We start from the raw sequence: 144179 nt of genomic DNA on the forward strand, positions 1-144179 counted from the left end.
GTTGCTTCCAATTATACCATTAGACCCTCTGTGTAGTTATTGTTTTTTCTTACATCCTCATCCTTTTTTTATTTCTTTTATCATGTATTTTATTTTTGTTCAATTTACTAAAAATGTTACCATTTGGTATGTTTTTTTATTCATGGTTTTTGTAAGTTCAGCCTGATCATTTCATCGTTATATTTGTAGTACCTTAACCTTTATGTTTGCAGTACCTTTATCCCTCATATGTATTGCTGGTGTATAAGTTCTCTTACATTGAAGCTTTGAATCATGAATTTAATCAATGCCGTATTTATGTCATAGTTTGCGCTTGCGTTAAGTTAAGATCATACAATCAATCTGCAGTGTATGGTGCATTCCTTTATATTACAATGCAATTGGATGATATGAAACATGCTACTTATTAAGTAATTCATTGAACCGAAACAATAAATATGCCGGTACAGACAGTCCCCGGATTACGTATAATATAGGTTCTTGAGGCTTCTTCTTAAGTTGAATTTGTATCTAAGTTGGAACAGGGATATTTTTTATAATTGTAATTCCAGAACAACTTTGTCCCTGTAACAATTAGATTTTCACAACTATGTTCTGTCATGGGAAGAAAGATTATCAATAAAACTTCATTGCAGACACCTTACAGATGATCATTTCATCCTGAGACTGAAGTGACATATCCAGTGGTCACAGTGGGCAGAGAGGTCCGTCTGTATCTAAGGGTCTTCCATAAGTCGGGTTCCTGGGGAACGCCTGTAGTGGGAATTCTCCTCATATTACTGTATGAATATTAAAAAGTTCACATTATAATTTCAAATGAATTGTAATGAAACATAATTTCCAGGAACAATTGTGCATATCAAAGCAGTACATTGTGGACCTCTTAGGACAAACCTATTGAATCTGCTAATTAACCTTTGTAATTCAATCGGGGGAGATGTATCACACATGCTGTTCCCATTGTGCCACATAAATCAAGAAGCTCACGCCCTGCCTGAAGTAGATATGGCACTAGCTATAGCCCCCTTCACCCTCCCTTCACACCCATTTGGCATGGAGGTGGTGTTAAGGGGAAATAATCACAATTCCGGGCCACATGGAATGAGATGTGATTATTTCGAGGTGTACAAGCCTTGATAAGTCTCCCTCAATATGTCTCTATTTAGAAGTTGAGAAATCCTCTGCCGCTCCTCCATAAGGCTACATACTCATAAGAGAAAAAAAAAGCCGATGGAACAGGTCAACTATTTTATGTTAGTTGGGGCCTCATACATTTTTTGCTGGCTGATGATATTGGGGAAGTAAATATCATATTATTCCCAGGTGATGCATACCAGACATTCCCCTTTGGATAATATATAGCTCTTAGGTCCTTTGCATAGGTGTAAGGTGTAGTAGGGAGGATAGCTGTCAATAGCTATTGGAAATCCATTATATAAATCTGTATAGTAAAGATATGTCGAAACTATTCTTAACATGACATGAGTCAGCTGTGCTCCAGCCAATGGTCTTCCTATGTAATAATGGCTATGAGGACAATAATTAAATAGATAATTAAAAATGAATTGAGAAGTATACTTTTAACAAGGCTGTCCTTGGTCAGTACATAAGAACACATATGGGATATAACAGGTTATTACAAGGAGCAATCGTGTGTCACCATAAAAGTCTGTGTTATTAACAGCACCACTCCCCTCGCCAAAGCTTTTTAAAACCTGTAATTTGCCATTAGTCAGGATACATTTTTTTATTGCTTTTTCTCATCATTTTATGCTATTTCGCAACAGATATAAATAGCTATGTCCACATCACTCAAAAATTATAGCTGTCATCAGCTCAGCCTGGATAACATACCAAATCCTTAGCTCCCCCTATCTGTCAGCCATGTTTTTAGACATGCAGCTTTGAGAAATACCTCTGAAAATCCCAAAATACCACTTTTATTGTTTCCTTAACTCTCCATATAATGCTCTCCAAATTCTCAGGATTCACAATATGGAGATTATCTCTCAAAGAAAACCCAAACAAAAAACAAACAAAACAAAACAAAGAAAAATGCAAGACCCTAATAAATGGGGAACCCATTTTGTACTTACCCTGGTACACTTTCTTTGTAGTCCGCGGGAGCTCTGGATCATATGACCCACCAGCAGCAGTACATTATAGAACATTATACAGTACTTACCCTGGGACAGTAGTTTTGGGATGGACTCATCTGTACAAGCAGTCCCCCGAGCCCTAGTTACAAAGAGACCTCTTTGACTACTGTGATTGCGGATAAACTCTTTGGATGCTGGAAATTTACTCAACTTTAGGTGTTTGCAAAGAATTTTTTAGTCAAAAATTTGGCTGGAGTTACATTGTTCCGACTTACATACAAATTCAACTTAAGAACCTATCTTGTATGTCACCCGGGACTGAATGTACATGTAAAGAAAAATAAAATAATGGAATGACTGAGTTTCTTTTTTAAATTTGCTTTATTGGAAAAATCACTAAATATGTGATTGTGTATGGTCAGACATTGTGGTGGAGGCAGTACACACTAGAGCAGTGGTGGCGACTCTATGGCACGGGTGCCCGAGGTGACACTCAGAGCCCTCTCTATGGGCACCTGCACCATCATCCCCAACGCAGAGTTCGCCCGACAGGACTCAAGACCTCTTGCAGCCCAAGACCCTAGAAGCAAACTACAATGATAATCCAAACTTCTACTCCTTCTTTCTACTGTATTAGTGTCCTCAGGTGCCTTTACAATCTAAACACGTGACAAAGCAGAGAGTAATAAGTTACTGATTAAATTTTCGCATCAGCACTTTGCAAAAAATATGTGGGTTTTGGTTGTAGCTTGGGCACTCGGTGTCTAAAAGGTTTTCCATCACTGCACTAGAGCAGTTTGCCTCTTTTTTCCTTAATAAAAGAACATTGAAACTAAAAAAATGAAGTTAATAATGACTTATTTTCAATGTTTTCGCCTCTAGTATAAGAGTTGTTATACGGATCAAATCACACCTTTACATAAATTCTGTAGTAGCTGTCAACCCAGGTATAATTAATGTTTTGCAAAAAAAAAAATTTGGCTTCTTTTGATGAATTTCATTTACATCTCTATTTGATTCTGAAAAAAAAAAAAAGTCTCAAAAGAATGCTGCATGTAACCAAGACAAGTGTGAAAGCCTTCGGGAAAGAAAGAGCCGCCAATGGCAGGAGAATGAGGTTACAAATACTAGAGAGTAGTAGAATGGTAGTGACACACCCATTCCTCACATTGCTGCACGCTACGGGGGCTTTGTACACACAAGTATAGAATCGCAAAACGCTCCAGTAGGCTACACCCTATGAGTAGCTGAATCTTTCAGTAGAAAGAGGATTAGTTTAGCGGAGGGTCGAATATCCAATGACACTTATTTTCTACTAGGAAGGGAATTCACTATTTGATAAAAACTAACTGAAATCCAAAGTTTCTATTCTTTCAGAAAAAAGGTGACCTACATGACGTCCTGCAGAGGTGTCAAGGCCCTGAATCTGGATGCTGTACTATCAAACTACAAACATTCTGGAGTTTGAGGTGGCGTATTCATGATTTTAATCACAAATTCTTGCGCAGAAAACTGGCATAGAAGCAGTGATAAATCTCCCTCACTATATTCATACCTATTAGAATAGTGGCTATAGGGGAAGTGCTGCGCCTAAAGTATGCCTAAGGGAATCAGTTGCAGCATGGACCTTTTTTCCTGATGGCTCTACTACACAAAAAGAGACCAGCTTTATAAATGGTACACAATAGGTGGCGGGTTCTGCATCTTTAAAGGACATCTACCACCAGGATCAAGGATTGTAAACCAAGCACACTGACATACTGGTGTGTGCCCCCTCTGACAGGATCTGCTCTTCTATTAGCTTCTTGTGTCCTGTTTTTTTAAGTCTTTTAAAACTATGCAAATGAGCCGGAGAGGCTCCGGCTCCATACATGTGGATAAAGACTGAAGCCCCTCTGGCTCAAATGCATAATGTTAAATGCCTTTTTTTTAAAGATAAGGGCATAGGAAGCGTAAAGAAGAGTTAATTCTGCAGTATGTCAGTGTACTTGGTTTACAATTCTTGATCCTGGCGGCAGATGTCCTTTAAGCTTTACCTCTGCATGCAACTTTAGTCCTTCACCTTTAAGGTACACCTCTGCATGAAGCTTCAGACCTCCTTTTCAAGATCAGTGGAGGACCGTCCAACAATTTAACATTTGTTAACTATCATGTACTAAGACCTCCTTCAGCCTTCCTTTTTTCCTTTTTTGGGATCGGTTGAGGCCCAAGCAATTAAACATTTTTTAACTCTCATTTACACAGAATAACAATGACTACTGCAAGTTGTGGTGCAGAAAGATAACTAAAAGCTAAAAAAAAGAGATAACTTCTTTGTACAAAATGAGAAATGAGCTAACAACATATACAGTATTAAGCTGTAGAATATAGCAATGCGTTTTCCTATGTAAACAAATGCTAAACCTACAAGTCATTGATTGACTAATCCAGCCTGGCAGCAGTGTAGAAGTGTCCTGCCACTGACCTGTAGGAAGCAGCAGAACTCTCGATTCTTGCCCTGCAGCTCCCCCTCAAGGAAACATTGGACAGAAAACCTTGGTATAGTCACTTGTAGATGTTATCACTTTCCTATTCTGACAGCTGGAATGAAAACACTTTGCAGGGTGAGCGCACCTGGCTAGTAGAAGAATAAGCCCACAACTAGTGCTGCACTTATCGGAATCCGTGCTTTGTAATTATACATCGTAAGGGCTTACACATTACTGTATTTTATTGTTTTTTTGACTCATTACAGATGCACATGACAGTGAAAGTTGGCCATGCACAATACGTTTTTGGAATGGAAGACACGTGTCTGCACTAAATGCAATACTTTTCAATAGATCAGTGATCACTGCTGTTATTTTCAATGGATCATGGGAGCAATCGGTTAAAAAGTAGCGTGTGCATGGATCACTATAGGTTATGTGGATCAGTAAAAAATGGATCCTTGTACGATGCAAATTCGGCACATTTATGTTCAGGTAGCCTTAAAAGTGATTATTTAGTCTTTTTTGTTTTCAAGGTTTTAAACTTAATGGGGTTGGACACTTTACCTCATGTTTTTGTAATGTGAGTGTAGGTGTGGGGGACAGGATCAGGGTTGGCTCCAGGTTTCAGTGGGCCCCTGGGGGACAGAGCCTCAGTGGGCCTCTTTGCAACAAACTAAAGTGGTGGCATTAAAAATTCTGAAACTAAAACAGTCTCCTGTTCCCCTGTTTATCATATCAAACAGCCCCCTCATGGTTATTTTAGATAAGCCCCCCCCCTCATACCCTTTAGATTTATTACATACAGTGCCCCTTCCCCCCATGGATTCCTTATGTACAGTCTCATGTGTGCCCTCCAAGCAGCTCTGGGCCCCAGCACTTGTCCAGGTATGCCCGGCCCTAGTGTCGGCCCTGGGCAGGATATTAGGTACCGTATATACTCGAGTATAAGCCGACCCAAGTATTAGCCGAGACCCCTAATTTTGACACAAAAAAACTGGAAAAACATATTGACTCGAGTATAAGCCGAGGGTGGGAAATGCATTGGTCACAGCCCTCCCAGTATATAGCCTGCCAGCCCCCTGGAGTACATAGCCAGCCCCCTGGAGTATACAGCCAGCCAGCCCCTGTAGTATATAGCCTGCCAGCCCCATCAAGTATATAGCCTGCCAGCCCCCTGGAGTATATAGGCTGCCAGCCCCCTCAAGTATATAGCCTGCCTACCCCCTCGAGTATATAGCCTGCCAGCCCCCTCGAGTATATAGCCTGCCAGCCCCCTCGAGTATATAGCCTGCCAGCCCCCTCGAGTATATAGCCTGCCTGCCCCCTCGAGTATATAGCCTGCCTGCCCCCTCGAGTATATAGCCTGCCTGCCTGCCCCCTCGAGTATATAGCCTGCCTACCCCCTCGAGTATATAGCCTGCCAGCCCCCTCGAGTATATAGCCTGCCAGCCCCCTCGAGTAAATAGCCTGCCTGCCCCCTCGAGTATATAGCCTGCCTGCCCCCTCGAATATATAGCCTGCCTGCCCCCTCGAATATATAGCCTGCCTGCCTCCTCAAGACTGTGATGGGGCAGGACCTGATGTCGGAGCCACTATGGATGCCGGGGAATGGTGAGTTCACTTTTTGTTTTTTTTCCCTTTGACTCGAGTATAAGCCGAATTAGGATTTTCAGCACATTTTTTTGAGCTGAAAAACTAGGCTTATACTCGAGTATATAAGGTAATTTTAGAATATACATCTATGAAAAAATTTCTCTGTTCAACTGATATATGAAGTGAAGCCTCCTGTATATTACCTAATCAGTCAGAGATTCCTGTCCATAAAATGGCCACAGATGCGTTCTCATGTGATCTCTGATACCCTATATGATGGTATTAATGATCAAGGTCCTAGCAGGGTGATTATTCATGGACAGTTAGAGATCACACGACCCTTCATCTGCAGCCATATTATGGACAGGAATGTCTGGCTAATGAGGTAAAAGATTAAAGGCTCCAACCCCTTTAAGATTTCCAAACTTTTTCAGACATGCTCCAGATTCTAAACCTGTGGCATAAATTTTGTTCAGCGACATTGTTTTTGTGCACCTTCCAGCTGGGGTTAAAGAGAAATTCCCTTCAAATTGATACAGATAAGCCAATGGTGATCCCATTCTGCAGGATTTTTTCTATGTGATTCCCTCTTAGTAGATCTGGCAAAATCCAGCTCCAGCTATTGCATACATTATATCGTAAACATGCAAGGCGTGCTGATGGGGTGGTACATTTATGGCATGCATTTTAGGGTTCACACCTAGGCAGGGCATTTAAAAGAAGGTTGAGTCACACCTATGGCTGCAAATAGGCACATACTATACACATAGAAAATATGGCTTACTTTGGAAACAAGAGTAACTTGCAAGTACACTCTATGAGGGTGGTAAAGCCATTGCATATACAAAATTTCTCTTCAATTTTGTACCATGTCTCTGTCTGAAATTGGAGCCACCTAAAGTTATAGTAGGGACTAAAAGGTTCCTGTGTCTGCTGTACTATGGCTTCATAGAGAGCAGTAATTCAGTCCTGTGCAGGGCCAGCGTTAGGGGACAGTAAACTGGGCATTTGACCAGGGCCCCCTGCATATAGACTTTTGTTGGCAGAGGATGTAATGATCCTTTAATATCCCTTGGTAGAATGCTCCGGTGAAGATACTTATCATCTATCTCCTGTCTATATATCTATCATCCATCCGTCTAGTTATCTATCTCCTATAATGATTACTATCCATATATCTGTCTATCTAGCTTTTTATCTATCCATAAATACATATATCTTTTATATACCTATCTATCTATCTATCTTCTATTATCTATCTATCTATCTATCTATTATATCTATCTTTCTTCTATCCATTCAATCCATCTTCTATCTCTCTTCTACTGTATCTATCTATCTATCTATCTATCTCTCATATCTATATATCTTTTATTATCTATCTCTCATATCTATATCTTCTATCATCTATATAGTTATCTATGTAAAATCTACTTTATATTTATTCATCTATAAATCTATCATCTATATCTAAATCTGTTACCTTTTTCTTCTATCACCAATCTCCCTATCATCTATCTCCTATAACATCCTCCTACAGTCCCAAATTGCGTATAGCCTTTCCATACTACTGTGTGTAACTACAATGTGTTATTATTATGTAGGGCTAAAGGAGCCTCTTACTGCATAAAATACGGTAGTTTTATTTTGGGGCCCCACTTTTAGTTTTGCCCAGGGCTCCACTTTGTCTAAAACCGGCCCTGGTCCTGGTCCTGTGTATATATATATATATATATATATATATATATATATATATATATATATGAAAAAAGGAACAGATTGGAACGGCACCGTGCAGAGGTCGGGTGCAGGTCTTCAGAGCGGGTCTTACATGACTCGCTAAATGCAATTGAAAAAGTAGGTTGAAGCAGCACTCCAATATGTAGTGAAGAAGAAAAAAGTTTATTCCACTTTTTTCTTCTTCACTACATATTGGAGTGCTGCTTCAACCTACTTTTTCAATGATATATATATATATATATATATATATATATATATATATATATATATATTGCAGAATAAACCTAGTGGTCATAGCAACATGCAAATGGCCAAAGAGAAGGTTTTACTTTTGTTAATTGTAGTTACTTCTATAAATATAGATATGTGCATAAAATAATGTAAAAAGTAATCCAATAACCCTACATAAGAATGGTAGCACAAAATATATAAAATGCAAAAGGTACTGTAGAAGATCCACCATTAACAAAAAGAAGAAATATGTTAGAGAGCCCCTGAGGGCAGCGCAGCTTTATAACAAGCCTGACATACCACAAGTTTGTGCCCTTTCTCCACTTCAAACTTTCACCTTTCCTCCCTCGTTTTATAAGACCCCATCCTACTGAAAGATGAATCACGCCTTTGGCTTTCTTGCCTGTAGGGACTCGTAGCTGTGTAAAATTACCTGCAGCATTCTGGGGGAAAGAATCCAGTTTTTTTTTCTTTAATTTATTATTACTACCATTAAGAAACAAGCATAAACACATAATGCATTCCAGTGTCAGCTCAAGGGAGGTTCCCTGCTCATTTCAGAAATCCATAGGGCGTTGCCCCGTACAATGACATGTACTGTATGCAGACTATCACTACTGCCGAGCACCCATTCAATCGGGCTTGTCTGCAGAATATTCATTTACAAACCGGACCAAAGAGAAAATGAAATGTTTGATCTGCACTTTGTGATGGTACAATAAGTAAAGCAACCAATCCAAGTCCGAATGTCTCAAAAAAATCTCATGCGACTATTTCAAATGAATGAATTACATGTATATAAGATACTTATCCAGCGAGCTATAATGTGGCACCCAAAGCCTTAAACGGGCCCTGCACTGCATGCTATGAGATTATCCCAGTAATGTGGCATCTTATGGAGGTACTACAGTATTTCATAGCTTCTGAAGTGCCTATCTCACTAGATCCGGGCAAGTGCTGGGGCCCAGAGTTGCTGGGAGGGCCCCACACAAGGCTTTATATAAAATATCCATGAGTGGGATGTTTGGTATTATAATCTATGGAATATTTTAGGGGACTGTTTTAGTTTCTGAATTTTTAATGCTACCACATGAGTTCACTGCAAAGGGGCCCACTGAGGCTCTATCGCCCAAGGGCCTACTGAAACCTGGAGCGTTCCCTGGCTCCATGGTACAAAGCTGCAGATACTCTTTGAAATTTCTGACACTCAAAGGCCCCAATGCTTTCTCAATACTTTCAAAAATATTACATCACATAAATATTACAAACACAATTTTTGGCTCTAAAAAGCTGGTCTATGGAGTTCTATTTCACCTTCATGAATGCAGAGACAATTGTAATCCTTTTCTATCCTGCACGAATTCATTAACCCCTTGCGCCACAATCTAACTTCCCAGTGAAATATTTGGCATGATTTGTGTGCCAAAAACACAGACCCTGCCCACAATTTTTTTTGTGTTTTTTGCAATAGCTGCCCTGGCCCCAGTGATCATTCTAGAATTTCTGTAAACCTCTATTAAGTTAACCTGTTTATAAGATGACCAATTTGCATAAACTAATCTACCATGCACCGCATCTTTAGCAGTATCAACATTTTGACACAGATTTTTCAGAAAAAGATTAGAAATATATTTTTCCTGCATATGTTGTTTGTATTGACTCAGTTTCTTGTATGGTAAGGCTTTGCATAGATCCGTGGAATGAACTAGACGCTGTAGGTCCTTCACAGGAACTCGCAGTGATGAATCAGGGTGTACACCCTATAATTTGTAGCTGCACACCAAACAATTCTATGTGCCTCTTAAATATTTCTAATAAAAAGTCAACTCAACTTCCCTATGATCTCCTGGCTATTGTAGATTTACAATTTTGCCTGTGGCACTGCACAGGATTTTAGCCTTAACAAGCATTTCAAACTTTTTACTATATTCACGCTATACAAGTAGATGACATCCCCTGAGCAATGACACAGGGGCTCCTGGAGAGGTCTTTACTTTCTCTCAACCACATAGTAGTAAAGGAGTTACATTACTCACACTTAGAGGTTTTTGTGGTATTTTTTAATTTGGGTGCAGGATGATACTGGAACCATTCAATATTTTTCAGTGGGATGAAGGTTTGTGGTGCAAGCGATTAATGATTGTCGCATGGACTAAAAGATTTAGAACCCTTTAGACTTGCTTTTAGCTACTCAAATTTTGCACCACAAATTGTGCCACAAAACGAGTCGCAAAAAAAATTGCCTAAAAACTGTTAGATTCACGAGTGGCGCCGCAAATTTGAACCCAAAAAAAGTCAGGAATAACGGAAAACACCAATACTTCAGAAAATAAGTGGCGCAAATATGGAAAAAACCACTGTCAGTTTTCCGCCAGGATTGAAATGCTCCCCATGACCAGTATTTATATAATCAATTTTGGAGAACTGTGGAGAATTGGAATATGGAAACTTATGACATAATAACACTGCACTACAAATCACTGGGTCCCTTTAAAGAGAACGGTTAACTTAAAGGAAATCTACCATCAAAATCCATCTTGATAAACCAAGGACACGTACTAATAGATCCAGGCACTGTGACTGTGGTCATTTTCTTATATTTGTTATCCATGGCCTCCTTCCTTCTAAAATCAACTAATAAAATTGTGCTAATGAGCCAAAAGGGCTCTGGGGGCGTTTCTAGAGCCCCTTCATGATGTAGCTTCACAAACTGTAACACTGTCTCCCCCTCTCCACTGCTTCATCGGCACTTCACCACTCCCTTTATCTACTGAAATCTCAAACAGTGGGAGGAGGGAAGGGCTCCTGCACAGTGTAGCAGCCTGTGAAGTTACAGCAAGTAGAGGTTCTAGTAATATCACCTCAAAGCAGTTCTGACTCATTAGCATAATTTTAAAGTTGATTTTAGAAGGAAGGAGGCCATGGGTAACAAATATAAGTAGATTACTACGGTCAGAATGACTGGATCTATGAGCAATTGCCAGTGTCATTTAAATACATGTAACACAAGCGAATCAGCACTGACAAGTGTCCGGCACAGGATCCTGCAATGTACAGTCTACCAAAATCGCTGCACACACCACCGACCAGCTCACACTTCATTGATTTAAAGAGTTGACACTTATGATCGCAGGTTTTTCTGGTGGGGATTTCGGTCCAGGTTTGGGCTCAGTACCCCAACCCATATACAAACAGATTTATAAAATTTGGGTTCAACCTAACTCGGCCAAATATGAAACTTTAAGGGTCCGCTCATCATTATCCACCACATAAAAGTCAGTAAGGGTTAAAGTGTAGAAAAAGCAAGCCTGTTATATAACATCTCCTTACTAACCTGTTCTGTGGTATTTGACTTCAATGTGCATTCCACGTTACTCTTAAAAACATATCCATTATGCCTAATTCTCATGTCATACTACATACTCAGGCCCTAGGCATAAATAACTCTGTATATCAGTTTCAGAATCAGGTATATGCTCAATACCATTGTGAACACACAACAATGTGTTAATTACCGATGGTCTAGAATTCCTAGTGCCCATAGATGTGGACATGCTGGCTCTAACATGCACAAAACAAAATAAGACCCACAGCTTAAAGGGGTTGTCCACTTTACCTCCTGTGTTTTGTAATGTGTGTGTAAGTGTGAGGGTCAGGATATTAGGTCATTTACCAATATACATCTATTAATAGTTCTGCACCACTTTCTTGATATGTAAAGTGAAGCCTCCTGTCTTTTACCTCATCAGCCAGATATTCCTGTTCATAAAATGGCCGAGATGGCGGGTCATGTGATCTCTGACCACGAGCAATCGCCCTGCCAGAACGTAATGATAGTATTCATGAATATAAGACTTAGAGCCTGGCAGGGTGATTGCTCATTTCATAGATCACATGACCCTCCATCTGCAGCCATTTTATGTACAGGAATCTCTGGCTGATGAGTTAAAAGACAGGAGGCTTCACTTTACATATCAAGTAAGCAGAACTATTATTAGATGTATATTGGTAAATTACATAATATCCTGCCGCCCCCACACTTACACACATTACGAAAACATGTGGTTAAGTGGCCAAGCTCTGTAAATGATACATCTCTAGAAAAATATTTAACAAAATTCAAAACTGGATGTTACCATTTGTATGGGGTGCCCCCACATAGTATGGTCCAATCAGTGCTGATATTACTAGACTGTGAAGAGGCACACCCCCTTGGACAAGGGGATGGAAACACAAGGTAGCCAATACCTTTGTAAACTGATAGGAAGGGAAAAACACAGAGTTATGAGAGAAGACGCCCTAAAATTATTTTAAATATTTCAAACATTTACTAAAAAAGACACGTCTGAGGAGGTGACAGGTCCTCTTCGAAGAACTAAAGTGGAATGTGACAACATTTTTTGAAGTTCACAAATGTTTTTTGTAATTGCATTGAAAGTTCTCACACACAAGTGTATAAGGGACCATGCTAGTCATTCCACAATATGGAGCTGCACATGCTCTGCCGCGTCCATGAGCCACACAGTTTTGTATGGCTAGATTTCTCTGGTAATGGGAGTTAGACAAGGAAAAAGTCGAAATTTGGTGTTGGAGAGTGATGAAATAGATACTACCAATTCCGTTCAGTGTGGCATAAGTTACTTTAAAACTTATTTGACAATATATGTCATATTTGTGTGAAAATGTAGGTTTAATTGTGGAGCTGTCCCTTAAACAGTTACCGAATTTTAACCTAATGATCAAATGTGGGTAACTGGATGAATGTGCAATAGTTTGGGTGTGCTCATATTTACTCCTCTATCAGTTGCATAACATGAAGCTGATGGGCCCCAGTGCAAAGTCTGTGCCAGGCCCCCGACTATAATGTATGGTTTATAGTACTAGTCTTCTCATATGGGAAAGTGAGACCTTATGGGCCCCTAAGCCTCTTGGGCCCGGTTGCGACCGCACCCCCTAAACCCCCTCAAGTTACGCTCCTGTCCTCTATCCTCACATGTATGTGTATGGGGTTGTCAGAAGGAAAGATGGTGTACATGTATCAGTGTGCTTGTGAGGTCAAGTAGTAAATTGTAAACTTTGCCTTTTTACATGTTGCCACGTACATTACAGTAAGGTTACTGGTAATGACAAAGAAAGTATTATATCTTCAAATATCAAAGCCCCATGATTGACTGTCAAACATTTGTAGCTCTGCTGTAATGACTTGATGCCAATCATTGTGAGTTTGCAAACTGGCATATACTGCCATTGAAAAAGCAAAGCCACAAGTTGTACCATGAATAATCTCTCAGAGATCAACCTTCCTGCCAGGGTATACAACCGCTGAATAGCTGTATAAAGTGTGGTCGTGGCTATCCAGCAACTTGGCATCGTGCGAGATGGATAATGTGCACTCATACAAAGCCCCGACACACCCATCCACCGACTGGCATCGACACATGGACAGGCAGGAACATACACACATACAGGTTAGTCAAATAGAGACACGAGAGGCACAAAGAAGTACTGATCTGTGAGGGAGGTGAGGAGTGGCACTTTCATATGCAGAGAAGTGACACAAGGGAGGCTGATACACCCTGACTACTGTTTTTTTTACTAATATTTTTACTTAATTTTTCACTTAATTTTGGTGCTTTACTTTACACTATGGAGACAAATAAGTATAATATGAACTATAGGTATGTCGGAAGTGACAGAGAACATTACTCCCATTCAGGGGGCCAATTAAGACCACCATGGTCCCTGGGCTGTATGAATATTATTGCTCCTATTATTATTATTGTAGGAAGTCTGGAATTTAGTTCCTACATATGGTACTAGAATCAAGCTTCTTGGGGATTGGAGGTTGCTTCCCTTCTGCCAGATTTCAATCTACAGGTTCAGGACCTTCAAAGGTCCCGAAATGGCTCTTGTGTACATGTGTATTTAGAAAAGGAACAGATGAATGAGGATTTCATGTGGGAAGGTCCTTCCTAGTAAAAAAAAATTGGTAGGTTGTTTGGGTGGTCCTCCACTACTGCTCCCATTCACTGTCTACAAGAGTATCAGAGATTGCCCAACACCATGCTCACCAATTACCAAACCTCCCCTACTATTCAAGCATGCATCCGGCGCCGCTCCATCCATTAGTGTTTTCCCCTTTCCTGTCGATAAGAGATAACAATCAAAGTTAGCGAAACCCTGTTAAAGGTGTTATCCGGGTTTAAAAAATTTCTTATGGCCGGGCTGGGGAGGGCTATTTAAACACAATAAACATGTACTTACCTCCTCCGGTGCTGCCGATTACCCGCGCCCCGGCCGCATTACAAGTGCGCACAGAGAGCTTCCGGCCGGCCGAATGCTCCCATGCGATACCATCTCCCAGCGCTTACAACGCTGAGAGATAGGGACGGATGGGAGGAGCCGGCCACATCGCGGACCGGAAGCTCCCTGTGCACGGCTTCCATGCCCCTGTAAACAAACAGGGGCACGGATCGAAGAGACCACGGCGCGGGACAGCAGCAGCGCCGGACAAGGTAAGTACATGTTTATTATGTTTAACTAGGCCTCTCCAGCCCGGCCCTAGGTAATTCTTAAAACCCGGATAACCCCTTTAATGCAGTATAAATGTCAGGTTGTAGGACAGCCTTGGCCTGCAGAAAGTAGGGTCAGTAAGTAATATTTGTCCTTATGGAGAGTTTGTCAATTAAGGCATGTGGAGACTTATAGCCATTGATGCTCCACTAGGAGACTCTAGGAAATATGCAAATATGTTTTGCAAGGTGGCATATAGAAGACATTGGGGCACATTTACTTACCCGATCCCTGCGTAATCCCCGATCCGGACTGTCCAACGAGGATGAACTCATGAAGCAATGCAATTCATGAAGATCAAGAGCCTGATATCCTGCATGTGTCGCTTCCCTGCTCAGGTCCACCAGAGTTCACTTTCTTCTTCCCGGTGTATATAAGTGCTTGCCTTGCGACAAAATTTTTAAGTTAAATCCCACGGTTTGTCCGAACCCATCAGATTGTCCGAAGACCCTGCCCCCGATTTGTGTCGCATGAAAGCCAGCACAATTGCACCAAAATCCGATCGCGTGCGCCAAAGACCCCTTTCAAATCCCTGTCCCAGCAGTGCAAAAAATCGCTGGGATGTCCGATGAAAGTGCGGTCCGTGGAGGCCATTAGTAAATCAGTCCCAATGCCACCTTTTGCTACCTTGAAAAGTAGTCCCCTAAACAGAGAACTCTTACTTCCTGACCCTAGTCAGTAGCCTCTCAGCCAAACAAATGCCCAAACCTTGTCGAAACATTGCTGTCTACAGTTGGGAGTCTGTTACTTCTGGAATAGATATACCGGTTTGGGTTAGTCATGTTATTAGGCTTCTTGTAAGTCATGCTTGGTGTTAAGGGGTTGCTTTTCAAGTTAACAAAAGGCATTGTTTTCCATTTCCCACCTTGGAAAACATATTTGCATATTAGGCTGAAAGTAGACATTTTTACCATGGCCAGAATCGCATATCCTACATATTTTTAGGGATTCCCAGTACAGACATGTATACCTACCATTACTATAATAATGCATGCTGGGATTTGGATGTTAAAAGATGAAATAATATAATTTTTTTCTTTGTGAAGTGAATAAAGCAGGCATCTTCAAGCAAGCTAATGAAGAAGGCCTCGGCCAAACGGAGAATGAGGCGTGTGATGTGATGGTGTGTGAGATGAGATCTCAGCCAAGCTTTGGGTGGATACCGAATGCTATTGAATGAATTTAATTACTAGCAAAAAAAAAAACTACATGCAAGCAAAATCCAGCATTTCACACCGAGCTTTAACCAGCCCAACCCTGCAAGCTGCTCCCCGCCCAGCAAGCTGCTCCACACCCAGGACAGACACGACAGGATTGCTGCTGTCCCAGGTATCCTAGACAGATTACCTGGCCAAACATTGCATGTTCCAAGCTTGTCCTTCATGGAGAGCAATGAGTAAAACCTAGTCTATTCTGTCCACACACTGAGGAACATACCTTCTCCATTAATTAACGCTCAGCCCCATCATTGAGGTGTCAAAAACTTCTGTCACTGAATACAGGTCACATACCAGAGACATAAGGGTCAGGTATTTCTCATCTTACATAACAATTATAACCCAAATATTTTTGCAGCCTATTTACAGTATCGGTGTGGTATGTAGCCTCAGGTTAGTACCACTACTGTCTATGCAACACACAGAGCACACACTAGAGAAGTTCCCTATGTTCCCTATGAATGGCTCATTTTATGCATGCACAGTATGGTCATGTTGGGTATGTATCAGTATATGGCACACATCAACCAGGTGATACAGTCAATATCCAGTATACTGATACTGTTGTGTTGATATTTTACATTATAGGAGGGATGAGGTTGTAGCTAAATCTAAGTTCATAATGAGCGAGATCAGGAATGAGGGATTTAGTTAATTGCCCAACATATGGCTTCAGTTGTGAGGTAAGGGCCGTCCCTGGGATACCTCCAATCTTGACGTGGTTACGTCTGTCTCTGTCTAAGTTTTGCCTGTATGGAAGAGTCCTCAAGAGCATTGTGAGCATCAACTAGCTCATTGTGAGAATCGGCAAAGGACTCTAATTTATCTTCAGTGTGTGACACTCTTTCTCCTAGGTCTGTAATAGAGACCTGCATGGGTTTGATAAGAGCAGACAGGTCATTGTGCAGGGAGGAGCATGGACATGGACATAAGGGTATGTTCAGACACGCTTTATCTGAAGCCCGAAAGTAGCAAAAAAATCAGATGAATGTGAGTGATTAGAGTTCACCTGATGCTGTTGTGCTTGGTTTTGTTTCTTCACCCGCTGCTTAGCTGGGCCGTCAGTAGGTGAGCAAGAGTCCCTTGAAGCTCCCTGCAGGGGAGATGCTGAGGCTAGAGAGTCTTCCTCAGAATGTAGGAGCAGCGGTGGCATGCTGCACTCTTCCTCCGTTAGTGCGGGAGAGGGAGTAGCTGGTGGACGGAGAGAGCCAGAGTCAATACTCCAGCACTCCGGTACCTCAAAGGAGGTTGGTGAGTTGTTGACTGTCGGCAGAGCTGGTCAGGATATGTTGTGGCAGGGCATTCTGCGACGCACTACTGCCATCTGGGGCATGGTGCCATCTCGCTGCCTCCTGGCACTGCATGGCAGTTTTGGGGGAAAGTAGTGCCCGATCTGCATACCTCCTGAGTCTTTCACCCCTTGCTTTCTCCCAGAGGTGGAGGGAAGGGAGCTGGGTAATTTGCTGGGCATTGTGCCCACCGGTCGACTGGTTAGCCACTGTACAGGCGGTAGTGGAGCCAGAGCACTCTCCTTACGTGGCCATCTCAAGCCACGCCCCGCTAAATCTAGACTTTTCATCACACTACAAAAATTGCTGTGAAGTCAATGGGGGAAGATGTATCAGGCACTGTGGCTTTGTTTGTCAGTTCTTGATTTTGGCCATACCCCTCAGCCTGCACTATATTTATCAAGAGGTTCCAGCCCTTTCATATATCTACTGTGACGAAGACACACTTACTAGAAGCATTGTGCACCCAGCATAGTTCTGTCAGGCCTGGTGTAGAACTGCACTATAGCTTGCCTTCTAGCCCCCTACCATGGTCAACCAGTGTAGAGGGTGGAATCAGTGTGAGGGTGTAACTATCTAAACTGCGGGGGTCCTACTGCTGGGATCCCCAACCATCGAGACAGCTGCGGTCCCATTCTCACAAACTGATGGAGAAGCAGGTTGAGCATGTGTCCTGGCATTCCATTGCATAATATTGCAGCATTGAAAATTGCTGAGCAAAATATGTAGATATAGGGTGGGTGCTTTAATTAGCTTTGGCGCTAGGTGCAGTATTTTGGCCCCCAATTTTAGTGGTGTTTTGTACTGTTATATTGTGGTGCAGTTGGTGCACTGTAAGATGAAATAATGAGTGTCAGAAATGACACACCTCAATCATGAAGGAGTTTAGAAGTTAGTAGACTTGCTTGTGGTTGCCCACAAATTGGGCAAATAAAGTGTTGGGAAACTAGAAGTGCAGGAGAAGTGTTGGGATTATTCATCTTTTGAGTGTTGAAAAATGTGAAACCACTCTGTAAATCTGTTGTGTCAAGATTAATATTTATCCACTAACCAGAGGAAAGAGAATAAAAGTATGATGATTGAGGCCCCACAACTAATAATAATATAATAATAATCTTTATTTATATAGCGCCATCAAATCCCGTAGCACATTAACAGATACCTGCTACGATTAGCAGAATGGGGGACTACAAGATCCCCCACCTTATCGGTTGAGATAGGTCTGTATGCTGGTCTAGAACTTCTTGAGATGTCACGGGAGCTCATTTAGTGAACTGTAAGTGGTATTGGCTGTTGGGTACCCCACAATCATACATTATCCTTTATCCAGTGTTTATCTCAATACAACCCCCATGGATTACAAGAACGGGAACCATTGTATCCCTCTCCTACCCAAGGTTAAGAGAGCAGCGGGACGTGCATCGACTGCTGTATTCATCTCTGTGGCTCAGACAGAGATTGCCGAATACACCACCTGTCGTTAAAAGAACTGTTTACACATACCATAGTTGACCAGTTCCTCTGAAATTGGGGGTTCCAGCTATAATACCTCTATTGTATAGAGGTATGGAAAAAACTGCTCACTGGGCTCCAGAAAAAGTGTCTAGATATAGTATCTTGATGACGTACGGTATAATATAATGCTTAGGAATGTACTGGTCTATCTTGTGTAGGCTTATCAGTTATGTCGTACACCTTTATAAAGAAGCCATAGGGCCGGTTATTTTCTAGTATTATTTTCAAGTCATAAAAAATTGCAAATGCATATTATAAATTCATCATGGCATACGTTTTATTGCGTCAGTCTGCAAATGATTAACTCCACGGTGTGTATTTGTCATATAACTGTGGGCTTGACATGACATTTCTATATCTAAGACCTAACACCTATATCTAAAACCTTCAAATATAAATCTATAGAGAATGGAAGCCACAAAAAATTGCATTAAAATTTGCCCAAATGTGAAATTTTTCTGCAGAACTTGCGCACAATAAATAGATAAAACCTGATATATAGGTGCAGGGAACCAATGACTGATATACGGTGATGCAGATTATATATTATATATGCAATGTAGTCATTTCTCATCATGCCCTTAAATCAGCACAATTTTTTTTCGGAATTTGTTCCGACACGTAGGTCTACTTTAGGGGAAATACTTAGGAGATTATATTTGTTTTCAGAGAACTAGAAAGTATAGAAGGTAAATCTACATATGAATCATTGTATTAACTCATAGATGTCTTACATGATAAATGATACCACCGTCTTAGCAGGACTTCATACGTTGCGGTGCGGGGGGGCACTTTGCTAAACAGAAATGTTTCTTTTGTGGGTACAGTGTGTTGGTTATCTTTACGCAGAGTCTGGAGTGGCCGAGCCGGCCTCGGCAGCATTGCCCTGTATGGGTGTGGTGAGGATTCCTCCCTGCTCTAATTCTATCAAGGTTGTTCCCCTGCAGCTCTGGGTGGGGCGGCCGACTCTCCCATCATTTCTCTGCAGATCATAGTGAGAGACGAGCGCATTCTCACCCCACCCAGACGCACCACTTATTTCACGTTGGACGACAGCAGGAGACTTCCCAAAGACAACACTTGTGTCCTATTAAAATACCCCCTAGTGATGGTGGCAGCGTGTAAGCAGACAGTAGTAACTTGACAACACTACCTAATGTCTGCTTACTTACGCAGGCAAATACAATCTATTTTTATCTGTTATCAGCCAGTTCAGGCAGGTAAATGCTGAAATCCAGAGATATCTGCTACAACGAACGCAATCTTATTTAGCTTATGTCTGACGTAGAGTTCTGTGCATCGTAGGCCACGCTCCCATGCTGTGTTTTTAAACAGAAGTCAAACCCGATCACTTATGGGTTAACATTAAAATGCATGCGGTGTTTTATGCAGATCGGATGTGTTTTTTTCAGTTGGCCCCTTTCACACCATGCGTTGCGTCGTGTTTTTTCATGCGTTTTAGATGCATTCCAAAGACTTCAGCCTTGATCACATCCTAAGGGCGCGTTCACATGTTGCGTTTTGGTTGCGTTTCATGCGTTAACATCGCGTTTACAATGCGTTTTGTAAACGGAAACGTTAACAGTGATGTAATTAGGCAAATCACCTCTCCTCAGCTGATGTATATGCGTTTCAAACGCAATGAAAACGCAGGTCAAAACGCAACGTGTGAACGCGCCCTCAGGTTACATTGCATTTCCACTGCATCTGCTAAAACGCAATGTAACCTTAGCATGTGATGGAGCCTGAAGCCTTTGGAATGCGTCTAAAACGCATGAAAAAACGCAACACATCATGTGAAAGCACCCCAACGGAATCAAAGTGCACTGGGGCGGCCCATGGGCGATCGCATATATGTGTGGATGCAAACACATGCGATCGCCAATCGGCAAGACACTGCATGCTGATTGGCGATGAGATGCGTTTGCATACAAACGCATATGCTATCGGTCGGGGCCCGCCCCAGTGCGCTTTGATTCCGTTACAACGCTAACGTGTGGCATCACCCCGGTTTTTGGACCATTTTAAAGCATGCATTTTCAGTTTGTTTGAAAACGCATGCGTTTTAAAATGTTTACCATGTGTTTGGCTGCTTTTAATCTGTTTCACAGCTGCCTACACTTCTAGAAATGAAGATAGGTTCAAAGCAGCCAAAAGCATGGTAAACATTTAAAACGCATGCGTTTTTAAACTGACTGATGATGCATGCTTTAAAACGGTCCAAGAACGCGAGGTGTGGCAACACCCATAGTCTACGTTCACACATGGCGTTGACATTGCGTTTTGAAACAGCTGCAGAGAGGAGATTTGCCTAATTACATTGCTAACATCATCATGTTAAGACTACAAACAAATTGGGGGACATTTACTATGGCGTTTCCGCCAGTTTTGTGGCGCTCTCACCACATGTTCTGCTCTCAGACCTATTTATTAGCTGTCGGGACAGAAAAAATGACTTTTTCCGTCTGCTCCGACTCTTCTCCGAAAGGGGCGTGGCTTTGGCGGAGTGGAAACTCAGACACAATTACTATGTGTCGCAGCCCTTTTTTGGCGGTGTAAACTGACGGAAAGTAGACCAAAAGAAAACTGGTCTAGCAGGGACTGTTGGACACATTTCTGGTGCTCGGACAGATTTTGTCCCAGGGACAGAAAATAGTCTCGGCGCCAGAAATGTCTCTGCACAGCTCTACAATATTAAATGTGTGTCTTCTTACCGAGAGCAGGTCGGTAACAAAGCCAATGCAGACACCGACACTCTAAGTAAATGTCCCCCATTGTGTTACCATTATGTTAACAAGACAAGAATGTGATGTTAACAAATGTTTTTACATTGCATTGAATCTCCTGTCCTTAGATGTTGCATTTTGTTTTAAAATGCAATGTAAAGGCCATGTCTGTTAAACCAGCCATAAACCGCCAAGCTTCCTCCCTGTTGTGTTTGACTTGTGTTTCAAAAGGCAAGTGAAATGCACCTTGTGAACGAGGCCTTGGGCCTCTTCCACACTTGCGTTGCAGATGACGTCAGAGTTTGATCAGGGTGCGATCAGGGTTTGGTCAGTGAAAAACTGACATTTTTCATCAGAGTTCAATCAGCAATCATGCAATTTCAATGCGTTTTTCACGCGCAATGGACTCAGGACTGAGCTCTATCTTTTCTATGGCAATTGATGCATGAAAAACGCATTGCACTTGCAAGTGTCTCAGAGTGCAATGCGTTTTTGATGCATCTCCATAGACTTGTATGGTGCGTTTTTCACACGCGTGACTTGCAAAAGTAGAACATGTCGAGATTTAAACGCGCGTAAAAAAAAAAGAGCGCGTGTGTGCGTGAAAAAAAATGCAAGTCTGAAAAGACCCATTGATTACAATGGGTCAGAGTGCAATGCAAGTTCTGCGTGTCAAAAGCACGCGCAGAAAACGTGCATGAAAACCGCAAGTGTGAAAGGGGCCTTACAGTGCACAGAATAAGAATGTGTTCACTGAAGCCTAAATTAATATTGAAAGGTGCAGCCACAATATACATGGTGGGCCCCAACGGCCCGAGCATTCCTACTTGAACAGTTCCCTGGAAAGGTGGATTGGTCATTGTGGTCCAGTTGAATGGCCACCGAGGTCTCCCGATCTGAGATATGAGATGTGGAGCATCTTAAATAATGGATACTAGAAGCTTGTGCTAGTATTTCTTTTGCGGTGCTGCCATCAGTGTGTCAAGAGTGGGAGAAGAAGGTCGCATTAACAATCCAATTCAATGGGCAGCACGTTGAACACACGTTAAAATGGCCACCATGGTCAACACCCATCCTGAAAAATTTGTCCCTTCCATATACGAATTTGCCACAAACAGGAAGTTGATAAAACCAATCGATTCCCGTTTTATTTCCATATAAATGGCCCACCCTGTTTTTAAGGCTGCCTGCGCATGTACCTGCTTGGTCCATGGAAATGGACTTGTGTGCTGTTCAGATCCCACAGCCCGAGCACAGTGCAGTGGACAGGAGTCCTTGCATCATAGAGAAATATGACGCAAAGAGTCCTTGTCTGCAGGACAAATACTGTGACAGGAGTAAATGGAATCTGTGGCTACCTCTCCATTCATTGGTGATGTAAGATGGTTATTACCTGTACCTTGTTCTCAATAGCAGACTGTCATACTACATTATGCAAGCTGTTTTGCTGATATTGTACAATACTGTTAAAGGTAATATAAGATCACTAATTTTTTTCCAAATTTGTGCACTGGCGTATGATGAAAGCCATTCCGGCACCAGAAAACTGGCATACACGCTCTTATAAATGTCACAAATTCCTACTCCGTGTCCAAACCTATCATGTATCTGCTGTGATTGGCACTCCAGGGCAGGTTTATGAAGACCTCACCCATCCTATGTTATGAAGAGATAAGCTGGTATTAGACAGTGTGAGAATATTGTGTACTGCTATTAAAGACACCTGAAAAATCCATTGAAATAAAGGCTTTTTAATAGAAATAATTTTAGGTACTCAATATTTGGAAACATTCTTATATTTAAGTCTAGGACTACGTGCAATACTCCAGTGCTTGCACTTGACAAGGGGGTGTGACTAAAATGAAAAAGTGACAAAATGATCAAAATTGTAACAAAAATTTGACCTGATTTTGGCACAAATCTAGGCAACCAATTTCTTCAAATCCAGCAGTACTGGCAAAATCGAACAAAGGGTAAGGCTGGATACACCCAACACAGCTCAGCTAAATGCCATACTTTAGAATGGATTAGTGCCTAGGCAGAACCATTTTTCACAGATGACTCAGACCATTGGAATATCAAATGTAAGTCATCTTACAGTTTGGGATTTTCCTGGTGCACGGTATCCATCCCGGGTGAAGGACGGCAGTATTATCAGCGGTGCAAAAATTGATCCCGCACTAGTAACCGTCTCTGTATGTTCCCATAATAATGTTATGGAAGAGAAGTGAGTTTTACAATAATATTCCCTGAGTGCTGAATTAATTTTTGCTTTGCTGATCATAGACTATAGTTTGTGAGGAACCATGAAACTGGTCCGGCAAACTGAAAATCAGCCGTGAGAAACGGTATAATACATTTGGGCAGATGTATTATCGTCTCTGCGTCTAAAAATGCCGGGATCTTTGGGGTTTTTTGGCGCAGAATTGTAGTGGATCATTTATAATGAGTTTGCGCCAGAAAGAACAGATGTTTCTGACTATCCCGACTCCTCCGTCTTTTTTTTGCGCAACTGGCCTAAATTTCCACATTATCCATCACATTTATGTGTATTTTGTTGCCATTTTTAGGCGCAAATTTTGTTGCACGATAGACCAGGAAAAAAATGGTCAGAGAGCAAAATTAAGGCCCAGTCCATGTAAGATTTTGGCGCACATCTGATGTCAGCATTTTTATGGCGCACGACTGATTATTTCCGACTACCCATTAATTACTTACAGCCGTGCACCACTTTAATACATCGGACTTTGCTTTCTGGAGACTGATCTCCGATGTTGACAGTCGTGCTTGCGCCAGAGTTAGTAAATCCCCCCCCCCCCCCTCCATTGTTTTTTTTTTTAGGGTCAAGCATCAGCACATTTGTATGCAGGAAGCCTAAGCCCATCTGTACATGATACATATTATGCATGGTAAATACACAAAATTATACAGTACCAACATTACCACACACTGAGAAAAACAGTGTAAACAGAGCAATTTAATATGGCTTATTGACGCGATTCTGATGTAAACATTTATTATGTTTGGCGCAGGTGGTACTAGGACTGTTCTATATTTTTTTGTGGGAAATGAGTGTGTGGAGCAAGGGATTAATGATTTGGCGCACGGACTGAAAGGTTTAGAACTCCCTAGACCAGGTTTTTGAGAGGCTATCTTTGTGCCACAAAAAGCACAAAAACATGTCGGAAAAATTTAAGTGCCAGAAAACTGGTGGATTCAGTAGCAGTGCCAATATTTTGCACCCAAACATAGAACAAGTCAAGAGTGTCGGAAAACACCAATATTATGGCACCGACACTTCAGAAATTCAGATGCAAGAGGCGCAGAGAGGGAAAAAACACAGCCAGTTTTCCGTATGAAAGGCCATAATAAATGCCCCCTGACAAGCTAGACTTTTTGCGTCATTTAATATCCAACTGCACCAAAAATAATTGTTTTCATTTTTCGGTTCACATATAGTACTGTTTTGCTCCAAATATATTGGGGAGAATTATCACTGCTTCTACGCCAGTAATTATAACAGTGACATGTAGAGGGGCATGGCAGTGGCCGGCACAGGGGGGTTGGAGCGCCTCTTGATGTATCTGGTGAGACACGTGGGGACCTGGCCGCTATCATGTCGATGCACGATAAATCTCCCCCATTCTGGCTATTACGCTATAGAAGATGACAGCTAGTCGGAACCTACGACACAGGTAATAAATCCCCCTCAGTGTCTTTTTCTGGCACAGATTTTGGTGTGGAATTTAACCATTACAATGTATAGGTTGAGCTCCCCACTCCCTGCTGCAGCAAAAACACGGCATAAAAGCGCATCAGAAATCAGTCATTTTGCTTTCCCATGCATGCGGTGTCTTCAGATAGCACACAACACTTTTTATGCATGGATTTTCTGTGTAGAAAATTGGTGGCGTAGTACAGTAGCATTAACATAAATGTGGTTAAGGCTGCGTTCATACTTGACAACTACATTGTGTTGTGAAACGCAATACAACAGCTGAAGAGAGGAATTGCATAATTACACTGCTGTTAACAATTTCTTTCACAAAATGCAGTGTTAATGCAATATGTTAACGGCACATTAACATTTGCATTTACAAATCACAATGTTAACACATGGTGAACACATCATTTAACATTATGTTAACACATTTTGTTAACCTTAATGTTAATGTAATTAGGCAAATCTCCTCAGCTTTACTGCGTTTCAAAATTCAAAGTAAAAGCCACGTTTGATCACAGCCGCAACCAAATCCCAAATTCATACTGCATAAAAAACCTGCAGTATGAACAGATTTTCGGATTTGTGATCGGCAGCATGTCATTTATTTGCTGTGGACTTATTCACTTAGATTTTATAAAAGTCTGCTGCAAAATCACTGCAAAAAGCCACCACAAAAAACTGGTGATTTTGTCTGGTTCCTGTTTCTCGTGCTGTAGAATATGCTGATAAATCAAAAAGCTAAAATAATAAAAAGAATGCTTCTATTTCTTCATAGTAATATTTTCCGCAGCCCTTCCTTTGTAACAAATTAATAGAAGAATTTAGTGAATATATATTCACTGTAGTTCAGGCTGGTGGAACTATGGACCTCATACAGATACTCATTGAGGAGGTACGTGCAAAAACCGTCAGTCAATATTTGGAGCAGGGATGGCCGCAGCCTCGCAGGCTGTTAATTTCGGATCAGAATGACATTTTTGCACACATTTCTGCATGCCTGAACTCTGCGCTGCTCAGCACTGTCGCTGCAAGTCAGCACTCGTAGTAATGAATCGCCTGCAGGCCTCACTCAGATTGTTGAGATTTAAAACTTTCCAACTTGGACCCCTCCCTCCCCTCCAGTGAATGACTCAGATACCTGAGCACCTGGAATCTGCAGAGCTTTGCTTTATTTGTGCACAGTGCCAGAGCCCACACCTTTACTACTCTGCAGAAAATCCCATTTTGTCAAGTTTGCCCCTTTGAGAAAAACCATTTGTCCACTGATTAAGTTCCCATTTCCAAAAAAATGTAAAGGTTTGTGGTTAGCCTGCACAAGACCTGGACAAGGCACCCCCAGAGAGCCGTAGTCATGAGGTAGAATAACAACAAGGTGGGTTCACAGCGGAATACCCTGGAAAAACAAAACAAACATGGTGATTTCTCATTGCATAAGCAGCATCCCCACCAGGACTGACAACATGCGGAGGCAGAAGGAGACTGGAACCCAGAGTGCAGGGGCGTAACTACAGCGGGAGCAGCCATAGCAGATGCTATGGGGCCCGCAGCGTCAGGGGGCCCCGTCATCCGACCTGACACAATACTGAATGGAGTATGTGCACCATTATATCTATATTGTACTGCACATGTCCAGCATAATATGTATATAACATATACTGTGATGTATATATGCAGTATCTGTGATGTGTATATGGTGTCTGTATACACTGTATGTCAGTATGTTGCATATGGCACTGTATGTATGTGTATATGCACATGAGTATATTTATATGTGTGAGTATACTAGTATGTATATTTTTCAAGTGGGAAGGGGGCCCCATGCAGTAGCCTGCTAGGGGGCCCTGTCTCTCCTAGATACACCACTGCCAGAGTGGCCCACTGTCTGGCTGCTGGGTCGCAGGTGTCATGGAAACCTGGGCTCCGGTGAAGGCCTCATTCACAACTGTCTGTGCCAGCAGGTCAGAAGCAAGAAGAGTGGGGTAACGTGTGTCAATGATTGTTACCCCCTGGGCACTCCAAGTGTATGTGACTAGTCCCCAGAAGGTGTTATGATGGAGGCCAGTGGATAACAGAGTAGAGCAGAGATTCTTAAGCAGGGCTGTAGATTTGCTGACTGTGTTGATAGTGAGTGAACGCCATTGGCTTGCAGGAATATCATTGTGGACACGGCTCTGCTGCATCAGAAGCGCTACAACAATCAGTCTGGTAGCAATGCACTAAAAAAAACCCAGAAATCTCAATAGTGAGAAAAACTCCAATCTCAAACGAGAGAGACAGAGCCTATATTTATAGGTTCGCTCTTTCTAGAGACCCTGGGTTGCCAGCCAATCAGAACACCTGCTATACCTCAGGTTGCTGCGCAGAGTTTATTCCACGCCAGGTAGGGCCCGGCATAGAAATAAACGCAGAAGTGAGTGCGCTGACATGGGAACAGTAACGCCCCGTGCCGGCCCACTCCCGGCTGGCAGCGCCTTCTGTTCGGCCGGCCGCGTCTCTACTTTATGAGCCTTCATGCCACACTCGCGTGAAGGTGGTGGATTGGGGCAAATAATTGCAAGTGCTAGCAATAAGCTATTACTGAAGTGGCGCAGAGGTCTTGATAAATATGCCCCGTTGTTTTGTTTTGGGACAATGTCAGAGCCCAAAAGTCTCACAAGTTGAACAAACATCTGGGCTACAAAGTTAATACAGCCACTGCAATAAATCCTTGAGGCAGCTAACCTTGGTACGCTGCTTGATTCTGCAACTAAAAAGTCTCAAACTGTGAACAGCCTCACAAAAAGTTGCACAAAAAAAAGAAAAAGAAAGCAATAGGAGTGATACATGTCCCCCTCTGTGTAATGCTGAAGGGAGCCGCTATGTGAGGTCCTAAGATGCAGGCCTAGAGTGAGCTATCACTGGGATGGGGCTGTCATACCCATCATTGGGTGATGTAATATCAACTCATGTCACCAAACTAGGTAAAACAACTTTTTAATATGCTATCCTGTCCCTACATTGGAGCCTATCAATCACAATAATTAACTCAATTTTGGATGGTTCTCATGAAGTTATTAATATGTAGATAGGTGTGAAGCACAAACTTTATAGTTGACGAATACATTTGAATAATTGCAAAGACAATTATTGCTTTCCTTCAGTCTCTGCCTTACTTTACAGGAGCTGCATGCACAGAATTGCTGTAACTCCGCAGGCATCAGAGAGCAGCCAAAAATGGAAATTCTGCAAGGCAAATTTTTGCATCACACTATGGGGGACACATGGTGCGCCAGCATATGACCTTATAAATGTTGCACGATACATCAGGAGGCCCCAGCCGTGCCTGGCGTAGAAATGCGCTATAGCCTCTAGAAGTTTCTGTTACCAGGCCCCTTCTTGCCCACTTGTCAGGGGGTAATCAGTCTCAATTCCTGACCATTCCTGACCACCTGTAAGCTCTGATAAATCCCTGGCTTATTCCTCTCCACAAGATGCCCCCAGTGTCTCAGATATACTAAGAGGCTTCCTGCCCTCCAACATGCCCAATGTGGCCCAAATATGGCAGATAACCTGGAGAGAACATAATAAATGTTGGCCATGGTCTCTCATTGGTTAACATGTATCAAACCTTTGGCTTGCTGTTTTCTATAATTTTTGAGACTTTTTTGCACCTAAAACTGTCTCCCTTCAAAGTTGAGCATTGTCTAGTTTTCTGCAGGGTTCCCTGAGTTATCGCCTGAATCCATATTTAAAAGTTGAAACCTTTTTAATAAGTCACCAATTTCGGCACAAATCTACGACTGCCCCTGACCGGGTGCAAAATTAGCTTGGACCTGATCGCTACTTTTTGCAACTTTTGTTTAAAAAAGTCTCAAATTCACCAAAGACCAAATGCCATGTATCACTTAGGAAAAACCACTATCTGACCTGTAGAAAAGCCAAGAAAAGTCCCCGAAAAGCCAAGAAAACTTTTTAGGTATGGAACTAAGCATGGAGTCAGTTGTACTTCGTTTTGCACCTAAAAAGTCTCTAATTTGCACCTAAAATGTTGCAAAACAAAGAAAACAGATAAAAAAAAGGTCTTGATTTCCACAAATAATTAATTGTTTTCTGCGTTTCAATATTTTAAGTTGACCAGACACATGAGATAGCTAAGTTCAGCCCATGACTTCTTACCTTGACCTCCACATATATATGCATGCTTAGTGCTCTGAGTAGGCAGAGAGAAATCTAAAATCCAACAATCTCTGCCCCAAACTTTGCCCTCGGGGACAGTTAAGAAGTCTAAATACAAATTGGATGGTCAGTAAGTCCTGCCAAAGACAGAGGGTTCAGAAAATATTTAACTAGTGTGTGAGAGTGGTCTGCATTAGAAGACATTGTTAAGTGTTATAAGGGGGCGTGGCTCTACAGAAAATATCCTGAAAGCCAGAAAATTCAATATTCTGGCGCAGCAAACTTGACCAACTAATAGGAGGTGTAAAGTACTGCACCAGATTAATCATCCAGCATCAGAAAGAGTGGGGGGAATTCATTAAGACTGGCGTTTTGAACACCAGTCTTAAAAATTCACCCTGCTGGTGGTCTGGCACCCATATCTAATAAGAGGCTCCAGGACTTTGCACGTTCTTTCATGTGCAAACTGCTTGCACATGTATTTAAGAAGTGTCTGCGCCCAATGTGTTGCAGCTGCACTGTTCTTCATGCGAAACAAATATGGTAACTGAACAGGGCGTTTCGGGGCTCATTTAACATGCAAAGTCCGACACGCCCTATGGTAAAGGTGAACCAAAAAAAGTGATGAACTCGGTCAGGGCATTACAGGGGGTGCCAAATTCATGAAGAACGGGCACTACAAATCATGAATCTGGTGCCCTCTGCACACTATACAGGCAGTTTGCACATTTTTTTTAATAAATGTGCCCCATTCTGCCTATGTTCTGATTGAAAAATAGAGATGGTTCTGTTACCATCCAGCCCAAAAAACTTGAAGCTGTTACTTAAGAAATATGATTCTACACTTGCTTGCATTTTGCCATAGGGACTTGAGCTTCACAAAGCAGAGAGTATGAAAATGAGGTCAAGTCTACGATGTCCACGTCAGCTCGGCGGTTGACAAGGACATGTCATGTGCTCTTCTTCTCATGTAGTCACTTTTTTAATTTTCTTTTTATCTACAGAAGACAAGCAGTCAAATGTATTCATCAAAAAGATGAAAGAGTAAAGAAGGAATTTGCAGAAGTTGCAGTGAATGTAGGTGATGGGTTTAGGTGAAGTCTCGTGTACTTAAAGTTCTAAGTAAAAAATTGGTGCAAAAATGTATTTAAAAAAAAAAATAATCGGTTTCCACCATACAAAAAAAAAACCTAGGAAGAAAAAAAATGGGAGTATTTTGCTGAACATGATCTACCTGCAGAAGTTTAGCACGGAAGGGGTTAAAATGAGCTTCTGCTGAGCACAAAGGTGGTATCTCTTCAGCGTTCCTGCGCCACACCTTTCCCAAGCCTCTGTGGTTATACAAAACAAGGCAGCTCAGTGTGAGAGGGAGCGCTCTGCCAGTGTCTACACACTGGGTGCTGTCTGGGCTGCTCTCCTCGGGTGGAGTCTATGTGCCTGAGGCTTTACAGCTTGGAACTGTGACAAAATCACGAAGCCATTGTATTTAATACAGGAAACTACAAAGTCGCTTCAGCTTGTTCTTGAATGTTCTGAAGGAATGGGCGTCCACCTTGGTATGACCGCTCCACACTGTCCTCCCATTAAATGTAAATCAGTGGTCATTAAAAAACTTCCAGCAGTTTTAGCAGTTGTCCTAGATCTTGTTGTTACCATTATTATTATTACTTATTATTGCATTGCCTGATCTTCTACAACACTGGTGACAGGCACTGGACACAGGAGTGAAACTTAAGACATAGGAGCTTTATGGGGTCAGCAAAGCTTTTCCTTAAGGGGTCTGTGCTAACCATTTTTGCTTTTGATCTATATATGTTTTATATATAGGTAAAAGTATTTTATGTAATTGATTAAAGAGGTATTCCAACAAATGGTAGATTGGTGGGGGATACAATGACTTAAAGGACATCTTCCACCAGCATGCTTGTACACCAAACACACTGACATACTGGTGTGTGCCCCCTCTGGCAGGATCCACTCTTCTTTAAGCTTCTTATGCCCTTGTTTTTAAGAAAAAAAGGCTTTAGAATAATGCAAATGGGCCCGTGGGGCTCTAGTCTCCATTAACACCTATGGAGCCAGAGCCCCTCGGATTCATTTGCATAATTTTAAAAGCATTTTCTTTTTAAAAAAACAGGGCATAAGCAGATTACAGAAGAGCAGATCCTGCCAGGGGAGGCACACACCAGTATGTCAGTGTGCTTGGTTTACAATCCTTGATCCTGGTGGTAGATGTCCTTTAAGAACCCAGTAACATGTATCAATCATGCTTAATGGTAGATTGTTGGAGGTCCCACCATAACAGATCTATTTAGCCTGTTGCTAGGGTCTTATTAAGGGTGGTGGAGGCCCCTGGGCGCAAAATCTGGTGGGGACTCCCATTGAATGTAGCCCAGTCCGTTCATACACATTACTATAGTGAATTATCATTAATACTCCAAACTTGCTCCTACTTTCATGCTCGCCTAGCTGTTGGCCTGTTGGCAAGTAATCTGTAAGTAAACCTAACACAGATTGGCTAGGACTTGGATGGCAACCAGCTCAGCCAACCAGTTTTAGGTACTAAGGGTAGGGGGCACGCTCTAACTTACAAAGCTAGTGAGTCACTGTTATAGCATGAAGGTAGGGAGGTGGACGCACATGCTGTGAGCTAACTGTCGGACATTGCTGTCGGGGGCCCCACTATCAGTTAAATGGTGGGGGCCCTGGGGCTCAAGCACCGGGAGTCCTCCCCGTAATTTGGACCTGCCTGTAGGTGATAAATATCTTGGGCAATTACTATATATCAGATGCTTATTGGTAGCCAGAAAAACAAATAATTGAACAGCACAACAATCAGAGGAGGCCAGGGTCCCTGATCAGGGACATTGATCCCCCTGCTCGCTGTGCTGTTCTACTATTTGTTTCTTATTGGTATATATAGTTACATAGAACAGCTGACAAGGGGAAATAATGGTGGGACAGGTTAGACATTAACCTTAAGAAATAAGTGACCAAAGAGATATTCAGGGCACACATGTATATCTATGGGGCAGGCTGTGGATATCTGTGAGCAAAATGGTCATATTTCTATGTAGATAGTTAATATCCTGAATATTGTATATAACTGTACACATGTCCCTGTGAATTATTCTCAGCTGATTTCCCTGGTGATATTATAGTGTATCGCCATGATCTAGCTGAGTTGTTCATTTTTTTATTACAAGATTTCACATGCAACTGAATAACGTCTACAGATGGATCTTCTTTATATTAACAATGTTAACATTATTTCTGCAGAGTCAAAAAGACTTTTCTGGAGAGACGCTAAAAGCACAACTTTGAGACATCAGTCTTCCATAATGTCACTGTTATAAGACCTTGCTCATATGTAGCTTCTTGCTGATGGCTCAGGACACCAAGTTTCCTGAAGTCATTAAACCCAACTTCCGTCAAAGCGGGAGAACATGGAGATGACATGGCACATGATATTGGGTTTGTGTTCTGCAGTGATCATTGGGATGATCAGTCACCACATGGAAGAAGACACTCACTTAGATTATGATAATGTTCTGAGATTTCTTATGTAACCATAATCACATATATCTAGTCCAAACTACATAAAATGCTCACTTAAACCCTCCTATTGTGCTGGCATTGTGAAATTCCATAAAGTGACTTGTGAGGCTCTTTATATTATGTTGAGCCAGTCCCTAGCCTTATATCATTACACTTCTCTTTTCATGAGAAAATATCAATACTGAATGTTATCAGTGCTGCCAGATTATGAGCAGTTTGACTATGTACTATTACCTTCTCTGTTGGATCTTCCAGGGAGTTGTCCTTTCTATTACTATTACTGTATGTTTTTTAGCCTCCTTCCATTTTCGACCTTAATAATAAATAATAACTCCTTTATTTATATAGCGCACACAGATTACACTGCGCTGCACAAATCATGTCAAACTGGTCCCTGTCCCCATGGGGCTCACAATCTAAGTATGTTTTTGGAGTGTGGGAGGAAACCGGAGTACCCAGAGGAAACCCACGCAAACACGGAGTGAACATACAAACTCTTTGCAGATGTTGACCTGGGTGGGATTCGAACCCAGGACTCCAGTGCTGCAAGGCAGATGTGCTACTCACTCAGCCACCGTGCCGCCCTTTTTTGCGTTCATGCTTATGGTCAACATTCACTTATTCCCCCTTAGAGATGCAGCCATCTTGAGCTTCAAATATTACACCAGCTTTGTATACATTTTCCTCCTGTAATGAGACATTGGTAATATTGGTAATATTTTTCATATTTTTATTTGGTATAATTTTTTTTTTCAATTTGGTAAAAATTTAATTGAAAAAATGAAGTACAGGCGGTCCCCTACTTAAGAACACTCGACTTACATACGACCCCTAGTTACAAACGGACCTCTGGATATTGGTAATTTATTGTACTTTAGTCCTAGGCTACAATAATCAGCTATAACCGTTATCACAGGTGTCTGTAATAAAGCTTTATTGTTAATCCTGGTTCTCATGACAACCCAACATTTATAAAATCCAATTGTCACAGAGACCAGAAATATTCTGGCTGGGATTACAATGATAAAATATACAGTTCCAACTTACATACAAATTCAACTTAAGAACAAACCTATAGACCCAAACTTGTATGTAACCCGGTGACTGCCTGTATAACAAAAAAAAATCCACTAAATGTTTTTCACATAACGCTGTTACACAGGGTTTGGGAATGGCCTGGATGGATAAGGACAGACAAGGTTAGTGAGCCCTAAGACTAAAATCCATTCCCATGTGTTCCCTGCCTTATTGCCCAGCCTACCCTAAGCTGTTGGTGAAAACTGGTTATGGCTCCCTTCTTGTGCCAAAGGTCAAACATGGAGACAAAGACTGAACAATACAAACAACAAAGAGAAGTGAACAAGGTAAGTGGCAGAACCAAGAGTACAAATGCAGCATAAAATTGGTATGTAAACGGATAGTCAGATAACAGGCAAAAGGTCAAAGGATCCAAGATACAGAAGTCAAGATGAATACCAACTAACTCAAAAAAGCCAATAGCAAGCATTGAGGAAATAGTCCTGGTCCAGAAGATGATTGGATCAGTTCTCTGACATCTAGACTGGGCTGTAAAATTCTGTCCATCACAGCGGATAAGGGCTCATTCACATGGCCGTATGCGGGGACGTACATGCGGCCGCAAATTTGTACGTACCCATAGACGGCAATAGCTGCTCGGCGGGGGATACAGTGCCACAAATGTGTGGCACCGATCCGGGCCGCACACTGCAAAAAGATAGAGCATGCTCTATCTATCGGCGTGTGTGCGGCCGTGAGCCGCTATTCTCTATGGAAGTTTAGAGGGGTCACCTCCTCCTCCTCTCCAGCACATCGCTTAGTGCCCGCACGGCGCGCATACCGTGTGTGAATGTACCCTAAGACAAAGGTAACACAAGAGGGTTTTTTCTGGAGAAGAAGAGGAGGGAGGAGCCTCTCTGGTATAATCTACATAAAATATACCCATGGAACATGGCAAGCATGACTTACAGACTTCTTACATCTTCCGCAGAATGGAATTGTTTATCCATCAATGATTAAACTCATGGCAATTCATTGTCTTTTTACAGAGAGATTATAATGTGAGTAAGCAGTCTGCAGTCTATATATGATAGCATCATCTCTGGAGTATGTATGAAGTATTTATACACCTTCTCCTAGAGGATTAAGCACCTTCAATGGTCATTATCAGCCAGACCCTGTTGTACCCTAGTGCAATAGTTATGCTTCCCCTCAAGCACTTGGAAATCTGGGAATTTTTTATTTAAGCCAACAATACACACCCAAATCAATGAATAATTGTATGCCACCCTAAAAGCTATAAGGCAGATAGATACATAGGACACAGACAACACCAGGCACATAGTATTACACAGCATGTAGATCTAGTGCAGTGAGGGCTAATGTCTACTTTCTTGGCTCTCTAGTGTAGTCATGGTGTAATACCTCTATCCCTGGTGGGCTAGAGAGGTAATAGTATATCTATCCATGGTAATCTAAATAAGTCATAGTGCATTGCCTCTAACACTCGTCCTCTAGAATAGAGGACGTTGTAGTCTAGAGAGGTACTGGAATGATTGGGGACATTAATCAGGGCTTGTACATCAGTTTTCTGGAATACAGATAATAGCACATACTGGTACATCCTTTAGGGGGCATTAAGGGGGTATGGGTGTTGACGGAATGGCTCACTCGCTACAGCCTGTGAACCTTCATAAGAGTCTAGCGTAGAATTGTATGCAGATGCAGCCTCCTCATTGAATACATCATGGAGGCCAATGACTCCTGATGTATCCGGCGGTGCTGGGGGGATGGAGCGTTAATGACCCCGACTGTAAATGTCCCCTTGGTAGTCTAGAGTAGTAATGATATAATGGGGGTCATTTACTAAGGGCCCGATTCGCGTTTTTCCGACGTGTTACCCGAATATTTCCGATTTGCGCCGATTTCCCCTGAATTGCCCCGGGATTTTGGCGCACGTGATCGGATTGTGGCGCATCGGCGCTGGCATGCACGCGACGGAAATCAGGGGCGTGGCTGAACAAAAACCCGACGGATTCGGAAAAACCGCCGCATTTAAAAAAAAACTGTCGCGGAGCTTGCACTTACCTTCACTCAGCCCAGTTCGGTGAACTCCAGTGCGTTCCGATGCTTTTCAGCGCAGCAGCGCTACCTGGTGGACGGCGGAGGAACTACCTTAATGAATCCCGGCCAGACCCGAATCCAGCGCAGAGAACGCGCCGCTGGATCGCGAATGGACCGGGTAAGTAAATCTGCCCCAATGCCTCTATACTTAGTATTCGAGAGTGGTAGTGGTGTAATGCCTCTATCCCTGGTGGGCTAGAATAGTAATGGTGTAATGACTATATTCTTAGTAGTCTAGAGTGAAATGGTGTCATTTCTATCTATCTATTTTAAAAAAAAAATAGGAAAAACAGGCAATATTTCATGATGGGGATGTTTCGGAGTAGCACACCTTTCTCAGGCAAACCTCAGGCAGCAGGGGTGTAACTTGAGGGTATGCAGAGGTTGCGATTGCACCCGGGCCCAAGAGGATTAGCCTTATGGTGTCACTTTCCCATATGAGAAGACTATTACTATAAACCATACATTATAGTCAGGGGCCTGGCACAGACTTTGCACTGGGGCCCATCAGCTTCTAGTTACACCATTGTCAGGCAGCCTGCACCCAGCCTCATTTGTTACACAGTGCTGCCTTGGATTTCACATTATCTATAGATTCATCCATCCCTGGTGGTCTAGAATAGCAATGGCATAATGCATCTATCCCCGGTGGTCTAGAATAGTAACGGCATAATGCATCTATTCCTGGTGGTCTAGAATAGTAATGGCATAATGCATCTATCCCTGGTGGTCTAGAATAGTAATGGCATAATGCATCTATACCTGGTGGTCTAGAATAGTAATGGCATAATGCATCTATCCCCGGTGGTCTAGAATAGTAATGGCATAATGCATCTATCCCAGGTGGTCTAGAATAGTAATGGCATAATGCATCTATTCCTGGTGGTCTAGAATAGCAATGGCATAATGCATCTATCCCTGGTGGTCTAGAATAGTAATGGCATAATGCATCTATCCCTGGTGGTCTAGAATAGTAATGGCATAATGCATCTATCCCTGGTGGTCTAGAATAGTAATGGCATAATGCATCTATCCCTGGTGGTCTAGAATAGTAAAGGCATAATGCATCTATCCCTGGTGGTCTCGAATAGTAACGGCATAATGCATCTATCCCTGGTGGTCTAGAATAGTAAAGGCATAATGCATCTATCCCTGGTGGTCTAGAATAGTAATGGCATAATGCATCTATCCCTGGTGGTCTAGAATAGTAAAGGCATAATGCATCTATCCCTGGTGGTCTAGAATAGTAATGGCATAATGCATCTATCCCTGGTGGTCTAGAATAGTAATGGCATAATGCATCTATCCCTGGTGGTCTCGAATAGTTAAGGCATAATGCATCTATCCCTGGTCTCGAATAGTAATGGCATAATGCATCTATCCCTGGTGGTCTAGAATAGTAAAGGCATAATGCATCTATCCCTGGTGGTCTAGAATAGTAAAGGCATAATGCATCTATCCCTGGTGGTCTAGAATAGTAAAGGCATAATGCATCTATCCCTGGTGGTCTAGAATAGTAAAGGCATAATGCATCTATCCCTGGTGGTCTAGAATAGTAATGGCATAATGCATCTATCCCTGGTGGTCTAGAATAGTAATGGCATAATGCATCTATCCCTGGTGGTCTAGAATAGTAATGGCATAATGCATCTATCCCTGGTGGTCTAGAATAGTAAAGGCATAATGCATCTATCCCTGGTGGTCTAGAATAGTAATGGCATAATGCATCTATCCCTGGTGGTCTTGAATAGTAATGGCATAATGCATCTATCCCTGGTGGTCTCGAATAGTAATGGTTTTCTGCTTATACTAATCAAACCCTAGAGTTGAGATGGAATTGTTCTGTCTTACATGAAAAACTAAATACCTAAGAAAAGCCTAATGTCAGTACAGTCCAACAAGTCAACAGAGGGAGAAAATCTAGGACTTGTATTACATTTTTTCGATTTTAAGTGGCAATTCCATAAGTCGTATTTTAACATGCATAAACACAAGCTAGCATCATGCCTTGCTCATTTTAGTGGCTGTTTAGTATTACTATGTATATTGTAGAATTTTCTGCAAACTTCTATATTTTTATTGACTCTTGCGGTGGTCTATAATAATCTTTTCTCCTATACTGCCACCTTGTGGGAATTTAACATTGTTACCACAATTGTGTCACATTACATTCAGTGAAAGAGAGTTTTCTAAATTTTCAACAAACTCTGCATGAATTAAAAGTACACGAATGAAGAGGTTACTCACACTAACTACATACCTCCTTATCATCACGGATCATGGGGGGCAGTCGGGTCCGCAGGGAGAGGGGGACACACAGCTGTCACTTTTCAGAACCCAGCATACCTGGGCAATTGCCAGGTCCTACAGCTGCTGTGGCTATGTTTGGGGGCCTCCATTGAATTATAGGCTCCTGATCATAGTACAATCGGGATAGTACAATCGTAGTAGTATCCCAGTTAATAGCATCTGCATCTTTAAGAGGAGCAGTGTGCCCTAGGACTACCCCTGCAAGCGACAAACTGTGACCCAGGTAGGAAACAGGGCAGCGGATTATGTAGTTGCGCTGCCTTGCTAACTTCCACCTCTGTCCCAAGATCCCACTGCAGACTGCTGGAGCCGGCAAAGGTGAGTAATCCCCTACATTGCACTCCATCGGGGGGAGAGGGGGTTGGTGTATATGAATTTTAATATATGGCCCTGTGACTATTGGCTACCATGGGGGAACCTGCAATTATTGGCCACTATGGTGGCCCTGTGACTATTGGCTACAGTGAAGGTTTTGTGAGTATTGGCTACTGTTGGCTTCCTGTGACTATTGACTACATTGAGGGCCCTGTGACTATTGGTCACTATTGGTCCCTATGACTATTGGTGGCTCTCTGATTTTTGGCAATAGTGGGGTCACTGTTACTATATTGGCTACTGTGGGGTCACTGTTACTATATTGGCTCCTTTAGAGACACCGTTACTAAATTGGATAATGTGGGACCACTATCACTCTATTCACTACTATGGGGCCATCAAAACTGTGCTGGCTACTTTGGGGACACTGTTACTATATTTGATGTTGAGGGGGCACTGTAACTATATTGGCTACTGTGGGGGCACTGTCACTATATTGGTTATCGCTATAATGGTGAGTTCTGGTGGAGCAAGAGAGAAGTATTAAGTTTGTGATAAGAAAGTAAAGGAGATTATGATGATGATGAAATGAGGAGCCTAAAGTTTCAGTGTTGCTAAATCTGCACACACAAGTTGTGGCTGGAAAAAGCTGACATGGTGGCCAGGTAGAAGAAAAAGATTAGGGCACCTAAAAAACTGAGGAGGTTGGGAAGGGAAGTGAGAATATTAAATGTACGAATTTTTTTTTAACCTTTACATATACCACTTCAGCTACCTCACCTCTAAGATTTTTATTGATTGGGTTGAGGCAGAAAGAGGGTTAATAATAGTATAAATATTATAAGAGGCACAGGGGTAGTAGTAATGGGGGTGTTCACAGTAAGGGGAGGGGGGCCCATATTAGTAATTTTGGCTTAGTGTCCAGTGGACTCCAGTTATGTCACTGAGCGGAAGGTATCTTCAACTTTAGATGCAGATAGTTGAATTCAATGTTTTTTCTGTCGTACACCTACAGCACTATTGAGGATCTACAGGAAGATCAGGAATCTCGGGGTCCCATACAGGCAAATTTTATGGAACCCAACCAATCATGACATAGTTTACAGCTATGGACCACATGACATAGTATGACATAGTAATGTCACGCACACTATAAGGTTAGCCAGTCAGCGCCCAATCTGAAACCAAAAATATGACTGATGCCCCTTGCACGTGCGCCGTGGAGGCAAAACTCTGAGTCGGGCAAGGAGGACCGAACGTGCGTTTTAATTCTACTGAAGGCCTTATTTTATTTCATGTTTTGTGAGTACATCGAATAAATTATTCAAATATTCAATAGAAAAACCTGTCTGCACTGCGTCTTGTTTTCTCTTTCTCTTGGCGAGTGAACTGGAGTAACCCTGAGACTAGCGGAACTAACAGCAAGGTGGTACGAGTTTCTAGTCGGAAGACTGAACCTACGCACCGGGAATCAGCCGCTACTCGAGTGTCTCATCCAGCAAAGCCAGAGAAACGCCAACTTGGAGAGGACGCGGAGTATAGATTTCTTCCATCGGTGAAAGGTACTGTGGAATCTGCCTGTTTTCCCGGGCACTCTATGCACCTGGGATCAAATGTAGAACTGGCAAGGACGTAGATGCAGTGACCATTTGATGCATATGTCCTGTTGGACTTTTTTTTGGTGTTTTGGACTTTTTCACCTTGGTTCCCCTGCGCCGTCCCCCCAGCTATTTTCGATTTGAATAGTATTTATCTGTACGTACAGTAGTTGAGCCTCTTTGAAATTTTGAGTATTCTGTGACAGGGACTGACAGACAGGCTGTGACAGGGACTGACAGACAGGCTGTGACAGGGACTGACAGACAGGCTGTGACAGGGACTGACTGACAGACAGACAGGCTGTGACAGGGACTGACTGACAGGCTTTGACAGGGACTGACCGACAGACAGGCTGTGACAGGGACTGACTGACAGACAGACAGGCTGTGACAGGGACTGACTGACAGGCTTTGACAGGGACTGACTGACAGACAGACTTGTAGGGGGCTAATAGTTTATTGTGGTGACAGTGTCCCTTCTTTAAAGATCCAAGTAATGGATCGATATATCTACATGAGAATAAAAACGCAATTCACTTTAGCAAACTGTGGGAAAAAGATAATGGACAACGATATAATCTTGTACTCTAACCATAATGTACATCTAATTTTGTATTTAAGCACCGGAGATTACGTCAAACACCCTGCCCCAGAAGAAGCCTGAGAAGGCGAAAGCGAGGTCCGGCGAGGTGTTTGACATCTTTTTAATTTTTGATGCACGATTTTAATGCTATCTTTGTGAGTAAATAAAAAATAAATTTTCTTTTTATTCCTTACCTTGAGTGGAGCGGGGTCTACAGTACGATCCAGTACAGAGAACGGCTAGAGGAGCAGGAGTAGAGCACTAACACTTTTGAAGGTTGTGAATTTTTCACAAACATTCATAAACACAAGAACCCCGAACCCAACAGAGATGAAATCCAAAAATGATCAATATGTCCATTGTCACAGCGTTCCTCATTCTAGATCAATAAAGATCAGGTCCATGGGCTCACAAAATTCTTAATATGCACACCCCAGGATTAAAATGCCAACGTTGTGGAGCACCCAACGATACAACAGAGGCCGGCCCAGGCATCCTATGTAAATCATAATATGTAAAATCACGTGAGACCAAGTCAGTAGCGGGTTATCTCTCTAGAAGCTAAGACAGAGTCCATCCAAGGCAACCAAAGTTTCTCAAATTTCTTCAAGGCCCCATATTTGTCAATATCAATAAATACTGAATTGGACAAGCAGACCAGTTCCAGCCAGTGTTGGGCAATTAGTTTACACAGTATATATATTAAACGGGCCATTACCATTTTCCCCTCCTGTGTGGTCGGTAGGTCCTCCACCCAGCACACAAACAAAGGGAGAAACTACTATCTGAACAGAATATACATCATTAAATTTGGGCAGGACCAGATCATGGCAACAGTGGAGGTGGGCATCAGGCTTAGCTCCTATGTCAAACAAATATTTGGGTTCCTATAGACTCTGCAGAGCAGGTATAGTTGTGATAGCCTGTGAGCATCACTAGGAGAGAGGGAGCGTACTCTTTCTAAGATTTCTTTACACTTCCTCTATAGGTCCTATATCCTTATCCCAACGTCCCCTACTTCTTCTGGCAGGAAATCCTTCCAAAGGTCCTGTAAATACTTATACAATAGGCACCGTACCATTCCATACATGAGGAAAAGACAGAGCATGGCGAGCATACAGCATACAACATACAGCATACAACATACAGCATACATGTGAACACAGCCATAGACAGTGTACAGTTGGACTAGACTGAATCTTATTCTGCTCCAGATTTATAACACTTGGTGGAGGAGGCAGACTGGTGGAGGGTTTTTCTTAAATGTATTTCTATGGTAATAACTGGCTCCCTGTAGTGTGAGGGGACATGTTCTTTACATTTTAACGCTTGTTATTAGAGATGAGAAGACTCAAACCTCAAGTTCGGGTCCAGGGTTCTGGTGTGTCCCGCGTGACCCTAACATTTATATCCGGATTAGCAGCTGTGCAGCCAATCCAGATAATTGACGCCCCGAGCTACTAGCAATAGTGCAGGGCGAACATGAACCCTGGATCCAAACTTGAAGTTCGGGTCCGCGCATCTCTACTTGTTATTTACACCTCAGTCCACGGACAGACTAGTGAAATGATACTGTACATCTGATTATATATGACCTGAGCATATATCACACATGTAACACTCCATCACTCCAATATCTGAGTCTTTTTTTTGTTTCTGTAACTAATTTCAAAGATAAGATTCTTCTCAATAATATGAAACCATCAGCATCTTGTAGGTGCTATAGAGCCCCCAATATGGGTATGTGAAGTCACCTTCCCTCTTCATTCTCTAGGACTAGGTGCACATGAATCGTTTCCGTTTCTGCCATGTAGTGATATGAGGGGTTAGCGCCATAGGAGCTGGGAGGACGCTCTGCAATTCAGGCAAAATTGGACCGGCTTTACCTTTTGTGTCACGGGCTCAGTCACAGTTCGGTGGGACACGTTGTGCTGACTGCACCATGACCTTGCACAACAGATCTCTATGTCACCCTTGACCTGCTGCAATGTGTATACTTCACTGTGTATGTGTATACTTCACGTATACTTCACTGCCCCCATATATGGTTGTGTGGATGAGGATTAAAGGTGTAACAGGACTAATTTTTGAAAAGTCCCATATTTGAGAAAAATAAAGACCTAATAAATAGCTTTTTTAGTTTACTGTTTCTGTGGGTGAATAGAATTTGTTTGGCTATTATTGGTCTGGTGTCACTGAATAACTCACTGTACTGTAAGGTGACCTGTTATTTCCATGTTAAGGCTCATTATGGACTCCTCAGTACCTAACATGCACATTTCACAATGTTTTCTTCCAAATTTACATTATACAAATTTTTAATAAAAAGTGATTTTATTTTGTAAATTAACAGTTGGAATAGTCAGAGGAACTCAAATCTCCCATTCTCATGACTGGGGGGAGGTCCCAGTACTCGGCCTCCCTGCTATTATACATTTATCACCTATCCTGTTCATGGGGCCAATTGTTGTTAATGTCAGTCTATATTAGAGTGGTAGCGGCTATAAATATATGCACGACATTGTACACATCACATGACATTACACACATCACATGACATTATACACATCATATAAGCTTCTATTACATCACACTTGGTCCAGAACCTGTAAAGTTCTAAATAGAGTTCTGGATTCTCAGAGATTGAAGAGGACGAGTCCTGGAAAGCACAAACAAGACCTCATCCATAAGTGAGACCCCCGTACAGTGCACAGAGAGGGACCTTCTACACCCGAATCACATACAGTTTGAAGTTTCAACCGTCAGTAATCCAAGACCTGGTGATAAGTACAAGTACCTACCTATCTACTAGCTAAGGTGGGTTTACTAATTGTACACTGCCTGTCTATACCTATAGCGGGGTCACCTATGGTGGGATAACCTTCCGATTTTATAGGAATTTCATATAAAAGGTCTACAATGTTTTTATATCACCATATTTCGTTTTTTATACTGTACTTTTTATATGAAAGGGACACTGTCACCAGGTGTCCCCCTCATAAATGAATGAGATTTCCTTTCTAGAATTTCCTCTTTTATGTTAAATCTCACCAAAATATCTATTAAAAATCACCTACAAGCTCAATAGTGATGAGGATTACCCTGATATTAGTCACTTTTAGAGGCTGAGGAGGAAGGTAACTTTAGATTCCATATCTTTGGTTCTATAGATCCACACTGTATGTATTTTATACTAAATGGCAACATGCTGTATGTATTTTATACAATATGGGGGCATGCTGTATGTATTTTATACTATAAGGCGGCACGCTGTATGTATTTATACTATATGGTGGCATACTGTATGTATTATATACTATATAGTGATATGCTGTATGTTTTTTAAACTATATGGCAGCACGCTGTATGTATTTTATACCATAAGGCGGCATGCTGTATGTATTTTATACTATATGGCAGCACGCTGTGTGTAATTTATACTATATGGTCTAATGCTGTATGTATTTTATACTATATAGCAGCACACTGTATGTATGTTATACTATGTGGCGGCATGCTATATGTATTTTATACTATATGGGAGCAAGTTGTATGTATTTTATACTATATGGCGGCACGCTGTATGTATTCTAAACTATATGGTGGCATGCTGTATGTTTTTTTATACTATATGGCTGAACGCTGTATGTATTTTATACTATATGGTACAATGCTGTATGTCTTTTATACTATAAGGTGGCATGCTGTATGTATTTCATACTTATATATGTATCTATGTATTTAATTGTAAATATGTGTGGCACACTATATGTATGTTATACTATATGGCGGCATGCTGTATGTATTTTATACTATATGGCAGCATGTTGTATGTACTTTATAATATATGGCGGCACTCTGTATCTATTTTGTACTATAAAGTGATATGTGTATGTATTTTATACTATATGGCAGCATGTTGTATGTACTTTATAGTAGAAAATACATACAGCGTGCCACCATATAGTATAAAGTGATATGTGTATGTATGTTATACTATATCGCAACATGTTGTATGTACTTTATACTATATGGCGGCACGCTCTATGTATTTTATACTATAAAGTGATACGTGTATGTATTTTAAGCTATATGGCGGCACGCTGTATGTATGTTATACTATGTGGTGGCATGCTGTATGTATTTTATACTATATGGTACAATGCTGTACGTATTTTATACTATATGGCGGCATGCTGTATGTATGTTATACTATATGGCGGCATGTTGTATGTATTTGATACTATATGGCGGCACGCTGTATGTATTTTATACTATATATCGGCACGCTGTATGTATTTTATACTATATGGCTGAACGCTGTATGTATTTTATACTATATGGACAATGCTGTATGTATTTTATACTATATGGTACAATGCTGTATGTATTATATACTATATGGTACAATATGTATTTCATACTTATATATGTATTGTATTGTATATACGTTTGAAGCCCAGGGTTACATACAACATAGATTCTGTAGGTTTGTTCTTAAGTTAAATTTGTATGTAAGTCGGAACAGTATAGACAAAATTTTTTCGGTCTCTGAGACTATTGTATTTTAAAAATGTTGGATTGTCAGACTCCTTTGATAACTGTTATAGCTGGTTATTGTAGCTTAAGGTTTAAGTACAGACCCCTACTTACAAAAATCCAGATGTCCGTTTGTAATTAGGGGTCGTCTGTATGTTGGGTGTTCTTAAGTAGGGGACCGCCTGTATTCACATATTACAATGCATACCTCCCAACCTTTGGGTCAAAGAAAGAAGGATAGAAAGAGCGGCCTGCGTAGCACGCCACAATTTTTTTGCCATGCCAAACCACACCCCTTGCCCTGCCCCCTATCTCACCCCCCTAGTATGCCCAAACTGTATGATACCTATATGTACCTGATATATATATGAGGGTGAGGAAGTTCAGGTAAGAGAGGTAAGAGCCCACGTGTGTTGTCACCTGGGACGCCTCACCTACTAAAGGAATCTGAAGACTTCCGTTTACGAATTTAAGCCTATTGGGTCAAGCGATTCTAGTTCAAAAATCATCCTATACTCCACTCCTAAAAAATCTCCTCCCACCAGTCACTTTTGGAGCATTGTATAGTGCAAAATTTCAACTCTAATGGGTTTTCATGATGTTTATCTCTAAAATGTTGAGACAAGGGGTGGATGATAGAACCTTTCTTAATATTCCTTAGGTTCGGCAATTCTTGTTTTTGGCTGTGTGATAGTCCTCCCTATATGTTGTTTTCTGCAGAAGCAAGAGGAAATAACTTCCTTGCGGTTGCACGTGAGTAGTTCATTTATTCTGAATGAAATCCTATTGACTGTGGAACTGATTTGCGCTGTGTTTCTCAGGAAGCAGGTAAGTTTACAACATTGGCACAACAAGTCTCTGCATCTGTACAATCCTTTCCCATCTAACTACCACATACTCAAGTGTAAGTCGACCCGAGTATAAACCGAGGCACCTCATTTTACCAAATACTTAAATACAGGGGCATTCATTGGGGCACATTTACTTACCCAGTCTAGTCGCGATCCAGCAGCGGGTTCTCCGACGCTGATTCGGGTCCGGACGGGATTCACTAAGGTCCGTTCGCCAATATCCACTAGGTGTCGCTGCTGCGCTGAGGTCCGTTGGAGTTCACCTTCTATTTCTCGTTGCAGGTAAGTGCGTGTCATTTTTTTTAAATACCAAGGTTTTTCCAAATCCGTTGGGTTTTCCGACGGCCACGCCCCCGATTTGCGTTGCATGCAACCCGGCGTGATTGCGCCAAAATCCGATCGCGTGCTCCAAAATTTGGAATACGGGGCAAATCGGAAATCGACGGGATACCCAACGGAATTGTGAGATTCGGACTGTTAATAAATGAGCCCCATTGAGTCAACTATAAGCTTTGGGTGGAAAATGCATTGGTCACAATCTTCCCAAGCAATGTAATGCCCAGCAGCCTCCCCCAGCAATGAAATACCCAACAGCCTCCCCCAGTAATAAAATTCCCATGCATCCTCCCCTCAGTAATGAAATGCCCATGCAGCCTCCCCTAGTGATAAAAAGTTAATGCATTCTCCCCTCAGTAATGAAATTCCCATGTAGCCTCCCCTCAGTAATGAAATGCCCAACAGCCTCCCCCAGTAATGAAATGCCCATGCTGCCTCCCCTAGTGATAAAAAGTTCATGCATTCTCCCCTCAGTAATGAAATTCCCATGTAGCCTCCCCTCAGTAATGAAATGCCCAACAGCCTCCCCCAGTAATGAAATGCCCAACAGCCTCCCCCAGTAATAAAATGCCCATGCTGCCTCCTCTAGTGATAAAAAGTCCATGCAGCCTCCCCTAGTTGCTAAATGCTCTACAGCAGCCTCCCTCAGTGATTAAATGCCCCATGAAGCCCACTCCAGTAATGAATTGCACTGCAGCAGCACCTCCTCAGTAATGAAATGGACTAAAGCAGTCCCTCGTTGTATAAAAAAATTAACTCATATACGTACCTTCTGACACTCTCCACTTTCTCTTGTCTTCATGTATAACAGAGCAGGCAGAGATGCATCCATGCACTGCCCACGCACACACAATGACGTGGCGGTGTTGCTGCTAATGACATCATAGTAAATGCATCTCTGCCTGCTCTGTTATACAAGACAAGAGAGAAGAGGAGCTGCGGGGAGGTTCGGAAGGTAAGTAGGTAAGTTTATTTTTTATATACATGTGTATAAGCCGAGTTGGGTGTTTTCAGCACATTTGTTTTGCTGAAAAACTCGGCTAATACACGGGTGTACAGGGTATGTTGTCGGTCTTACCTCGTGTATTGATGCATGCAATCCATGCAGTCTGGTCTTAATCATCTATACTGCCCAAAAGGCACATTTATTTGGTGATGGAACCTATAGTAGTAAAGCTAATTTTTTATTAGAATTGTTGGTGCTGGAATTACAGTTGTAGCACCTTCATAGGTAAGCAGAGCAAATGCTGCAACCTATTGTAACCTATTTGCAATATATAAAATACGTACAGCAGTTCAGCTGAAGAAGATGAAACCAGAAGACTTCGCTTACAGTTGCAGGTGATGGATGTTTTTATAATACTAAGCACTTGGATCTAAAGGGAAAATATTGTAGTTAAAAACATGGGGATGTTAGAATTGCTATGAAGACTAAATTAAAGGATGAAGACAACCGTCTGTGGCTCCGGCTCGACTGCTTCTTTCCTTTGAGTGGCCCCTCAATGTTATGGAAACGGGTGGAGGACATTGTCTTCATTAGAATGGGCCTCCCTGTGATGCTGAGGCAGTTTGGACTCCACTACTTATTGTACGGGGGGTTAGCAGGAAAATCTTCCTCAACCCGGACCTGGAGTGGAATCTGTGCTTCAGCACCTCATGGGCGAACTGTAGTTATGTCAGTAAGTTATAGGTTTTTATCTGTTATGCAAATTCTTTTTTGTTCTGAACTCAAGAACAAGAATTAATCTCAGTGTAAATACCGGGTGGTTTCCCAATGGCTTGTCCGAGGTGCCACACGGCCCATGACTCTGGGAATTCTTATGAGATCAGACACAAAGGGAGGAGTGTATGAGAAACCTACCCATGAGTCGTACTCTGAATGATGTATGTGTGATGTTGTGTTGGAAGAGTTGATATGTTTGTGTATAAGGGTACGAACACAATGGTTTCGCCTGTGAACTATTACCGTAAATAGTTCCTGGGTTGAGTGAAAGAACATGAAGGTTGGTCTAACTCATGGTAGTGAAGACAACCTGTGGTACGCGGGCTACGGTCCATGATAAAGGGACCCTTCTTGAAAAGGGGTGTCAGAGAGACGACTTTATCCTGAAAGAAATGCGTATCAACGAATGACATCTGTTTGTCTTCTGATTTCTGTCTTTGTATTGTACTTCTATGTCTCTGCATTTTGATTTAAAATGGTTAATTCCCAAAGTTTATACAGTATGTTTTCTATTTTGTAGCACTAACCCAATGTTTTAAAGAAATCCTACCACCACGGATCTACCTATTAAGGTAGATCCGGTGGTAGGTGCCTCTAAGGTTTGTAAGGACAGCCCTTTTAGGACTAATCCTTAAGTCCCTTTAATCTTTTTTAATCTTTAATTGTGGTAATATGCTAATTTACCAAAGAGGCTACTGGGGCCAGAGGTGAGTAGCCAGAGTAGAGGCTACTCGATGCGGCTACTCCACGCCCCAGCAGCTTCCTTGATCCTCCTACCCAGATATATTCAGTACTGCCGGACCAAAGAAGAGAAGACCTGCGGGGGGTGTCAGAAAGGTGAGTTTTGACTTTATTGCTTTTAGTAATTGGGAAAACGTGGGCTGGCTGACTACAGATGAGGTGAGTTTTGACTTTATTTTTTCTTAACTCGAGTACAAGCCGAGTTTGAGTTTTTCAGCACATTTTTTGTGCTGAAAAACTGCGCTTATATTCGAGTATATACGTTATGTGATTAGAACTCCATATTTTTATGTTATAAATAAGATAAATGACCCGTTTACTAAATGTTTCAGAACACTAAGACCTTGACATCCAAGGTTAAATATGTTATTGATAATATGTAGATAAAAGAATAACTATGATAAGTGCAAAATTACAGGATGGAGACAACCGTCTGTGGCTTCGGCTCGACTGCTCCTTTCCTTTGAGTGGCCCCTCAATGTTATGGAAACGGGTGGAGGACATTGTCTTCATTAGAATGGGCCTCCCTGTGATGCTGAGGCAGTTTGGACTCCACTACTTATTGTACAGGGGGTTAGTAGGAAAATCTTCCTCAACCTGGACCTGGAGTGGAATCTGTGCTTTAGCACCTCATGGGCGAACTGTAGTTATGTCAGTAAGTTATAGGTTTTTATCTGTTATGCAAATCCTTTTGTGTTCTGACCTCAAGAACAAGAATTAATCTCAGTGTAAATACCGGGTGGTTTCCAAATGGCTTGTCCGAGGTGCCACACGGCCCATGACTCTGGGAATTCTTATGAGATCAGACACAGAGGGAGGAGTGTATGAGAAACCTACCCATGAGTCGTACTCTGAATGATGTATGTGTGATGTTGTGTTGGAAGAATTGATATGTTTGTGTATAAGGGTACGAACACAATGGTTTCGCCTGTAAACTATTACCGTAAATAGTTCCTGGGTTGAGTGAAAGAACATGAAGGTTGGTCTAACTCATGGTAGTGAAGACAACCTGTGGTACGCGGGCTACGGTCCATGATAAAGGGACCCTTCTTGAAAAGGGGTGTCAGAGAGACGACTTTATCCTGAAAGAAATGCGTATCAACGAATGACATCTGTTTGTGTTGTGATTTCTGTCTTTGTATTGTACTTTTAAGTCTTTGCATTTTGATTTAAAATGGTTAATTCCCAAAGTATATACAGTAAGTTTTCTATTTTGTAACACTAACCCAATATCTTAAAGAACACCTACCACCAAGGATCTACCTATTAAGGTAGATCTGGTGGTAGGTGCCTCTAAGGTTTGTAAGGACAGCCCTTTTAGGACTAATCCTTAAGTCACCTTTATCTTTATTAATCTTTAATTGTGGTAATATGCTAATTTACCAAAGAGGCTACTGGGGCCGGAGTTGAGTAGCCGGAGAAGAGGCTACACGATGCGGCTACTCCACGCCCCAGTAGCCTCCTTGATCCTCCTACCCAGATATCTTCAGTGCTACAGGATGGAAGAAGAGAAGACCTGCGGGGGGCGTCAGAAAGGTGAGTTTTGACTTTATTGCTTTTAGTAATTGGGAAAACGTGGGCTGGCAGACTACAGATGAGGTGAGTTTTAACTTTATTTTTTTCTTAACTCGAGTATAAGCCGAGTTTGAGTTTTTCAGCACATTTTTTATGCTGAAAACCTCTGCTTATACTCGAGTATATACGGTATGTGATTAGAACTCCATATTTTTATGTTATAAATAAGATAAATGACCCATTTACTAAATGTTTCAGAACACTAAGACCTTGACATCCAAGGTTAAATATGTTATTGATAGTATGTAGATAAAAGAATAACTATGATAAGTGCAAAATTACAGGATGGAGACAACCGTCTGTGGCTTCGGCTTGACTGCTCCTTTCCTTTGAGTGGCCCCTCAATGTTATGGAAACGGGTGGAGGACATTGTCTTCATTAGAATGGGCCTCCCTGTGATGCTGAGGCAGTTTGGACTCCACTACTTATTGTACGGGGGGTTAGCAGGAAAATCTTCCTCAACCTGGACCTGGAGTGGAGTCTGTGCTTTAGCACCTCATGGGCGAACTGTAGTTATGTCAGTAAGTTATAGGTTTTTATCTGTTATGCAAATCCTTTTGTGTTCTGAACTCAAGAACAAGAATTAATCTCAGTGTAAATACCGGGTGGTTTCCCAATGGCTTGTCCGAGGTGCCACGCAGCCCATGACTCTGAGAATTCTTATGGGATCAGACACAGAGGGAGGAGTGTATGAGAAACCTACCCATGAGTCGTACTCTGAATGATGTATGTGTGATGTTGTGTTGGAAGAATTGATATGTTTGTGTATAAGGGTACGAACACAATGGTTTCACCTGTGAACTATTACCGTAAATGGTTCCTGGGTTGATTGAAAGAACATGAAGGTTGGTCTAACTCATGGTAGTGAAGACAACCTGTGGTACGCGGGCTACGGTCCATGATAAAGGGACCCTTCTTGAAAAGGGGTGTCAGAGAGACGACTTTATCCTGAAAGAAATGCGTATCAACGAATGACATCTGTTTGTGTTCTGATTTCTGTCTTTGTATTGTACTTCTATGTCTTTGCATTTTCACTTTTGATGGTTTGTTCCCAAAGTATAAAGGTTTTCTATTTTGTAAAACTAACCTAATATTGTTACTGAAAATAAAAAAAACCTAAGTTTCTGTACAGATTATTACAGCTGAAACTTTTACTGTTGTTCGAGGTTTATTGCTGGATCCTGAAGAAAGGTCGAAATTTTCTGTCCTTTGTTTCCCTGACCAACACGGTACTCGGCAGGAGCGAGACGCATCATTAAGAGAAGGATGATCTATCCTGTCCCAGGTTCTCTTTTTAACATATAAAATTTCCTTGGTAAATTGTAATAATTTTTGTTAAGTAGCTAAATAGTTGTTTACATAGGTTGTCTTGGGTATAACATATATACTGGGTTATGATTTGTACTGTATATTTGGGTGTTATAAATTAGGCAAACAAACAACTAAATGTTTTCCTAACAATGAAAACATGATATCTAAATATGCCATAGAAAGCATGCGGAAAAAGCCCCTAAACCGAGACCTGGAGTGGATTTTGTGCTATAGCACCTCATGGGCGACCTGTAGTTATGTCAGTAAGTTATAGGTTGACAGACAGGTTAACTAGAGGCTGTTAGAATACAAAGAATTCAACATCTTAGGCTAAATATTATAATTGGAATTCTGGGGATGTCAGAATAACTATGATAACTATATTACAGGATGAATGTAACCATCTGCAAATCTACTGCTTCTTTCCATTGAGTGGCCCCTCAGTAATCCTGAAACCTGTGAGATAGAGCAATGTAGGAGAACAGCGGCTCCGGAGGTATTTATTTATGGCTAAGTTGGGCCCTATAACTATTGTCTATTCAGGGGATCTATTATTGTTGGTAACTGTGAATAAGTGGGCACTTTTACTATTGGCAGCTGGGGCCCTGTGATAATAGGCTATGGGTTGAAAAGTAACTATTGGTTACTATGGGCCGGGGGGGGGGGGGGGCACGGTTATTTTTTATACCCGGGGCCCTTTGACTATCAAGGGGGAGCACTGTAACTATTAGCTTCTATACATGGCACTGTTACTATTGGAAAATGGGAAGCCCTATGAAATGTTAGAAGCTTAATAATAACATATTGTGGATGATATTTTGGGAGTGTCTTGCGAGCCCCTTGTACCGCTGTTATTTCTGTGACTATAACAAAACTATATGTACATTTAGGAAATCTTTATCGCCTCCTTCAAGTGTTCAAGTGTGGGTTTCCATTCTTCATCTGGACTTCAGATCCCCAGCCGCTGCTTGTAAGTATTAGTAGATGAGTGCTCCCCCCCCCCTAATGTAAGGAGACCGGGGCTACCATAGATGTTACATTATTATTATTATTATTATTATTATTATTATATGTTGGGGAACCTGGGACACATTTTGTATTAGGACCCCACGGCTTGTTGTTCAGCCTCTGGGGTCCTGGCTGCTTTGTCTGCCTTTAAAGACTATAGAGTATAAGGATAAGATATAGAGTACAGGCGGTCCCCTACTTAAGGACACCCGACTAACAGACAACCCATAGTAACAGACAGACCCCTCCGCCCATTGTGACCTCTGGTGAAGCTCTCTATAGGGAATATTAACTTTTTTAACTTCCAGCGATGAACATGATCGTGTTAAAAGACTAAACATAGAGCTGCTTCAAAAAATGCTGCCCTATTAAAGGGGTTGTACCAAGTTTGCCCGTTACACCTTATATCCACAGGACAGAAGATAACAAGCTGATCATGCTGTGCCCCATTGCTGGGACTCCCAGCGATCATGAGAATGGGACCCTAAGGAGTCCAGAAAACAGGGGTCCTATTTCCACTAATGGAAGGATGAGCAAATGACCTACTGCTTCATTCAATAGGATGGGAGTGTTGGAAATTGCTGAGCACAGAGCTCAGGTATCTCTGGCAATCACATAGACAGTCAATGTGACGTGGGAGATAGCCCAGCGCTTTGTATTACTGAGAACAGGACCATGTTTTTGTGATCCATGGGGCTTCAGAAGCTGAACCCTTATCCGATCAACAGGATAGGGGACAACTTACAAACTTTGTACCACCCCTTTATTATGGACAATGTAGCATGCATTGCCATTCTTCCCGTCACAGGAAGGTATACAAGTATAATTTAATGGCATCCATCGAGCACTAAGATACTACAAGGTGCACAATATTACATGCAGCTGGAAGCCACATGTCACTCCAAGCCATGGATTGGGGAACACTGATGTAGACTATGATAAGGCACTTTGGGAATTATCTCTTTGGTTACATTAAATGACCACTGGTTCATCCTAAGGATCAATTTGTTAAGATTTTGCAATATCTTGTAACCAACAATTTCCTGGGGTTTTGGGAGGTTCAGCTCTAATATTGCTCTACAACCTTGTGGCTGATCATAGTGTAATCAGCACCATATAAAATAGCAGATCTCAAAGCAGAGAATTATAATGAAAAAATAAGAAGAAAAAAATACTCAAGAAAAATTCTAACTCAAAATCAACACATTTTCCTTCTTACAATAATATTCCCGACATACCAGCATTTTTTAAGAATGTATATAGTATTAGATTTTTATCACTTCTCAATATTACGCTATTTTATTTTCAGCATTCAGGTTTTTATATTTTTTTCAGGAACTGGAATTTGATAAAAATGTATATTTAATATTTTAATTAATTATGTTTTTAGTTATTATTACTACTATTATTATTAATGTTATGAATTTAATTCTACTACATTTTTATGGTAGAAGATATTTTATAGTCCATTATAACTAGCCATTAAAATATAATGACTAAAGATCATTTTGCTTAGTATAACATCTTCATGGGTAGATCTAGTGCTACAATGGATTAGAAATGTAGATATTTCAAACCTAAAAGAAAACAATTGTCTATATAAAACATCAGCCACTTCCTCTTGTTGGGACTATGGAGGAGGTTCTAGCAGGTCCAGTTTCACATATTGTAATTATAAACATAAGTTTGTATTGTTTCTCATATGTTGAGTAATAGTGCAGTCTAAGTGACAATTATTATTAATCACATTTTTATTATTTATTACAATTTATTTTTTAGATTACTGACCCAAAATGAAAGGCAGAATATGGAAGTGTAATAGTTGTTTGGAAGCTCATGGCCATTCATCTCCTGGACTGAAACTTCATATCCTACAGCTGAAATAAATACAATTCAGTAAAATGTTATGTTGTGAGTTAGTTATACAAAAATCTGTCTGTCTGTCCACCTAATGACATTTTTCATAGGCTTTTTCTATTTTCTATTATTTATCTTCCATACATCTTTCATTTTATTTGTACGTGTATATATACATACACACAATCACATATATACCATATACCAGGGGTAGGGAACCTATGGCTCGGGAGCCAGATGTGGCTCTCTTGTTGGCTGCATCTGGCTCTCTGACAGATCTTTAACCGTTTCGCGACCGCCCGCCGTGTATTCACGGTGGAGGTCGCGTTCCGATGCATGGAGAGGGCTTGCGGGCCGAGCCCTCTCCATAGCCGGTAAGTCTCTGCTGCATATTGCAGCAAAGGCTTACCGGTAACACCCGCGATCGGTGCCGGCACCAATCACGGTTGTTTTCTTGCTGATCGCCGCCGGCAAAGCTGCCGGCAGCTTCAAACAGATGGCGGCGCATGGGCGCCGCCATCTTTCCGAGGATCGTCGCTCCTCGTGATGTCATCGGGGAGCAGCGACTTCGGGTTAACCCATTCATTACAATGTGCAATCAGCACATTGTAATGTATGAGGAGTAAAATCCATACTGTAGTATGGCAGTATATGGTAGGATCGATCAGACAACCTAGGGTTAAAGTACCCTAGGGAGTCTGAAAAATAGTAAAAATAAAAAAAAAGTTAAAAAATAAAAATTATAATAAAAAAACCTAAAAATTCAAATCACCCCCCTTTCCCTAGAACTGATATAAATATAAATAAACAGTAAAAATCATAAACACATTAGGTATCGCCGCATCCAAAAATGCCTGATCAAAATATAATAACGGTTTTTCACTGCGTTTAACCCCGTAACGGAAAATCGCGTCCAAAGTCAAAACTGGCACTTTTTTGCCATTAAAAAAAAAAAATTTAAAATTCTATAAAAAGTGATCAAAAGGTCGTACAGTCCTAAAAATAATATCATTGAAAACATCATCAAAAGTCGCAAAAGATGACACCACCCTCATCTCCATACAACGAAGTATGAAAAAGTTATAAGCACAAGAAGATGGCAAAATAAAAAAAAAATTTTTGTTCATGAGGTTTTGATTTTTGTAAATGTATGAAAACATTATAAAACCTATACAAATTTGGTATCCCTGTAATCGTACTGACCCAAAGAATAAATTAGATGCGTCATTTGTGGCGTGAAGTGAAAGCCGTAATATCCAAGCCCACAAGAATACGACACAAATTCTTTTTTTCACCATTTTCACTGCATTTGGAATTTTTTTCCCGCTTCCCAGTACATGGCATGGAATATTCAATGCAATCACTATGAAGTGCAATTTGTTACGCAAAAAATGAGCTGTCACATAGCTTTTTATGTGTAAAAATAAAAAAGTTATAGATTTTAGAAGGTGGGGAGTGAAAAATGGAAATTAAAAAACGGGAAAGGGCCCGGTCCTTAACCAGTTAATAAATAGTGATGGCTTCTGTGTGTCTCTTAGACTGATCACTGGACACATTACTGCTTCCTAAGTCCGTTTTAAGACCCAGGCGCCATCGCTTCCATCGTCTAAGCCTGGGCCAAAGAAGAGCGTGGGAGCGATGAGGAATTGGCTGCAGGGAGCGCTGGTAAGTGAATATTCTTTTTTTTTTTGCTATGACTACCTTTCTACTGGCAGCCATGTGCTGTGGATACCTATCTATTGGGAGTATGGGCTGTGGCTACCTTTCTACTGGCAGCCATGGCTGTGGCTACCTATCTATTGGGAGTATGTGCTGTGGCTACCTATATACTGGGGGGCATGTGCTGTGGCTACCTATATACTGGGAGGCATGTGCTGTGGCTACCTATATACTGGGAGGCATGTGCTGTGGCTACCTATATACTGGGAGGCATGTGCTGTGGCTACCTATATACTGGGAGTATTTACTGGGGCTACCCATCTACAGGGAGGCATGTGGTGGGTGTCAGGATTTGGAGTAGTGAACCCCCTGGACCACCGTGGATGATGATGTAAGCAGACACCTGGGACTGGAATATAAGTGGCAACCGGTCTTCACCAGAGCCTGCCGCAAAGCAGGATGGTCTTGCTGCAGCGTGGTACCACCAGGTCGTTCCAAGTCGCGACTTGTCCACGGTGGCAGCCAATGTCGAGGATCACTAGGCAGTCTCGTGGTCAGGAACAGGAAGATGGTCAGGGCAGGTGGCAATGATGCGAGGTCGGCGACTGAGCAAGAGGTCAGGGCTGGCAGCGAAGGAGCACAATCGGGAACAGTTTCGGGGTCACAACGGGAGGTCAACATTTGGGAAGGAAACACTGTGGAGAGCTTTCGCATAGGCATGAAGCACTAAGATCCGTTGGGGAATGCTGGGAGGCGGCGGTCTTTATAGAAACCCGGGGTAGCGCTAATCAGCGGTGCGCTGGCCCTTTAAATCTGCGTTGGCCAGCCGGGACGGAAGCAGGAACGTGGAGAGGTGAGTGAGCTTGGAGAGGGGCGCCACCACGGAGAGGGGCATGGGTGTGCCTGCGATCCGAGACATAGATAGGCACTACCTATCTACTTGGGGGTATGTGCACATTGTAGGGCTCTTACAGAATAACATTTTAAAATTTGTTGCGTTCACGGCTCTCTCAGCCAAAAAGGTTCCTGACCCCTGTCATATACACTATATGTACTGTATATATATAATTGTTTGCTTCTATATATCTATAGATCTGTTTATATATCATCATCCCAGATATAATATATATATAAACAGATCTATAGATATATAGAAGCAAACAATTATATATATATATATATATATATATATATATATATATATATATATATATATTGTAGGGATCTTCCCGGGGGATGGTGTGTTAGGACACAGTTCACAGCAGACGTAGATGTATAAAAGATCAACTTGGCGTTTATTTTTAGCATAAACAGTCCAGCAAACATAAATACAGCAACACCGTGCTTTTAAAAGTTCAAACAAAAGACCTACCCGTCTGGGCGCTTACTAACAGGTTGTCTCACCTATCTAACACTCGTAAACACAGCGGCCGCATAGACAGGAAGATGCAGGGCTCCTCCAAACCCACATAGGCTGTTTCCTGGCTGAGAGCCCAGACCTGCAAGCTTTGGAAAGCTTTTACCTTCACAGGCTGATTAGGAGCAGAGCTCACCTGATCCAAAACCCGAACTGGATCGAGGGGAGGGAGTGGCAAGTCCCACTACCAAACCTACCTGCCACTCCATGTAAATCCAGGCCCGGCAAGATTAAACAACAACTCAGCAGCATAATACTGCTGAGCAACAGATCAATCCTGGACTTACCATCTCACACTACGTAGCAACCTAGGTGAGATGTACACCCCCTCGAGCACTTCTCCAGTGAGATGTCTACATATCCCCCCCCTCTTTTTCAGACCGGAGGGCTGAGCATTTTGTCCCCACAGACAATGTACCCTTGACAGTGCATCAGCATTCGCCTGTAATTTCCCTGGTCTGTGTTCCACAGTGAAATTGAAATTTTGTAGGGACAGAAACCATCTAGTCACCCTTGCATTTTTCTCCTTGTTTAGTTTCATCCATGTTAGGGGGGCATGGTCTGTCACTAACTTGAATTTCCTGCCTAGCAAGTAATACTTCAGGGATTCTAGGGCCCACTTCACTGCCAGACATTCACGCTCCACAATAGCATAATTCTTCTCGGCCGGGGTTAACTTCCTACTTAAGTACATCACCGGATGCTCCTCACCATTCACCACCTGTGAGAGAACTGCACCTAACCCTGTGTTAGAGGCATCTGTCTGGACCAGAAATTCTCGCCTGAAATCGGGGGTAACTAGCACAGGTTGTTGGCACAGAGAAGACTTAAGGCTTTGGAAAGCCTTCTCGGCCTCTGGAGTCCACGTCACCATTGCTGACTTTCCGCCCTTTGTCAAGTCAGTTAGCGGGGCTGCAATTGAGGCAAAGTTCGGCACAAACCTACGGTAATAGCCCGTAATACCCAGGAAAGCTCTGACCTGTTTCTTTGACAGGGGTCTAGGCCAATTCTGTATTGCCTCAATTTTATTTAACTGTGGCTTAATCAAACCCCTCCCAATAATGTAACCCAGGTACTTGGCCTCTTCTAGGGCTAGTGCACACTTCTCGGCATTTATGGTCAACCCTGCATCACTTATGGCATTCAACACAACCTGTACCTTACAGAGGTGACTTTCCCAATCGGGACTAAAAATGACCACATCATCGAGGTAGGCAGCTGAATAATCACGATGTGGTCGCAGAATCAAGTCCATCAACCTCTGAAAAGTCGCAGGTGCTCCATGTAACCCGAATGGCATCACTACATACTGGAACAACCCCTCAGGGGTGGAGAATGCAGTTTTCTCTTTAGCCTCATCAGTAAGAGGAATCTGCCAGTAGCCCTTTGTGAGATCGAGGGTGGTTATGTACCTGGCATTACCCATCTTTTCAATCAGCTCATCTACCCTGGGCATAGGATAAGCATCGAACTTGGAGATCTCATTCAACCTTCTGAAATCGTTACAGAACCTCCAAGTTCCATTGGGCTTTGGGATTAGCACAATCGGACTGGACCATTCACTCTGTGAAACTTCAATCACTCCTAGGTCAAGCATACGTTTCACCTCAGCAGACACTGCCTCTCTGCGTGCTTCTGGTATCCTATAGGGCTTGAGGTTTACTCTGCTTCTAGGCCCAGTTTCAATGTGATGACGGATGAGGTGTGTACGCCCTGGAAGGTCAGAAAACTTGTCTTTGTTTTTCTGCAAAAACTCCTTAGCCTCCTGTTTCTGTGACCCTGATAGGGTATCACCAACCTTGACCGAAGGGATTGGTTGTGACAAATTATTACCAGGATTTGTTGCCACCAAGGATTCCCTGTCTTTCCAGGATTTGATCAAGTTTATGTGATAAACTTGGAAAGGCTTCCTTCTACCTGGTTGGTGCACCTTATAGTTTACCTCACTGACCTTTTCAACAATTTCATAGGGACCTTGCCACTTCGCTAGGAATTTACTCTCTATAGTGGGAACTAGTATGAGAACCCTGTCACCTGGGTTAAATGTCCTGATTCTCGCAGAACGGTTGTAAATTCTACTTTGGCTCTCTTGCGCCCTCTGGAGGTGTTCCCTTACTAGGGGCATTACAGTGGCTATACGGTCCTGCATTTGTGCTACATGCTCGATAACACTTTTGTATGGGGTGGACTCACTCTCCCATGTCTCCTTTGCAATATCTAATAGACCCCTAGGGTGACGACCATAGACCAACTCAAAGGGAGAGAACCCTGTGGACGCTTGGGGAACTTCCCTCACAGCAAACATCAGGTAAGGTAACAAGTGATCCCAATCACGACCATCTTTTTCTACCACTTTCTTCAACATATGTTTGAGGGTTTTATTAAACCTCTCCACCAATCCGTCTGTCTGGGGGTGATATACAGAGGTGCGTATAGGTGTGATTTTAAATAGCTTACATAGCTCCTTCATCACCTTAGACATAAAGGGCGTACCTTGGTCAGTCAGGATTTCTTTGGGGATCCCAGTCCTAGAGAACATATAAAACAGCTCCCGGGCAATTGTTTTAGATGCAGTGTTTCTTAAGGGCACAGCCTCAGGATAGCGGGTCGCATAGTCTAAGACAACCAAAATGTACTGGTGTCCTCTAGCCGATTTTACAATGGGACCCACTAAATCCATGGCAATACGCTCAAAAGGCACCTCTATAATGGGGAGCGACACCAAAGGACTACGAAAATGTGACACTGGGGCGCTAAGCTGACATGTGGGGCATGACTCGCAGTATTTTTTAATGTCATCATAAATTGCAGGCCAATAAAACCTCTGGAGGACTCTCTCCCGCGTTTTTTCAGTCCCCAAGTGTCCCCCAAGAACATGGTTATGTGCCATGTCAAGCACCTGACGCCGGTACGGCTTAGGGACCAGAAGCTGTTCCACAATTTCATCATTAATTTTAGTGACTCTATAGAAGAAATCATTAGTCACGGAAAAATGTGGAAATTTATTCTCAGCATCTGGTTCCTGAGGTACCCCATTCAAAACAGTAACCTGCTCTCTCGCATTTTTAAGAGTGGGGTCCTGCAACTGTGCAGTCCCAAAATTAACCCTAGACACCTCTAAGTCTGGTATATTTTGCTCAGTGGGAGGAGCTTCCTCCTCCTCTCCAGCCAGGACCTGTAAAGGAAAAGCATCACTTTCATCCTGCACAGTTTTATCATTTACAGTGGGTAATGCAACAACCTTAGGGGTATTCTCACTCCTTTCGGGGGTTTTTCTTTTTCCCCATAAAGCCCAGAACAACGGAAAATCTCGTCCCAATATTACATTATGCATGAGGTTTTTAACCACACCCACTTCATACTGTACGGAGCCTAGTTCAGTCCCGACTTTAGCCAGCACTATAGGGTAAACTTTTGTATCACCATGTATGCAAACCACACTCATGTGTTTTTTTGACCCAAAGTCCCCAGCCACCAGGCTGGCATGCACCAAGGTTACAAGGCTTCCTGAGTCCAGCAACGCCTTAACAGGGAAGTCATTAATGGTAATGTTGCAGACTTGCGGTTCAGTCTCTAGTCCAGGAACTGCAACACAAGATGGTTCCGCAAATAGCGACTGACGCCGGCTAGCGTCACACTCCATTGGCTCAGAGGTAAGGGGGCAATGGGCAGACACGTGTCCCACCTCATGGCATCTCCAGCACTTGATAGGGCCTGGTCTCCCTGGCAGGGAGTCCTTTTTAGGGCCACTTGGCCACCCGGGACCATCGCCAGTCTTTTGCCCCTGAGATACCTCTTGAGCCCTTTTCCCTCGATCAGCACCCCTCCACACTCCCCCAATCGATGGAAGTCTCTTACCAGGTGACGGCACAGACCTGGCACTCCGGGGAGGTGAAGAAGCTGCAGGAACATCACGGAGGTAGTCCTCAGTCGCTTGGAACCTCTCCACAAGGTTGACAAGTTCGTCTGCATTCTTAGGATCACCTTGTCCCACCCAGCGTTGCAGGTCAGCAGGCAGTGCTCGGAGGTAGCGATCCATCACGACCCTCTCTAGGAACTGTGCAGGAGTAGAGGTGTCTGGCTCCAACCACTTTCTTGCCAAATGGATCAGGTCATACATCTGGGACCTCGCAGATTTGTCCAGACTGTAGTTCCAGTTGCGTACCCTCCGGGCACGGACAGCAGCGGTAACTCCTAGTCGGGCAAGTATCTCTGCTTTTAGCCGAGTATAGTCCTTGACCTCCTGCTCACTGAGGTCATAGTAGGCCTTTTGAGGTTCACCTGTTAAATAGGGCGCAATGACCTCTGCCCACTCAGCAGCTGGTAGCTTCTCTCGCTCAGCCACCCGCTCAAAGACAGTTAGGTAGGCCTCAACATCGTCCTCAGCAGTCATCTTTTGCAGCGCTCGCTGCACAGCCCGTCTCACATAAAAAGTCTCTGGAGCGGCTGCCACCGCTGGCTGTGGATTAGCCTCTGCAGACGCCTCTTGCTTAGCTATCAGGAGCTCGATGAGTTTTTGTTGTTGAGCCATTGCTTGTTCATGGCGCAGGTTAGCCGCTGTCTGAGCCTGCTGCTGTTGCAAATTTACTTGCATAAACTGCTTCCACATCTCCTCCATGGCGCTTGTCTGTTTTTGGAGTGAAGTAGCAGTCTTCACCCAGGACATAAGCAGCTGTAGCCAAGTTGATACACACCGTTGCCCCTAGCAACCGTTTTTGCCCGCTCCGCAGCACCAATTGTAGGGATCTTCCCGGGGGATGGTGTGTTAGGACACAGTTCACAGCAGACGTAGATGTATAAAAGATCAACTTGGCGTTTATTTTTAGCATAAACAGTCCAGCAAACATAAATACAGCAACACCGTGCTTTTAAAAGTTCAAACAAAAGACCTACCCGTCTGGGCGCTTACTAACAGGTTGTCTCACCTATCTAACACTCGTAAACACAGCGGCCGCATAGACAGGAAGATGCAGGGCTCCTCCAAACCCACATAGGCTGTTTCCTGGCTGAGAGCCCAGACCTGCAAGCTTTGGAAAGCTTTTACCTTCACAGGCTGATTAGGAGCAGAGCTCACCTGATCCAAAACCCGAACTGGATCGAGGGGAGGGAGTGGCAAGTCCCACTACCAAACCTACCTGCCACTCCATGTAAATCCAGGCCCGGCAAGATTAAACAACAACTCAGCAGCATAATACTGCTGAGCAACAGATCAATCCTGGACTTACCATCTCACACTACGTAGCAACCTAGGTGAGATGTACACCCCCTCGAGCACTTCTCCAGTGAGATGTCTACAATATACATCTGTCTTACTAATCAATCTATACATTTATAAATCCATTTATTTATCTATCAAAGCATCCTATATCTATATGCCTATATACATCTATCTATATACATCTATCTATCCTACATATATACCTATATATCTATCTATAATACATATTTATTTATGCTACTTCTATATAAATATATATTTATCCATATACCCTGTATATATATTGTGGCAGGGTGCCTGCCACTAGAGAAGCTTTTGGGCATAAAATGTGCATTTTGCCTTATGAAAAGCTGAGTAGAAGACAGACCTGGAAAAGTTGGGTCTGTCTAATTAAGTTGATTAGTTTTCAGCTGGAGGGGCTGCACTAATACATGGGGCAGACTTCACACTGGGCTCCACCCTGGGGAAGAGACAGGCTACGGCAAAGGCCTGTGGAGCGGTGGCAGTGAACTGTTACTGTGTTTTTGAGGTGGCTGGCAGTAGGCCAGCACCTGGTGAGGTAGGGAACCTCGATGTATAGTCAGTGCCGGAGAGGCTTAGGTATTATTTTTATGTTTTGAGTTTGTGTACTGCCAAATAAAGCTGGCTGAGGCCAGTCTTAACCTTACTCACATTGTGTGAATTCCCTGTGTGTGCTGTTCGTCTGCTTAGGAGACGACGATCACAGAGCTAATCTCCTACATATGGTGGCGGTATGCTATGGCATGGAAATCAGCACACACAGTGAGATTTAAAGGGCCAGTAACCCTCATGTGAGAGACTGTTGTTCCTGCTGCTGGAGGCGCTGTGGTCACGGGAAGATTTGTCTTGGTGTGAGAGATATACAGAGACTGCTTGTTTGCTGTGGGAGTAATCACCATGGGTCCGATGGATGAGTTCCAGAGACGCTGGCGGCAGATGATGTGGGAGGACCTTGGAATGCCAGAAGCCATTCGGGTTATGGAGACCCCAACTGCCAAGGCGAGCGGATCCCAGCCGATGGTTCAAGATGTCTGTGATCGGTCTGCAGTTCCTGAGGAGAGGTTGCTATGTGCCGTTGCCGGGGGCAACCGACGGGAGCAGCTTTGCAGATGTCTACGGATGAACCGGTGTGTGGCGGAATGTCCTGCGGCCAAGTGGCCACGTGTTGCAGTGTGTATGCAGCAGCGCAAAGATGTGGTTGCTAGGGGCAACCAACGGCGACAGCATGCGGCTGTGCCATGTGAGGTCAGTACACCTCATTGTCCTCTGGTCAGGAGACCAGAGAAGTTGCCAGTCAAGACCTGTGAGATGATAGTGGGTGGAATCCCGCTGATGGTGGAACTGGACTGTTCTCAGGATGTCTCCAGAGTTAATCCGGACATCTTATTGTTCCTGAAGTACCAGCCAGGGAAGGGTAAGACTGTCTGGATTGACTTTGAAAGTGATATTGCGATTGTGACACATGAGTTGAAGATTGATATCTCGTACTGTCCTTTCTGTGATACAGTGTTTGCAAAGAAAAGTGAATGGGAGGTTCACATGTGTACGTGTTCGGGGAACAAAAGAAAGTGCCAAAATGGTGATGCCGACCTCCAGGTGTGTTCTGTCGTGATGTGGCACCAGAAGTGTCCTAGGAAGGAGACCAGGCGTAAACCAGACCCCTGTACACCTGCTGATGAACCGCAGAATACGCATGATGGCGTGCTGACTGAAATTGTGTGTGAACAGGGTGGAAGCGCCACTCTTAATCATACACCTACGGATGAGGGGACCCCAGATGGTGGTGGAACATGTGATGCACCAGCCCTTTGGTAGTTCTGCCTGCAGTGTGGTGAGTGCAGTCTACAACTCTGTGAGGGAAGGTCGCCCATGCATCCGCAGTGATCGTGATGTTGCTGAGAAAGAGGAGAAGCCCTTGACTGACGTTACAGTTACTGGATCAAGGCCTCTCATAGGCATTCTGGAGCCACCGGTTGCCACAAGTAATGACTTTGCTTGCAAAGGTTTGGGGAAACAGGAGTCCAACCTGGCTTTTCTTCAGCAGCCAACTGGAAAAGCCGTATTGAAGACAAATACAGTGACTGGTGCCCGAGACACTATTACAGGTGCGATGTCCGGTATATTGGGCTGGGAAGCTGGTGCAGGACAAGGCGGTGTGGGTGTGACTAAGTCTGTAGTCTCAACCGTGATGGCCACCCAAGTGGGATCGCTTATAACCAGTAGCCTGAATACAGTCTTGGGAAAATCCGAAGAATGGGTTGATGGTTACCTCCCGAAGACAGGTGAAGAGCTGTCTCAGCCTGCTGAACCTGTGGAGAAGGTTGAAGTGGCGCCAAGTCTACAACAAAGGGACCAGCCGAGTTGCTGTGTACATGTGGAAGCTCTGTCGTCTCGTCTCTGTCATAGTGCATGCCAGCGTTCTCTGGGCAAGTGGAGGAATACCCAGATGGGCCCTACAGAGACTCCAGCACAGCTGCACCCAACGGTAGATCTGCCTGATCATCTGAAGAGCGAAAGTGAAGATGGTCTGGATGGTGAGAAGTGCCTTGAAGATATACCGGGTGATGACTGCAGTGGATGTGAGGAGACGGTGTCTGATATAATGTCAACAGAGCCCTCGAAATTCCTACACAGGAAAGACTCGGTGAAGACTGAGGTGTTGGCCAGCAAGGCGTATGAAGGACTGAACGAGGAAGAGGTCAGCCAGGAACCTAGTGCAAGCCATGAAGAGCTTAAGGCTGCCATTGTGGAAAGTACATGCCAGGACTTGGGTCCGAAGTCCGAAGTGTTAGCTGGAAGTGATGAGGATGATGCTGATGTTGAGATGAGTTTCACCTACACCGAGAGCGGAGGTTGTGACCTCAGAGGTAGCAAGCGCACAGCTTTGCAGACATGTGACCAGAAGCTCACCAATGTGAATCGTGCCCTGGTTCTGAACGGTAATACCTCCTTCAATGACAAAGAAGGTGCCGAAGCTGAAGACTGGAAAACGGGCAAACCCGTGCGTGTCGTGTGCAATGCTAAGGGGAATAAGCACAGTGCATATGCCTCAGTGGATGGTAACCGGTGTGACGGCATCCACAAGGTGATGAAGAGATGGGGCCTAACCATGCCAAGCCCTGAGGGGTATGTGGAGTCTCCAGTAAAATGCAAGAGAAAGAGGAGAAGAAAATCTATCATTGTTAATAGAGACATGATTGAAGATGATCAGTTGTGTGAAGGAAGAGATGCTGGGACTAATTTTGAGCTGTCTGTGTCTCCTGCAGTTAAGGAAAAAAGCTGTCATTTTCCAGGTATAGAAGATGTAGTAGATAGTAGGGTCTCTACAGTGCTTCTAGGAACCGTAGGGATTAGACCCCAATATAGGAGCTTTGACCCCGGAGGGAGAATTAAGCTTATTGATCAGGCCTACGGCCTTGATCACAGGGGGAGGATATGTGGCAGGGTGGCTGCCACTAGAGAAGCTTTTGGGCATAAAATGTGCATTTTGCCTTATGAAAAGCTGAGTAGAAGACAGACCTGGAAAAGTTGGGTCTGTCTAATTAAGTTGATTAGTTTTCAGCTGGAGGGGCTGCACTAATACATGGGGCAGACTTCACACTGGGCTCCACCCTGGGGAAGAGACAGGCTACGGCAAAGGCCTGTGGAGCGGTGGCAGTGAACTGTTACTGTGTTTTTGGGGTGGCTGGCAGTAGGCCAGCACCTGGTGAGGTAGGGAACCTCGATGTTTAGTTAGTGCCGGAGAGGCTTAGGTGTTATTTTTATGTTTTGAGTTTGTGTACTGCCAAATAAAGCTGGCTGAGGCCAGTCTTAACCTTACTCACATTGTGTGAATTCCCTGTGTGTGCTGTTCGTCTGCTTAGGAGACGACGATCCCGGAGCTAATCTCCTACAATATATATATATATATATCATAAATCTACATACCTTTATATCTATCTATCTATCCATCCTACATTTATACAAGTATTTATCTCTCTTTCTCTATTCTACATCTATCTATCCTACAGTACATCTGTCTGTCAATGTAACCTACATAATTGTTTGCTTCTATATATCTATAGATCTGTTTATACAGCAAAGAAAACGGCAGCACTCCAAAATTGTGAAAAAACAAACTTGGTGTTTATTCCACCTCCCGGGAGGTGGAATAAACACCAAGTTTGTTTTTTCACAATTGTGGAGTGCTGCCGTTTTCTTTGCTGTATATCCATTGGACTCTGACTGGTGAGAGTTAAGGATAGCACCCATAATTTCCTATTATTCGCTGGGACTGTGCTGCTATTTTTCCATTTTTTTATAGATCTGTTTATCTATCATCATCCCAGATATATATATATATATATGTCTTACTAATCAATCTATACATTTATAAATCTATTTATTTATCTATCAAAGCATCCTATATCTATATCTATAGGCCTATATATTCTACATCTATCTATCCTACATATATACCTATATATCTATCTATAATACATAGTTATTTATGCTACTTCTATATAAATATATATTTATCCATATACCCTGCATCTATATATATATGTATATATGTATGTATATCATAAATCTATATACCTTCATATTTATCTCTCTCTCTCTCTATTCTACATCTATCTATCCTACAGTACATCTGTCTGTCAATCTAACCTACATTTATATATCTATCTATCTTACATCTATCTAACTATCTATCTATTTCAATGAATGTCACCATGGACCTAGTAATGTCTTAATCAAATATGAAAACATCAATTATATCTGCACATTTAGTAAATTCCTTATTTGTAAAGTACTATGACTACACATATATCAGATAGTTTCACATGGATCACACTGAAACAAAGGGTTCAAACACTATTCTTAGACATATCCTGTGCACTAGTAAACACAATATACACAAACAATGTTCCATATATATTATATGGAACATTGGTATTTTGGAATATATAAAAATACCAAAATCAGCCACAGGGAGGCGTTGTTATTAGAACAGTTCAGGAAGTCATATAGCAATATATATATAAAATAAGTTCTGTACTGTCTTTATATGGTACGTCAATGAATAACCCAATAAATAGGAGATGACTCTGGTGTGAATGTTTCCCAGTGACATCATTGACCAACCTTCGTATTTTGCAGATCAGCAAAAACAGTAAAACACACAGATGACCCGATTTTGCGGACATGGTCTTGATATATTCCCCCAATGTTTAGAAGACTCATAATGATAAATGAGCGCCATACTAGGGTGCTTTCATCTATCCTATAGGCATTGCTTGCGCAGAGCGCATGTGCGACTTCAAGCCAGACTTCACCAATCCTCTTCACCCCCTAAAAGGGAGATGAAACTTTGCATCAGATTAAATAAAAATACAGTGTACAGTCATTCAGCATTGGATTATGACCATTTCAGTTACAGCTAATACCAGGCTTTATTCTATCATTACACAGAATGATCCAGCAGTGCCATGGTCGGTATCATGGGAATATGTCTGAATACACTTGATGTCTATGTTGCACCTCCATACAACAATATGACTGACAACAATACTGACAACCTTCATTTATTATCCTGACCCCTCATCATGAATTCCCATGTTCCCTGTAGGTTTGACCATCGAGAGCTGATGACCAGTCATTTCTCCACCACAAGATGGCGCCATGTGTTACACATCATTGTTACACTGCATGCCTATCATCCTGAGGTGTCAGGAAAGTTGGGTGTTACTAGGATAACATATGTTTTTAGTATTATTTTTCTTTTAAATCTCACTTGAGTATTTGAAGTAAAAAATCAAACCCTCCTACCTGGTTCCTGTTCAGTGATCCGCTCACTGCGACACATCTAACACTGCTATTTCTCTCCCCCTAAAGAAATGAAAGGTGACTTTCACAGACCAGGTAGCAGCTGTCAGGAGCGCGGTGTGGATTGGGTCACTGAACAGGAATATATGAGGAAAACTTTTCTAGAATAACTTATTTAATCCTTTGAATGTCAGTGCTAGATGATACAACTGTGTATAACCAGGGCTTATCAGTATAGTCACAGAGAGCGGCGCAATGAGGAGCATTAGAAGAATAATTTTTAACACATATCAATGCATCTCTTGGCCACATTATAGCTCAGTTTTGTACGGGGCAATAATAGGACTATTACGATACCTCAGCATCTCCTACCCACATAAAGCCCAGCACAAAATACCAACTTATCATACATGTTCTCTGTTCTCTTGGATAAAAAAAAAGTTATACAAGGGATTTTCCCACACTTCACATCTATATAGACCCACATAGGAGGAGGAATTTCATATATAGCGGTGCTCGAGCATGTGCAATGCTGCTTCACTCACTGGGCAGAATGTATCGTTCATTTTATTCCAGAATGCGCCTGTTTTACCACCGAGAACTGCCCATTTTCATCGTTTTACGTCATACTCGCCACTTCCCTTAAAAGTGGGTGGAAAACTAGCATAAATAATGGAAAAATATAGTCACCTAGTTCTGGCTCATGACACCCTGCCAAATTTACTGTAGATTGTGTTATGGAACAGAAGTAATGGACGTTAAAAAGTGAAACCCTAAAGGACCTTTTGTGAGCAATATCATTTACTACATATTAATAAGGAGGAACAAAGAATCCTCTTCATCAAGCCTCTTGTTCTTGGCGGTTCTAAGCATTTCTAAACCTAAAGGGGATTCTACGGTTCTTTTAATTGATAATCTATCCTTAGGATTGGTGATTTATATCAGACTGGTGGGTGTCTGGCACCTAGCACCCCCACTAATCAGCTGTTAGAACAAACTACAGACATGGTGCTTCGTACGGCATTTCAGCCCCATTCATTTGTATATGAATGAACTACCAACATACCAAGTGAGCATACGTGATCATGTGCATCCGCAGGGTACATACAACAAACCATAAGTCCCTTGTTTCAATGACAGTAGAAAAGATGCCCCCAGACTCCTGCAGCTCACATCTCCAGCTTTGTCTTTAACTGCTTGTATCTCCAATTATGTAACTCACAGAACATCAATCATGAGGTGATGCAATCTGAAAGATGAGGTACTTATCTTTAATATGACACCAAAAGTATGTCTCTAGGTGCTATAAAACCCGAAGAATGGGGTGTCTGAAGCGACGCTCCCCCTGCAGCCTCTAAACTTGACTCATCTCAGGCAAATATGACTCTTTGCTGCTGATTTTCACATGACTCGACATGATTTTTTATTTAAAGAGGAACTTCTAGAAAATACATTTCATACCCAACCTGAGGGGATTAGTACTTTAGTTGAGTAAAATACGCTGAAGTACAAAGGGACTTAAAGAGTCAAGACTACAGGACACCGAGTAACCGAAACATGGGAAGACAAGACCACATATACATGGCACAATGTAGATACATTTTCATGGTTGAATTTCAACCACATAAATCAAGCAACAGAATTTAACGCGCAGTTTCACATATCTAAAAATTGTGTCACTGTTGTGTCTATGTCTGGGGACCATGATTTACACTACAGGTCACTCCTTGTGTTGGGTTTCCTAGAGATAAAGTAAGGCCAGAAGATAAAGCACCATATAAACAAAGTAGGCTACAAAATAAACCAAGTGGCATCCAGAATCTGTTCAATTAGGGGAGGGGGACACATGTACTAGAGCAGACCTTTATCCGATGAATAGAAAGAACATAACACAAGCAATAATAAAGTCACCATTGTAGGTACCAGGACACAGATATAGCTGAATATGGACACATCATCCAAATTATTTATAATGATTAAGAAAAAGCAAAAAAAAACCAAAAGTGAAGATTTCAGTTGTAAGGTTTTTTAAATCTATACTTTCCCCCCGTTGTTCCTATAAATTTAAAGGTGTTCTCCTTTTCTTTGATTATCTCCAGTCTGTATTGTGGTAGGATAACTGCAGCTCAACGCTCATTTACTTGATATAGTGATTTAACTAGAGGCATCTTTGAATAGCTGATCATTAGGGGTGCTGGGTTTTAGATCCCCATCAATCTTATGTTGATAACCTATCCTGACCTGGATAAGGATTCACCAGATAGATTTTAAAGGGGTTGTCTAGAACAGTGATTTTCAACCAGTGTGCCGCGACACATGGTCGGGTGTGCCGCGGGGAAAGTTCCCCAAACTATGGTGCCCCCTGTGTTTTGTTTCCCGGAAATGAGTGAAGGAGATTATGATGATGATGAAATGAGGAGCCTAAAGTTTCAGTGTTGCTAAATCTGCACACACAAGTTGTGGCTGGAAAAAGCTGACATGGTGGCCAGGTAGAAGAAGATTAGGGCACCTAAAAAACTGAGGAGGTTGGGAAGGGAAGTGAGAATATTAAATGTACGAAATGTTTTTAACCTTTACATATACCACTTTAGCTACCTCACCTCTAAGATTTTTATTGATTGGGTTGAGGCAGAAAAAGGGTTAATAATAGTATACATATTATAAGAGACACAGGGGTAGTAGTAATGGGGGTGTTCACAGTAAGGGGAGGGTGGCCTCTATTAGTAATTTTGGCTTAGTGTCCAGTGGACTCCAGTTATGTCACTGAGCGGAAGGTATCTTCAACTTTAGATGCAGATAGTTGAATTCAATGTTTTTTCTGTCGTACACCTACAGCACTATTGAGGATCTACAGCAAGATCAGGAATCTCGGGGTCCCATACAGGCAAATTTTATGGAACCCAACCAATCATGACATAGTTTACAACTATGGACCACATGACATAGTATGACATAGTAATGTCACACACACTATAAGGTTAGTCAGTCAGCACCCAATCTGAAACCATAAATATGACTGATGCCCCTTGCACATGGCGGTGTGCTCACCCGGGCCGTAAGCATAGCACACGGCTGGGTGTAAGAGGGAGGCGGATTTGCGTTCCTCACCTCCCCCCTCTCCATGGAAAGCCTGGCTAGGTCATGGTGCAGTGAGTCACTGTGGGGCACATTTACTTACCCGGTCCAGTTGCGATCCCGCGGCACGTTGCCTGACGAGGATTCGGGTCTGCCAGGATTCACAAAAAGGGTTAATAATAGTATACATATTATAAGAGACACAGGGGTAGTAGTAATGGGGGTGTTCACAGTAAGGGGAGGGTGGCCTCTATTAGTAATTTTGGCTTAGTGTCCAGTGGACTCCAGTTATGTCACTGAGCGGAAGGTATCTTCAACTTTAGATGCAGATAGTTGAATTCAATGTTTTTTCTGTCGTACACCTACAGCACTATTGAGGATCTACAGCAAGATCAGGAATCTCGGGGTCCCATACAGGCAAATTTTATGGAACCCAACCAATCATGACATAGTTTACAACTATGGACCACATGACATAGTATGACATAGTAATGTCACACACACTATAAGGTTAGTCAGTCAGCACCCAATCTGAAACCATAAATATGACTGATGCCCCTTGCACATGGCGGTGTGCTCACCCGGGCCGTAAGCATAGCACACGGCTGGGTGTAAGAGGGAGGTGGATTTGCGTTCCTCACCTCCCCCCTCTCCATGGAAAGCCTGGCTAGGTCATGGTGCAGTGAGTCACTGTGGGGCACATTTACTTACCCGGTCCAGTTGCGATCCCGCGGCACGTTGCCTGACGAGGATTCGGGTCTGCCAGGATTCACTAAGGTCATGCGCCCGATATCCAGCAGGTGTTGCTGCTGCACCGAGGTCCACCGGAGTTCACCTTCTTCTTCCTGGTGCATGTGAGTGCTTGATCTTGCAACACAAATCTTTTTCTAAATTCTGCAGTTTTTCCGAATCCGTCGGGTTGTCCGACGGTCACGCCCCCCCCCCCCCGATTTATGTCGCGTGAAAGCCGGCGCCGATGCGCCACAATCTGATCGCGTACGCCAAAATCCGGGCGCAAAACGGAAATATTCGGAAAACCCGACGAAAGTGCGGCATTCGGGCCCTTAGTAAATGAGCCCCTGTGTGTTCAGCAAACTGTGATCAGTCGCCATAGACCTCTATGGGGACCGTGATCTGGACACAAATTGTGTCCCCAGGACACTGCCCACATTACGGTCGTGTACATGAGGCCTTACTGGAATTAGAACACACTTAGTATACTGTCATCTGGATAACAAATATGTCAGATGCACTTATATATAGCCCACAAATTATACGGTTCCCTCCACATTGTGCCCCAAGCATATATCATATAGATACCTCACACAACTTACCCTCCTAAAAATGTATACATAAAAGAAAAAAAGTAGAAAGTAGCACTGAGCTGGGTGCCAGCTCAGAGCCTAGATGTGGTCTTATCAAAGGATAAAAATTAGCAGTACCGCTTTTAGTCAATACACTCGCACCTCCCAATCGTCCCTGATTCAGAGGGACAGTACTGTTTTTTGGCACTGTCCCGCAGTCCCAGGTGGCTGGGACAATTGCCCGGGCTGCCCCTTTCTCTTCTGCATTGTCCCACCTCCGCCTAGCCCTGCACTTTAGAGCTTTATGGCAGCCAAAACACAGAGGCCAGGAGGAGGCGGGATCAGTCCCTGCTACCTCATCACATGCTTCTCCTCTTCTGCACGGCATGTGAATAGTTAGCTTCTCCACTCTGGCTCGGCTGTTTAATACCCACAATGAAAGGATGCTGGAGGACAGGTGTCTACAGGAGGAGGCTGGTGGACAGGAAGACACAGAAGGAGGCTGGAGGACAGGAGGCCACAGTAACAGGAGGCTAGGAGGCTACAGGAAGAGGCTAGAGGACAGGAGGCCACAGTAACAGGAGGCTGGTGGACAATAGACCACAAGAGGAGGCTGGATTAGAGGGGACTACAGGAGGAGGCTGGAGGATAGGAGGCTACAGAAGGAGGCTGGAGAACAGGAGGCTACAGAAGAAGACTGTAAGACAGGAAGCTACAGGAGGAGTCTATAACACAGGAGGCCACAGGAGGAGGCTACAGGACAGGAGGCCACATGAGAAGGCAGGAATACAGAAGGATTCAGGAGGAGGCTGGAAGGCAGGAGGCCACAGGAGGAGGATGGAGGACAGGAGACCACAGAAGGAGGCTGGAAGACATGAGGAGGCTGGAGGACAGATGGCCACAATATGAGGGAGGATGGAGGATAGATCAATAGTTTACTATGCTTGTGGGTTGGACATATGTTTTTTTTAGTTTAATACCAGCAAGGAGCCACAATAAAAGGTGGCTGGAGGACAGGAGTCTATAGGAGTAGGATAGAGGACAGGAGGTCACAGGAGAAGGCTGATGGACGGGGGGCAACTGGAGGAGGTTGGAGGCTACAGAAGGAGGCTGGAGGACAGGAAGACACAGGCGGAGGCTGGAGGACAGTTAGCCACAGGAGGAGGCTGGAGGACAGGAGAACACAAGGAAGGCTGAAGAAGAGGGGGCTATAGGAGGAGGCTGGAGCATAGGAGGCTACAGGAGGAGGCTGGAGGACAGGAGGCCACAGGATGAGGCCACAATACAGGAGGCTACAGGAGGAAGCTGGAGGACAGGCCCCAGGAGGAGGTTGGAGGACAGGAGGCCACAGGAGAAGGCTGGTGGACAGGAAGACACAGGAGGAGGCTGGAGGACAGGAGGCCACAGTAACAGGAGCCTGGAGGACAAAAGGCCACAAGAAAGTGCTAGAAGACAGGAGACCAAAAGAGGAGGCTGAAGGAGTGAGTGCTTAGCATTACAGCCTTGTAGCATTAGGGATCTGGGTTCAAGTCCCAGGGTCAACATCTGAAAAGGGTTTGTATGTTCTCTCCGTGTTTGCGTGGGTTTCCTCCAGGTCCTACGGTTTCCTCCCACACTCCAAAACATACTTGTAGGTTGATTAGATTGTGAGACCCATTGGGGACAGGGACTGATTTGGCAAGCTCTGTGCAGCGCTGCATAATCTGTGTGCGCTATATAAATAAAATAATTATTATTATTAAGGAGAGGGCGCCACAGGAGGAGGCTAGAGGACAGGAGGCCACTGGTGGAGGTTAGAGGACAGGAAGCCACTGGTGGAGGCTGGAAGACAGGAGGCTACAGAAGGAGGCTGAAAGACAGGAGGCTACAGGAGGAGGCTGGAGGCCAGGAGGAAGCTGGAGGAAGGAGGACAGAAAACAGGAGGTTACAGAAGGCGCTGGAGGACAGGAGGCCACAGGAGGAGACTGGATGACAGGAGGCCACAGGAGGAGGCTGGAAGTATAGAGGAGGCTGGAGGACAAGAGACTACAGGAGGAGGCTGGAGGACAGGAGGTGGCTGAAAGACAGGAAGAAGCTGGAGGACAGTAGGCCCCAGGAGGAGGCTAAAGGCCAGGAGGCCACAGGAAGAGGCTGGAGGACAAGAGGCTACAGGAGGAGTCTGGAGAAGAGGAGCCCACAGGAAGATGCTGGAGGACAGGAGGCCACTGGTGGAGGCTGGAAGACAGGAGGCTACAAGAGGAGGCTGGAGGACAGGAGGCCACAGGAGGTAGCTGGAGGACAGGAGGCTAGAATAAAGGAGGAGGCTGGAATATAGGAGGAAACAAGAGGAGGCTGGCAGACAGGAGGAGGCTGCAGGACAGGTGGCCACAATTTGAGCGAGGATGGAGGATAGGTTGATTTTATACTATGCTTCTGGGTGGGACAAAGGGGTGTGGTTTATTAAAAGAGGGTGAGGGACGTTTTGTCCCTCTTTCTCTCGCCAAAAAGTTAGGAGGTATGAATATACCAATTAAATAAGGGGAGCGGGCCACTGTAACTATTGACTACTGCGGGGGCACTGTAAGAGAAACAGATAGGCTGTGACAGGGACTGACAGGCTGTGACAGGGACTGACTGACAGACAGGCTGTGACAGGAACTTAAAAAGGCTGTGACAGGGACTGACTGACAGGCTGTGACAGGAACTGACTGACAGACAGGCTGTGACAGGAACTGACTGACAGACAGGCTGTGACAGGAACTGACAGACGGACAGGCTGTGACAGGGACTGACAGACGGACAGGCTGTGACAGGGACTGACAGACGGACAGGCTGTGACAGGGACTGACAGACGGACAGGCTGTGACAGGGACTGACAGACGGACAGGCTGTGACAGGGACTGACAGACGGACAGGCTGTGACAGGGACTGACTGACAGACAGGCTGTGACAGGGACTGACAGACAGACAGGCTGTGACAGGGACTGACAGACAGGCTGTGACAGGGACTGACTGACAGGCTTTCACAGGGACTGACTGACAGGCTTTCACAGGGACTGACTGACAGGCTTTCACAGGGACTGACTGACAGGCTTTCACAGGGACTGACTGACAGGCTTTCACAGGGACTGACTGACAGACAGACTTGTAGGGGGCTAATACTTTATTGTGGTTGGAGGCTACAGAAGGAGGCTGGAGGACAGGAAGACACAGGCGGAGGCTGGAGGACAGTTAGCCACAGGAGGAGGCTGGAGGACAGGAGAACACAAGAGGAGGCTGAAGAAGAGGGGGCTATAGGAGGAGGCTGAAGCATAGGAGGCTACAGGAGGAGGCTGGAGGACAGGAGGCCACAGGATGAGGCCACAATACAGGAGGCCACAGGAGGAAGCTGGAGGACAGGAGGCCCCAGGAGGAGGTTGGAGGACAGGAGGCCACAGGAGAAGGCTGGTGGACAGGAAGACACAGGAGGAGGCTGGAGGACAGGAGGCCGCAGTAACAGGAGCCTGGAGGACAAAAGGCCACAAGAAAGTGCTAGAAGACAGGAGACCAAAAGAGGAGGCTGAAGGAGTGTGCGCACGGTGGCTGAGTGCTTAGCATTACAGCCTTGTAGCATTAGGGGTCTGGGTTCAAGTCCCAGGGTCAACATCTGAAAAGGGTTTGTATGTTCTCTCCGTGTTTGCGTGGGTTTCCTCCAGGTCCTACGGATTCCTCCCAAACCCAAAACATACTTGTAGGTTGATTAGATTGTGAGACCCATTGGAGACAGGGACTGATTTTGCAAGCTCTGTGCAGCGCTGCATAATCTGTGTGCGCTATATAAATAAAATTATTATTATTATTAAGGAGAGGGCACTACAGGAGGAGGCTAGAGGACAGGAGGCCACTGGTGGAGGCTAGAGGACAGGAAGCCACTGGTGGAGGCTGGAAGACAGGAGGCTACAGAAGGAGGCTGAAAGACAGGAGGCTACAGAAGGAGGCTGAAAGACAGGAGGCTACAGGAGGAGGCTGGAGGCCAGGAGGAAGCTGGAGGAAGGAGGACAGAAAACAGGAGGTTACAGAAGGCGCTGGAGGACAGGAGGCCACAGGAGGAGACTGGATGACAGGAGGCCACAGGAGGAGGCTGGAAGTATAGAGGAGGCTGGAGGACAAGAGACTACAGGAGGAGGCTGGAGGACAGGAGGTGGCTGAAAGACAGGAAGAAGCTGGAGGACAGTAGGCCCCAGGAGGAGGCTAAAGGCCAGGAGGCCACAGGAAGAGGCTGGAGGACAAGAGGCTACAGGAGGAGTCTGGAGAAGAGGAGCCCATGGGAAGATGCTGGAGGACAGGAGGCCACTGGTGGAGGCTGGAAGACAGGAGGCTACAAGAGGAGGCTGGAGGACAGGAGGCCACAGGAGGTAGCTGGAGGACAGGAGGCTAGAATAAAGGAGGAGGCTGGAATACAGGAGGAAACAAGAGGAGGCTGGAAGACAGGAGGAGGCTGGAGGACAGGTGGCCACAATTTGAGCGAGGATGGAGGATAGGTTGATTTTATACTATGCTTCTGGGTGGGACAAAGGGGTGTGGTTTATTAATAGAGGGTAAGGGACTTTTTGTCCCTCTTTCTCTCGCCAAAAAGTTAGGAGGTATGAATATACCAATTAAATAAGGGGAGCGGGCCACTGTAACTATTGACTACTGCGGGGGCACTGTAAGAGAAACAGATAGGCTGTGACAGGGACTAACAGGCTGTGACATCGACTGACAGGCTGTGACAGGGACTGACTGACAGACAGGCTGTGACAGGAACTTAAAAAGGCTGTGACAGGGACTGACTGACAGACAGGCTGTGACAGGAACTGGCTGACAGACAGGCTGTGACAGGGACTGACTGACATACAGGCTGTGACAAGGACTGACTGACGGACAGGCTGTGACAGGGACTGACTGACGGACAGGCTGTGACAGGGACTGACAGACGGACAGGCTGTGACAGGGACTGACAGACGGACAGGCTGTGACAGGGACTGACAGACGGACAGGCTGTGACAGGGACTGACTGACAGACAGGCTGTGACAGGGACTGACAGACAGGCTGTGACAGGAACTGACTGACGGACAGGCTGTGACAGGGACTGACAGACAGGCTGTGACAGGGACTGACAGACAGGCTTTCACAGGGACTGACTGACAGGCTTTCACAGGGACTGACTGACAGGCTTTCACAGGGACTGACTGACAGGCTTTCACAGGGACTGACTGACAGGCTTTCACAGGGACTGACTGACAGGCTTTCACAGGGACTGACTGACAGACAGACTTGTAGGGGGCTAATAGTTTATTGTGGTGACAGTGTCCCTTCTTTAAAGATCCAAGTAATGGATCGATATATCTACATGAGAATAAAAACGCAATTCACTTTAGCGAACTGTGGGGAAAAGATAATGGTCAATAATATAATCTTGTACTCTAACCATAACCTACCGTATATATTCGAGTATAAGCTGACCCGAGTATAAGCCGAGACCCCTAATTTTACCACCAAAAACTGGGAAAACCTATTGACTCGAGTATAAGCCGAGGGTGGGAAATGCATTGGTCACAGACCCAGCCAAGTATATAGCCAGCCAGCCCCCTATAATATACAGCTTGCCCCCAGTAGTATACAGCCTGCCCCCAGTTGTATACAGTCTGCCCCAGCCTGCCCCCAGTAGTATACAGCCTGCCCCCAGTAGCATACAGCCTGCCCCCAGTAGTATACAGCCACCCCAGCCTGCCCCCAGTAGTATACAGCCACCCCAGCCTGCCCCCAGTAGTATACAGCCACCCCAGCCTGCCCCCAGTAGTAAACAGCCACCCCAGCCTGCCCCCAGTAGTATACAGCCACCCCAGCCTCCCCCGGTAGTATGCAGCCACCCCAGCCTGCCCCCAGTAGTATACAGCCACCCCAGCCTGCCCCCCAGTAGTATACAGCATGCCCCCAGTAGTATACAGCCACCCCAACCTGCCCCCCAGTAGTATACAGCATGCCTCCAGTAGTATACAGCGTGCCCCCAGTAGTATACAGCGTCCCCCCAGTAGTATACAGCATGCCCCCAGTAGTATACAGCGTGCCCCCAGTAGTATACAGCGTGCCCCCAGTAGTATACAGCGTGCCCCCAGTAGTATACAGCGTACTCCCAGTAGTATACAGCCTGCACCCAGTAGTATACAGCATGCCCCCAGTAGTATACAGCCACCCCAACCTGCCCCCCAGTAGTATACAGCATGCCTCCAGTAGTATACAGTGTGCCCCCAGTAGTATACAGCAAGCCCCCAGTAGTATACAGCGTGCCCCCAGTAGTATACAGTGTGCCCCCAGTAGTATACAGCGTGCCCCCAGTAGTATACAGCGTACTCCCAGTAGTATACAGCGTGCCCCCAGTAGTATACAGTCAGCCCAGAAATTTTTAAAAAAACCTGATTTACTCACCCTCCGGTGGCCCCGACGTGCAGCGCTGCTCCCCCGATGTCATCGCGGCTCCTCCTCTGGCTTCCCGGCTCCTCATCTTGCTTCCGCGCCGTCTTCTGTCTTCTTTAACACCGCGTTGGGCGCCGCAACTGTTCTCTCCAGTGGTTAAAGAAGACAGAAGACGGGCGCTGAAGCAAGAAGAGGAGCCCGGAAGCCAGAAGAGGAGCCGCGATGACATCGGGGGAGCAGCGCTGCGCATCGGGGCCCCCGGAGGGTGAGTATATAAGTTTATTTTTTTTTTTGTCCATTTTTAACTATTTTTCTACAAGTATTGACTCGTGTATAAGCCGAGGGACGTTTTTCAGCACATTTTTTGTGCTGAAAAACTCGGCTTATACACGAGTATATACGGTACATCTAATTTTGTGTTTAAGCACCGGAGATTACGTCAAACACCCTGCCCCAGAAGAAGCCTGAGAAGGTGAAAGCGAGGTCAGGTGAGGTGTTTGACATCTTTTTAATTTTTGATATGCGCGATTTTAATGCTATCTTTGTGAGTATATAAAAAATAAATTTTCTTTTTCCTCCTTGCCTTGGTGATCCGCACTGTCTGTCCGCAAATTCCCAGTATAGGATCTCCAGTAGACCTCGGGCACGAGAGTGGAGCGGAGTCTACAGTACGATCCAGTACAGAGAACGGCTAGAGGAGCAGGAGGAATAACCAAGGAAATCTTCAATTTTCAATCTAAAAAGGACTTGGTGACATGATTCTTTGGAACTATCATTTAATGATATACTTTACAGAGTAGAGCACTTACACTTTTGAAGGTTGTGAATTTTTCTTGGCTAATGTGGGAGTGTGCCTTGTTAGTGGCTCCTCTGGCTCCAACCCCTATCTCCTGGATATCAAGCTCCTGAAGATTATAATGTCACTCTCCTATAGCGCCACCTACAGGAGAGAGCAGTATGACCAGACTAATGTCACTCTCCTATAGCGCCATCTACAGGAAGGAGCAGTATGACCCGACTAAAGTCACTCTCCTATAGTGCAAATCATTGCTGAGGTCTGTTACTGACATGCTGGGTGTAGTAGTCCTTCGTGGGGTCTATAATTGGATTCATTGGTGACTTACCCTCAAAAGGCATCAGAATCATAGAAGCTACATCCATGTCAAATCATTTTTGGATTTCATCTCTTGGCTTCGGGGTTCTTGTGTTTATGAATGTTTGTTTAGTCTCTAAAAACTAAAATGTGCCAATCACACAGAATGGTACCACACAGCCGGATATACGTCCCAACAATGGCCGTGTGGCACCGTACCATTCTGTCTGATTAGCATATTTTAGTTTTTAGAGACTAAACAAACATTCATAAACACAAGAACCCCGAACCCAACAGAGATGAAATCCAAAAATGATCAATATGTCCATTGTCACAGCGTTCCTCATTCAAGATCAGTAAAGATCAGGTCCATGGGCTCACAAAATTCTTAATATGCACACCCCAGGATTAAAATGCCAACGTTGTGGAGGACCCAACGATACCACAGAGGCCGGCCCAGGCATCCTATGTAAATCATAATATGTAAAATCACGTGAGACCAAGTCAGTAGCGGGTTATCTCTCTAGAAGCTAAGACAGAGTCCATCCAAGGCAACCAAAGTTTCTCAAATTTCTTCAAGGCCCCATATTTGTCAATATCAATAAATACTGAATCGGACAAGCAGACCTGTTCAAACCAGTGTTGGGCAATTAGTTTACGCAGTATATATATTAAACGGGCCATTACCATTTTCCCCTCCTCTGTGGTCGGTAGGTCCTCCACCCAACACACAAACAAAGGGAGAAACTGCAATCTGTACACAATATACATCATTAATGATATCCACCACCGCCTTCCAGAAACCCTTCAAATTTGGGCAGGACCAGATAATGTGGAGCAAATCTGCCACCTCAGCATGACAACGGGGGAGGGGGGCATCAGGCCTACCTCCTATGACAAACAAATATTTGGGGGTCCTATAGACTCTGTGGAGCAGGTATAGTTGTAAGAGCCTGTGAGCATCACTAGGAGAGAGGGAGCGTACTCTAAGATTTCTTTACACTTCCTCTATAGGTCCTATATCCTCCTCCCAACGTCCCCTACTTCTGGCAGGAAATCCTTCCAAAGGTCCTGTAAATACTTATACAATAGGCACCGTACCATTCCATACACGAGGAAAAGACAGAACATAGCGAGCATACAGCATACAACATACAGCATACATGCAGGGCCGGTTCTAGACAAAGTGGGGCCCTGGGCAAAACTAAAAGTGGGGCCCCAAAATAAAACTATTTTATGACCAGTCACAGTCAGTAAGAGGCTCCCTTTAGTATGGTAAAACAAACTGTAATATGAGAATTTTATAGGAGATAGATAAATGATAGGGAGATTTATGGGCAGCATGGTGGCTCTGTGATTAGCACTACAGCCTTGCAGCGCTGGTCAACATCTGCAAAGATTTTGTATGTTCTCTCTGTGTCTGCGTGGGTTTCCTCCGGGTCCTTTGGTTTCCTCCCACACTCCAAAAAATTACTGGTAGGCCGATTAGACTTGTGAGGCCCATTGGGAAGAGGGACCGATATTTTCTGAAAGCAGACACTTGCCCCATTTTCAAAATTGCATCAAAGATTTTATAGACATAGGCGCCTTCATGCAATTTTGATTCAAATTGAAACATTTTATTAAAAATACTTAAAATTTGACTTTGATGGCAAAAAATTTGATACAAACATGGACATTTGTAGAGTTCACAAATGTGCCCTATTGATATGTTCACATAAATAAATCTACATAATATCACTAAAACTGTAATAACTAGATATCTGCTTTTCAGCTAGACATTTTTAGACAGTCACAACCTGCAAAATATATCAATAAAACAGAATAAAAAGTAAAGGCGCCATAAAACCTATATAATTTTGAAAGCAGACAACCAGGCGATGCATTTGGCAATTAACATTCAAAATTTCCTCTAAAATATGTACAAATCCAGAATACTTATATAAAGAAAATCTTTCCTAAAACAGTAAGATGTGAGGAGAGCATACATACCCCACATGTGTATATTCACCAAAATATGCAGCAAAGGGAACTGCAGAAAATTCACACAGATGTATCATTGTCTGTTCCTTACACAATGGTTACCCAAATAAATAACTATATATCCATAAACCTCTCTAATGAGATAATAAGTCACATTTAGATATGCGCCATTGTATTAGCTGCACAGTAACAGAACCCTCCGCGCTTCATAAGAATGAGAGTGAGAACGTCATAACATAGGTGTAAATATTGGAGGATGGTGAGAAATAAAAACTTTATTCCAGGACATGTGTGTGCTTTTGGTGTTACATATGGCTTTATGGACATGTTCTGGTCGCGTAGTGTAGTCACATTAAGCGAAGAGGATTGAATGTTCATCGTATCAGTCAATTTTCCGAACAAAAAAATAACTATCACAAAATAAAAGGGAATAAGAGAGAATGGGCCACATTTATCACTTTTGTCCGCCTAAGAGTAGTAGTTGCGCCTAAATTCTGTCGCACTGTTTTCCAGAATTATCACAAGCTACAACCATCTGTGATAAGGTAATTTTCTGCCTCTTATTTACTTTACTTAAAAACTGTTTAGGCGCAATTTTGGCGCAGTTAAGGCGTAATGTTAGATTCGGGCACTTACATGTGATCCTGCTACAAGCTCCTCTCTGCTTCTCCCACAGCCCAGAATGAAGATAACACTCACAGCAGCACCCAGGTGTGTGACACCCTGCACACAGTGACCTCCTGAGCAGTGGCTTCTCCTGGAGGGGATCCCCCAGTGCTGATCTCCTGCTGCACCCCTGTAATTCTGCACAGTATCCCCCTCAGACACACTGGTGATACTGTGCAGAATTACATGGGGGACACTTGTCAGTACTATGTGCAACATTCTGTAACGTTCTCTTCTCTCTTGCTCTTGCTTTGAGCTCAGGATTCTGCAGAATGTTTTGTAAATAGAAGTTGATGAACTGTAAATAGAGTCTGCAGCTCCTGTCTGCAGAGTATCTAATGACTGTATTATCTGTACTAGTGTCTGCAGAGTATCTCATGTCTGTATGATCTGTTCTAGTGTCTGCAGTGTCTGGCTAAGCTTTGCTGCTAGAAATGAGCTGTTCTGCAAAGGGGCTCAGTGCTTTCTTCTCAGATAACGCCACCTTCGGGCTGGAGTGTTTTTGTGCCCGTTTTTGCGCCTAAATGAAAAGTCGCAAGTGATGAATATCATTAGGCGCATCAAAACATCTGGATTGCTAGGATAAATGAGGGAAAACTGGTTATTTTTGCTGCGCAGCTAGTTTGGCATTTAGTCGCAAAAATGGCACAAAAACGGTGCGCCTGAATGAAAAGGCGCAAAAACAACAGAAAAAAACGATTGATACATGTGGCCCAAAGTGTGTTCTTAGATTTGCATAGAGAAGGGTTAAAAACATGAATATTAGTTGATATAATCCCTTCTCAAAATGTAGTGCTAGTAACATATAAAGTGAATATTTCCATTATCTGTGAGGTGCAGCAGCTCCTGTGTGCAGCTAATACTCCCTGCAGCCTGATGGCTAAGAATCTGGAGATGGGGGAGACAGTTCAGGGGGCTGTATCTCTGGCTCTGTGACTCATAGAAACTTCTTTTTTCCTATGAAAGAAGAGAGTCTCCTCTTTTATATGAATATAAATTTGTGTTTCTAAAATGTAGAAAAACGGAGATATTTATATATAAAAATGGCACCTGATATCCTCACTTTAAACCTGAATATCTCTGGATCCATAGCACCTAGAAACAAAATTCAAGATTCATTTGAAAGAAGAGATTCTCCCCTTTCTCCCTGGGGCCCTGGGCAATTGCCACCTTTGCCTACCCATAGCGCCGGCCCTGCATACATGTGAACACAGCCATAGACAGTGTACAGTTGGACTAGACTGAATCTTATACTGCTCCAGATTTATAATACTTGGTGAAGGTGGCAGACTGGCGGAGGGTTTTTCTTAAATGTATTTCTATGGTAATAACTGGCTCACTGTAGTGTGAGGGGACATGTTCTTTACATTTTAACGCTTGGTATTAGAGATGAGAAGACTCAAACCAAAAGTTCGGGTCCAGGGTTCTGGTGTGTCCCGCGTGACCCTAACATTTATATCCGGATTAGCAGCTGTGCAGCCAATCCAGATAATTGACGCCCCGAGCTACTAGCAATACTGCAGGATGAACCTGAACCCTGGACCCAAACTTGAAGTACTTGTTATTTACACCTCAGTCCACGGACAGACTAGTGACATGATACTGTACATCTGATTATATATGACCTGAGCATATATCACACATGTAACACTCCATCACTCCAATATCTGAGTCTTTATTTTGTTTCTGTAACTAATTTCAAAGATAAGATTCTTCTCAATATGAAACCATCAGCATCTTGTAGGTGATATAGAGCCCTAGATATGGGTATGTGAAGTCACCTTCCCTCTTCATTCTCTAGGACTAGGAGCACATGAATCGTTCCCGTTTCTGCCTTGTGGTGATGGGTTGGGTTAGCGCCATAGGAGCTGGTAGGACGCTCTGCAATTCAGGCAAAAATTGGACCGGCTTTACCTTTTGTGTCACGGGCTCAGTCACAGTTCGGTGGCACACGGTGTGCTGACTGCACCATGACCTTGCACAACAGATCTCTATGTCACCCTTGACCTGCTGCAATGTGTGCATATACCTCACTGCTATATATATATATGGTTGTGTGAATGAGGATTAAAGGTGTAACAGGACTAATTTTTGAAAAGTCCCATATTTGGGAAAAATAAAGACCTAATAAATAGCTTTTTTAGTTTACTGTTTCTGTGGGTGAATAGAATTTGTTTGGCTAGTATTGGTCTGGTGTCACTGTATAACTCACTGTACTGTAAGGTGACCTGTTATTTCCATGTTAAGGCTCATTATGGACTCCTCAGTACCGAACATGCACATTTCACAATGTTTTCTTCCAAATTTACATTATACAAATTTTTAATAAAAAGTGATTTTATTTTGTAAATTAACAGTTGGAATAGTCAGAAGAACTCACATCTCCCATTCTCATGACTGGGGGGAGGTCCCAGTACTCGGCCTCCCTGATATTATACATTTATCACCTATCCTGTTCATGGGGCCAATTGTTGTTAATGTCAGTCTATACTAGAGTGGTAGCGGCTATAAATATATGCACAACATTGTACACATCACATAACATTATACACATTACATGGCATTACACACATCACATGACATTATACACATTACATGGCATTATACACATTACATGGCATTACACACATCACATGACATTATACACATTACATGGCATTATACACATCACATGACATTATACACATCACATAAGATTCTATGACATCACACTTGGTCCAGAACCTGTAAAGTTCTAAATAGAGTTCTGGATTCTCAGAGATTGAAGAGGACGAGTCCTGGAAAGCACAAACAAGACCTCATCCATAAGTGAGACCCCCGTACAGTGCACAGAGAGGGACCTTCTACACCCGAGTCACATACAGTTTGAAGTTTCAACCGTCAGTAATCCAAGACCTGGTGATAAGTGCAAGTACCTACCTATCTACTAGCTAAGGTGGGTTTACTAATTGTACACTGCCTGTCTATCCCTATGTGACACTGCCTGGCATAGCGGGGTCACCTATGGTGGGATAACCTTCCAATTTTATAGGAATTTCATATAAAAGGTCTACAATGTTTTTATATCACCATATTTCGTTTTTTATACTGTACTTTTTATATGAAAGGGACACTGTCACCAGGTGTCCCCCTCATAAATGAATGAGATTTCCTTTCTAGAATTTCCTCTTTTATGTTAAATCTCACCAAAATATCTATTAAAAATCACCTACAAGCTCAATAGTGATGAGGATTACCCTGATATTAGTCACTTTTAGAGGCTGAGGTGGAAGGTAACTTTAGATTCCATATCTTTGGCTCTATAGATCCATGCTGTATGTATTTTATACTAAATGGCAACATGCTGTATGTATTTTATACAATATGGGGGCATGCTGTATGTATTTTATACTATAAGGTGGCACGCTGTATGTATTTATACTATATGGTGGCATACTGTATGTATTTTATACTATATGGTGATATGCTGTATGTTTTTTAAACTATATGGCAGCACGCTGTATGTATCTTATACCATAAGGCAGCATGCTGTATGTATTTTATACTATATGGTCCAATGCTGTATGTATTTTATACTATATAGCAGCACACTGTATGTATGTTATACTATGTGGCGGCATGCTATATGTATTTTATACTATATGGGAGCATGCTGTATGTTTTTTATACTATATGGCTGAACGCTGTATGTATTTTATACTATATGGTACAATGCTGTATGTCTTTTATACTATAAGGTGGCATGCTGTATGTATTTCATACTTATATATGTATCTATGTATTTAATTGTAAATATGTGTGGCACACTGTATGTATGTTATACTATATGGCGGCATGCTGTATGTTTTTTATACTATATGGCTGAACGCTGTATGTATTTTATACTATATGGTACAATGCTGTATGTCTTTTATACTATAAGGTGGCATGCTGTATGTATTTCATACTTATATATGTATCTATATATTTAATTGTAAATATGTGTGGCACACTGTATGTATGTTATACTATATGGCGGCATGCTGTATGTATTTTATACTATATGGCAGCATGTTGTATGTACTTTATAAGATATGGCGGCACTCTGTATCTATTTTGTACTATAAAGTGATATGTGTATGTATTTTATACTATATGGCAGCATGTTGTATGTACTTTATAGTAGAAAATACATACAGCGTGCCACCATATAGTATAAAGTGATATATGTATGTATGTTATACTATATCGCAACATGTTGTATGTACTTTATACTATATGGCGGCACGCTCTATGTATTTTATACTATAAAGTGATACGTGTATGTATTTTAAGCTATATGGCGGCACGCTGTATGTATGTTATACTATGTGGTGGCATGCTGTATGTATTTTATACTATATGGTACAATGCTGTATGTATTTTATACTATATGGCGGCATGCTGTATGTATGTTATACTATATGGCGGCATGTTGTATGTATTTGATACTATATGGCGGCACGCTGTATGCATTTTATACTATATATCGGCACGCTGTATGTATTTTATACTATATGGACAATGCTGTATGTATTTTATACTATATGGTACAATGCTGTATGTATTTTATACTATATGGCGGCATGCTGTATGTATGTTATACTATATGGCGGCATGTTGTATGTATTTGATACTATATGGCGGCACGCTGTATGCATTTTATACTATATATCGGCACGCTGTATGTATTTTATACTATATGGACAATGCTGTATGTATTTTATACTATATGGTACAATGCTGTATGTATTTCATACTTATATATGTATTGTATTGTATATACGTTTGAAGCCCAGGGTTACATACAACATAGATTCTGTAGGTTTGTTCTTAAGTTAAATTTGTATGTAAGTCGGAACAGTATAGACAAAATTTTTTCGGTCTCTGAGACTATTGTATTTTAAAAATGTTGGATTGTCAGACTCCTTTGATAACTGTTATAGCTGGTTATTGTAGCTTAAGGTTTAAGTACAGACCCCTACTTACAAAAATCCAGATGTCCGTGGTTTTTTAGCCATGCCAAACCACACCCCTTGCCCTGCCCCCTATCTCACCCCCCTAGTATGCCCAAACAGTATGATACCTATATGTACCTGATATATATATGAGGGTGAGGAAGTTCAGGTAAGAAAGGTAAGAGCCCACGTGTGTTGTCACCTGGGACGCCTCACCTACTAAAGGAATCTGAAGACTTCCGTTTACGCATTTAAGCCTATCGGGTCAAGCGATCCTAGTTCAAAAATCATCCTATACTCCACTCCAATAAAATCTCCTCCCACCAGTCACTTTTGGAGCATTGTATAGTGCAAAATTTCAACTCTAATGGGTTTTCATGATGTTTATCTCTAAAATGTTGAGACAAGGGGTGGATGATAGAACCTTTCTTAATATTCCTTAGGTTTGGCTATTCTTGTTTTTGGCTGTGTAATGGTCCTCCCTATATGTTGTTTTCTGCAGGAGCAAGAGGAAATAACTTCCTTGCGGTTGCACGTGAGTAGTTCATTTATTTTGAATGAAATCCTATTGACTGTGGAACTGATTTGCGCTGTGTTTCTCAGGAAGCAGGTAAGTTTACAACATTGGCACAACAAGTCTCTGCATCTGTACAATCCTTTCCCATCTAACTACCACATACTCAAGTATAAGTCGACCCAAGTATAAACCGAGGCACCTCATTTTACCAAATACTTAAATACAGGGGCATTCATTGGGGCACATTTACTTACCCAGTCTAGTCGCGATCCAGCAGCGGGTTCTCCGACGCTGATTCGGGTCCGGCCGGGATTCACTAAGGTCCGTTCGCCAATATCCACTAGGTGTCGCTGCTGCGCCAAGGTCCGTTGGAGTTCACCGGAGTTCACCTTCTATTTCTTGGTGCAGGTAAGTGCATGTCATTTTTTTTAAATACCAAGGTTTTTCCGAATCCGTTGGGTTTTCCGACGGCCACGCCCCCGATTTCCGTCGCATGCAACCCGGCGTGATTGCGCCAAAATCCGATCGCATGCTCCAAAATTTGGAATACGGGGCAAATCGGAAATCGACGGGATACCCGACGGAATTGTGAGATTTTGACTGTTAATAAATGAGCCCCATTGAGTCAACTATAAGCTTTGGGTGGAAAATGCATTGGTCACAACCTTCCCAAGCAATGTAATGCCCAGCAGCCTCCCCCAGCAATTAAATACCCAACAGCCCCCCCAGTAATAAAATGCCCATGCAGCCTCCCCTAGTGATAAAAAGTTCATGCATTCTCCCCTCAGTAATGAAATTCCCATGTAGCCTCCCCTCAGTAATGAAATGCCCAACAGCCTCCCCCAGTAATGAAATGCCCAACAGCCTCCCCCAGTAATGAAATGCCCATGCTGCCTCCTCTAGTGATAAAAAGTCCATGCAGCCTCCCCTAGTTGCGAAATGCTCTGCAGCAGCCTCCCTCAGTGATTATATGCCCCATGAAGCCCACTCCAGTAATGAATTGCACTGCAGCAGCACCTCCTCAGTAATGAAATGGACTACAGCAGTCCCTCGTTGTATAAAAAAATTAACTCTCCACTTTCTCTTGTCTTCATGTATAACAGAGCAGGCAGAGATGCATCCATGCGCTGCCCACGCACACACAATGATGTGGTGGTGTTGCTGCTAATGACGTCATAGTAGATGCATCTCTGCCTGCTCTTTAATACAAGACAAGAGAGAAGAGGAGCTGCGGGGAGGTTCGGAAGGTAAGTAGGTAAGTTTATTTTTTATATACTTGTGTATAAGCCGAGTTGGGTGTTTTCAGCACATTTGTTTTGCTGAAAAACTCGGCTAATACACGGGTGTACAGAGTATGTTGTCGGTCTTACCTCGTGTATCGATGCAAGCAATCCATGCAGTCTTGTCTTAATCATCTATACTGCTCAAACGGCACATTTATTTGGTGATGGAACCTATAGTAGTAAAGCAAATTTTTTATTAGAATTGTTGGTGCTGGAATTACAGTTGTAGCACCTACATAGGTAAGCAGAGCAAATGCTGCAACCTATTGTAACCTATTTGCAATATATAAAATGTGTACAGCAGTTCAGCTGAAGAAGATGAGACCAGAAGACTTCGCTTACAGTTGCAGGTGATGGATGCTTTTATAATACTAAGCACTTGGATCTAAAGGGAAAATATTGTAGTTGAAAACATGAGAATGTTAGAATTGCTATGATGACTAAATTACAGGATGGAGACAACCGTCTGTGGCTTCGGCTCGACTGCTTCTTTCCTTTGAGTGGCCCCTCAATGTTATGGAAACGGGTGGAGGACATTGTCTTCATTAGAATGGGCCTCCCTGTGATGCTGAGGCAGTTTGGACTCCACTACTTATTGTACAGGGGGTTAGCAGGAAAATCTTCCTCAACCTGGACCTGGAGTGGAATCTGTGCTTTAGCACCTCATGGGCGAACTGTAGTTATGTCAGTAAGTTATAGGTTTTTATCTGTTATGCAAATTCTTTTGTGTTCTGATCTCAAGAACAAGAATTAATCTCAGTGTAAATACCGTGTGGTTTCCCAATGGCTTGTCCGAGGTGCCACACGGCCCATGACTCTGGGAATTCTTATGAGATCAGACACAAAGGGAGGAGTGTATGAGAAACCTACCCATGAGTCGTACTCTGAATGATGGATGTGTGATGTTGTGTTGGAAGAATTGATGTGTTTGTGTATAAGGGTACGAACACAATGGTTTCGCCTGTGAACTATTACCGTAAATATTTCCTGGGTTGATTGAAAGAACATGAAGGTTGGTCTAACTCATGGTAGTGAAGACAACCTGTGGTACGCGGGCTGCGGTCCATGATAAAGGGACCCTTCTTGAAAAGGGGTGTCGGAGAGACGACTTTATCCTGAAAAAAATGCGTATCAACGAATGACATCTGTTTGTCTTCTGATTTCTGTCTTTGTATTGTACTTCTCTGTCTCTGCATTTTGATTTAAAATGGTTAATTCCCAAAGTATATACAGTATGTTTTCTATTTTGTAGCACTAACCCAATGTTTTAAAGAAATCCTACCACCACGGATCTACCTATTAAGGTAGATCTGGTGGTAGGTGCCTCTAAGGTTTGTAGGACTAATCCTTAAGTCCCTTTAATCTTTTTTAATCTTTAATTGTGGTAATATGCTAATTTACCAAAGAGGCTACTGGGGCTGGAGTTGAGTAGCCGGAATAGAGTCTACACGATGCGGCTACTCCACGCCCCAGCAGCCTCCTTGATCCTCCTACCCAGATATCTTCAGTGCTGCCGGACCAAAGAAGAGAAGACCTGCGGGGGGCGTCAGAAAGGTGAGTTTTGACTTTATTTCTTTTAGTAATTGGGAAAACGTGGGCTGGCTGACTACAGATGAGGTGAGTTTTGACTTTATTTTTTTCTTAACTCGAGTACAAGCCAAGTTTGATTTTTTCAGCACATTTTTTGTGCTGAAAACCTCTGCTTATACTCGAGTATATATGGTATGTGATTAGAACTCCATATTTTTATTTTATAAATAAGATAAATGACCCGTTTACTAAATGTTTCAGAACACTAAGACCTTGACATCCAAGGTTAAATATGTTATTGATAGTATGGGGATAAAAGAATAACTATGATAAGTGCAAAATTACAGGATGAAGACAACCGTCTGTGGCTTTAGCCCGACTGCTCCTTTCCATTGAGTGGCCCCTCAATGTTATGGAAACGGGTGGAGGACATTGTCTTCATTAGAATGGGCCTCCCTGTGATGCTGAGGCAGTTTGGACTCCACTACTTATTGTACGGGGGGTTAGCAGGAAAATCTTCTAGACCTGGACCTGGAGTGGAATCTGTGCTTTAGCACCTCATGGGTGAACTGTAGTTATGTCAGTAAGTTAAAGGTTTTTATCTGTTATGCAAATCCTTTTGTGTTCTGAACTCAAGAACAAGAATTCATCTCAGTGTAAATACCGGGTGGTTTCCAAATGGCTTGTCCGAGGTGCCACACGGCCCATGATTCTGGGAATTCTTATGGGATCAGACACAAAGGGAGGAGTGTATGAGAAACCTACCCATGAGTCGTACTCTGAATGATGTATGTGTGATGTTGTGTTGGAAGAATTGAGTTGTTTGTGTATAAGGGTACGAACACAATGGTTTCGCCTGTGAACTATTACCGTAAATAGTTCCTGGGTTGAGTGAAAGAACATGAAGGTTGGTCTAACTCATGGTAGTGAAGACAATCTGTGGTACGTGGGCTGCGGTCCATGATAAAGGGACCCTTCTTGAAAAGGGGTGTCGGAGAGACGACTTTATCCTGAAAGAAATGCGTATCAACGAATGACATCTGTTTGTGTTGTGATTTCTGTCTTTGTATTGTACTTTTAAGTCTTTGCATTTTGATTTAAAATGGTTAATTCCCAAAGTATATACAGTAAGTTTTCTATTTTGTAACACTAACCCAATATCTTAAAGAACACCTACCACCAAGGATCTACCTATTAAGGTAGATCTGGTGGTAGGTGCCTCTAAGGTTTGTAAGGACAGCCCTTTTAGGACTAATCCTTAAGTCACCTTTATCTTTTTTAATCTTTAATTGTGGTAATATGCTAATTTACCAAAGAGGCTACTGGGACTGAAGGTGAGTAGCTGGAGAAGAGGCTACACGATGCGGCTACTCCACACCCCAGTAGCCTCCTTGATCCTCCTACCCAGATATCTTCAGTGCTACCGGACGGAAGAAGAGAAGACCTGCGGGGGGCGTCAGAAAGTTGAGTTTTGACTTTATTTCTTTTAGTAATTGGGAAAACGTGGGCTGGCAGACTACAGATGAGGTGAGTTTTAACTTTATTTTTTTCTTAACTCGAGTATAAGCCGAGTTTGAGTTTTTCAGCACATTTTTTATGCTGAAAACCTCTGCTTATACTCGAGTATATACGGTATGTGATTAGAACTGCATATTTTTATGTTATAAATAAGATAAATGACCCGTTTACTAAATGTTTCAGAACACTAAGACCTTGACATCCAAGGTTAAATATGTTATTGATAGTATGTAGATAAAAGAATAACTATGATAAGTGCAAAATTACAGGATGGAGACAACCGTCTGTGGCTTCAGCCCGACTGCTTCTTTCCTTTGAGTGGCCCCTCAATGTTATGGAAACGGGTGGAGGACATTGTCTTCATTAGAATGGGCCTCCCTGTGATGCTGAGGCAGTTTGGACTCCACTACTTATTGTACGGGGGGTTAGCAGGAAAATCTTCCTCAACCTGGACCTGGAGTGGAGTCTGTGCTTTAGCACCTCATGGGCGAACTGTAGTTATGTCAGTAAGTTATAGGTTTTTATCTGTTATGCAAATCCTTTTGTTTTCTGACCTCAAGAACAAGAATTAATCTCAGTGTAAATACCGGGTGGTTTCCTAATGGCTTGTCCGAGGTGCCACACGGCCCATGATTCTGGGAATTCTTATGAGATCAGACACAAAGGGAGGAGTGTATGAGAAACCTACCCATGAGTCGTACTCTGAATGATGTATGTGTGATGTTGTGTTGGAAGAATTGATTTGCTTGTGTATAAGGGTACGAACACAATGGTTTCACCTGTGAACTATTACCGTAAATGGTTCCTGGGTTGAGTGAAAGAACATGAAGGTTGGTCTAACTCATGGTAGTGAAGACAACCTGTGGTACGCGGGCTACGGTCCATGATAAAGGGACCCTTCTTGAAAAGGGGTGTCGGAGAGACGACTTTATCCTGAAAGAAATGCGTATCAACGGATGACATCTGTTTGTGTTCTGATTTCTGTCTTTGTATTGTACTTCTATGTCTCTGCATTTTCACTATTGATGGTTTGTTCCCAAAGTATAAAGGTTTTCTATTTTGTAAAACTAACCTAATATTGTTACTGAAAATAAAAAAAACCTAAGTTTCTGTACAGATTATTACAGCCGAAACTTTTACTGTTGTTCGAGGTTTATTGCTGGATCCTGAAGAAAGGTCGAAATTTGCTGTCCTTTGTTTCCCTGACCAACACGGTACTCGGCAGGAGCGAGACGCATCATTAAGAGAAGGATGATCTATCCTGTCCCAGGTTCTCTTTTTAACATATAAAATTTCCTTGGTAAATTGTAATAATTCTTGTTAAGTAGCTAAATAGTTGTTTATATAAGTTGTCTTGGGTATAACATATATACTGGGTTATGATTTGTACTGTATATTTGGGTGTTATAAATTAGGCAAACAAACAACTAAATGTTTTCCTAACAATGAAAACATGATATCTAAATATGCTATAGAAAGAATGGGGAAAAAGCCCCTAAACCGAGACCTGGAGAGGATTTTGTGCTATAGCACCTCATGGGTGAACTGTAGTTATGTCAGTAAGTTATAGGTTGAGCCGACATGTTAACTAGAGGCTGTTAGAATACAAAGAACTCAACATCTTAGGCTAAATATTATAATTGGAATTCTGGGGATGTTAGAATAACTATGATAACTATATTACAGGATGAATGTAACCATCTGCAAATCTACTGCTTCTTTCCATTGAGTGGCCCCTCAGTAATCCTGAAACCTGTGAGATAGAGCAATGGCCGTCTGCTGGGAGAACAGCGGCTCCGGAGGTATTTATTTATGGCCAAGTTGGGCCCTATAACTATTGTCTATTCAGGGGATCACAATTATTGTTGGTAACTGTGAATAAGTGGGCACTTTTACTATTGGCAGCTGGGGCCCTGTGATAATAGGCTATGGGTTGAAAAGTAACTATTGGTTACTATGGGCCGGGGGGGGGGGGGGCACGGTTATTTTTGATACCCAGGGCCCTTTGACTATCAAGAGGGAGCACTGTAACTATTAGCTTCTATACATGGCACTGTTACTATTGGAAACTGGGAAGCCCTATGACATGTTAGAAGCTGATTAATAACATATTTTGGGAGTGTCCTGTGAGCCCCTTGTACCGCTGTTATTTCTGTGACTATTATTTCTGTGACAACAAAATCTTCAAGTGTTCAAGTGTGGGGTTTCCATTCTTCATCTGGACTTCACATCCCCAGCCGCTGCTTGTAAGTATTAGCAGAAGAGTGCTCCCCCCCCTAATGTAAGGAGACCGGGGCTACCATAGATGTTACATTATTATTACTATTATTATTATATGTTGGGGAACCTGGGACATATTTTGTATTAGGACCCCGCGGCTTGTTGTTCAGCCTCTGGCTGCTTTGTCTGCCTTTAAAGACTATAGAGTATAAGGATAAGATATAGAGTACAGGCGGTCCCCTACTTAAGGACACCCGACTAACAGACAACCCATAGTTACAGACACACCCCTCTGCCCACTGTGACCTCTGGTGAAGCTCTCTGGATGTTACTTTAGTCCCAGACTCCAATGAACAGCTGTAAGGTGTCTGTAATGAAGCTTTATTGATAATCCTTGGTCCAATTACAGCAAAAATTTTGAAACTCCAATTGTTCCTAGGTCAAAAGAAAAATTTGTCTAGAACTTCAATTATAAAATATACAGTTTCGACTTACAAATTCAACTTAAGAACAAACCTCCGGACCCTATCTTGTATGTAACCCGGGGACTGCCTGTATAGCTCTATATCTATAGGGAATATTAACTTTTTTAACTTCCAGCGATGAACATGATCGTGTTAAAAGACTAAACATAGAGCTGCTTCAGAAAATGCTGCCCTATTAAAGGGGTTGCACCAAGTTTGCCAGTTACACCTTATCCACAGGGCAGAAGATAACAAGCTGATCATGCAGTGTCCCATTGCTGGAACCCCCACCGATAATGAGAACGGGACCCTAAGGAGTCCAGAAAACAGGGGTCCTATTTCCACTAATGGAAGGATGAGCAAATGACCTACTGCTTCATTCAATAGGATGGGAGTGTTGGAAATTGCTGAGCACAGAGCTCAGGTATCTCTGGCAATCACATAGACAGTAAATGTGACGTGGGAGATAGCCCAGCGCTTTGTATTACTGAGAACAGGACCATGTTTTTGTGATCCATGGGGCTTCAGAAGCTGAACCCTTATCCGATCAACAGGATAGGGGACAACTTACAAACTTTGTACCACCCCTTTATTATGGACAATGTAGCATGCATTGCCATTCTTCCCGTCACAGGAAGGTATACAAGTATAATTTAATGGCATCCATCGAGCACTAAGATACTACAAGGTGCACAATATTACATGCAGCTGGAAGCCACATGTCACTCCAAGCCATGGATTGGGGAACACTGATGTAGACTATGATAAGGCACTTTGGGAATTACAGGCGGTCCCCTACTTAAGGACACCCGACTTACAGACAACCCATAGTTACAGACGGACCCCTCTGCCCACTGTGACCTCTGGTGAAACTCTCTGGATGCTTTAAAATAGTCCCAGATTGCAATAATCAGATTAAAATTGTCTGCAATGAAGCTTTATTGATAATTCTTGGTCCTATTACAGCAAAAAAATTTGAAACTCCAATTGTCACTGGGGCAAAAAAAAAAATTGTCGGGAACTACAATGATAAAATATACAGTTTCGACTTACATACAAATTCAACTTAAGAACAAACCTACAGTCCCTATCTTGTATGTAACCCGGGGACTGCCTGTATCTCTTTGGTTACATTAAATGACCACTGGTTCATCCTAAAGATCAATTTGTTAAGATTTTGCAATATCTTGTAACCAACAATTTCCTGGGGTTTTGGGAGGTTCAGCTCTAATATTGCTCTACAACCTTGTGGCTGATCATAGTGTAATCAGCACCATATAAAATAGCAGATCTCAAAGCAGAGAATTATAATGAAAAAATAAGAAGAAAAAAATACTCAAGACAAATTCTAACTCAAAATCAACACATTTTCCTTCATACAATAAAATTCCCGACATACTAGCATTTTTTAAGAATGTATATAGTATTAGATTTCACTTCTCAATATTATGGTATTTTATTTTCAGCATTCAGGTTTTTATATTATTTTCAGGAACTGGAATTTTAAAAAAATGTATATTTCATATTTTAATTAATTATGTTTTTAATTATTATTATTATTAATGTTATGAATTTAATTCTACTACATTTTTATGGTAGAAGATATTTTATAGTCCATTATAACTAGCCATTAAAATATAATGACTAAAGATGTCATCATTTTGCTTAGTATAACATCTTCATGGGTAGATCTAGTGCTACAATGGATTAGAAATGTAGATATTTCAAACCTAAAAGAAAACAATTGTCTATATAAAACATCAGCCACTTCCTCTTGTTGGGACTATGGAGGAGGTTCTAGCAGGTCCAGTTTCACATATTGTAATTATAAACATAAGTTTGTATTGTTTCTCATATGTTGAGTAATAGTGCAGTCCCATTGAGAGATAAGTGACGATTATTATTAATCACATTTTTATTATTTATTACAATTAATTTTTTAGATTACTGACCCAAAATGAAAGGCAGAACATGGAAGTGTAATAGTCGTTTGGAAGCTCATGGCCATTCATCTCCTGGACTGAAACTTCATATCCTACAGCTGAAATAAATACAATTCAGTAAAATGTTATGTTGTGAGTTACTTATACAGAAATCTGTCCACCTAATGAAATCTTTCTTATGCTTTTTAATTTTCTATTATTTATCTTCCATACACCTTTCATATTATATGTATGTGTATATATATACATAATCACATATATACCATATACACTATATGTACGGTATATATATATATATATATATATATATATATATATATATAATTGTTTGCTTCTATATATCTATATATCTGGGATGATGATATATAAACAGATCTATAGATATATAGAAGCAAACAATTATGTGTATATATATATATATATATATATATATATATATATATACACACACACATCTGTCTTACTAATCAATCTATACATTTATAAATCTATTTATTTATCTATCAAAGCATCCTATATCTATCATAAATCTATATACCTTTATATCTATCTATCCATCCTACATCTATACACTTATTTATCTCTCTCTCTATTCTACATCTATCTATCCTACAGTACATCTGTCTGTCAATCTAACCTACATTTATATATCTATCTATCTATCTTACATCTATCTATCTATCTATTTCAATGAATGTCACCATGGACCTAGTAATGTCTTAATCAAATATGAAAACATCAATTATATCTGCACATTTAGTAAATTCCTTATTTGTAAAGTACTATGACTACACATAGATCAGATAGTTTCACATGGATCACACTGAAACAAAGGGTTCAAACACTATTCTTAGACATATCCTGTGCACTAGTAAACACAATATACACAAACAATGTTCCATATATATTATATGGAACATTGGTATTTTGGAATATATAAAAATACCAAAATCAGCCACAGGGAGGCGCTGTTATTAGAACAGTTCAGGAAGTCATATAGCATTATATATATATATATATATATATATATATATACATATAATAAGTTCTGTACTGTCAATGATTAACCCAATATATAGGGGTTGAGAGAAACTTTCTCCCTCTACTGGACAGAGTGTGCATGTGTATGGGGGAGTAATAGGAGATGACTCTGGTGTGAATGTTTCCCAGGACATCATTGACCAACCTTTGTATTTTGCAGATCAGCAAAAACAGTAAAACACACAGATGACCCGATTTTGCGGACATGGTCTTGATACATTCCCCCAATGTTTAGAAGACTCATAATGATAGATGAGCGCCATACTAGGGGGCTTTCATCTATCCTATAGAGCGCATGTATGACTTCAAGCCAGACTTCACCAATCCCCTTCACCCCCTATAAGGGAGATGAAACTTTGCATCAGATTAAATAAAAATACATTTTATTATTCAGCATTGGATTATGACTAGAGATGAGCGAGCACTAAAATGCTCGGGTGCTCGTTATTCGAGACGAACTTTTCCTGATGCTCGAGTGCTCGTCTCGAATAACGAGCCCCATTGAAGTCAATGGGAGACCTGAGCATTTTTCAAAGGGACCATGGTTCGGGAATAAAATGTGTTAATTAATTGAAAAAGAATGTCTTCTGATAAGTTAGCAGATGTATGCAAACATCTGCAATCTATTCTTCACTGTTCCGCGCGTATATTATCTCCCGACAAGTTAGCAGATGTGAAGAACAGTGAAGAATAGAATAAAAACAGTGACCACAGGATCATTTAAGTGAAAAACACAGTGAAGAATAGATTACAGATGTTCGGCACATCTGCTTACTTGTCGGGAGATACGCTGTCCCGGGATTCGCTGCTCTTCTTCCACTGAAGTCTCCCCGATGTCTCCGTGCCGCTGCCCGATGTCACCGTGCCCCGATGTCACCGTGCCCCTATGTCTCCGTGCCCCTATGTCTCCGTGCCCCCATGTCTCCGTGCCCCCATGTCTCCGTGCCCCCATGTCTCCGTGCCCCCATGTCTCCGTGCCCCCATGTCTCCGTGCCCCCATGTCTCCGTGCCCCCATGTCTTCGTACCCCTATGTCTTCGTGCCCCTATGTCTCCGTGCCCCGATGTCTCCGTGCCCCTATGTCTCCGTGCCCCTATGTCTCCGTGCCCCTATGTCTCCGTGCCCCTATGTCTCCGTGCCCCGATATCTCCGTGCCCCGATATCTCCGTGCCCCTATGTCTCCGTGCCCCGATATCTCCGTGCCCCGATATCTCCGTGCCCCTATGTCTCCGTGCCCCGATGTCTCCGTGCCCCTATGTCTCCGTGCCCCTATGTCTCCGTGCCCCTATGTCTCCGTGCCCCGATATCTCCGTGCCCCGATATCTCCGTGCCCCTATGTCTCCGTGCCCCTATGTCTCCGTGCCCCTATGTCTCCGTGCCCCTATGTCTCCGTGCCCCTATGTCTCCGTGCCCCCATGTCTCCGTGCCCCCATGTCTCCGTGCCCCCATGTCTCCGTGCCCCCATGTCTTCGTACCCCTATGTCTTCGTGCCCCTATGTCTCCGTGCCCCGATGTCTCCGTGCCCCTATGTCTCCGTGCCCCTATGTCTCCGTGCCCCTATGTCTCCGTGCCCCGATATCTCCGTGCCCCGATATCTCCGTGCCCCTATGTCTCCGTGCCCCGATGTCTCCGTGCCCCTATGTCTCCGTGCCCCTATGTCTCCGTGCCCCTATGTCTCCGTTCCCCCGATATCTCCGTGCCCCGATATCTCCGTGCCCCTATGTCTCCGTGCCCCTATGTCTCCGTGCCCCGATATCTCCGTGCCCCGATATCTCCGTGCCCCGATGTCTCCGTGCCCCTATGTCTCCGTGCCCCTATGTCTCCGTGCCCCTATGTCTCCGTGCCCCTATGTCTCCGTGCCGCTCCGTGCCGCTGCCCGATGTCTCCGTGCCGCTCCCCGGTGTCTCCGTGCCGCTCCCCGGTGTCTCTGTGCTGCTCCCCGGTGTCTCTGTGCTGCTCCCCGGTGTCTCTGTGCTGCTCACCGTGTTCTTCAATGTGTTCTTCACATACTATTTTGTTTGCACCGTTCCGCGCGTGTCTCCCGACAAGTAAGCAGATGTGCCGAACATCTGTAATCTATTCTTCACTGTGTTCTTTACTGTGTTTTTCACTTAAATGATCCTGTGTTCACTGTGTTCACTGTTTTTATTCTATTCTTCATTGTTCTTCACTGTGTTTTTTTAATTAACTGCTCGATCTCGAGCAGGGGAAATACTCGTCCGAGCAACGAGCCGTTTCGAGTACCTTAATACTCGAACGAGCATCAAGCTCGGACGAGTATACTCGCTCATCTCTAATTATGACCAATTTAGTTACAGCTGATACCAGGCTTTATTCTATCATTATACAGAATGTTCCAGCAGTGCCATGGTCGGTATCATGGGAATGTGTCTGTAAACAAACAGGGGCACGGATCGAAGGGACCGCGGCGCGGGACAACGGCGGCGCCGGAGGAGGTAAGTACATGTTTATTATGTTTAACTAGCCTTCCCCAGCCCGGACATAAAAAAAAATTTAAACCCGGATAACCCCTTTAAGGCTGCTGGCGTCGCTCCGTACCATGCAGGGACACAGGCGGCGGATGATGACGTCACGCCGCCTGTGTCTCTGAGCTGACGGGAGCTGCGTGTAGACGGGACCCGCGCTGTGGGAGCAGCCTGCCGAGGTAAGTATACGTTTTATTATTTTCATATACACTTTTTAATTAAATAGATATAAGTGGCTAATACTAATATAATGGGGGTGGGGGGGCTGTATACATTTATACAGGGGCACATTATTCTCATACTGGGGGTGGGGGGGCTGTATACATTTACACAGAGGCACATTATTCTCATACTGGGGGTGGGGGGCTGTATACATTTATATGGGGGCACATTATTCTTATACTGGGGGTGGGGGGCTGTATACATTTATATGGGGGCACATTATTCTTATACTGGGGGGAGCTGTATACATTTATATGGGGGCACATTATTCTTATACTGGGGGGGCTGTATACATTTATATGGGGGCACATTATTCTTATACTGGGGGGGGGGCTGTATACATTTATATGGGGGCACATTATTCTTATACTGGGGGGGGCTGTATACATTTATATGGGGGCACATTATTCTTATACTGGGGGGGGGGGCTGTATACATTTATATGGGGGCACATTATTTTTATACTGGGGGGGGCTGTATACATTTATATGGGGGCACATTATTCTTATACTGGGGGGGGCTGTATACATTTATATGGGGGCACATTATTCTTATACTGGGGGGGGGCTGTATACATTTATATGGGGGCACATTATTCTTATACTGGGGGTGGGAGCTGTATACATTTATATGGGGGCACATTATTCTTATACTGGGGGTGGGAGCTGTATACATTTATATGGGGGCACATTATTCTTATACTGGGGGTGGGGGGAGCTGTATACATTTATATGGGGGCACATTATTCTTATACTGGGGGTGGGGGGAGCCGTATACATTTATATGGGGGCACATTATTCTTATACTGGGGGTGGGGGGCTGTATATATGCATTGGGGGGTGCTATATATTTACATTGGTCAGGGGGAGCACTGAATATAAAATCATATGTAACATAACAGGGTGGGATATATTAGTTATAGGATACAATAGATTACTTTGCATCATGTAGACCAAATGTTGGGGTTGGGGCGTCTGTATTGGATTGGAGTGCTGTGCAGGCTATAATTCCAGTAGAATATATATATATATATAATGAAGGGATGTGTTATATGTGGGGAGAGTGCGGTCAGTTGTGTTGTGAGGGGTATATATTATTTAGGAGCACAGTGTTGTTATCCAGGAGACTTCTTACTGTAAGTGACTGTGGTATTTTTAGGGACGCCGGGTGGAGATGCTGCACGGAGCTGAAGATATCTGGCTGTGAATTCAGCAGTGATATGTCATGGATTGGAGAACCCGGAATAAAGTCCTCCTGATGGAAGAGATTGTCATCTATAAGGTACTAGATGCCACTAATGACTCCCAGAACCTGTAGCCAGTCAAACAGTTTTCAGCATTTACTGAACAGGGAGCTGGGGGGGGGGGGGGGGGGGCAGCATTTTAATATTCGCCTCAGGCAGCAAATATGCTAGAATCGGCCCTGATCCTGACCCCTCATCACGAATTCCCATGTTCCCTGTAGGTTTGACCATCGAGAGCTGATGACCAGTCATTTCTCCACCACAAGATGGCGCCATGTGTTACACATCATTGTTACACTGCACTGCCTATCATCCTGAGGTGTCAGGAAAGTTGGGTGTTACTAGGATAACATATGTTTTTAGTATTATTTTTCATTTAAATCTCACTTGAGTATTTGAAGTAAAAATCAAACCCTCCTACCTGGTTCCTGTTCAGTGATCCGCTCACTGCGACACATCTAACACTGCTATTTCTCTCCCCCTAAAGAAATGAACGGTGACTTTCACAGACCAGGTAGCAGCTGTCAGGAGCGCGGTGTGGATTGGGTCACTGAACAGGAATATATGAGGAAAACTTTTCTAGAATAACTTATTCAATCCTTTGAATGTCAGTGCTAGATGATACAACTGTGTATAACCAGGGCTTATCAGTATAGTCACAGAGAGCGGCGCAATGAGGAGCATTAGAAGAATAATTTTTATCTCTTGGCCACATTATAGCTCAGTTTTGTACGGGGCAATAATAGGACTATTACGATACCTCAGCATCTCCTACCCACATAAGGCCCAGCACTAAATACCAACTTATCATACATGTTCTCTGTTCTCTTGGATAAAAAAAAAAGTTATTCCAGGGATTTTCCCACACTTCACATCTATATAGACCCACATAGGAGGAGGAACTTCATATATAGCGGTGCTCGAGCATGTGCAATGCTGCTTCACTCACTGGGAATAATGTATCGTTCATTTTATTCCAGAATGCGCCTGTTTTACCACCGAGAACTTCCCATTTTCATCGTTTTACGTCATACTCGCCACTTCCCTTAAAAGTGGGTGGAAAACTAGCATACCGTATATACTCGAGTATAAGCCGACCCGAGTATAAGCCAAGGCCCCTAATTTTACCACAAAATACTGGGAAAACCTATTGACTCTAGTATAAGCCGAGGGTGGGAAATGCATTGGTCACACTCTCCCCAGTATATAGCCAGCCAGCCCCTGCCCCAGTGTATATAGCCTGCCAGCCCCTGCCCCAGTGTATATAGCCTGCCAGCCCCTGCTCCAGTGTATATAGCCGGCCAGCCCCTGCCCCAGTGTATATAGCCTGCCAGACCCTGCCCCAGTGTATATAGCCTGCCAGACCCTGCCACAGTGTATATAGCCTGCCAGACCCTGCCCCAGTGTATATAGCCTGCCAGCCCCTGCCCCAGTGTATATAGCCGGCCAGCCCCTGCCCCAGTGTATATAGCCTGCCAGACCCTGCCCCAGTGTATATAGCCTGCCAGACCCTGCCCCAGTGTATATAGCCTGCCAGACCCTGCCCCAGTGTATATAGCCTGCCAGACCCTGCCCCAGTGTATATAGCCTGCCAGACCCTGCCCCAGTGTATATAGCCTGCCAGACCCTGCCACAGTATATATAGCCTGCCAGCCCCTGCCCCAGTGTATATAGCCTGCCAGACCCTGCCCCAGTGTATATAGCCCGCCAGACCCTGCCCCAGTGTATATAGCCCGCCAGACCCTGCCACAGTGTATATAGCCTGCCAGACCCTGCCCCAGTGTATATAGCCTGCCAGACCCTGCCACAGTGTATATAGCCTGCCAGCCCCTGCCCCAGTGTATATAGCCTGCCAGCCCCTGCCACAGTGTGTATAGCCTGCCAGCCCCTGCCACAGTGTATATAGCCTGCCAGACCCTGCCCCAGTGTATATAGCCTGCCAGACCCTGCCCCAGTGTATATAGCCTGCCAGACCCTGCCCCAGTGTATATAGCCTGCCAGACCCTGCCCCAGTGTATATAGCCTGCCAGACCCTGCCCCAGTGTATATAGCCCGCCAGACCCTGCCACAGTGTATATAGCCTGCCAGCCCCTGCCCCAGTGTATATAGCCTGCCAGCCCCTGCCACAGTGTGTATAGCCTGCCAGCCCCTGCCACAGTGTATATAGCCTGCCAGACCCTGCCCCAGTGTATATAGCCCGCCAGACCCTGCCCCAGTGTATATAGCCTGCCAGACCCTGCCCCAGTGTATATAGCCTGCCAGCCCCTGCCCCAGTTTATATAGCCTGCCGCCACTGCCGGACAGATCGCACAGAATATATACAGGGGTCGCCAGAAAGGTGAGTTTAGATATATTTATTTTTTTGACTTGAGTATAAGCCGAGTTTGGGTTTTTCATCACATTTTTTGTGCTGAAAAACTAGGCTTATACTCGAGTATATTTGGTAAATAATGGAAAAATATAGTCACCTAGTTCTGGCTCATGACACACTGGCAAATTTACTGTAGATTGTGTTATGGAACAGAAGTTATGGACGTTAAAAAGTGAAACCCTAAAGGACCTTTTGTGAGCAATATCATTTACTACATATTAATAAGGAGGAACAAAGAATCCTCTTCATCAAGCCTCTTGTTCTTGGCGGTTCTAAGCATTTCTAAACCTAAAGGGGATTCTATGGTTCTTTTAATTGATAATCTATCCTTAGGATTGGTGATTAATATCAGACTGGTGGGTGTCTGGCACCTAGCACCCCCACCAATCAGCTGTTAGAACAAACTACAGACATGGTGGATGTGCTTCGTATGGCATTTCAGCCCCATTCATTTGTATATGAATGAACTACCAACATACTAAGTGAGCATACGTGATCATGCGCATCCGCAGGGTACATACAACAAACCATGAGTCCCTTGATTCAATTACAGTAGAAAAGACGCCCCCAGACTCCTGCAGCTCACATCTCCAGCTTTGTCTTTAACTGCTTGTATCTCCAATTATGTAACTCACAGAACATCAATCATGAGGTGATGCAATCTGAAAGATGAGGTGCTTATCTTTAATATGACACCAAAAGTATGTCTCTAGGTGCTATAAAACCTGAAGAATGGGGTGTCTGAAGGGACGCTCCCCCTGCAGCCTCTAAACTTGACATGATTTTTTATTTAAAGAGGAACTTCTAGAAAATACATTTCATACCCAACCTGAGGGGATTAGTACTTTAGTTGAGTAAAATACGCTGAAGTGCAAAGGGACTTAAAGAGTCAAGACTACAGGACACCGAGTAACCGAAACATGGGAAGACAAGACCACATATACATGGCACAATGTAGATACATTTTCATGGTTGAATTTTAACCACATAAATCAACCAATAGAATTTAACGTGCAGTTTCACATATCTAAAAAATGTGTCACTGTTGTGTCTATGTCTGGGGACCATGATTTACACTACAGGTCACTCCTTGTGTTGGGTTTACTAGAGATAAAGTAAGGCCAGAAGATAAAGCACCATATAAACAAAGTAGGCTACAAAATAAACCAAGTGGCATCCAGAATCTGTTCAATTAGGGGAGGGGGACACATGTACTAGAGCAGACCTTTATCCGATGAATAGAAAGAACATAACACAAGCAATAATAAAGTCACCATTGTAGGTACCAGGACACAGATATAGCTGAATATGGACACATCAAATTATTTATAATGATTAGGAAAAAGCAAAAAAAAAAACGAAAAGTGAAGATTTCAGATGTAAGGTTTTTTAAATCTATACTTTCCCACCGTTGTTCCTATAAAATTAAAGGTGTTCTCCTTTTCTTTGTTTATCTCCAGTCTGTATTGTGGTAGGATAACTGCAGCTCAACGCTCATTTACTTGATATAGTGATTTAACTAGAGGCATCTTTGAATAGCTGATCATTAGGGGTGCTGGGTTTTAGATCCCCATCAATCTTATGTTGATAACCTATCCTGACCTGGATAAGGATTCACCAGATAGATTTTAAAGGGGTTAAAGTTAAAATTCATGGCTTCTTCTTCCAAAAACAGTGCCACCTCTGATCATGGTTGGTGCAGGTATTGCAGCTCAGCTGTATAGAGTAGTGATGGGAATTCCGGCTCTTCTTAGTGAGCTGGATCATTAGGCTCATAAGGCTCAGCTCACTAAGAAGAGCCGGCTCTTCTGGCTCCTGAACAGCTCCCAATTAAATATATAGGCCAATGAGTCACCCCACACCACTTCCTTTTTAACCCGATTGTTTCAGGTTAAAGGGGGCATGTTGAGCCGGTAAGGGGAGGGGTTAAGTGAGCCAGCTCCTGTCGTTAACAAACAAGAGCCGGCTCTTACTGTGAACAACTGCTACACATGAAATAAAAAGGACCACTTTTTTTACTTCAATTCGGATGTCAGGAGTGCTGCTTATTTTCTGTTTTTTATCAATGGAGGAATCTTGACCCAATCCTTGCACCCATAGCTACTTGATTGCCCTGTGCTGCCTGGACTTTCTGTTTGTATAATAATAAATCAGGGAGATGTATTCCCATGAAAAGAAGATTAGCCCAGAGACAGATATGTGCGGATATTACAGACGGATAATGAAGTGCTTTTGCATTGGAGAGAGCGGCAATAACGACATAATGCTCCACAAATCACCATAAACACCACATTAGGCTATACTCACATGACCGTATGACAATCTGACTGATTCGGACTGAGCGCTGGATTTAAGATTCAAGTTGTGTCACAAGATCAAGCACTTACATACACCGGGAAGAAGAAGGTGAACTCCGGCGGACCTGAGCGGGGAAGCAACACATGCAGGATATCGGGAGCACAATCTTAGTGAATCAATGCACTTTCAGAAACTCAGGTAAGTAAATGTGCCCCATTATCCGACAGCTGTACATCTGAAACCTCCGGCCCCTGCACAGCCTTTCCAAAATTCTGCTTTTATAGAAATGGTCACACTTTTTGATGATCAATTTATCAAGGGCATTTGATAAGAAAAACCTAGGTGATACTTACCCTCTTAATTACGATAAAAAGCAGCAAAGGTGTAATGTTTCACACAATTCTGCCCAGGAAAAATGGCTGCTGTTATTACACACTGCAATAACAAGAAATACCCACAATGCCTCAGGACATTTCCCATAATGCATTGAAAACTACAAGCTAGGAAATGCGCTAAACCACCAGTAGATGGAGCTGTTACCAACCTTACACTGCAGACGGAAACCTAAGCAGCTAGATTTCTGCAGAGGACAGAACAAGAAGCAATACATTATCCCTAAGCTGTACATATGAGCAGCAATGCATTACATGTGCAAGCTTTCTGCCCCGAGTTTTTTGGCGCACGCAATCGGATTGTGGCGCTTCAGCGCCGGCATGCATGCAACGGAAATCGGGGGACGTGGCCGTCAGAAAACCTGACAGATTTGGAAAAATTGTGGTATTTTTTTTTAAAAAAAGTGTTGCTTGACACGCACTTACCTGCACCAGGAAATAGAAGGTGAACTCCAGCGGACCTCGGCGCAGCAGCGACACCTAGTGGATATCGGCGCACGGACCTTAGTGAATCCCGGCCGGACCCGAACCAGCGTCGGAGAACCCAGGCTCACAATCTAATGAACCTACCAGTATGTTTTGGAGTGTCTGATAAATCTTCCCCCATAGTTAGTCCAGAATAAGCAAATCTTCCCATTATACTTTTTTCTGTGCTTCATTCATTCCTGATTTTAGCTCACAAATATTGATGCAAAATATTGACCAACATTCTGTTGTATAAACGTGGCTGAACACCTCTTGTGTAGACCTGGAAGTATTTCCAAAATCAGAATACATGCAGTTCCTCCACAGCACCAGAGAGGGAGCAGGAAGACCACTATCAGTGCTGATTACATTGTAAAAGCCTGTAGTTCCCCAAATTTCCACCAGAGAGTGATGTGAGCTCATTTATCCCCTGTAATGTCTTCTATGCTTCTATTAAAAGAAATACCTTTTCCTGGATGAAAAACTTTGCCTCCATTGCTTCCTCTTTAGTATATTCTTTGTTATTAGTAAATTTATTCCTGAGATACTGTATATGTGTCACTATATAGAAGTGCCAAAGATTGTAGCTATGTATAAAATCAATCTGCAAGGCGAGGCCATGTTAAAATAATATAATAATCAGGCGATTTATTAATGGCATTCTCTGTTGGCACAAATATCTCTGTTCCAAAATTGTAAATTCTAACATTCTTCACTACTTCTCGCCGTTTCTCTGTATTTTCCTCATTTCTTCCACTGTTATACTTTCATCTCACTCTTAGCTGGGGAATGTTGCAGGACCCTGTATGGTTCTTCTGTTTGTCCTTCGTAACAAGCTGTGAAGTGTCAGTAAGATGTGAATAATAATTCATGCAGCCATTTTTGATATTCAACTTTAAGGAAAGTAGATGGATCCCTCTGAGGTCTGTCCACCGAAAGCAGACAGGGTGCACAATATACGCCATCGATAAGTAGCAGTAATGTCTGATAACTAAAACATATATAAAAAGACTGAAAGCAAATAACTCTAAACTGTAACGTACAACAAAAGCAAATAATCCTGTATAATATGTCACCGGAATAAAAAACTGGTATGGGCTGAAGTCTGCAATGTAAATTTCTGCGTAATGTGGATCGTAATGTAACGGTTGAATCCCATTCCACGACCGCAGGTAAATTGTGGCTGACAGTGGAAGGACAGTAATATTGAGCATAAATATGTAATAGTATACTGCATAGCACTACTGACAGCTCGTTTTAAACATTAAATGCACCATTGTATTTATAATGAAAAGTATTTGTTTTATTAAAGAAACAATAAAAGTTAAGGGGGTTGTCTAAGTGTATTAAAAATATACAGGTGTACTGTGTGTACTTACCTTCTCTGCCGCTCCTGTGCTCCCACACCGTTGTCTGCCTGTTACAGGGGCACACACGCCTGCTCCGACAACTTCCGCCACCCAGCACGCAATCCGTGCGCCAAATCCAGCATTAGCTTCAATGTGTATAAGACATGTGGATAGGGTTGGCATGCCAGGTGAGTGGAGGTTGTCACAGCGGAGCGTGCCTGCCGCTGTAATCAAACTGACTCTCCTGTGCTCAAAAGAGTCAGGCACATCTACGGCACTAAAACAGGAGCTACTGCTCTTGCGCAGAACTTCCTTACTGCCGAAGATGCACAGAAAGAATATGAAGAGACGTGGGGAGGCGGGTATGTAGCAGCTCCTTGGGGGCAAGGAGTAGCCTTCACTCCCAGAGCTCCCCTAGGCTTTGAAAATAATTTGCATAAAGATGAATTAAAGTTTAATTCTGCAGCAGCTGCATCCCAGAATGCTGCAAAAATGGGATGCAGATGCTGCAGCCATGGGAAATCTGCACCTTGAAAAAGTAGTTTCCTGAAGGTAGATTTCCTTTAAGGATTTCAAAGGTCACTGTGCTCTTAAAAACCTTGAGTCTTTTGTAACCTTGGCCAGATCTGTGCCTTGCCACAGTTGTGTCTCTAAGCTCCTTGGGCAGTCCCTTAGATCTCATCATTCTCATGTTCTTTGACATGCACTGTAAACTGTGAGGTTTGGTGCATCTAAATCGTGATCAATTGGTAAATCTGCGGAAAACTGGCATAGAATTCCTGAAACAATCGCAATGCCTTGCAAATCACCAGGCATTGTGATTATCATCCCCTTTACGCCAAATTCATGCTGCAGCCAGCAAACCCCACCAGATACATCAAGAGGCAGTACCACAGATGGGAGGATTTCATAACACATGAGCACTGGAGCATGATAAATCTTCCCGGTTAGTTTTTTGCCATATGCTAGCTATTGTTTATAAGTCATGGCACAATGTCTGACTCCGCAAGCCACAAACATTGATTGGATGAGGACCTGCTCTGAGTTTTGCAGCGCAGGCAGTCAGCTCACAGGCAGGGCAGTGGGAACCACATCTTTGTGTATAACAGGCAGTCCTTTTAAAAGCAGACCTCACACACCAGTGACATACAGGACAAAAAAATACAGATTGCGGACCTGTTGTTTGCAGCCCTAGATATGAACAGATAGTCTTATAAAGGTAATATAATACATAGTAACTGTTCTAGAAAAGTCAATGCAGAAAATGGAGTGGAGACCCTTAAAGACTTCTGTCTATCTTTATATGACCTATAGGTTGTCTTACTTTGCAATACATTTTGGAACATCATAAGTTACACCCTTTTCCACCTACGTAATGTTTCTTTATTCTAAGACCCTGTTCACACTTGTGACTGACTTTCAATATTGGAAGAGGGTCTCAGGAACAAAATAGGGAAGGCTAATGGAAGTTCCCTTCTCCATAGAGTTTCATGTATGTAAGGGTAGCCGCCATCATACTTCTTGTTATGTTTACATAATAAAGATCATTTTCAACCCTTTAGCTTACAATTTTACTCAATGTTATTGTTGTTCTGGCTCCTATTACTCAGTGATGGTCAGTGTAAAATTCCAGGGTGTGGCCTCTCTAAGCAGACACTTCATGATCCATCTAGTTCTGTGAGCTGACAATGTGGTTAGATTATCAGGGTACAAGGTTTATATACACTTTCATTTACCTTTTGAACGTTGTATTAGTATCTGACACATAGAAAGAGAGATGAGACAGATCAGAGATGAGATGATGAGATCCATGAGAAGCCTATTTCACACAATGAAACTCTCCACCTCTGCTACATGTTAGCTATACACACACTGTTAGATCTGATGGGCCTTCCCCCCATAAAGAACCTATCTGCCTTTAGCTTGTAGCTCATGATGTGATGTGTTGTTGTTTGTTGCAGGAAGTCAGTGTGAGTGTGTGTGTAAGCTCCTCCTGGAATGCAGGGGGGAGGGGCTAGAGGCATGGAGCAGAGAAGAGCTTGGCTCAGCTCCACAGCGTCAGACAGAAAAGCAAGATGGCTACAAACCCTAAAGTCAGAAGATACAGGGTCGGAAACCAGGGGCAGCTAAAATTGTGTACACCAGGACTGATAGAGACATGTTGGAACTATATCTGGGAAATGAATAGTCATAATAGTAATCACACACAATAAATTTCGTGCAAAGATATTTGACTCTGTAAGTCTCCATTAATGTTTATATTGATGAAGATCAAGATGTAGATTTCTCATATGTGTATAATGAAGGAAAGGAAACCCCTCATACCGGCTTCTATTGTAGCGCTGAACACGGATGTGAAAAAGCTTGGGAGGAATGTGGACTGAGGCCAGAAACTATAAAGCTCCTTAATTGCAAAAGTGTCTCCTATATAATTCACAAACAAATAGAATCTACATCAGACTTGAAAGTAACATGTGCAGCACAGTTAATCTTGTGCGTATAAGAATCAATGCAAATATATTTTTACCTTACGTATGTTTATTCTGTGTTACACTTAATAGTCCAGCAAGAGTGATCTGCACACAACAGTATAGCACAAAAATGTAACCGCTGAGCATGTGTGTCAAAATGTCCCAGAGTACTGGCAATAGTATATACAATCTGTGGAATAGCCTGCCTCAGGCGCTGGTCACAGCAGGGACAGCAGAGAGCTTCAAGAAGGGTCTAGATGCCTTTTTAAACCTAAATAACATTGATGGTTATGTTATATAGAATTGTTTCCCCTAAATCCCTTCCTCGTCCAATCCCTTCCTTGGTTGAACTTGATGGATAAGTGTCTTTTTTCAACCGTATAAACTATGAAACTATGAAACTATCTATAAAAATAATATACTGTGTAATAATAGAGACTGAGACAAGAAGTTATACAATTTTCCAATATACTTTTTGTATCAATTCCTCACGGTTTTCTAGATCTCTGCTTGCTGTCATTTTATGTTTATTTCCAGTGGACAGAAATCTGAGCATGGTCCCGCAGGTACACAGATAGTTATAACAGACAGCTCTGATTACTTTCTGTGATACTAACGAGATGTGAACCTATGTGACCTTGGTCTGGAAGTGAACATAGAAGCTTTCTATAGAATGACATCAAGCAGAGATCTAGAAAACAGTGAGGAATTGATACAGAAAGTATATTGGAAAATAACTTTTTATCATACAAACAATAACATTAATTTGCTGATATGGGGAGCACTGACCTGACCTGTTTGCAGACAGGAGCTTATACGCAAACAGAAAAACCACTGACCCAGAAATCCAGCCAGAGAGAGAATTAATAAAATCTCTGACCTGGGGATTTCCATGGCACCAACCAATGACCAGCCTGGGTTCTGCGGTAAAAAGATTGTTGCAAATGTTGCAAATTTAATATCAACATTACATATTAACACTCCCACTATATTATCATTGTGTGCCACCAAAAACATTGTACAGAATTTATAATAATTGATCTCTCCAATGTAGATATATTGCCTCATACGTGGAATGCAGCGTGGCATACGTGGAATGGTGAAAATTTCTATACCACTATGTACATTACCCTCAATGGTGGATATGGCATATCTGGGGCCCTCAGCATTGTTATTTCTTCAGGGGATCCTTCTAATACACAGCTCTGCTCCCAATGTTACTTTAGCTTTAAACTGTATTGACATCAACAACTTACGTCTCCCAGGCTGTTTTTGTTTTTTTTTTTTAAATGGTCTAGAAGATTTGGCTTCGCAATACTCAATGGGCCCGTGATTTCTGGAGACCCAACCAATTGAATGAATTGAGTTATGGGTATATCCACGGCTGACTACCCTGATTTAGAGCATTGCAAGTTTGGTTCTGGCCTGTTATAAGGTAACTAAAGGTTGGATTATTGTGCTGGCACTGCTGTATACTACATATGTGTTGATAGTTGGATTAGATAAATCAAAGATGTGTTACTGATACATTGTAACAGTAATCCATAGCGAAACTAAGATTTGCTCTAGTGCCCCATACCCAGATCTCCTGCTGCAGACTAAATCATTCATTTCTGTGTTCGGCACAGTATTAGAAATGACCTCTGCATCTTGCTTGGAATTTCTGGAAATCTTCCAGAATGAAATCTTGTGAACTTTACGCTGATTAAAGGTTTCTTGCTCTCGCTTGCTGGGAACCACTTTTGTTTGCCTTGCAAACAGTTCAGAACTTACTATCTAATCTGGGCAGGGCCAGGCAAAAAAAGCCTGCCGCTCATTGACAAAAGGTGGATTTTTGTTAGTCAAAGGAAATGATAGCAATAATACATTATATTTACAACTGTAAAAGACGGGAAACATCATCTTAATGAATAATTAGCAAGTAGTTCCTGTAACGTCTGGCCCATTCCTGGGCTCAGCTTGTCCTGCCCAACATTGATATATTGGAGGCTGACATCAAGTTAGTATTATTATGTTACCGTCTGTGTCAAAGTCTTATGCAGTTTGTACGGTCGGGATGAAAAGATGCTGAATTCCTATCACTCAGTTCACTTCACTCGGCAGTCTGAACAGTGCTCTAGTGGTGGGGCTGTTGATTGAAACTACCATGGCCAGCTATCTGCAGAGTTCTGCCCCCTTCACCTGGAGCAGACTTCTTATTCAGATAAATATCCTATGTGTGCTATCCTCATAGCCGGTTAAAGTATCTTTTCTACCTACTTCTGTACTTTTTGTTTATGATTTTTGGCTCTCATTCTTGACTATTCCTTGTATCTGCAATTATGTGCCTGATGTGCTATTTCTGTTGTGAACCAGATTGCTGACCATCCTTTTGTGTCGTTTGTCTTATTTTGTGTTCAGACTTTAGCGTAGGGAGGGATCTTCTTTGAGGTTCTCTTTTATCACCTAAGACATGCTGCGGCAAGCAGGCAGGGATGGTGTGGGGGCTAGAGTTTTAGGGTTCACTGCCTTGTCTGTTGTCCCTGAGTCCAGTGTTTCCATTACAGTCCCATTAAGAACATACAAGGGGATCCCTGATTAAATGAATCCATAAACAGAAATTGTATACAACAGTGATGATGAACCTTTCAGAGATCGAGTGCCCAAAGTGAGACTCAAAAAAACACTAGCTTTTCCCAAAGTGCCAACACAGCAGTTTAGGCAGTAACAAACTTATTGCTACCAGAATCTTTAAGCTCCAATCCGACACCTTTTCACTCTTTGGACAGGACCAAGCAGCACAGGATGGGTCACTTTACAATAGCAGGGCACTACTTGGACTACCTGAGACTGCAGGAAGATGCCATGTCTGGCAAACTCTGTGCCTGGGAGACTCTCTGTGTGCCCACTTTGAGCCACCAACTCTTCAGGCCCAGGTTTGAAAATTTTAAATCCCTTGGGGGAATGTAATTGGAAAGCTGAGTGGACAAACCACCGGGGCAGTGACTGGCACAAAGTAGATGCATTGGTCTAGTGGTCAAATGCAGAGATGAGTAAAGGATAGAATGGAATGAAGAGAAGATATTAAACTGTAGACGGATTGAAAGAATGAAAGCAACAATTAGTGTGTATTCATTGTGATATATCACCATAGAGCCAAAAAGCAAAAAAAATCGCTAAAAAAACAGTCAAAACTTTGAGTGTGCATCCGTCAAATAAAAATACTGTATTATGTAGACAATCCATATTCATTGTGCAATCAAATATCTGCTTTTGATATAATATAAGGCAGTGATGGCGAACCTATGGCACTGGTGCAAGAGGTGGCACTCAGAGCCCTTTCTATGGACACTCAGGCCATCAGCCTAGGACAGAGTTCACCAAACAGGACCAAATCCATTAAATCTTCCTGCAGTCCTAGGCAACTTATGAGATGCTGCATAAGTTGGAACTGCTTCAAAAGTGAGAAGGTGTTAAAAGAAGTGCATTATCTTTTTGGTCCTCCGGCTGGACCCACCATTCTTCCTAAACAGAGAAACCCTGGAGAGAAGTTACAATGATAGTCTGAATTTGCCCTCCTTCTTTCAACTGTATTGGTGGCCTCAGGAGCAGATACAATTAAAAGATATGGAAGAACAGGTAGCAATAAGTTACTGATTAATATGGCACATTGGCACATCAGGCTAAATAAGTGGGTTTTGGTTGTAGTTTGGGCACTCAGTCTCTAAAAGGTTCACCATCACTGCTATAAGGCAAAGTTCCTATTGGAAAAATGTGCCTTTGAAACCAATATGGTGGCCATTTCCTAGACCAAGCATTAAAGATAAGCCCTCCCCTCACCCATTACTTAATGAGGTATTCAGATATGTCATTTTCTCTATTTTCTCTTTCTTTATTATGAAATAAAAGGCTGGCTTGGAACTTTTTACTGTATTTCTACTCTCCATTTGCTCTGGTTCCTCACTAATTTCAATATCTCTGCTTGCTGTCAGTGAATTGTCACATTCTTTTTTTTTTATACATGTTTTTCTCAAATGAATGTTTTCTACGTGTCTATGGATCACCACATAGCGCCTAACCCAGTTCAGGATAGCTTCCTGTTCTGGCAAGCTCAACCATTGCTGCTCACAGACAGTACACGCGGCCAATTTCTTTTCCTGTTGAATGACTTCTCTTGCTCTTACATGTTTTCCTATTTGAACATTTTGTATTGTGCAGCTTATCGTGAAAAATGTAAGTACATGTAAGAAGGAAATTGGCCTCATATTTGTGTTAGCCCTTCCATGCTGAGGCACCAGGCCCATCTTCCTCTCTGGGGAAAGGAGGTGCTTCACTAAGATATCAAAAAACAGCTGTCTACAGAAGAAGAGATTGGAAAATACCACGGCAGTATAGTGGGCTGTGACTTCTGTACGAATAGAAGACATTTATTCTACTTTTCTATTTCAGTTAGGATAAACCTACCAGACAGAAGATAGTTTCTTGGCTTTGGTGTTTCTAAACACATCCTTTATATTTAGAATACAGGCAGACCCCAGGTTACGTACAAGATTGGTTCCATAGGTTTGTTCTTAAGTTGAATTTGTATGTAAGTCGAAACTGTATATTTTACAATTGTAGATCCAGACAAAAAAATTTTTTGCCCAGTGACAATTGGACATTCAAATTGGACCAAGGATTATCAATAAAGCTTAATTGTAGACACTTTACAGCTGATCATTGCAGCCTGGGACTATAGTAACATCCAGAGATCTTCACCAGAGGTCACAGTGGGCAGAGGGGTCAGTCTGTAACTATGGATTGTCTGTAAGTCGGGTGTCCTTAAGTAGGGGACTGCCTGTATACTTGTCTTCTCTCCTGGAATCTCCAGGAGACACCCAGTAAAAATAGCAGCAGTGGATTATAATATAGCCAGTTTGGGAGGTAGCCCAGGGACTAAAACTTCTAGGGGGCCCATGGCAACCCAAACCACCCACCAAATTTTATACAGAGAAAGACTTTGACCTATGACACCCATGTACATCTGTTCCTGCTTTTAATACACTTAAACATAAAAGCCATTTGAGGACCTGTGAAGGTCTTCCAATGGTCCCGAAACCACAGTTTAAAAGCAGCCAGAAGAGACTCATCCTCCATTCCCCATTAAGCCTGATTCTAGTACCATATGGGGTTCTGGGTTCAAGTACTATCAACATCTGCAAAGAGTCTGTATGTTCTCTCCGTGTTTGCGTGGGTTTCATCCGGGTCCACCGGTTTCCTCCCACACTCGAAAACATACTGGTAGGTTGATTAAATTGTGAGCCCCATGGGGACAGGTACCGATTTGGCGAGCTCTGTGCAGCGCTGCGTAATATGTGTGCGCCATATAAATAAAGAATTATTATCAAAATGTCCAGATTTCATATCTCAAAAGTGGGCAGTGATGTGACAGACCTAAGCCATTTACATCCTAGTAGCTATGTGTGTAGAATTAATACCTCTACATTTAGATTTATAACTTTACAATGTGTTTATGCGTGAAGATTTTCTCCTACGTTTAATGACCAGAGGATAAATAAATGGGTACAAGGCAGAAGCTGGAAAAATATCCATCATTAATATGGTTGGATGATCTAAGTGCCACCATCTGCTTGTTCATACAGCTTGCACATGTAAAGGTTATGTACTGTATACTCTTTCATTTATTCTGGTCAAATGCCTCTTAAAAAACAATGGTAGAAAAAGCTCTCTTCAGGGAACCTGTCATCAGGATTTATCATTTTCACCTAATGAGAAGTTCCGATAGCCTTTTTAATGCTAATTCCCAACCTGCATTTATAATCAACCTTCCTTGTTCCATTCACTGGAACAAGGAGTCATGTGGGTGTATTTTGAGTCATTGGAGTTCCTAGCAGTTGGGTCTCAACGGATCAGATTGTAATCCTCTATCCTGTAGAGATAACACTAAACCTTGGTACAACCCCTTCATGTATAGTGAAAGTATGACAAAAAGAAATGACTAGCCTTAAAGAGAACCCGTCATGCAAAATAACCCCCCTAAACTAAATATATTTTCATAAACTGCCATTAGAGAGCATTGCCTCTATCCCTTCATTGTCCCTCTACATGCCTGTAAACCTAAGCAATGAGGTCCTAAAGCTGTATGCAAATGACCTGTGAAATGTCCAATGAAGCATTAGCATATTCAAGCTGTCCACTCTATTCATGAGTGGGAGGCACAGCCACACCCCCAGTGCATGACTGACAGCCTGTATAATGATGTGAGGCTGTATAATGATGTGCTTCCTGGTGCTGGTGGCCACGCCCCCTGCAGCCTGTGTGTGCATGTGTGTGTGTATAGGAAAGATACAGCAGCTCCAGGCAGCCATGTTACAGCAGAACATGTCAGATTCATGTGTAGCTAATGTCTGTGTCTCTCACCTGTATATAAGGAGGATGCAGCATGTCAGCAGATGCAGCACACACACTAGCAATGCTTTACTATACATTACACACAGACATGAGCAGGGGGAGGAGAGGGGAGGGGGAACAGGGGTGACATCACTGCCTCTGACCATGTGACCAGCCTCATTTACATGATACAAAATAGATGATTTTGCAATGAATAATGTATGAAATAACTAGATAAAGACTGGGATGGGATCCTTGTGAGCTGCTCCAACAGGTAGAGGTGACAGGACAAGTGACACAGACCTGATGACAGGAGTCCTTTAATGGCAGCTGCCAACAGAGGGAAGCATATCTTTGCTAGGTTGTGCAGTCATACAGTAGAGTACAAAATACTTTGATACTAAGAAAGTAAACGGTATCTGGTCTATAAGAGGGAGGTCCAGAGGCAGGGCCAGGTTTCAGTAGGCCCCTGAGCAACAACTCCTCAGTAGACCCCTTTGCAGTGAACCCCGGTGGCGGCATTAAAAATTCTGAAACTAAAACAGTTTCTTGTTCACTAAAATATTCCATAGGTTATCATCCCAAACAGTTGCCTCATGGTTATTTTATATAAAGCCCCCTTCAGCTCCTCTGGATTTATTAGATACAGCCCCTTGAATCCCCATGGACTCCTTATTTACAGCCTTTTGTGGGCCCCTGGAACTTGCCCAGGTATATCCAGTGCTGGCACCAACCCTGTCCAGGGACATAACTTGAGGGGGTGCAGAAGGTGCAGTCGCAACCGGGCCCAAGAGGTTGAGGGGGTCCATAAGGTGTCACTTTCCCATATGAGAAGACTAGTACTATAAACCATATATTATAGATGGGGGCCTGGCACAGACTTTACACTGGGACCCATCAGCTTCAAGTTACGCCGCTGGGGAGGACTGTGGGGTTGTCTCTATACTGTATATAAGGCAGGGTAATGAAAGGTCCAGAAGAAATACTGTAATTGTTGCCAATATCAACCAATCACAGCTTTGTTTTTCCTATAGCACTGTAGAAAGTGAAAGCTACACTGTGATTGGTAATTGGGGCACTAAAACTCATTTTCCTTCATATTTTAGCTCTGCATAGATAGATGTGAGTGAGCACTAAATATGCTGTGTAAGGGTATATTCACACAAAGGATTTTGGCCCTGATTTTCAGTTAGGAATCTGCCCAAATCCCTCTCCCACTGAAGTCAGGCCGGTCAGTGGGCACTGGGCAATATTTTGATGTTTGGGCACTTTATGGGCTCTGCTTAGAGATAATATTAGTGAAATATTTTTCTATAACTCATCCGCTTATGAACATGTGCTAATCCCATCATCTGGAGGTGAGGCTGAAAAGTGGACATAAATCTTTGCTTTCTTGCACAAACAGTTTTTCCCATGAGGATTTACAGGATGTTTCACAAAAAGAAGCAAAACATGGGACAGGAAGATCATAAAGGAAGAGGGCAACCCTCGTAAAAATGCCTGGGCAGAGCCAGGAGATGTTGCTTAGGAAAATACCTTAACAAAGCTAAAATTTGTACTTAATTTGTCCTACCCCATAGATATAGTAGGCAGTGACATTGTGCCCATTAGGGATCGGCACAAAAGCACTTTCACTGAATGGGTATTAAATTATGGAGCTAGGACATCGGCTTATTCTTCCACAGTCAGCTGGTTCTCACAGGACCAGAGGTCTATTGTACAATGGATCACAGACTAAAGAGAGTGGATGGCCGCTAACATTTGTATTGTGTAACGTGGTTCATCCTGATGTAAGGCATGGACCATTTTACTGACTCTTGATGGCAACCAAGGCTTCACACCATTTTTCCATATAATGACACTTTATAAACTAGATTGAATTTCTTATATTTCTATATGTGTTTTACATTCTCTACTAAAGAGTAAATAGTGAAATCTCAACCACTATCCACATGAATTACCTGCATGACGTCTCTGATGGTACCTTATATTATATCGTTGTGGGAAGGAGTTTTTTAGGTTATTACTAAGTATGCATTGTGTGATAATGGGAGATATGTGATGATTTCAAAGGGAACCAATCATCAGTTATGGGCCTAATAAACCACTACCAGTGTATTGTAACACCTTCTAGTATATTGTAACACCTTCTAGTTTTTGTTTCTTCCATGACCCAGTGTGATGGCATCAATCTGAAAATTAACTTTGAAGTGAGCTGTATATTGGTTGTATAAAGTCAAGGAGGCGGAGAGTTTAACACTTAAAGGGCACCTACCACCACAAATCTACCTATAAAGGTAGATCGGGTGGTAGGTGGATCAATGGGACGTGAGGATAGCCCTTTTAAGGGCTAATCCTCACGTCCCCGCAATTTTTTGGTAACTTTTATGAAACGTTTATGCTAATTTTATTATACGGCTACTGGGGCGTGGAGTAGCCGCATCTGAGGTTACACGAGGCGGCTACTCCACGCCCCGGTAGCCACTTTACCCCTCCTACTCACCATCTTCGGCGCGCAGCTGCTCGTAGCTGCGCGCCCTCGTCCAACGATCCGGAAGTCTGCGCATGCGCAGAACAGCAGGCCCGCGTGGTCACTGCTCCGAAGCCGGGGCTGCACAGGCACATGCGCAGACGGCAGGATCGTTGGACGAGGGCGCGCAGCTGCTCGTAGCCGAAGATGGTAAGTAGGAGGAGAAAAAAGGCTACTGGGGCGTGGAGTAGCCGCCTCGTGTAACCTCAGATGCGGCTACTCCACGCCCCAGTAGCCGCATAATAAAATTAGTATAAACGTTTCATAAAAGTTACCAAAAAATTGCGGGGAACGTGAGGATTAGCCCTTAAAAGGGCTATCCTCACGTCCCATTGATCCACCTACCACCCGATCTACCTTTATAGGTAGATTTGTGGTGGTAGGTTCCCTTTAAGTCAAGGTGGGATCTCTGAAAGCCTCCTCCGCTGTGATTGACATCATGCATCAGACTTCAGGGGATCTGGTTAGTGATGTCTCTGGATGCAGGAGCATCAATTACAGTAAAAGGGCTTTCTCAGGAAGAGAGAGCTTGACTTTAGTGTAAAAATCTTTGACTTTATACTACCAATTTACATCTCAATTTATTTTCTGGATGATGACACCACACTGGGCCATGAGAGAAACATGATGTGGAAGGTGTTGAGCTGGTTGGCGACATACTGTCAGTGGTTTATTAGGTAAATTTTTGCTGACTGGTTCCCTTTAAAGTGGTTTTCCACAAAAGAAAATTCTCAAATCTCAATCCCCTAGTGATGTTTATAGAATAAAGATCATTTTAACCCCTTACTTTACAATTTTACTTAGCTTTATTGCTGTTTTAGCTCCTATCACTGATCAGTGAAAAATTCCAGGGTGTGGGCGGGGCCTCTCTAAGCAGACACATTGAGCCACATTTAATTACCCGTCCTGACGTGATCCCCTTCACGACACTACACTGCATTGGGCGGAGCTACAGGCTCTGCAGGGTGCAGAAAAACAGAAATTCAGCAAGCACGGCCGTCACACAGAAATCCAAGATGGCGACCACCTGACCCTAAGTCAGAAGTTACAAGGTCGTGGCTAGGGGCAACTGAAATTGTTTACACCAGGACTGATAGAGTCAGGTTGGATTTATATCTGTGAAATGCTGTATTTTTGTTAATAACAGTGAATTAGAGAATGTGTTATTTTGTTACCCTGAGTGTATATAAGAAACTTGTCTTTGTGGGAATATCCCTTTGAGATATGTCTCAAAGCAAAGCCATACTATCTATGTGAACAGAACCTAAGATGATGAAGACACTAACATATGATCATACCAATTATGTTCGACTAATGCTTGGAGGTCACACGCTTTACCTTCAAACTATGATCTTTAAAAAAAAAGTGAAGCAATGACAGTAAGGCTACATGCACACTGCTGTGTGCTAGTGCCGAGAGCGGGCTGTATGATTTGTTGGCTGCATTGTAGAGGTCATTGTCAATAGATATCAGATACCTGCGGTGAGGACATTGAGGCACATTTACTTACCCCGTCCCCGGAGTTCACAGAAAGTTCATTGTCTGACGATAACGCACTGTGGCACGATTCACTAAGATCGTGCGCCTGATATCCTGCATGTGTCGCTTCCCCGCTCAGGTCCGATGGAGTTCACCTTCTTCTTCCTGGTGCATCTAAGTGCTTGACCTTGTGACACAATTTGAAAGTTAAATACGGCACTCAGTCCAAATCAGTCGGATTGTCCGACGGCCTCCCCCCAATTTGTGTCGCATGGAAAAATGCCAAAATCCCAGCACAGACACCTTTTATATACCTGTCCACGCTGTGCAATCCCCGAAAAAAAGGCAAACGGTCTTGTGGTTCATGGCGCATTGAGGTGTATGTAGCCTTAGATGCATAAATATAGCTACTAATGAAGCCACCCTTGCAGTCTGCCTGATGTTTTACCAAGAAATTGAATCTCTCTTTTCCATTAACTGTGTCAAGAGTCTGAATAATTTTTTTCCGACGGGTTTGCCAAATTTTTCCGATTTGTGGAGAAGTGCCCCGGGATTTCGGCGCACACGATCGGATTGTGGCGCATCGGCGCCGGCTTTCACGCGACAGAAATCGGGGGCGTGGTCGAATTTGGAAAAACCGTGGAATTTAACAAACGAATTGTGTCGCAAAATCAATCACTCACATACATCGGTTAGTGAACTCCAGCGGACCTCGGCGGACTTCAGCGCAGCAGCAACACCTGGTGGACATCAGGCGCACGACCTTAGTGAATCGCCGGAAGACCTGAATCCTCGTCGGAGAACACGCCGCTGGATCGCGACAGGACCTGGTAAGTAAATGACCCCCATTGTGTACTGGATTCAAGACTAATCAAGTGCAACATCTGCGTGGAGGCCAGAATCTCTTTACAGCACAGGCCCAGTATAGTCTTAAACTTATGTTTCCAATGTCTTATAGTAGTATAACATCGGAAACTAATGTGCTTGTGGGTAGAGGGGAAAGGGGGGATTGGGAGCCCTGGGTGGGCTCCCAACCTATTTTTCTCCCAGTGAACTCCACCAACCTTAACCCGTCCCCGTAAAAAGGTAAGATATTCCCCAGAAACTAGGCTTTGTGACTCATATAACCCACATTAAGACCATCAAAAACTTCACGTTTATTTATAAGATATTACCTCCTGCAGAGAAATACAAGACTTTCATAGAGAATGTAATAAATATTGCTGGCTCTGCTGTGATACGATCACTTAAGCTTAGATCTTTGAGGTAATGCCTAGTAATATATAAGCAAAATCCTCAAGTATCCAACCGCTTTATCTGTTATGTCAGGTTGAAAAAGCTCGAGTAGCTGAGCCCAACAATTGTTGCCCAAGTAACGCAGAACAGAAACACGACTGTTTTGACTGATAATATTTTTTGTAGTCACAGATGTTGTGTCCCTTACATTCCCCCATGATGCAAATACAAGGAAATGAAATCTTATCTAAGCGACCTAATCATCATCTAGATTCAGCTGACTCATGTGGTAGGTATTAGGTTATATATTGAAATGATCAAATTTTAATTATATTGAAATATAACAAGATTACTAACCGTTCCACAGGCTAGAAAAATCCTTGAAAATCCACATATTAACCCTCTAAAATATTTTCAAAGGGGAATTGTAATATCTAGGCTGGCATAATCCTCAATTAACATAGTTCGGCTGAGGATGCACCAATAAACTGTTCTGTTATGACTAGTGTGAATATTACTATATAGCTGTTGCTATTACTTTCTAGCAGTATTGATTCATTATGCACACCAACCAGCAGTGCCCTTTCTGGTTCATTACAATTTAACCTGCTGTGATAGACAGAATCCTTATCCTACCAACGATTAAAACAGGATTCTGACAATAAAAAGTCCTGGGAACTTATACTCAGTGATTGTTATACTTCACATTTTTCTGTCTGTGTATATCTGACTTCTTCCAAGCCTTTGGTTTGTCTTCCTGGTTATCCCTTTGTCTATTGATTTGGTACTTTGTTGTTCTCTAGGTTTTTGACTGATTTCTCTGTTCACCTTGACTTAATCTGGTGTCATCACTGGTGTCATCACACGGCTGTGTGTGCCATATCACGTCCTCCATACAGGTCTATGACACCTAGTGCACACCTATGCACACCTTGTCTCACCGAAATCTGACTTAGCCGATCAGCTGCACAGTCAAAGATAGTCCTATCTATCTAGTATTTTAGAACAGATTTGCAGCTGGCCACTCAACTTCCTATAGAGAGGGGGGGAGTGTTTGCCTGTGTTCCGACCTGGATAAAGCATATGGCCATCTGCACGAAGCATTAAAGTTAAGCAAGGACTGTCACCCAGTTGCTGGTCATTGTCTAGGGTGGTTTTGCAGTAGTAGATAGGGACAATTTGGTGGGTACAGCTTTAGTCTGTCTGTTCCCAGTCTTTCCCTTATAGGAATGTTGTAAAACTTCTCATCCCTATATCAGGAAACATTTTGATGCCCTCAAACTTGTGCTCTCAAGGACCCTCCACCATAAATGAGAGGCTTGGCAAATTTGATTCAAAGACTATAAAGAAGAACTCCAGATCCAGATGATTAACTGCATGGGTCAGTGGTGGCATTTATCATGCCTTGTATGCCAGTTGTCTAGCCAAGATTCTGGCACAAGCTATAGCACAGATGTAAGCCACGCCATACCTGGAGTAGACTTTATATGGGCACCGGATCTTCTAGAATCTTTCAATATTGTTAAAAAATATTGATGTCATACCCATACTTCTATCCAAGCTTAGTTATTCTAGCTCAGCTCCAATTCACTTGCGGCATTATTTGTTTGATGAAATTGTGGAAATCCAAGTCATGTAATGGTGCTGTGGACTGCAAACCAACACCACAGGCGTACTGAATTTTCTAGAACTGGAAAAATAATGAAACGTATGCCTGCACTCAGTTCAAAGATATAAAGGTTTCTAACTCGGCCTCTAATTTGTTTTGCTCTTTCAGAGGGGAAATGTTGATACAGCACACAGATTATGTTTAGTTTAGGCAAGATTAAAGTTAGTGTTTGAACTAATGTAGAACACACATGTAGAATTGGTGTTTAATAGATCTGTTCTCTAAGAAGGATTGATAAAACTTTTGACTTTTGACTTTATAGGTCCTTTACATTGGTGTTTCTCTATAATCCTAAACCAAGTACCCCTTATTCAAATAAATGGCACCATGTTCAACCTTTGCTCTGTGAATTTTAACGTCTCCAAGCTAAGTGCCCCCTAGTCAAATATACTTGTCAGATAACCAATTTACAAAAGACTTTGATCACTGTGCTCCAGATATTAGAAGAAGAGTGAAAGTACTTTCTGAAGATATGGTGTGTATGAGAGCCCAGGCTGTAGGTGAGATTGGAGCCGTACGATATGTCAGCAGGTGTCATAGAGTTGAGTAACAGGGGGAATCAATTCATTGTACACTACCAAAAGGCGAGTGTCCAGATTGAGTGCATGAGAATCAACTAATAGATACAGTGAAGTGGAAACCACTATTAAAATGCTTACCCGGTTAACAAGCAGATCAGAATCAGCGCCTGCACAGAAGATTACCTGCCACCCACTTTTATGGTGGGATAATCATAAGTCCATCATGAGTCCATTTCTTTCATTACAGATCAAAACATCAACGTGTCTGTAGTAAAAGAAAGCAAATGATATAAATCTGAAAACTGCAGAAAATTTCCATCAATTCCCATAAATTTGTGATTAGGAAAGACATCTTAAAATATTAGACTATTGGATATCTAAAAATACAGGTTTGTATCTTTCCATTCTTATAGCAAAAAAAAAATCAAAATTCACTGTATACCTGTAACACCAAAGTGGTAGTGATAATTTTGGCAGAGAAGAGTCAGAGAGATTAAAATTTGCATCCCTTAATCATGCAAGTAGCATAACAATCCGACTAAATATAAACTGCTTCACTCCATTACTTATATACGAGCTTCACCAGAGGTCACAGTGGGCAGAGGGGTCCGTCGTTAACCAGGGGTCGTCTGTAAGTCAGGTGTCCTTAAGTAGGGGACCGTCTGTAATATAACATTGTCAATAGTTTTGAACACTACTGACAGGTAGTCCACAGGTTTCCTTTAAAAGTTTTTTGGGATTATATAGACAACTCAACGTTTAAATTGCAACAAGAAGAAGGACACGCTGAAAGTTATACAGATGCTGCAAACGTCTTCAAACTATGAAGAAGCTAGCTGTCAAATGTGGCATGTGGGAGGGGCAGACAGTTTTAGCCACATGAAGTTTCAATAATCAGAACAAGTCAAGTTTTATGATTGTGCAATGCCTCTTGTTCTTCAATGTGCCAGTTATCACAAGTTGCCACAAACTTAGATGGACAGAACGCTTGAACTGCGAGATCTTGGTTTAACACTCCAGCAGCTGAGATGTTAGCTTTGTACAAGGATGTCTGCCCCTGTGGTTGTAAGGGTATCAACTTACTGGAGCCACAGACAAACCTCTGATGGATGAAAAAATGATGTGGAGTAATCCTTTCTCCTGCCAGTGGAATTGGACATGACATACCAAGACTAAGGCACCAAACAAGGTCTACACAAAACACCAGAAGGAGCCATATGTCCAACTATGACAAAAACTAACAAAGACGGACCTACTGTCACAGCAGGGGTTTAAACACTATTTTTACAAATCTGCCACAGGCAGGCTAGAGAGCCCATATCCGGACAGGAAAATTCAAATATAAAACATCACTTTTATTGGCGCAACGAAAAAGGGATATTGTATGTGAAATATCAAAAGGGACACTTGTTAAATAGTGCCCATGGGGAATATGTGTTTAAAAACACAGTGCAGTTTACATCTCAAGTTTAGTCAGCTACATGGAGTATGATATTGAAACATAGGATCCAGTGTGGTACATGACCAAAGGGGACCAGTTGATACGATCTGAACTGTGACCTGATTGATGTCAAGTAGATAATATATTGAAAGTAATGTAATCCGGTTGTTGGGAAAAATGGACCCACAACCTTGGAAGGTGAGAGGTCAAGGAGCTATACACCCTGTAGTAATTGGACCGGTCAGCTCTCTCAGCTATGAGCATAATCCTATCATGGCTTGTGTGGAAGGCAGTGAGCTCAGTGCTGATGGTAAAAAACGAGATAGTGTGAACAGGCCACTATAATCCACTAGAGACCAAATGAGCTGCCGTCGCAACCAATCACATTGAGTCTATCACATAGGACAGCTTACTCAGTATTTGTCATATGAGATGGTGATAGCTGACTGAATTCTTTATAACAACTGGTCTATCTAAAGTGAAGTGAAATACTTTCACGATCTACCTATAGAGGAGATTAGTCAGTGACCATTATTGGAATCCTATGTAGTATACAGTAAACTGACTGTCTATGACTCTTTAGGTAAGAGAATTGTTTGCTGACTAACTATAGATGCTCTGCACTGCTCATTAAAATTAGGCAAACATTAGCCCCCCGACATGTTTCGCCAGTAAACAGGCTTCAGCAGGGTTATGGGCTAACTGTGATCGCGTCGGCATAACGCCAACCATATAAAGATATGGCCCCTCCCACAGTAAAGATGCTGATGACCAATGGTAGAGAATCAAAGGAAATGGCCCCCTGAACTTGTCACCCCGTAGGCTCACCTAGCAGGCTAGCAGACGATGAGGCCAATGAGCGTTGCCCGATGACGGAAGATGGATCGGCATGTCCGCGTATAAAAGCAAGTGTGTCATTACTGGCACCAACCAATGATAATGCGCGGCGACGGGCCCTTCAGTCAGCTGATCAGTAAATCAGCTGACCTAAGGTCCAAACATGATCGCGCATGACATTTAACTTAGTTGGTTAAGATGAGTATGTAATGTGCATGTCAGTGCTAAGCAGTGGTATCTAAGATAAAGATGAAGATGCTTAGCAGAGATGGCCGGCCCAGCTGCGACTGTACAGAATGTAGGTAAGTATCAGAAAGGGATAAAAAACCTTGGAATGCATGATGTAAAGATGTATTTTTTACTTAGTTACTAATAGTCTTGAAATGCACTGTGTTTTTAAACACATATTCCCCATGTGCACTATTTAACAAGTGTCCCTTTGGATATTTCACATACAATATCCCTTTTTAGTTGAGCCAATAAAAGTGATGTTTTATATTTGAATATTCCTGTCCGGATATGGGCTCTCTAGCCTGCCTATGGCAGATTTGTAAAAATATGTCCAACTATGGCATCAAAGCCTTTCATTATGCAGAGCAGGACCAAAATTTAGGCTTGTATAGAGGTTTGCATCTTCAGTGATAAGTCATGCTTTTGTTTTGAGGGCAATGTCATGAGGAGCTCCATGAGGAAATGTCCCATTAGGCCTATTCCCAGGGTATACATGTATTTATGTGCTCAACACATACCCTATTTAAAATTCATAAAAACTGTTCTGTCAAAACTCCTTACGGTTTGCTTAAATAATTGAGGTTCCTCAAGCCTTACTTTGTGTCCTCTTTACTTCCAAATGCTGGAACGATGCCTCCAGTCTGTGGAAGTCACTGATCTCCCTTATCAACTATGTTTTCTACATTGCCGTACATCTCATTCTACCACCCTGCCCATGGTCTTTATTATGTCAATAATATACAGGTGGGCCCCTACTTAAGAACACCCGACTTACAGATGACCCCTAGTTACAAACAGACCTCTGGATGTTGGTAATTTACTGTACTTTAGTCCCAGGCTACAAAAACAACTATAACAGATATTAAATGTGTCTGTAGTTAAGATTTATGGTTAATCCTGGTTCTTATGACAATCCAACAATTTTAAAATCCAATTGTCACAGAGACCGGAAAAAATGTGGTTGAGGTTACAGTTATAAAATATACAGTTCCGACATACAAATTCAACTTAAGAACAAACCTACAGACCCGGTTTTGTACGTAACCCAGGGACTGCCTGTACTCTAGAATCTATGAATGATAAACTCTACAATCTTAACCTGGCACTTCCATCTCTAAGACCTTAGTTTCACCAATTCTCTGGAATGTGCTGCCTGAACAATTATTTCAATACTAAACTTTGTTTTATATGTGCCCTGAAAACACATTTTAGACAGGTCTTTCACATCTCATAATCTCTTCTCATTTTACCCTCTATTTATACCAATCCATCTCTAATTTATGACCGACCTCCTGACCACCCGGTTAGACCCCAATAATGCTGATGGGATCATCTGTTTCTCTGAAAATAATACCCAGAGCAATGTTTTTCAAGCTTTGAAAGCTTCCCCTTCAAATAGGACCTAGCAGCATTTATTGCTATAGCATTCCCGCACCATACAATAGTATAAATAGATCATTTAGATCGGCCACAGGTTGTGACATGGGTGAACATTTGATGGGATTAAATCACTGACAGTTGCGCTACAAATGCACTAGGAGCAACTACCTGTGGAAGTGCGGACAATAAGGGCTATTTTAAGAAAAGTTCTAAACATGAGAGATTAATGCCGATGATTCTAATTTAACATTAAAAAGAAATCTACCATCAAAATCATATATGAGAAACCAGGTTCACTTACTCATAGATCCAAGGACCGTGACAGTGGTAATCTTATATTTCTTATCCATGGCCCCCTTCCTTCTAAAGTAAAACATCCCACAGAGCCCCTAAGGCACATTAGCATAATTATAGAAGTTGATTTTAGAAGGAAGGAGGCCATGGATAACAAATATAAGAAGATGACCACAGTCACAGTGCCTGGATCTAGGAGTAAGTGTCCCTGGTTTATCATGCCGTGGATTTCCTTTAAATTCAGGGACGAGAAAGGTATGACAACAATTTAAGATGATATGACCGTCTTTGAATAAATGTTGCGTTTTCTTTATACATTGATGGAATTCAGGGTTTGGTCAGTTATAAGGATTTTACAGAAATGGTTGACACGACTGTTTAAATTAAAAATCTTGCTTTTTGCTCATAAAAATTGGGATTGGGAAATGTACCATAGTTTATGGAAATTGAGCCACAAAAAATTCTTGATGCCAATCGGGTTATGATTATGCAGATGTTGTCCAACAATAAATGTGAATTCTTGTTTGTGGGAAATCTGGGAAGAATGCAAATAGGTTTTCCAAGGTGGAAAGCCATGTCTCCTTTTGCTACCTTGAAAGGCAGCCCCCTTAACACCAAGTAATAACATCTGGGATTAAGCAAAACCAGTATATCTATTCCAGAAGGAACAGACTCCCAACTGAAGACAGCACTTTTTCAACCGGTTGGGTCAATAAGACATTCCCTGAAAATAACCTTGTGCATCTTTAGGATCATAAAGAATGTGAAGAAAGGTGCCGCCACGACACAATAGGGTTGCGTGTGACACATGTGGCGTAGACACTTCTTAAATACCTGTGCAAGCAGTTTGCACATAAAAGAATGTGCAAAGTCAGACAGAAAACTTATGCACGGCCTTTAGTAAATCTGGGCCACGGTCTTATTTTCATGTAACCATGGTATTAAAAGTTGGCTGTATTGCAGATGATCATTATTGTGTGTAAGGTCAGTGTTAGACTTTAAGGGTAGCTGTGGGTTTGTTTTCAACTTTCACTGGGACTAGGTTGTATGTAACCCTTGTATACATTGTACACTTTAACCTGTTGTCGTTATAATTTGCCCATCTTCTGGAGTGTAACTCATTCTAACCAAATAAGAGACATACAATCTGCACATAGACGTTACGGGTTCTTGCTCCAACTCAGTTCTGGTGGCTGGTTGAGATGCAATTCATGGTGAACCATTCGTTACTTGAGAGACACACCGTTGTCTTATCCAGCCATCCACTTCGGTATGGATGAGGTGCAAGTACCCCGAAAGAGTTGTGTATAGATGGGTGTCTCCAGTTTCACTGACGTGTGGAAGTTGATTTATACACTTCATTAATCCCACCACACATAACTATACAACTTGAGGTTTAAGGTAACTAATCTCAAATATTCCTTTAAGTCACGTTATTTATCCATCCACTGTCCTTGAGGTTGATCTGGTGGATACATTTTAACTCTAAAACCAAGCATCCTTAAACTAGGAGCGAACCAAGCTTAAAAGCATGCAGAGATATTCACTGGAAACTAGAGTGAGTTTTTAAAAACATAAAAGATTTATTAGAATTTTTTTGGAAGGTGCATGACAGGATGAGCACTTCCAGTATCCACCCAGCAAGGACGGATGATAAGGCACATTGCAAGAGGGTTTACTTAGCTCTTGTTCTGCAGACAGTTTGTTGTAAGAAATGCACAGAAAGCAAAGAAAGGAAAGAAAGATTTGAGAAGACAACACAGCTGAACCCACAGAGATCCAAGCCCACCTTAAGTTGAGCCTGCTGAGGGGGAATCAGTACAAGTTGCTGGGGATATGTGCTCACAAATATCAAACAGGCCATTCTTTCACACGTCTATCTCCTCTATCCTCCCACCTTCAGAAACAGGTAAACAGTAAGATTTGGGAGAGCACCATTTATTGTATGCAATTAAGGTGCCACCTCTTATGGCACTAGCTGGGGCAGCACTTCCTAGGTTCCAAAATGTCCAGGTTTAGTAAAAGATTTATTTGGTTAATTTTTTTTTTTTTAAGACATCTACCCAAACTGTCCTGATTTCTGCCTTGGAGAAGGCTCATCTGTGAAAGAGTCCTGGCCGTGGGACAGCATTGTGCAGCTGTGGTAAAGGTGCTCATGGTTTGGTGAAGACATCTGAAGATTCAGACAATACTCTTCCGTCTTTGGTCTCGACTGTCTTCACTACGATGCTGCGTTTGGTTCTAGATGTTTCCAGTGGGGTGGAGCTGCTGGAATACGAGTAGCTGCCTCCATATCCACCGCTAAGTCCTCCACCGAATCCGCTGGACAGTCCACCGCTGTAACCGCTACTAACTCCTATGGGACAAAATGAAGAAAAAAAGTGTAACTTTTTAATGTGTTTAGAGGAGAGAGCCTAGTGTAGAATTATTCCCTACAATTTTGCATATGTAGCTTTTAAGTTGTAGTGTCGCTGGTTTAGCACTGTAAACCCTTGGTTTATCATAAATCGCAGTGGAAACTGTACAGACAATAGCCTGGAGCAAAGATGTATGAAAATCATATTGGACGACAGTATACCTTCCAATAGGACATGGCTTTATCAGATGTGAAAAGACCTTTAAGACCTTGGCTCTTCCCAGTGAGGTCTCATTACTACAACACTAGTATAGAAGAATTATTTGCACAAAGGCCTCTCGTGTTGACACTGCACTTCCCCATTTCAAGCTGTGCAAGCAAGGAACAGTACGTAACCTAAATCTCTACAGCCAACTTGACAGGACTTAAGAGATCCCACAGAGAGAGGAACAATGACCTCAACAGGAAGGCGAGGAAATACAATAGACATGCTATTGTGCCGAAAGATGAATGGCCAACTTTTCAACCTCAATGGTCTGCTATTTTTTTTTTTTTTTTTAGAAAAGTGCCACTCATGCCCACTAGTGTATCTCTGCCAAGTGACGCTTGTTTCTTATTCTTTATACAACTTTCATATGTTTCATTCATAGTTGATCATGTGTATTCCCTTACATTCTGATCAGGAGTAAAAACTATGGAATTTCTTAATAGACTTACTATTTATTGGAATGAGCTTATTACAGCTCCTAACTTATATTACCAACATGGCATTGTATAGACACTCTACATGTCCCCTTAAAAATGGAACGTTTCTATTATGCTAGACAAGAGTGGTTGAGTATAGTACCTGAGTAGCCGGTAGTCTTGGTCTGGATACTGAGGTTCTGAATTCCTGATTCCAACCTGAAACACAAGAATACGAAGGATACATCACTATATAGCAGATACATCACTAGCTGGAATATATAAGTGAATTATATATCCCCAACTCTACCAAATCCAAAAAAATTCACTGTTTATAGGGTGGTACTCTGTTGTGGGTACTTATCCCAAATGAAGAGAGGTTACAAAGAGTGTCACTGGAAGACTAGTCCTGTCTTGATTTGAACTGACAATGAGCCACATTTATCAAAAGTGAGGTAAAAGTGCTGTTTGCTTAACAAATGTGAAGGGTGCACCAGATAATTGAATAACGGCGCACGGTCTTCAGTTATCTGGCACACACAGTCTTCAATTAAGTGGTGCACTATAAACACTAACTTGCCCCTTTAGGTGCACATTTTTCTGTCTTGCCGGACACAGTGAAACCGCGACACAAGCTGGTGCAGACACTTAAATACATGTGCAAGCAGTTTGCATGCTCTTTTTTTATGTGCCAAGTCAGACAGAAAACTGGCGCAGCCGGTTTAATAAATCTGGCACAATGTATAGTACTTAGATTCCCTTATAGGGGTGCTGCAGGAAGACTGAAGAGTTACTTTGTCAGGATTTCAGATTTTTAACTGATCGCCAGAGGTCCCAGTAAGAGTATATGATGGGATAGTTTTAGTAGGCCTCTTAACAGGTACGGGACAATAAATTGCAAGCAGTGCAGGCAATATATATAGCCTATTCCTTACCGACTCTCTTCTCCTTCCAGCAGTTTCCTGTAGGTGGCAATTTCAATATCCAGAGCCAGTTTGACATTCATCAGCTCCTGGTATTCTCTCAGCTGGCGAGCCATGTCCTGCTTGCACTTCTGTAGAGCGGTCTCCAGATCTGACAGCTTGCAGCGGGCATCTTTCAGTGCCAGATCTCCACGTTCTTCAGCCTCAGCAATCTGTGCCTCAATGTTTGCACGCTGCAGGAATCCACATAAAAAAATATCACAGTTCAGATTCTTCCCATTTTATTATATGAAAGTTAATATTATACTAAACGGATATAGTAATACTGTACAAGATATTTGGCATTACTCAACCTTTCATATTGTAGAATGTGTTTAACCTACCTGTGCCTTCAGAGCATCGATCTCAGACTGCAGCCGTGTGATGTAACGGTTGAGCTCGCTAATTTCGGTTTTGGTGTTTTTCAGATCATCGCCATGACGTCCGGCGGATGCCTGTAGTTCCTGGTACTGTTGACAAAAAACGTAAGGTCAGACTGAGATACACAAGCAACAGCTAATATTCCTTCTCCAGATTATATAAAGATGTACAAATAGAAATACAATGTATAACATTAACTATATAAGTTATTAATAAAACTACTAATAAGTAAGTAGCCTCACCTTTATCTGATACATGCTCTCCACCTCGGCGCGGCTCTTGTTGGCAATATCTTCATACTGAGCCTTCACTTCAGCAATAATGCTGTCCAGGTCAAGGCTACGGTTGTTGTCCATAGACAAAACAACTGAAGTGTCGGAGATCTGAGACTGAAGCTCCCGAAGTTCCTGTGTGTAAGACAAGTACAGGTTAAACATACAAGTCATATGTACATCAGTAGTGCAATATCAATTTTCTAGAACTCCTTGACTGTCTATCCATCTATGGACCTAGAAACAGGACCGTGCCAAATCCAGGATTATAGATCCCTTCCCAAAAAGTATCGCTGGAGAAGTATTGAAATAGGAAAGCAGATATTTTGAACCTTTTTTCAGATATTTTTCTAGAATAGGTGATTCTGCATAGATAAGTGTGCCACATGTAAGACTCTTACTCTCAGGAGTCCGAGCAAATTTTACTCTGCTTTATACACAGAAGTCCTGTTCATAACATGACATAAACATATCACAAAGTTCAGCCTCTCTTCATGTATCACATACTAGATTATAAGCACTTCCCCCCTCCTACTGTGTGCTAAAACTTCCTGTACTGCATTAGGATTACATCAGGCAGAGGGTGAGAAAGAGGGGGAGAGTCTAAGAGTCTGAATCTACAGCACAAAGGGCTCTGGTCACACCCCCAGAGCCCTTCAGGCTCATTAGCATACTTTAACATTTTTAGAAGGAAGGAGGCCATAGATAATAAATATAAGAAGATTTCCATAGTCACGTTGCCTGGATCTATGACTGAGTGTCCCTGGTTTATCACTCTTGATTTTGATGATAGATTTCCCTTAAACATATCAGGGGAAATCAGCTTCTCTCCATGCATCATATACTTCTCACAGATCAAAATCAGCTGATTTACTTGGTTTACTTGGTTACTTTATTTGATTTACTTTTTGATATATGGCAAATATTATAAAAGAATAAATAAATGCCCTTGAACCATGTGCCAATTTAAAAAAGTACAAAATTTCAGTCATATTCTAAGTTGACCTTAAAAAAAAATCTTTTTTACCAATTTCAGTATTAGGTATCAAGGAGTCAACATTTATTTTCCAAATTCTAGAAAATATGTAAAGCAGAAAAAACACAGCTCTCACCTCCTCATAAAGATGGCGCAGGAAGTTAATCTCATCTGTCAGCCCCTCCAGTTTGGCTTCCAGCTGCACCTTGTTCATGTACGCCTCATCCACATCCTGCATATAAAGGGCTCAGTTCATTAATCTAGGAATACAATAACACTTGGCTTCTATAATATATCATATTCCATTAAATTCTCACCTTCTTCAATAGGACAAATTCATTCTCCATTTCAGTGCGTTTGTTGATTTCATCTTCATATCTGCAGAAAACAATAAGATCCATTGTTAGGAAATTGTCTTCATACAAATGATTAGTAGTACAGGGAAGAAGGTAGCTGTCACTTTAAAATAAAACTTTTCCATTACATAAAAGTTGGCAGAACTTTCCTCAATATGATGTCTCCAGACATGCTGTTCTGGGCACCAGCTTCTGACTTGCCATTTATGGTTGCAAGACTTTCGTCAACCTTTCTTAAGGAGTTGTGTGCTCCTATTTATCTTGCAGCTCGGAGCACAATACTTTCACACAGGCATACAGGAAGATAGATGGTGATATGAGGAGATTGAGATTATATCACCATAAGTGTAGAACAAGCCGTCTGAGGTCATTCTGGCTTGTAAGGAACGTGACCATAAAAAGACAAGTTGTCCAGCTGACTGGTTAGAAGATCATCTACTGGTTATTTTTATTTCTGGGGCAAACTAGGGCATGCACTGGATTATTTCTTCTCGGATATGGGTATTTAACAACTACCACCGTCATATGAATACAGGATGGAAAATTGCCAAATTTTGATATTTCCTCTACCTGCCAGTACAATACGCTGGGAAATCTATGTAACAAGCTTGAAGTTAAAAGGAAAGTGATATAAATGACCTTTCCAATAGGAGACCAGTGGGATTCCCAGTATATACCACAGCAAAAAACTGAGCCCATAGTCTAGCTCCATACTCGGAATAATGGCCAACGCGGGAACTGCAAATAGTCACTTGACAACGACAGATGGACTTACAGCTCTATGTGTGCAGGTAACAAACCATGTAGTGCAGATCTTTTATGATCTTTTATGTCCCACTGCCACCACTGATATTCTGATATAGTCCTATACTGGTGAACCCCTTTAAACGGGATCTGTCACCATTCCTCAAGTGTCTATTTTAGTTAATACTTGTTTTCTTTAAAGGGAACCTTCCACCACGATTCTACCTATAGTGGTAGAACGGGTGGTAGGTGGATACATGGGACGTGAGGATAGGCCATTTTAGAGCTAATCCCCACGTCCCCGCTATCTTTTAAAAATCTTTATTGCCCTTATATGTAAATTTTGAAAAGTGGCTAATGGGGCGTGGAGTAGCAAGATATGAGGCTACACGTCGCGGCTACTCCACACCCCAGTAGCCTCTTTGCTCCTCCTACCCTGAGATCTTTGGCGCGCAGATCTCGTCTGAGAAGCTAGAGTTCTGCGCATGCGCAGTAGCTCCGGAGCTGTGGCCGCGCAGCTGCGGGCCTGTGTTCTGCGCAGAAGTCCGGCTTCTCGGACGAGGGTGCGCAGCTACAATCTCAGGGTAGGAGGAGCAAAGAGGCTACTGGGGCGTGGAGTAGCTGCGAGGTGTAGCCTCATGTCCGGCTACTCCACTCCCCAGTAGCCGCTTTACAAAATGTACATATTAAGGCAATAAAGATTTCAAAAAGATAGCGGGGACGTAAAGGTTTAGCTCTAAAAAGGCTATCCTCACATCCCATACATCCACCTACCACCCGTTCTACCTTTATAGGTAGAATCATGGTGGAAGGTTCCCGTTAGGAAAAGACAATTCTGCATCATCTGTTGTAACTTGACATTTATGAATAAATGACAACTGGGTGTTACTAGGTGGAGGGTGTCCCAAGTACACATCCTGGTGACAAAGGGAAAGGTTACACCTATTTACCAATGGAATTTGAGTAAAAATAACCAAGAAACAAGCAAAAGACTAGAGATAGAAAAGAGGCTCCAAGATATGTCAAGAGGTGGTTACATATGTTATGATCAAAGATTTGGATGCCTGAGAGGGTAGCCCCCTCTTATCCACATTACATGACCCACAGGGGGCCCTACCTACAAACAGTGGCCTAACTTAAAGCCCCAGTGCAAAGTCTGTGCCAGGTTCCGACTAAAATGTATGGTTTATAATAATAGTCATATTGGAAAGTGACACCTTATGGGTCCCCTAAGCCCCTTGGGCCCAGTTACAACCACACCCTCTGCACCTCAAGGTATAATCTATTTGCATTGATCATATAAATTTCAGGATACTTGTAAAAGTGGAAGCTGTCCTTCTGTAGGATCTAGAAGGCTAGCGGTCGGTGGCCTTGAAGTACTCACTTGTTCTTGAAGTCCTCCACCAGACCCTGCATGTTTCCAAGCTCAGATTCCAGGCGGTATTTCTCCTGGCCCAGGGTGTCCAGCTGTCGGCGCAGGTTGTTAATGTAAGCTTCAAACATGCCGTCTATGTTACTGCGGGTTGTCTTCTGGTTCTGGAGAAGGCTCCATTTGGTTTCAAGCATCTTGTTCTGTTGTTCTAGGAATCGTACCTATAGAGGACAGGATATAGTATAAGATATTTTCATGACTTATTGGCTATACCAGAAATATTCATCAGGCAGTACCCTGGACTATTAGCCAACATAACGGTAGACAAGGATATTATTTACAAGATGCAAGTAAAACCAATGATGGCTATGGCCCTGGATATAACATCTATTGGGCATCTAAGAGTTGTGCTTCTTGGCCAATATGCAGTATACTTCTGAACAACACCAGGCTGTACCTACCATAGGTCAACATCACTTATAACCATAGGGATGGGTGAGCACCTGTTGCCCTACAATGATGCCACCCATACAACAGTACAATTAACTGAAACCCATCAGAAATGGGATCTTCCACAAGATACTGATCTCTCAAGACTACCCAAATATTACAATCTATTCCTGCTAAAATTGATGGCTGCAAATATATTTTTGGGTTCAAGTCATCCCTTTAGTGTCTTCCCGATGTAGTCATAGGGACACTAGATACAAACAATAACTTCAGGCCACTTAGACACAGGATAAGTCCCATTTCTAAGGAGTCAAGGCTCCAGGAAGATGTGTTATACAGAATGTCTTAGGCGACTTTTCCTGTTTCTAAAGAAGGAAGACAAATGTATTTCATCTGGCTCCCTAACCAATGCTTTGAAGTTTTAAGTAGTGGAAAAAAACCCTGAAAAAGTTCAACTTTCTGCCATGTCAAATGGAGAGAGATTATACAATATGGGGAATCGGGTCAATTAGACCCACTGATCTAAAGGGGAGTTATTGAACCTCTATATTCCTTGGGATCAAATGGGGCCATTCACATTCGGTTCACGATGCCAAGTATATTCCATTGAGAAATATAAAAACAGTATCTCTGGTAAAATATATATATCGATACATTAATGTGACAAAAGGACTCCCCCTAGTGGCTGAATAGGTATGAAAGTAATAAATATAACAGGTATTTCCAAAATCCTACATTTAGACCAGGGTAATTTCCAAATAGAGAAGGGAATACCCCCGGACTCAGCCAAGGTCCATGTGGTAGCCCTGGCAGCAGCAGAACTTATCACGGCCCAGAGAATAGTAATGAGGTGTCCCTGACTTTTCAGGACAGGGGATAACATAAACAGTGACGTGTCGGAGGAAGAGGGACAAGTCTGGCTGCATTTTACTCTTAGAAACAAAGAGATTCCAGGTCTTGAGTTAGTGAATACATAAACCCTGCTCCGGTGTATGAAGTACAGTGTGTCATGGTCTGAATGCTCGCATTATCCTCGGCGCTTGTGTACTCTGTCTTATCAGACTGTGTGTACAGGACCATGAACTGGGCCAGCAAGGTGCAGGCTACTTACACTGCCCTATATGGTAATGTCTACAGGTAAGTAGCTGCACCCCTCCCTACTAAAATAGACAGATGGGGAAGAAATTCTTGCAGAGCCAGATAAGTCATTGTAGTAAATCGGGAGTGTATGACAGCTGTCAGGCTTATATTTGTTTTCCAGTGTCCTATATCTCACAATCTGTAACCTGGATAGGGCCGATATGAAACCCATCCACTACCCTGTGCAAATCGCTGGGGGTTCTGCAGTGGTTAACCAGCAGGGATTGGCTATGTGTCCGCGGCCTATGAGGATAAATTTGCTGCTCATGGTAGTCACACTAGGCACGCTTATAATCACCCAACTTTCCCAAGACACTTACTGTAAATCCCTGGGGGTTCGCCCCTGGCAGTTCTGCAGTGGTTAACCAGCAGGGATTGCACTATATGCATAGATTTGCTATTCGTAGTAGTCACACTAAGCATGCTTATAGTCACCCAGCTTTCCTAAAGGAAGACACTGTTAATCCCCAGGGGTTAGCCCCTAGCAGTTCTGCGGTGAATAACCAGCAGGGTTTGCACTATGTATCCCTAGCCTATGATTATGGATTTGCCATTCATAGTAGTCACACTAAGCAAGCTTATGGTCACCCAGCTTTCCCAAAGGAAGAATCTGTGACTGTAAACTCGCTGGAGGTTAGCCACTAGAAGCTATGCGCATGAATCTGGATTTGTAGTTACATAAGGCAAGATCATTTTCAACAAGCTTTCCTAAATGAAGATAATGTTTAGGTGGGCACTGATAATACAGACTGATCTGCCTTTAGTATGTTATAGAGAAGACAAAGCTAAACAGATTCAACATAATAGAAAATTCTATATAAATATAACTTAATCATTTAAAACCCTGCTTATCCTATGCTTAGGGGTCCAATGGGCGGTCCAACTCACAGACAGTCATCTGCATATACAAACATAGACAGGAAAGGAAGGCAGTTAGTAAATAGGACCGCCTACTGGACTCCTGAGATTAGAAAGTGCACTCATATCATAGCCCTATGAGTGTTGGATAAAAATCTCCCTATTCCATATGGCGGCATACACAGTCATCAGTAATGCAGGCTTTTTGTCTCCATATAAGGTATAACACACATATTATTGGGATATATACTATAGTGATCTAGTTTAGGGCCATTGTCTAGTGCACAGTGAAAAGTGCCTGGGGCTGGAAATCAGACGGTAAACACTGCAATACAAGGAGATCCGTCAGACTGGAAAGGAACTCGGCAAGAATTACGTTAGTAGATCCTGCATATCCCGGACAGTCTCTGTTGATAGCATTTACCTGTGCATGCCCTGGAGGGGGGGACCGGATTATGAAACTATGCAATACCTACACAGAGGCCCCTATTATTGTGCTAGGATAATATTACCCTGGAATTGCTCCCATTTAATAGAACTAAGTAGTATTATTGATACTATTTCCATATGATATGCATGAAAAGTTCAGCCAACAGCTGTTACTCCCCTCCATATACATGCATGCCTGGCTATGGTATGTGTCCAATGTAAATGACCCCAACTAGTAATGTTACATCCAACTTTTCTAGAGTCCTGAAAAGCAATCCATATGGCTCTAAAATGAGCGCTATCCGAATGAAAATCATAGAAGTTTTAGGATTTAATGACACACCTTATATTTTAGTATATTTTTATATTTCCATAACTGCCACCAAGCTTTTTCCAGAAACTCTGTATATTGTAATAGTTAACACTTTTTAGCCACATATGTCATATAACATAATATAAAGGTTAGAGCTCCTGTACCCTTTGCACCCAGAGTATAATAATAACTGCCTTTATGACACCTACTAGTGTATGGTAATTATAGATATATATAGGTGATCAGTAACCAGATTCCCAGCATGCCCTATACAGCCGCATGCTATCAAACTATGTTGGGAGTTCTTGTATTGAAACAGATGGAGCTCAATATTAAATAATTAGAATTAAAGCTGAAAGATTACAGGGGTTAGCACTATAGAGATAGGTAATGCCATTCAGGGATCTTGAAAAGCTGGGTCATGGTCATGTTTGGGTGTATGTGAGGCCAATTTCTTTTGTCACAACTCTATAGAAATACATTATTGAGAAGAGCGCCATTTTGTACCGGGTACGGAAAATGAAATTGTCTAATATGTGCTAGTCCTGACCCATTTATGGCCAAAAAAGTGTGGAATTCCGTACATGACCTGCAGTACATAGAGAATGTTCTAGTAGAGGGATAGGTGTGTATGAGCTCTACCTAGGAGGTCAATGGTCGCCGTGTCTGGTATGTGGCAGTGTCCCAGCAGTGGAGAGGGTGTGACCCAGGGTGGCACTGGCTGTCACTTCTCATAATGTGCCAGACATACCGCCATATACTTCAAGAAAAGTCTTTGATTGTAACACAACCGGATTAGGAAAGAATAACTAGCGTCGATATGATCAAAATTCTGAAACGCAGAAATAACTTCAACTCCCAATGAAAACTGTGACTAAAATACTTATTTTATACTTGGTCTATAGTATCTATAGTACTAAAATATTACTACATATTATGCAAAGATCAAATGTGTGACAAGTGACAGATAAGAAGATACCAAATATTGTATAAATATTTAGCAACAGTAAAGTTAGTACTTGTAGAAGAGTTATGTAAGAAGTTGTGCAGAGGTGAGGGTGCAGGATGGCACCCAATGCCAGGCGTGCAGGTGCTTCTCACTCACCTTATCAATGAATGAAGCGAATTTGTTGTTGAGGGTCTTGATCTGCTCCTTCTCCTGGGTCCTCACTTGCTGGATGTTGGGGTCGATCTCCAGGTTGAGGGGGGCCAGCAGGCTCTGGTTGACGCTGACCTGGGTGATGCCAGCTGAGCCCACACCTGCACCCCCATAGGCAGACCTGTAGCCACTGCCAAACCTGGATCCTCCTCCATAGCTGGAGCCCAGGCTGAAGGCTGCGGTGCTGACCCTGCCGCCGGCCGGGGCTCCGCTGTACGAGTAGCTGCTGAAGCCGCCGCTGCGGGGCACGGCGCTGCTGCTGGTGCGGTAAGTCACTTTGGTGGTCTTGATGGACATGGCGGCTACAACTGGTGACTGCGGTGCAGGAGTCTAGAGGAGAAGATGTGCAGCGCAGGGAGCGGCTGCCCTTATATACACAGCCAGCAGGGGGGGCAGCCCGCACCCTGCACCTGAGTGGCTGGGCACCGGGGGGCGGGGCTGTCACCTGCCCGTGCCTGGCACGTCCCCCTGCTCCCCGCACAAAGGGTTAATACTGTCTGGACGGGTGTGTGTGGGGGCTACACACACCCAAATAAACAAAACTGCTGACATATGAGGAACAGGGAGCCCCAAAACACAGAGCAGCTGGTATCTGCTTCTGTAACCTAGTCCTATAACTAGTGATTCTCCAAGATCTTATGTTTTAATTCTTAAAAGTGAGAAATGGACTAAAAATGTAACCTCCCTAATCTCTCCTGCGCCCCTGCTCCAGTATTATGTGCATTTTCATGTGACATGCTATATTTTGTGGCAGTTTTTTGTTTTGTTTTTGCAACATTTGGTTTTCAAAGTTTTGTAAAAGTTAGTTTTTTGTGCTTTTTTGGAGGAAAATATACAAATCATGCTGCTACTTTCTGTAGATTTCACTTGCAGAAAAGATCTGACTTAGGACATGGTGGGAAATGTGTACTACTAATAATAATAATTCCTATATATATATATATATATATATATATATATATATATATATATATATTATTCAATAACTAGCTAATTAATTATTTAGAATAATAAAATAATAATTCTTTATTTATATAGCGACACAGATTATGTAGCGCTACACAGAGCTTGCCCAATCAGTCCCTGTCCCCAATGGGGCTCACAATCTAAGGGGGCGGATGCACACGACGCTACATGGACGCTATTTTATTTGAGCATCCATTTCATCAAAAAGTAGCGCATGTGCCACTCAGAACCATTATTCACGGATCACTCATAGACTATGGAATAGGTAGCAGGTATCCCTAATGGAATCCATAGGGATTGTCACCACGTTTTCCCCTTGTTAATAAGTAGCAATGGTTAAAATGTTACTTTCTGAGTGATTATAACTACTATTACAGTCACACAGGAATCTTGAGATTTGATCTTGTAGACATACTTTTGCTCCAGAACCAGTTCCAAAACTCACAACTCTGATTAAAAGTAACCTGGGAATCTACTGATTTGGGTTTGGAACCCATAGGTCACCGAAGGTATCAGCCAGCTATGGAATTTAATCGAGAGATATCCTG

At 42.7% G+C, this 144179-nt stretch overlaps 1 protein-coding gene and 2 long non-coding RNA genes across 6 annotated transcripts; 1 reads left to right on the top strand and 2 right to left on the bottom strand.

Moving 5' to 3' along the window:
• The first annotated feature begins 43473 nt into the window (after nucleotides 1–43473).
• Nucleotides 43474–98012, top strand: LOC140117669 (uncharacterized). 3 transcript variants are annotated; one of them, XR_011853054.1, is made up of 6 exons: nucleotides 43474–43655; nucleotides 46098–47905; nucleotides 51770–51888; nucleotides 52304–52410; nucleotides 52805–52884; nucleotides 97890–98012. It is a non-coding gene; the product is annotated as an uncharacterized lncRNA (long non-coding RNA). The 3 variants fall into 3 exon arrangements; XR_011853053.1 differs by lacking the exon at nucleotides 97890–98012 and adding an exon at nucleotides 54702–54795 and having other exon boundaries at nucleotides 46039–47905; XR_011853052.1 differs by lacking the exon at nucleotides 97890–98012 and adding an exon at nucleotides 54702–54795.
• LOC140117670 (uncharacterized) lies at nucleotides 90302–108000 on the bottom strand. 2 transcript variants are annotated; one of them, XR_011853055.1, is made up of 3 exons: nucleotides 107903–108000; nucleotides 97899–97987; nucleotides 90302–90385 (listed from the first exon to the last, which is right to left on the bottom strand). It is a non-coding gene; the product is annotated as an uncharacterized lncRNA (long non-coding RNA). The 2 variants fall into 2 exon arrangements; XR_011853056.1 differs by lacking the exon at nucleotides 90302–90385 and adding an exon at nucleotides 94061–94195.
• Nucleotides 108001–131772: 23772 nt separating this feature from the next.
• LOC140117662 (keratin, type II cytoskeletal 8-like) lies at nucleotides 131773–143016 on the bottom strand. The gene is made up of 9 exons (XM_072134593.1): nucleotides 142612–143016; nucleotides 138329–138537; nucleotides 136162–136222; nucleotides 135981–136076; nucleotides 134839–135003; nucleotides 134560–134685; nucleotides 134189–134409; nucleotides 133417–133472; nucleotides 131773–132569 (listed from the first exon to the last, which is right to left on the bottom strand). The coding sequence occupies exons 1-9, from the start codon at nucleotides 142960–142962 to the stop codon at nucleotides 132367–132369; spliced, it is 1488 nt and encodes a 495-aa protein (XP_071990694.1). The 5' UTR covers nucleotides 142963–143016; the 3' UTR covers nucleotides 131773–132366.
• Nucleotides 143017–144179: the final 1163 nt, after the last annotated feature.

This window comes from Engystomops pustulosus, chromosome 2 (genome assembly GCF_040894005.1).
Source record: "Engystomops pustulosus chromosome 2, aEngPut4.maternal, whole genome shotgun sequence".
Taxonomy (NCBI): domain Eukaryota; kingdom Metazoa; phylum Chordata; class Amphibia; order Anura; family Leptodactylidae; genus Engystomops; species Engystomops pustulosus.

Coding starts and splice junctions, on each gene's coding strand:
- LOC140117662 (XM_072134593.1), bottom strand. CDS start 142,962: ATGTCCATCAAGACCACCAAAGTGACTTACCGCACCAGCAGCAGCGCC. Junction 136,223..138,328: donor GTGGAGGACTTCAAGAACAA/GTGAGTACTTCA, acceptor TGTTTTCTGCAG/ATATGAAGATGAAATCAACA. Junction 133,473..134,188: donor CTGGAAGGAGAAGAGAGTCG/GTAAGGAATAGG, acceptor CTTGTGTTTCAG/GTTGGAATCAGGAATTCAGA.